Source organism: Acinonyx jubatus, chromosome E4 (assembly GCF_027475565.1).
Source record: "Acinonyx jubatus isolate Ajub_Pintada_27869175 chromosome E4, VMU_Ajub_asm_v1.0, whole genome shotgun sequence".
NCBI classification, from domain to species: Eukaryota; Metazoa; Chordata; class Mammalia; order Carnivora; family Felidae; genus Acinonyx; species Acinonyx jubatus.
This window is the reverse complement of record NC_069395.1, coordinates 33,270,698-33,414,876: the sequence shown is the minus strand read 5'-3', so window position 1 is coordinate 33,414,876 and position 144,179 is coordinate 33,270,698. Positions and strand designations below refer to the sequence as shown.

Below are 144,179 nucleotides of genomic sequence, written 5' to 3'. Positions count from 1 at the left end.
TTAATAAGCCATTATCCCTTTCCCCACCCCCATCCAACCCTCAGTTTGTTGTCTGTATTTAACAGTCTCCTAGGGTTTGACTCCCCCTCTGTTTTTATCTTATTTTTCCTTCTCTTCCCCTATGATCACCTGTCAAGTTTCTCAAATTCCACATACAAGTGAAATCGTGTGCTATGTGTCTTTTTCTGACTGACTTATTTTGCCTAGCATAGTACCCTCCGGTTCCATCCATGTGGTTGCAAAAGGCAAGATTTCATTCTTTTTCATCACCGCGTAGTATTCCATTATATATATATATATATATATATATATATATATATATATATATACCACATCTTCTTAACTTCTAAGCTTCTCCCTCCATTTTAAATATACCAGTCTCCCTTTCACTTCCTAGTCTCTGGATATGCAGCTCCTTGATTCCTTAAGATTCAGCACGAGTGTCACCTACTCAGAGAAATCTTCTCTGATCCCCCAAATCAGGTCAAGTGATCTCGTGGTCTCTATATCCCATCAAAGCACTGAACTTTAATTTTCCATTTACTTGTCAAAATTCCCCTTGAGACTTTAAGCTCTGCGAGACTAAAATCCAAGTCTACTTTATTCGTTTTACACCCCTAGCCCTAGGAGAGAATGCATAGAATTGCTGCTCAGTTATATTCACGCAAGGAATGAGTAAGTGAATGAGCAAGTCTGTGCAAGTCTTTGTATCCAAGGTTATAGAGCCAAGGAGGATGTCGTTTCTATCCCGAAGGAGCACTGTAGAATGACTGCAATACAAGGCAAAATAAGTTTCATAGACGAGGTAAAGAAATTCTGTAGGAATTCAGAGGGAAATGACAGCACGTTGGAGATAAGGAAAGGCTTCTTGAAAGAGGGAGCAGCTGAGATAGACCTTAAAGGGGGGCTGGAATGTTGATAGACAAAGAGAATGAACGTGCAGTTAACATTCAATATATCACAAACCTATTATGTATAGGAAAATATTGTTTGAGGCACTCAGTAGGGCAAATAAGTCATGATTCCTGTCCTAAAGGATCCAGTGATCTAATTGGAAAACATATAGACATACTAAATAAAAATGATGATACAACAGCAAAATGTATTCTATGCTAAAATTAACAGAGTGCTGTGGCACACGAGGGTGTGGGGAGGGCAGAGACAGAGAGAAGTGGGATCAATTCTGATTGGGGATGTCTCTTCCATTGGGGTGGAGAACAGTAGAGCAAAGCCCTGCAGCTGTGAGGATTAATGAACTTCTTGGAACTGGCCTTTGTTTCTCTTGTTGCTTGGTAACCTTCATTCCGGCTCAGGAGATGGCCACCGCTGGGAACAATTTTTTTTAAAAGCCAAACTTTACATCTCCCCTTTACCCGCAGACCACACTTGTAAAACTTTTGTCCAGACAATGGCATATTTTAGCAATGACTTTGGCCAGGTTAAGAGCATTTCACCCAAATTTTACCTTCCCTTTGGTTGCCTGTCCTTATGGGGTAATCACTGAACTATTCTAACTTCAGTAACTCCTAGGGACATTTTGAGCTGGTTTCTTCCCAAGGGAGTTGTGACTGGTTAGAACCTACTGCAGGTGAGATCTATTTCTTTCCCCTTTCCCTCTTGGATTCTCACTTGGGGAATTATAGGCTGTGCTGCTCTCCAGAGTCCCCACGGTGTATGCGCCAAACGGCGCACCTAACCCAGCTGGCCGCCTCTGCCCTTGGGATGCTCCGAGGTTGCTCAGCAGCAGCCGGAGGGGGAGAGAAGCAGTTTTCATCTGCAATTAACATAAAGCTTCTATGTGGATGCTAACTCCAGCGGTAGACTCTAAAACATACCACAAGGGCGAACACTGACACAAATCTGAGGATCCCCCAACTCATCAGCATTATGGCATTTAGCTAATGACCTCTACCATAGACCCCTGGAAGATATAATACCAGTATTAAGTGACAGCTTCTAAAAAGCCTTTGGATAAATCAAGGCGTATAAACTTCTGCAGTATATACAATTCCCCCCACCCTCAAATGTTCCTGGAAAGATGGGAAAGTTGGCGGTGAACTTATTTTTTCTTGGCAGGGGTGTCTTTGGGACGGAAGGGACAGTGTTAAGTGACCAGTTGATCTAGGACTACAAAATGGTATAATGTGAGGCTGAGATCATCTGTAAACATGCAACTACATTTAGTCCTTTCCAAGGAGAGAAATGCAGTTTATACAAACACTATATATGGCCAACTATCCATGCTGTCAGCACCAGATGATGTTGCAACCTCTCCATATACCACAACAAGGTCTCTGCTCTGCAAATGAATTTTGTTACAAAATCTGGAAGCATGGTTAGTTTAAAGCAGGAAAGAAACTACAGGCCCTAAAGACACTAAAGCATTCATTTTCTTGTTAATTTAAGCGTAGCTGACACAGGGTCAAAATACAAAATATTTCGGGGTGCCTGGGTGGTTTAGTTGGTTAATGTCTGACCTCGACTCAGGTCATGATCTTACAGCTCGTGGGTTCAAGCCCCGCATCGGGCTCTGTGCCGACAGCTCAGAGCCTGGAGCCTGCTTTGGATTCTGTGTCCCCCTTTCTCTCTGCTCTTCCCCCTCTTGCTCTCTCTCTCTCTCTCTCAAAACTAAACATTTGAAAAAGATTATAAAAAGCAGTACTAAGTATTTCAAGAAGTAAACATATTATATGGTCAATTAATCTTTGACAAAGGAGAAAAGAATATGCAGTGGAAAAAAGAGTCTCTTCAACAAATGATGTTGGGAAAACTGAACAGCTACATGCATAAGAATGAAACTGGACCTCTTTCTTACACCATACACAAAAAAAAACTCAAACTGGATTAAAGACCTAAATGTAAGCTCTGAAACCATAAAAGTCCTTGAAGGGAGTACAGGCAGTAATTTCTCTGACATTGGCCGCAGCAACATTTTTCTAGATATGTCTCCTGAGGCAAGGGAATCAAAAGCAAAAATAAACTATTGGGACTTTATTAAAGTAAAAAGTTTTTTCGCAGCAAAGAAACCAATCAACAAAACTAAAAGACAACCTATGGGATGGGAGAAGATATATGCAAATGACACATCCAATAAAGGGTTAGTATCCAAAAAATACTATATGAATATTCATATAGTAAAATTCATATATGAATTTTATATATGAAATAAAGAACTTATACAGCTCAACACCAAAAAAGCCCCCAAATAATCCAATTTAAAAATGGGCAGAAGACACAGACATTTCTCCAAAGACATCCAGTTGGCCAAAAGACACATGAAAAGATGCTCCACATCACCCATCATCAGGGAAATGCAAATCAAAACCACGATGAGATACCACCTCACACTTGTCAGAATAAGTAAAATTAACAACAGAAGAAACAACGAGTGCTGGTGACGACGTGGAGGAAAAGGAAGCTTGTACGCTGTTGGTGGAAAGGCAAGCTGGTGTGGCCACTGTAGAAAACAATATAAAATTTCCTCAAAAAATTAAAAATAGAACTACCGTATTCAGTAGCATTTATGGAAGGATACAAAAATACTAATTTGAAAAGATCTATACCCCCCCACGTTTATTGCAGCATTATTTATTACGGAAGCAACCCAAGTGTCCATCAATGGATGAGTGGATAAAGATGTGGCACACACACACGCAGACATACACACACACGCACATACAATATTATATACGGATATGTCATATATGAAATATATATTACATATAATATACATGGAACATTACTCACCCATAAAAAAAAGAATGAAATCTTGCCATTTACAACAACATGGATGGATCTAGAGAGTATAATGCTAAATGAAATTAGTCAGTCAGAGAAAGACAAAGACCATGTGATTTCACTCATATTGTGGAATTTAAGAAACAAAACAAACAAAAAAGACAAACCAAAAAAAAAAAAACCTGTTAACTATATAGAACAAGTTGATGGCTAGCAGAGGGGAGGTGGCGGGGGGGGGGGGGGGGGATAGGTGAAGGGGATTAAAAGAACACTTATCGTGATGAGCACTGGGTAGTGTATAGAATTGAATCGTTATATTGTACCCCTGAAAGTAATGTAACACTCTACGTTAATTATACTGGAATTAAATTTTTTTAATGAAAAAAATACAACACATTTCAGAGCAGAAATAACATTTTCTTCCTGTCTCTGGCATCTCTGAGTATGACCAGCCCACCCAAAGACAATTATGCTGAGCAAGTCATTTGTCATTTGTAAACCAGACAAAAGTCTCTGGGAAAAACCATCTTTCCCATAAAAAAAAAAAAAAAAAAAAAAAAAAAAAAAAATCTGACTTTTATGGCTAATTCATGGGGAGGATTTGGTTTTGTATTTATAGTTCTTTAAAACAGATACAGCAGTACCCAAACCAGGGTGAGTAAGGAAAAATAAGCTCTCTGTAGGAGGGAATTTAAAGAAAGAGCCCCACAACCCATATGGCATCTGTTATAAATGCTTTATGAAGCGATTCTTTGGAATCAGCAGTCTTATTGCCAGAGAAGGAAAGCTGAGAAGCTGGTCACTATGGACTCCTAGCCACAAAGAAACTACCGAGCAACTGCCACATCCTTCTATTGTGTTTAGTCAGTTAACGTTGCTCCTCAAGTGGAAACTTCTCGCACCGTGTCTGAGAAATCTCTTCCGGCGCCATTTAAAGTGCAGATCTCTGGGGGAGGGGGAGGGGGCGGGCAGATTCCAGCCAGAAGGAGCCCTGACTGCTTTGAACCAGGTGTCTCAGTGGCTCAGATGATGGTCAACCCAGGGTGTTCTGGGCACACCCAGACCTCTAGGGCTTGCTGATAATATTACAGGAAAGAAAGAAGAGTGACCGGTGACGAGGGAAGAGGGAACACAAGAGCTGCGTGTTGTGTCCTGGAAAGGGCTTCTACAGTGTACCACGCAGGGTGCCTATCACCCCCGAATTCCTATACGTGGCCCTGAGTTTAACCAAAACAGCTCTGACTTTCCACTTCGTTATTTTGCTACCGACATTTTGTTTTCCCACATGGATTTTGGTTAGAGGGAGGAGGCCTTGTGTTTAGCTTTCCCTTTATTTCCTAGTAACACCTGCTTCCATAGGCCTATATTAAGCACTTGTTAAATCCTTGCTTAATTAATGAACAATTCTTCCTCCCGTTCCCTTCCGTCAGTCCCATCAGACTAAATGGATTCCCTCAACATTTTACACTCTAGAGTCCAACTGGTAAACTGGTTCTGCAGTTCCTCTGCGAATCCTCACGATCTTACTGTCTGCAGCAAAATCGGACGGACACCATCTGGGAAGAGTTGCCCAGTGGCATGTTCAACGTGAGACCCTCGACGTGCTTTTGCAGCTCTCCTTCTTCACCCTGCTAACAACCTTCAAAGAGGAAGGGAGGGGGCAGAACACACTTTCCCGACTACAGTGTCACTGGGAACCAAGTAAAACAGACAAGGCGGCGAAGTTCCATAGATCATAACTAATGTTGGGAATACAAGCCTGGTTAGATGACACTCTGCCTATGGCACTTGCATGGCAACCCTCAAGGTCATTGCCATTTCTAAACTGAAAAGAAAGCCGGTCAATGAGACAGCTATCACCAATTCGAAGCAGCCTGGATGTAGGTAAAGTTTGTCCCAGGGGCGCCTCGTACCCACTGTTCCTTCCGTATTCTGCCTCCAAGTCTATTGCTTTAGACTTGACTTGCCACAAATGGTCCAGTTTTCTACTATTGTTCCTGCTTTCAAACAAAAATTAAAACAAAAAATTCCTGCCTTACAAATAAATGGAGCTTGTTAACTTTTCCCCTGTGAGGAAAACCGCTTTTGAAAACATGCAGGAAAACAGTGACAATTAATACAAACACATTGGTAATGACAGAAACTCAAGCATTAGCCCACTCAAGATTTTAAAAAACACATTTTTTTTTTATTTAGGAGAAAGGAACTACTGACAGTATGTATTAATGAGGCCAGCTGTAACTGTAATAATCGTCTCTTACAGAAAGAAGTCGTCAGATACTGTTACACAAATCACTTAATGTTATTTTATTTTTAAAGGGAGGGATCATCTCGCCCAGCTGTTTGGTGATCCAGTATCCTGGAATAAAAACAACTAAAGGTCAACAATGAATCTTTCCTGAGACTGTGATGATATTTTCACTTTAGAGGTCTGGGTTTGCCTGGAAGGGAACAGCCAAATGCATTACTTAAAAGAAAGGAAGCACGTCTAAGCTTTTATTTTGTAAGAGAATCTTCAAAAGGGCCCAACAGCCAGCCAGTGGCTCTTTTCCTCCTCTACCTGCTCTCACACCTGGGTTGTTTCGGGCACCTTACACGGACCTGTATTTCAACTCCGTGCCCTTTAACTTTGGCCAAAGTGCGGACACAAACTCACTTCTTGGCTTCCTCCTTAGCACGGCGAAGACAGATTGGAACTTTCACAAAACTTTTCTAAAATACCAATTAAAACAAAACAGAAACAGTAAATGTAAAAATACACGAAAACTGTGGTATATGAACTACAGCTTCCTGATTTTTTATGTGCTGATGTGCACCGAAGGCTTATAGACCTCGTCCTATTTTATACTCTATCTGAGATGGTTTACTTACCCCTAAATGGCTGGCACACATTTACAGCCTTCTGCCATAAGGAAGGAAAATTTTTCCTGACCCTCTTAGTGTCTCTGGCTGGGTGTGAAAGTGAGACTGACAAAGACAGATTCGTAGGAGAAAAGCATGCGATTTTTATTACATTGGTTACATGTACGTGGGAAACTTCGCAAGACAGTGAAGACAGAAGTGAGCAGAGCAGGGAGCTTTCATACCTTTTAGATGAGGGAACAATAAATACGTGACAAACAGGCAAGACAAAGAGGTTTGGGCTAGGGGTAGCAAATGGTGAAGAGGTAGGAGGGTTTATTTATTGCCCTTCTCAGCTCTGAAGTCCCTGTTTCTGGTGATAAGGATGTTTCCCTTTCCCCTCATATAGGGAGGATACCTTTCACATGAGAGATTTATCTCCTACTCTTGTGTTTTTTTGTAAGAGGTTGGGGAGGAGGAGACAATCAGAGTGAACTTCCTGTTTCTGGCGTTTTCTCAAATTCTTCCAGCATAAGATATTCAGTAGGCTAAAGCACCATATTTGGGGGTGATGTGTTCTGAACCTCACTCATTATGCCCGTGTTCTGACCTCCAAAGTCTGATTTAGCTTCCTATGGAAGAAATCATTTGAACATCCTCAGGCTCCTTCTAGACATGTTGGCTACATGGTGGTCCAGATCAAGAGAGAGATTTCTGGGCTTCCCTCTTCCCTTCCCCACCAGTACCAACAGAGCCTTCTACTATGTTCTGATGGGAGAAACACATATTTTAGTCAAGTGACTGGTGCCATGAACCCACAAACCACAAGATCATGACCTGAGCCAAAGTCAGACACTTCACCGACTGAACCACCCAGGCACCTTTAGATTTTTATCTCCTGAGTTAGGCTTATTCCTAAGTATCGTGTGGGTTTTGGTGCAATTGGAAATGGGATTGATTCCGTGATTTCTCTTTCTGCTGCTTCATTATTGGTATGTAGAAAGGCAGCAGATTTCTGTACATTGATTTTGTATCCTGTGACTTTACTGAATTCATATATCTGTTCTAGCCACTTCTTGGTGGAATCTTTCAGGTTTTCTGCATAGAGTATCAAGTCATCTGTGAATCATGAAAGTTTGACTTCTTCCTTGCCGATTTGGATGCCTTTTATTTATTTTTGTTGTTGTTGTTGTCTGATTGCTGAAGGTAGGACTTCCAGTACTATGTTAAGTAACAATGGTAAGGGTGGACATCCTTGCCTTGTTTCTGACTGTAGAGGAAAAGCTTTTAGTTTTTCCCTGTTGAGGATGATATTAGTTGTGAGTCTTTCATTAATGGCCTTTATGATGTTGAGCTATGTTCCCTATATGCCTTCTTTGTTGAGGGTTCTCATCAAGAGTGGCTGCTGTACTTTGCCAAATGTTTTTTTCTGCATCTGTTGAGAGGGTGGTTCTTATCTTTTCTTTTGTTGAAGTGGTATATCGTGTTGATTGATTTGTGAATATTGAACCACACTTGCCACCCAGGAATAAATCCCACTTGATCATGGTTACTGATTCTTCTAATGTACTATTAGATTCAATTTGCTAGTATTTTGTTGAGAATTTTTGGATCCATGTTCGTCAGGGATATTGGACTATAATTCTCCTTTCTGGTGGGGTCTTTGTCTGATTTTGGAATCAAGGCAATGCTGGCTTCATAGAATGAGTTTAGAAGTTTTCCTTTCTCTTTTATTTTTTGGAACATTTTGAAAAGAATGGGTATTAACTCTTCTTTAAATGTTTGATAGAATTCCACTGGGAAGCCATCTAGCCATGGATTTTTGTTTTGGGGGAGATTTTTGATTACTGATTCATTTTCTCTACTGGTTATTGGTCTGTTCAAGTTTTCTATTTCTTCCTGCTTCAGTTTATATGTTTCTAGGAATTTATCCATTTCTTCCATGCCGGAGTCTAGCTCCAGCAGGTCCAGGGGTTTCCGAAGGATGAACGGCATCGGCGAAAAAGTGAGAATAAAACAAAACTAAAATAAAAAATGAAAATAAAAACAAAAAATAAAAATGGACACAGACAACAGCAATGTTGAACTGGCCGATTTATTGTGGCAAACGTAACATTATATTTGTTAGTGATTTCCTTGTAGCATACGTCATCTATGTTTTCTTGCATTACCTAATTCTAAAAATGTTCCTATGTGTCATCACCCTTTAAGGAATAACATGGTTATTTTCTCATAACGTTCCCTCCTGCCCTTTGCTTATTGATCAATTTCTTACATTATTTTCATTACGTATCTATGTTTATCTATAATCTATGAAGCGTTTGCTTTGCTGTTTTCATGAAAGGTCATCTGTCTCTCAACAGCTCAAGTGGAACAGTTACAGGGACATGACCTCTTAGTTGTTTCCCTGAACCATTTGTGGTTTGAGGAACAAAAGTGTTCGCCTCGGTCCGAGGTGCCAGGAGGGGGCCAAAAGGGCCTTAGGAACCCACACCTCATACATTCTCAGAGAGACAATGCACCTAGGAACGAATGAACCATTTTGTACTTTAACTGACTAGGTTCAATCATCATCTGAAATGCCTCCTGGGGGCCAAGTGGGCCTAGGGGTTAGAGTGACTTGTGCCCGTAGATACACTCCTTAGTTGGCGGAGTGGGGCTTTCAAATACATATGTCTCTCCTTTGTTGGTCTCCTTTGTTGGCAAATGTATGAGGCTATCCTTCCTGTAAGTAGAGGAGTCTCCATAGGGGATGGCAAGGGCCAAATGCAGGGCCACACAATTTTCTTGCGGAACCTTATTTTCTTTTCCTAATGGTTCTTTTCCCAGGGGGGCCTGTGGAGGGCAATTCGCCCACAGACAATACCCCAGGTACTTTTATTAAGGCCACATTACCTAAAAGCGGGAGTACAAGAAGCTTCACTGTCGGTGGGCCGCCTTGAAGTCACCAATCCGTCCCCAGCCTTGGCCTTGCCATCAGGCTGGGATAGCTCGGCTTCCAGCATTTCCAGTTGCCCAATTTGTTGACATATAATTTTTCATAACATTCTCCTGTAAATGTAGTCCTATGGTGTTGGTTGTGATCTCTCCTCTCTCATTTGTGATTTTTTTTATTTGGATCCTTTCTCTTTTCTTTTTGATAAGTCTGGCTAGGGGGTTATCAATTTTATTAATTCTTTCAAAGAACCACCTCCTAGTTTCATTGATTTGTTCTACTGTTTTGTTGTTGTTTCTGTATGTATTTCTGTTCTGATCTTTAGTATTTTCCTTCTTCTGGTGGCTTTAAGCTTCATTTCTTATTCTTTTTCTAGCTCTTTTAGGTGGAAGGGTAGGCTGTGTATTTGAGACTTTTCATATTTCTTGATGTAGGCCTGTATTGCTATATACTTCATGCCTATAACCACTTTTTGCTGTATCCCAATGGTTTGGGACTGTAATGTTTTCATTTTCATTAGTGTCCATGTATCTTTTATTTCTTCTTTACCTTGGTTAACCCATTTATTCTTTAGTATGATGTTCTTTAACCTCCATGTATTGTGGTCTTTACAAATTTTTTCTTGTGGTTGACTTCAAGTTTCATAGTGTCATGGTCAGAATATATGCATGGTATGATCTCAATTTTTTTGTATTTGTTAAGGCCTGATTTGTGATCCAGTATGTGATCTATTCTGGAGAATGTTCCATTTGCATTCAAAAAGAATGTGTATTCTGCTGCTTTGGGATGAAATGTTCTGCTATTTCTGTGAAGTCCACGTGGTACAGTGTGTCATTTAAAGCCATTGTTTCCTTGTTGATTTTCTGCCTAGATGATCTGTCCATTGTTGTAAGTGGGGTGTTAAAGTCCCCTACTATTATTGTATTATAATCAATGAGTTTCTTCATGTTTGTTATTGATTGGCTTATACATTTGGCTGCTCCATCTTGGGGGCAGAAATCTTTACAATTGTTAAATCTTCTTGTTGGACAGACCATTTTATTATGATATAATGCCCTTCTTCATCTCTTGTTTCAATTTTTGCTTTAAAATCTGGTTTGCCGGATATAAGTATGGCTACTCTGGCTTTCTTTTGTTGTCTATTAGCATGATAAATGGTTCTCTATCCCCTCATTTTCAATCTACAGGTGTCTTTTGGTCTAAAATGAGTCTCTTGCTCGCAGCATAAAGATGGGTCTTGTCTCGTTATCCATTCTGACACCCCATGTCTTTTGATTGGAGCATTTAGTCTATTTACATTCAGAGTAATTATTGATACATATGAGTTTAGTGTCATTGTATTACCTGTGAAGTCATTGATTCTGGGGATTGTCTCTATTCTTTTCTAATCTTTGTCAATTTTGGTCTTTCTTCCCCACTCAAAGAGTCCCCTTTCATATTGCTTGCAGGGCTGGTTTAGTGGTCACAAACTCCTTTAGTTTTTGTTTGTCTGGGAAACTCTTTATTGCTCCTTCTATTCTCAATGCCAGCTTTGCTGAATAGAGTATTTTGGCTGCATTTTTTCCCATTTAGTAGATTGAATATATCACTCCACTACCTGCTGACCTGCCAAGTTTCTGTAGAGACATCTGCTGCTACCCTTATGTGTCTCCCCTGGTAAGTTATGGAGTTATTTTCCCTTGCTCTTTTTAGGATTTTCCCTTATCTCTGTATTTTGCAAATTTTACTATCGTATGTTTTGGTGTTAGCTTGCTTTTGTTGAGTTCTCCATGCCTCCTGGATTTGGATGTCTGTTTCCTTCCCCAGATTAGGGAAGCTTTCAGCTATAATTTGCTCAAATAAACCTTCTGCCCCTTTTTCCCTTTCTTCTTCGGGGAATCCTATGATACAAATGTTATTACGCTTTATGGAATTGCTGAGTTCTCTATATTTGCATTTGTGATTCAATGTTTTTCTTTCCCTCTCCTTTTCTGCTTCTTTATTTTCCATAGTTCTATCTTCTGTATCACTCTTTCATTCCTCTCCTTCTTCCATCTTTGTGGTCATAACATCCAGTGAGTTTCACATCTCAGTTATTGCATTTTTTATTTCGGCCTGACTACTTTTTAAGTCTTTTATCTCTGCAGTAAGAGATTCCTTGATATCTTCCATGCTTTTCTCAAGCCTGACTAGTATCCTTGTGCTTGTTGTTTCAAATTCTGGATCAGTCATATTACTTATATCTGTTTCAGTCACATCCCTGGCCGTGATCTTTTCTTGTTCTTTCTTTTGAGATGAATTCCTCTGTTTTGACATTTTGTCTAGGCCTCTGTCTTCTTCTCTGTGTTAGGAAAGCCTGTTCTGTTTCCTGCTCCTGAGAATAATGCCTTTATTAAGAAGAGGTCATATACTGTCCAGGGCCTGGTGCTTCAGGAAGTGTTTCTGGTGCATGCTGTGTGCACTCTGCTGCTGTGTTTTAGCTGTTCTTTCCCTCAGGTCAGTCCTCTGCAGAGTTTCTCCTTGTCTGCAGTGGGGAGTGTTTGGACCTTGGCCAGAGTGTGACGAGTTTTAACTAGATGTGTTCTGGTCTGCTTGTTAAAAGAGGCTATTTCCACTAGAGCTGAAGCTTTGCAGCTCTCTATGGTCTGTAGATTCGGTGCGTTTGGGTGGTTTGTGTTGGTCTTCTGGGCAAGGGGCCCTTTGCGCTGGTTCTTGGGCACACTTCCCTAGTAAAGAAGCCCCTGCAGAGTACAGGAGGGTGGGGCTTGGTGTGAGCAGCTCAAGCCTCCACTGTGGGTGTTGTTCTTCTCAGTGAAGTCGGTCCAGGCTGACAGGTGGGGAAGAAAAACCGCACTAGCCTTCTCCCTTTTTTTCTGGAGAGGGAAGTTCATAGTCACTGCTCCCTGAGAATCCCTCCCAGAGGAGCGAACAATCTTCCCTCCTGTGTTCCAGGCATTCCTCCTATCCCTGCCTTCGCGCTGTCTGTGTCTGAGCCATCTGTCTGCCCGGGATCACACAGTGCACTTGTCTTCTATATCAGGCAGACTGGCTTTGTTTTAAAACCTCAAACTTTAGGGAACCAGCATGGTGAGAACCCATGCTGATCCTCCGGGGGAGGGTCTCGCCACGCTGTGGGTGGTGCCAGTTTGTCCCAGAAACGTAGTCTCATGAATATGGAGGAGCTTGGAGTTTAAAGCACAGCAAAAAGTCAGAATCCAGGTTAGCTGCCCTCGGCAGGTGTCTCTGCCACTATGCTAAGGAATGGGGCAGTGCAAAGGCGCCCGCTGACTTTTTTGTCCCCTGAGAGGCAATGTCAGCTCTCCCAGATAGGCTCCAAGAAGGGGGAACTGTCTCTCCCAATATGTCCTGGGGGATCCTCAGATCATGCTGTCTGCTCCCAGTCCTCTGCTAGCCTTCTCTACAGGAACGCCACAGCCCCTGCCAGGCTCAATACCAGCCAAGGAACAGACCTATAAAACTCCAGCCTTGGAGCTCCGCTGGTTGCAAAAATGGACAATAATCAGCCTCTCTCCTTTTCCCAGGCAGTTGCTTTGGGGAAGTGTTTTCCTTGTGCGATCTGCTGTGTGCCGCTCTCTCTCTCCCTCTCTCTCACTCTCTATCACACTCTCCTCTCTCTGTGATCAGGGTTCCCTCACCTCTGCATCTATCTCACATCAATTTCATTATTAGATCGGTCAGAGGAACAGAGAAGAGTAGAAGAATCCACCCCAACCACACAGACACACATACACAGAGATTCCCCAAATTGAGGATTAGATATTTGGTCATTACTAAGAGTGTGTGTTTGTCATTCTAGGTTCAGCCATTCTGACTGCGTGACAAATGTCTGAATGCTAATGGGTAGGAAAAAGGAACCTGCTGAATTATGGCAACAGCTACTTCCTATTTATTTACTTATTCATTTATTTTTAAAGATTTTTTTTAATCTTTTTTTTTATTTTTTTAATTTTTTTTTAACGTTTATTTATTTTTGAGACAGAGAGAGACAGCATGAACGGGGGAGGGTCAGAGAGAGAGGGAGACACAGAATCCGAAACAGCTCCAGGCTCTGAGCTGTCAGCACAGAGCCCGACGCGGGGCTCGAACTCACAGACCGCGAGATCATGACCTGAGCCGAAGTCGGACGCCCAACTGACTGAGCCACCCAGGCGCCCCAAGATTTTATTTTTAAAGTTTATTTATTTTGAGAGAGAGAGACAGAGAGAATACAAGCAGGGTAGGGGCAGAGAGAGAGAGGGAGAAAGAATCGCAAGCAGGCTCAGCACTCTCAGCATGGAGCCTGATGCGGGGCTCAAACTCACAAATTGCAAAATCACAACCTGGGCAGACACCAAGAGTCGGCCGCTCAACCAACTGAGCCACGCAGGTGACCCAAGATGTTATTTTTAAGTAACCTCTATGCCCAAAGTAGGGCTCAAGCTCAGAACTCTGGGATCAAAAGTCACACTTCCCACTGGCTGAGCCAACCAGGCACCCCACACCTCTTCCTCTTTAAAAAAAAATGATGAATGATCTGAAAAAAAAAAAAAAGATTCACTTTCACTTCTGGCCTCTGAATTCTGAGAAAAGCAGGATATGGACTTCTGACCTATTAGTCCTACCAAGTTCATAAACATGAATTCAGACAAAACCAATGTGTTTTCTATTCATTGGAGAAGGAAACAGCTCTAGAAAACATTCATTGCTCAACTCTTAAATATGTGGTCAAATTCAGGAGTGATTACTTGAACCAACCATGAATAAATGGACTATATAATAAACAATGAATAAATCTAACAACTCAGAATCTTTCTTTTTTTTTTTTTTTAATTTTTTTTTAACGTGTATTTATTTTTGAGACAGAGAGAGACAGAGCATGAACGGGGGAGGGTCAGAGAGAGGGAGACACAGAATCTGAAACAGGCTCCAGGCTCTGAGCTGTTAGCACAGAGCCTGACGCAGGGCTCGAACTCACAGACCGCGAGATCACGACCTGAGCCGAAGTCGGCCGCTCAACCGACTGAGCCACCCGGGCGCCCCTCAGAATCTTTCTGCCCCCCCCCGAAGCACCCTGAACCAACTGGATTTGCTCTAGCTTGTTCTTCCTGGCCGTCCTGCCAGATTTTGTTCCCAGCCTGTTACTTAAGCCTTCAGTTTTACTTCATCCCCCCTATTTACTCCGACAACCTAAAACAAAACAAACAAAGCCAAACAAAGCGAAAACAAACAAATCAAAACCATCACCCCCTGCTTTCTCTTCGAAATAACCCGAGGGACTCCAACCTTGCCATCCACCGTCAGACTTTCCTACTAGGCCCGCACACCACACCCCAGGCTGGCCTGTTGAACAAGTTTCTCTCTATTCCCTCCTACCTTGACAGAAGCTGAACTACCTTGATCATACTCATGCCCAGTTGGCTTTTCCTGTGAAATGCTTACCTCCTACTCCCACTTATTCGCTGATAGAGATGTCTATCTTGTGGTGCTTTTAAGCCCATCAATCCATTTTTATTAAAAGTCTTGCCAACCGTTGGTTAAATTACTTTCGGACTGTGAGCCCACTGTCAATTGGGCTCCGATGATGACATTTGCTCCCCCATTTTTTGGTCTCAAGGAATTTATCTCTTCAGCAGGAGCTGGAATCATCTTTCTAAATTGCATATCTGATTCTGTTATTTCTCCCTTTTCTTTTCTTAATGTTTATTCATTTTTGAGAGACAGAGAGAGACAGAGAGTGAGCGGGGAAGGGGCAGAGAGAGAGGAAGACACAGAATCTGAAGCAGGCTCCAGGCTCTGAGCTGTCAGCACAGAGCCCAAGGCGAGACTTGAACTCTTGAACCGTGAGATCGTGACCTGAGCCGAAGTCGGACGCTCAACCGACTGAGCCACCCAGGCGCCCTATTCTCCCTTTTAAATTGTTGAACGATTCTCTGTAACTTATCGGGTAAGTTCCAAACCTCTCACATGCTTGGAGGTCTTTTATTATGGCACTGTTCCAATTTGACTTTCGGACATGCTCCGTCCCCCAAATGTCGTATCTCTCATGCCAGCCATGCCAAACTGCTGTACCCCTATATATACACAACACACCCTTTCTTGTCTTCACCCACCCGTACTTGTTGCCTCCTTTGGTGGGGTGCCTGCTTCCGCCCACCACCTTCCTGGGTAACTACAAACCCCTCCATACTCACGGACACATCCTGGAAGCCCGTCTTTCATTTTTTAGGAGGCATTGAGTGTTTTCTGCTATGTGGGTCTTGCCACAAAATATCCGATCTAACTGTGGCAAGAATACAGCACGTCTGGGGATGGATCGCTGGCTCACTGCTCTTCAACCATATGCCATCCGACCCGTTCTCGGAGCATCCTGGACCAGAGTGTGACACGTGGATGCTTGCATAACTGACACCACCTTACGTTGTTGTTTAAACCGTGGTTCAATACTGATTTAGTAAAATGGGAGAAGATGACCTTTAGTGATAAAAAAAAAAAAGTATGTTGAATTATGCTAACACTTACAATACGGGATTCGTGCGATCTTCATTAGCATTCTCCTCCTCACGGCTAATATTGTTTACAATATATCACATACTGTGATAAGCATGTGATACCCATTATTTGATTTGTTCCTCAAACTATTTAATTCTAGTCTTATCATCTTATTTCAGGTCACACCGCCACCCATTTCTGTTATTTTTGCTATTTCCCCAACCTGCTATACTTTCTCTTCCTTTCCAGAGCATGGTCACATTCAGATACACTATTTACCTGCTTTTCTGTCTACTGCTTCTTTCCTGGCTTTTCTTGTGGAATATAAATTCCACAAACACCAGCCTTTAAAAAAAAAAAACTCTGGGGCGCCTGGGTGGCGCAGTCGGTTAAGCGTCCGACTTCAGCCAGGTCACGATCTCGCGGTCCGTGAGTTCGAGCCCCGCGTCAGGCTCTGGGCTGATGGCTCGGAGCCTGGAGCCTGTTTCCGATTCTGTGTCTCCCTCTCTCTCTGCCCCTCCCCCGTTCATGCTCTGTCTCTCTCTGTCCCAAAAATAAATTAAAAACGTTGAAAAAAAAATTAAAAAAAAAACTCTAACTCATTATAGAAGCACGTAGTAGGTGCTCTATAAATTTTTTTTTTAATTTTAACTTTTTTTGAGAGAGAGAGAGAGAAAGAGGGAGGCAGAGGATGAGTCGGGGAAGGTCAGAGGGAGAGGGAGAGAGAGAATCTCAATGTGGGGCTTGAACTCATGAACAGTGAGCTCATGACCTGAGCTGAAATCGAGAGTTGGACGCTTAACTGACTGGGCCATCCAGGTGCTCCAATATTTGTTTCCTGAGTAGCCAAAATTCTATGAGATAAATATTTTTAAACCTTCATTTTGTGAATAAGGGAATTAAGACACAAAGAAGGTAGGGCACACAGCAGGTTGATGGAGGACTCAGAATTTGAATCGATAGTAGGTTCCAGAGTCTGCTCTTTTAACATTACATGGAACATAACACAGCAATCTATTTGGAATTATCTTTCATTTAAAAATTACCACCAGTCAGAGGAGCCAACAGGGCAGAGCAGCATGGAAGTTCTTCTGCTTCTCTTGTCCCTGAAATACAGCTAGATCAACACCAAAGCATCTTGCACACCTAGAAAATTGAGCTGAGGATTAGCACAACAATCTGCATAATTTGAGCCACAGAACCTGGCAAGTATGCAGCACAGAGAGGCTAACTGCGGGAGACAGAAGCCATGGAGGATAGGGAGCGATTTCTGTTTGCTGAGTGAGGAGGGAGTCAGTGGGGAGAATACAGGAAAAGCACTCCTCCTGAAAGCAGCTGGAGAAAAAGTGGAAGAAAGTGAACACCCATAAAAGATGGAACAAGAAAGGGAGAAAGGAGAAAGGAGAAGGAAAAGGGTTTATTTTTATTTAAAAAAATTTTTTTTTCAATATATGAAGTTTATTGTCAAATTGGTTTCCATACAATACCCAGTGCTCATCCCAAAAGGTACCCTCTTTAATACCCATCACCTACCCTCCCCTCCCTCCCACCCCCATCAACCCTCAGTTTGTTCTCAGTTTTTAAGAGTCTCTTATACTTTGGTCTCTCCCACTCTAACCTCTTTTTATTTTCCTTCCCCTCCCCCATGGATTTCTGTTAAGTTTCTCAGGATCCACATAAGAGTGAAAACATATGGTATCTGTCGAAAGAAGAGGGTTTAAATACCATTAGGACTCTATAAACAGGGGATTGCAGAATCTGAAACTGCGTAGCAGCTTGATACCTGGCGGAGCTCTGGTGGGAAGGACGAATTCCCAGAAGCAGACAGTGAGGTCTGAGGGGTCCTCGGGCCACACAGGGAGAGGCAGATCCCCTGCTGAGAAGACATTGGGTAGAGTCTGTGCAGCCTCCCCGCAAAGGTCCCAGCACACCCTTGGAGAACAGCCATGCTTGCTGGTGTTGGAATAAGGACATTAAGGGGCATTGAAACCTGGTGCCCGATGTGTGTTGTGATTTACCATAATCCCTGACATGCTGCGGTTACACCATCGCGTGAACTTTTTCTGGGGCGGGCTGGCACCTGGATGCAGTCTCTAGGCATCTGCGGCAGCAGAGTCGTGCAAACATTCCTGGGGGCGGGCTGGCACCCAGCCATTGCTCGGCGAGACCGTCTCCCAGAGGGTCAGAGCGGGTCAAAGCCACAGGGCCCTCGGAAGTGAGCAGTTTGGAAACACAGCCCTACCTGAGATAAAATTCAGGAGGGAGGTGCCACCTGGCAGGCTGACGACTTCTTCGAGGTTGCAGACAGCATAGAAGAGGGGAGTGGATGGAAGCCAGAGACAAAAGAGGGGTGCTCAATTGACAGTTGGTGAGAGCACAGGGTTCTGATGCTAGAAACTGGGTAGCTGAGCCACACCATTTTCACTTCTCTGGAGCATGTGCATACTCACCTACAGGCACCCCTATCATCCACCCCACTAAGGTAAGAAGCGCCATCTAGTGGAGAACAGAGCCATTATGCCAAGCCCCATCAAACTGCACCAACCATGCTCTAGAGGACCACCACAATCTCTCCGCCTGCTTAGTTTATGGACTGTAAGGTACTTCATAGTTTGACTTCTAGGGGAAACTGGATGTAACTTCAATAATGTTTCATTCTATTCTCTGGCCCATGTATTCAATCTTTTTTTCTTGTTCTTTTCTTATTCTTAAATACAGAAAGAGAGAAAATTTATTTTTCTCTTCCGTTTTTATAAAAAAGATTTGTCCTTAATTTTTTCTGCCATATTTAAAATTTTTTTGTAAATTTTTAAATTCTATTTTACTTTAATCATTTTATTTTATTCTATTTTATGTTTTCATTTTTTAATTTCAAACATTTTCCTACTTTTTTTTACTTTTTAAAAAATTTTTTCTTTCCCTTTTTTCTCTCTTCTCCCAAGCTTCTTTCAACAACCAGATCAAAACGCAACTAGGATCTGATATCCTTTATTTGATTTTTTTGTGTTGTTTTAAATTTTTTAATTTTAGTTATTTTTTTTTTAATTTTTTTAATGTTTATTTACTTTTGAGAGAGAGGCAGAGTGTGAGCAGGGGAGAGGCAGAGAGAGACAGAGACACACAGTCTGAAGCAGGCTCCAGGCTCTGAGCTGTCAGCACAGAGCCTGACACGGGGCTCAAACTCATGAACCATGAGATCATGAACTGAGCCAAAGTTGGATGCTCAACCGACTGAGCCACCCAGGCGCTCCTAGTTTTTTTATTTTATTATTTTTCTTCCTCCAAAATGACAAAATGAAGGAATTCTCCTGAAAAGAAAGAACAGGAGGAAATGAAAGCCAGGAACTTAACACAGATAAAAGCAAGATGTCTGAACCTGCATTTAGATTCATGGTAAGAAGAATACTAGCTGGGGATGAAAAAAAAGCATAGAACCCCTTTCTGCAGAGATAAAAGAAGTGAAATCTATTCAGGATGAAATTGAAAATGCTGTAACTGAGATGCAATTTTGAATGAATGCCACAGCAGCAAGGATGATGGAAGCAGAGCAGTGAATCAGCAATATAGAGGACAAAATTATGGAGAATAATGAAGCAGAATAAAAAAGGGGGAACTAAGGCAAAAGAGCACAATATAAGAATTAGAGAACTCAGTAATTCATTAAAAAGGAATAACATACAAATCATAGGGGTCCCAGAAAAGGAAGAGAAAGAGGGGTAGAAAGTTTATTTGAGCAAATCATAGTGGAAAATATTCCAAACCTGGAGATCGACACAGACATCAAAATCCAGGAAGCACAGAGAACTCCCATTAGATTCAACACAAACTGACCATCAATAAGGCATATCATAGTCAAATTCACAAAATACATAGACAAGGAAAGAATCATGAAAGCAGCAAGGGGAAAAAAAAGTCCTTAGCCTACAAAGAAAGACAGATAAGGTTCGCAGTAGACTTATCCACAGAAACTTGGCAGGTCAGGAAGGACTGGCAGGATATATTCAATGTGCTGAATCAGAAAAATATGCAGCCAAGAATTCTTTATCCAGCAAAGCTGTCATTCAAAATAGAAGGAGAAATGAGGAGTTTCCCAGACAAACAAAAGCCAAAAGTGTTCATGACCACTAAACCAGTGCCGCAAGATATTTAAAGGAGGATTTTCTGAGGAGACGAAAGATGAAACAAAACAAAGAAGACAAAAGCAACAAAGACTAGAAAGGAGCAGAGAACACCACCAGAAACTCCAACTCCACAGGCAACACAATGGCAATAAATTCATATCTTTCAGTACTCACTCTAAATGTCAATGGATTAAATGCTCCATTTAAAAGACATAGGGTAACAGAACGGATTAAAAAAAAATCCATCTATATGCTGTTTACAAGAGACCCATCTTAGACCTAAAGACACCTTCAGATTGAAAGTATGTGGATGGAGAACCATCTATCATGGTAATGGCTGGCAAAAGAAAGCCAGAGTAGCGATACTTGTATCAGACAATCTAGATTTTACAAGAAAGATTGTAACAAGAGATGGAGAAGAGCATTATATCATAAGGTGTCTATCCACCAAGAAGTGTTAACATTTATGCGCCCAACGTGGTAATCCCCAAATATATAAATTAATTAATCACAAACATAAAGAAACTCATTGACAATACTACCACATTAGTAGGGGACTTCAACACCCCACTTATAGCAATGGACAGATCATCTAAACAGATAATCAACAAGGAAACAATGGCTATAAATGACACACTGCACCAGATGGACTTAAGAGATATATGTAGAACATTTCATCCTAAAACAGCAGACTACACATTCTTCTCGAGTGCAGTGGAACATTCTCCAGAATAGACCACATATGAGACACAAATAAACTCTCAACAAGTATAAAAAGATTGAGATCATACCATGCGTATTTTCAGACTACAGCACTATGAAACTCAAAATCAACCACAAGAAAACATTTAGAAAGACAACAAATACTTGGAGAGTAAGCAACATCCTACTAATGAATGAATGGGCTAACCAAGAAGTTGAAGAGGAAATTAAAACGTGCATGAAAGCCCATGAAAATGATAACACCACAGCCCAAAACCTCTGGGACACAGCAAAGGCGATAGTCAAAGGGAAGTATATAGAAATCCAAGCCTCCCTAAAGAAGGAAGAAAGTTCTCAGGTACACAACCTAACCTTACACCTTAAAGATCTGGAAAAAGAACAGCAAATAAAACCCCAAACCAGCAGAAGATGGAAATAACAACTATTAGAGCAGAATTCAATAATACTGAAATCAAAAAAAGAGTAGAGCAGTAGAACAGTGAAACCAGGAGCTGGTTCTTTGGAAGAATTAACAAAATTGATAGACCCTCTAGCAAGTTTGATCAAAAAAAGGAAAGGACCCAAATAAATATAATCAAGAATGAAAGAGGAAAGATCACAACCAACACTGCTGAAATATAAACAATAATAAGAGAATATTATGAGCAATTATATGCCAATAAATCGGGCAATCTGGAAGAAATGGACAAATTCCTAGAAACAACAAACTATCAAAACTGAAACAAAAAGAAATAGAAAATTTGAACAGACCCATAACCAGTAAAGAAATTTTATTAGGCATTAAAAAATCCCCCAAAAAACAAGAGTCCAGGGCCGGATGGCTTTCCAGGAGAATTGTACCAAACACTTAAAGAAGAGTTTACACCTATTCTTTTGAAGCTGTTCTAAAAAAAGAGAAATGGAAGGAAAACTTCCAAACTCATTCCATGAAGCCAGCATTATCTTGATTCCAAAACCAAAGACCCCACTACAAAGGAGAACTACAGACCAATTTCACTGATGAACATGGGTGCAAAAATCCTCAACAAGATACTAGCCAACCGGATCCACAATACATTCAAAGAATTATTCACTATGACCAAGTGGGATTTATACCCAGGATGCAGGGCTGGCTCAATATCCACAAAACAATCAATGTGATACATCACATTAATAAAAGAAAGGACAAGAACCACACGATCCTCTCAATAGATGCAGAGAATGAATTTGACAAAATACAACGTCCTTTCTTGATAAAAACTCTCAAGAACGTAGGGATAGAAGAATCATACCTCAAGATCATAAAAGTCATATATGAAAAACCCCTGATAATATCATCCTCAACGGGGAAAAACTGAGAGCTTTCCCCTAAGGTCAGGAACATGACAGGGGTGTCTATTCTCACCACTGTTATTCAACATGGCAGTGGAAGTCCTGGCCTCAGCAATCAGACAACACTAAAGAATAAAATGCATCCAAATCAGCAAGGAGGAAGTCAAACTTTCACTCTTCACAGATAACACGATACTCTATATGGAAAACCCAAAAGATTGCACCACAAAACTGTTAGAACTGATCCATTAATTCAGGAAAGTCACAAGATGTTAAATCAATGCACAGAAATCAGTTGCTTTTCTATACACCAATAATGAAGCAACAGAAAGAGAAATCAAGGAATCAATGCCATTTACAACTGCATAAAAACCATAAAATACCTAGGAATAAACCTAACCAAAGAGGTGAAAAGTCTACACACTGAAAACTATAGAAAGCTTAGGGAAGAAATTGAGGAAGACACAAAAAATGGAAAAATATTCCCTTTCTCCTGGATTGGAAGAAAAATATTGTTAAAATGTTGATACTACCCAAAGCAATCTACCTATTCAATGCAATCCCTATCAAGATAACACCAGCATTCTACACAGAGCTAGGACAAACAATCCTAAAATTTGTATGGAACCAGAAAAGACCCTGAATAACCAAAGAGATCTTGAAAAAGAAAACCAAAACGGGAGGCATCACAATCCCAGACTTCAAGCTGTATTACTAAGCTGTAATCATCAAGACAGTATGGTACTGACACAAAAACAGACACTCAGATCAATGGAACAAAATAGAGAACCCAGAAATGGACCCACAAACGTGTGGCCAACTAATCTTTGACAAAGCAGCAAAGAATATCCAATGGCATAAAGACAGTCTCTTCAGCAAATGGTGCTGGGAAAACTGGACAGCGACATGCAGAAAAATGAATCTGGACCACTTTCTTACACCATACTCAAAAATAAACTCAAAATGGATGAGAGGCCTAAACATAACACAGGAAGCCATCAAAATCCTAGAGGAAAAAGCAGGCAAAAACCTCTTTGACCTCGGCCACAGCAACTTCTTACTCAACACGTTTATGGAAGCAAGGGCAACAAAAGCAAAAAGGAACTGTTGGGACCTCATCAAAATAAAAGGCTTCTGCACAGCGAAGGAAACAATCAGCAAAACTAAAGGCAACCTATGAAATGGGAGAAGATATTTTCAAATGACACATTAGATAAAGGGTTAGTATCCAAAATCTATAAAGAATTCATCAAACTCAACACCCAAAAACAAATAATCCAGTGAAGAAGTGGGCAAAAGACATGGATAGACATTTTTCCAAAGAAGACATCCAGATGGCTAACAGACACATGAGAAAATGCTCAACATCACTCATCATCAGGGAAATACAAATCAAAACCACGTTGAGATATCACCTCACACCAGTCAGAATGGCTAAAATTAAAAACTCAAGCGACAACAGATGTTGGCGAGGATGCAGAGAAAGAGGATTTCTTTGGCACTGCTGGTGGGAATGCAAACTGGTGCAGCCTCTCTGGAAAACAGTATGGAGTTTCCTCAAAAAGTTAAACAGAATTACCCTATGACCCAGCAATTACACTACTAGGGATATATCCAAGGGATACAGGTGTGCTGTTTCGAAGGGGCACATGGACTCCAATGTTTATAGACATGTTATTGACAATAGCTAAAATATGGAAAGAGCCCAAATGTCCATCGACAGATGAATGGGTAAAGATGTGTGTGTACACACACACACACACACACACACAATGGAGTATTACTTGGCAACCAAAAAGAATGAAATCTTGCCATTTGCAACGTGGATGGAACTAGAGGGTACTATGCTAAGTAAAATAAGTCAGTCAGAGAAAGACAAATATGACTTCAGTCATATGTGGAACTTAAGATACAAAACAAATGAATATAAGGGAAGGGAAGCAAAAATAATATAAAAATAGGGCGGGGGAACAAAACATAAGAGACTCCTAAATACAGAGAACAAACTAAGGATGCTGGGAGGGGTTGTGGGTGGGGCTTATGGGGAGGGAGATGGGGCAAATGGGCAAGGGGCATTAAGGAAGACACTTGTTGGGATGACCACTGGGTGTTACACGTAGGGGATGAATTACTGGGATCTACTGAAATCATTATTGTACTATATGCTAACTTAGATGTAAATAAATAAATAAATAACCAACGAAGAGGAAAAAAAGAATAAAGACAAAAAAAAAACAGGGAGGGGGACAAAACATAAGAGACTCTTAAATATAGAGAACAAACTGAGGGTTGCTGGAGGGCTGTGGGTTGGGGGGACAAGCTAACTGGGTAAGGGGCATTAAGGAAAACACTTGTTGAGATGAGCACTTGGGTGTTATACATAGGGTATGAGTCCCTGGAATCTACTCCTGAAATCATTGCACAATGTGCTAACCAACTTGGATATATATATAAATAAATAAGTAAATAAATAAATAAATACGTAAAAATTATCATCAATCTTGCTCACAAAGGCTAGCAGTCCCTTTTTACAGAAACAGGCATGAATTCTCATGAAAACATCCCATATTGTTTAGGAAACTTTATTCCTGGTTTTTATGTTCCAAGAAGTGTTTCCTTCTTTAACATTGCTCATGTTCTCTCTTTAGGTTTTATTTGTTTCTATTGTTGTGGTATCTTTCCAAAACAGGAAACTTCTTTGGCAGTATATTTAGGGTGTTTAAATTTAGATTAAAAAAACTAAATTGCTTGTTCCAGGCAAAAGTGTCACGTCATCATGTTTTCTGTGGTTTCAGAATTCTAACTGTCAAACACAAGGGCTCATCAGGCAGCTGGTTCTTTCTGATGGCTGGTGTCACTACTTTTAGCAATATACATTCACACTTCACAAAAATCTCCACAGAGACATGACTCAACCAACAAGGGCTGGTGAGTTCAGTTCTTCTAAAGGATGTCAGCATAGAAACGTACAGGGATGAGACTAATTTGCATTTTTGCTACTAAAGAAAAACACACTTCTGTGTCGCCTCTATTCTCAACACTTCACTGCGACACTACTGCACGTCTCCACCAGATGTGTGGGGTTTACACACACCAAGCAACTCTGCAATACCACCTGGATACCCTACAATTCAATTCAATTCTGATACTATCGACCTGGTGATAGCATCAGATCCCACACACTGAGGGTCAATCCTCCCAGACTGCTCCCCACCCCCACCTAGATGCCAATCGCAGGTCCAAGTTGTCACCTGTACTTCTGACCAATCGGTATAAATTGGAGACTCCTATGACACCCTCCTCGGGTTCCATTGATTTGCTAGATTGGTGTGTAGAACTCAGGAAAACATTGAACTTACTAGATGACCAGTTTATTGTAAAAGGATATAACTCAGAAACAGCCAAATGGAAGAGACACATAGGCACGGCATGTAGGACGGGGTATGGAGTTTCCATGCCTTCTCCAGGCACCACTCACCCTGTATCTTCACATGTTCGCCAACCTGGATGCTCTCAGAACGCAGTCCTTTGGTTTTTGTTTGTTTGTTTGTTTGTTTGTTTGTTGTTTCTATGGCAGCTTTATTGCATAGGCACAATTGATGAAATCATTGGTCTTTGGTGATTGAACTCAATCTCTAGCTCCTCCCTTCTCCCTTGAGGTCAGGCGGTGGGGCTGAAAGTTCCAACCCCATAATCACAGGGTTGGTTTCCCTGGCAACCAGCCCCCACCCTTAGGGACTTGCCAAAAGTCACTTCATTAACCTAAACTCAGCTGTAATTGAAAGCGGCTGGCTGTGAATAAGAAGACGTACATTTCCCCTTTATAGGTCTGAAGACATTTCAGGAACTGAGGGCAAGAGACCAACTATTATAACCACAGATGCTCCCTTTGTTCTCATCACTCAGGCTCCAAGCGTTTGGGGAACTGTGAGCCAGGAGCATGGACAAAGACCAAAATACATATTTATGGTAAATCCCCAAATCACAATGATGCCATATACTTGAACAGGAATGAGACTAAGTTGCGTTTTCTCTACAGAACTGTTCATCCTGTCATTTTGTGCCCGAAATGAGTGCCTCACTTGTGTCACTCTGGTCCCAGCCTGTGGCTCAGGGTGGGTACAGGAATAGCTGTAGTAGTGGCAACTATTTTGGACTCTCTTCAGTTGCATTTTGCGTATGCCCAAGAAGAGAGTATATGAGTTTACAGACTTGGCCTCTCCCCTTCAGGTTCTGAGTGACTAAATGAACGTGTTTTGTGCATTTCTTTGGCTTTTTGAAAAATGTCCTGAAGATCTCCCACCAAGATCTATCAGTAATTTACAGGAAGCTGGTGGTGTTCACTGACCTGGTGAAGCATGAATGATGAAAATAGTACTTGATATAAAATGGGTGTGTTCTGAGTGAGGATGAAAGTAACATAGACAAAACCCCACTGTGCTGGGAAATCAATACCCAATTATCATCGTCTGCTTTTTGGGTAACTGTTAGCAATTATTCCAGGACTAATTTGATAGATTGTGTCTGATCCTGTTCAGTGAACACAGATGTGGAGAGGCCTGGGGCTGAAAGGGATCTTCAGGGGCACCTGGGTGGCTCAGTCCGTTCAGTGTCCCACTTTGGCTCAGGTCATGATCTCACAGTTGGTGAGTTGGAGCCCCCCATGGGGCTTGCCACTGTGAGCACAGAACCCACGTCGGATCCTGTCCCCCTCTCTCTGCCCCTCCCCTGCTAGCGCTCTCTCAAAAATAAACATTAAAAAAATGAAAGGAATCTTCATGCACATTTTGGGCCTTGGGAGGTGAAGCTAAGCCAAGCAGCAAGGTGGCCTCTGGAAGCAGAAGGAACTGTGGGAAACCTTAAAGTCTGGCTTGAAGGTTGAAAGTGTGCCACACTGGAAAGGGTGCCTCCAAGGTTTCATCGAATGTGGGTTTTGGCCTGGTGCTGAAAGGCCAAGGGTTAGAGCATAATATTTGATCAAAGTGGAGGCCAAAGCTTATCGCCAGTATCTTGGAATGCACTGGGCAACTGGAGGGAAAAAACTTCAACATGTTGGGTAAACAAGTATTGCAAATGTATTATGAAAACTGAATAGTCAGACTTTTAAAGTTTGCTATTCTCATGCGCAAAGAAGAATTTGTCAAGAATTTATCAGCACCACCAGCGGCTGGATTGCTCCTAGGGCTACTAGGCCACTTCTTTGTGACACTTCAGAGACCTTCATTTTCAAACTGAAATCAGAAGAGGAAGGTATTTGGGAACTACTTGATGTTTTCTTAACAATTTCTTTTCTTTATCTGTTTTATAATAATGTATTGCATTATGATTGATAATGCTTTATCGGGAATGCCACATATGATTTGGAAGTTTTTCATTTCTTTTTTTAGGTGAAGCCCAGCACAAGGCCAGGCGTTGGGCTTTAACTCATGACCCCGTGATCAAGAGCTGAGCTGAGATCAAGAGTCAGAAACTTAACCAACTGAGCCACCCGAGCGCCCCTGAAAAGTTTTCTTTTTTGGTCAAATTTGAAATGGCAGCGTTGATATTCATCTCCTTTCTATTCTGCTTGAGTGAGTTCTTCTAGGACTCGTGTAAAAACACAGTGGCCCAAAGGAAATAAAGTAACTCAATAGAGCTATAAAAGATCATTTTGTTTAACACAATGAGTACTACTATATCGAGCAATTCCATAAAAATTATCACTTTGATGCAAACTATTGTTTTGCCTTCTACAATTATTTAATTTTGTTAGATGTTTGTTGGCTGCAAAGTTATGTTTTCCCTAAAGTCATCTCTATAATGCACTGTCGATATTTAGTATTAACTATCAAACTATTTCCCTTCTTATTTAAATATGTAAACATTTTTCTGTGCATACAATCAATAGGTTTAACAGCCATTAATCACACTAATCCACATAAGGAATATTTGTAATAATTCATGTATGGTGTATATCCTTCAACTGACTGATAGAATTTTAATGCAAAGCACATAAGGTGACTTTTCACCCTGAGTTGCATCTAGAATATCTACCCATATTTAAAAGAGAATGTTCAGTAGTGACTATAAATTTCAATGATATTCTTTTTATGCATTGTCATCATTGTCATTCTGATTAGATGTGAATAGACATGGCTTTGAGGAATGCCAGAAATTACACTGCAAGAGGCATTGAGCTCTTTGACCTTCCCGTGACAAGGCTGAAAAAGCAAATAGTGGTCAAGTAATGAGGCTATGAACTGCCTCTCTGGTATCTGTACCACCAAAATGGTATTGTGGGGCTGGAAGGGAGTTGCTCTGTTATGAACTCAAATGTCATCATTTTCCTGGCTCACAGGGACAGAGGCAGGTGCATGCATTACTGGCCTGGGTGCCTTGTCACAGGTAGTGGTGAACTAAAGGATGTCATCATCCTTCAATTGTTGTGGGCACATCACCAGAGACCCACTGGGCCCTGCTTAGCATTTTGGAAGTGCACTTTAATTGCTTGGATTATCCCTAGACAGGTTCTGGGTAAGCAGTCATCAAATACTGCTTACCATGATCCTTTTTACTTAGGAGAAGTAAAAAATAACAGAATTAGCCAGGACTCCCTTTTGGATATGTACCCAAATAGCGTTCAGAACCATCGGGGACCTTCGGGAGCAGAGTGTCGGGTTCCATGTGTATAACCACTAATTTCTTCCACCTTCCCCATCAGGCAGGACACTAAAAATACCATTTCTTCCAATCATCCCAAGAACCCATATTACTCATAAAAGATAGAAATTGCATAATAAGCTTTACAATGACTTTAGGTTTCCCTCCCTTACAAACTTTGAAGTTTGGGAGAGGAGCAGCCCTGGCAGGATTGGGAGACTGTAGAGATAGGACCTGTGAGAGGGAAAACATCTCTAGCAGAACCTCACCTAATGAGCTCTCAAGGGTTGCTACGTCCATTCTTGGGACCATATTTGGAGGGATGGTGGCAGGGAATAGAATGTGGCCACAAACTAAACCTAGTAATGGCATGATAAAGGAAACAGCTTTACAGCAAAAATATCTGAACTCCCCTCCACCCCTTTTAGAGGACTTGGTACACTCTTCAACCAGACTAGTGATGGGAGTTCAGGTCCCAGGAGGCAGGAGCTAAGGCAGAGGGTTCTGATCTCCAGAGGGCCAGGAATGTCTATATTGGATATTGCACAGAGATTTGGATGGCAATAAATAGCAATACACCCAAGGAACTCAGGAATACCTGAATTATGCCTTACCAAAGACACCCTGCCTTCTCTGTCATCACTCTATGCCTTCCCCTGCTGCCTTGCCCTGGCTTCCTAACTGAGGGATAGAAGTTTGGGAAATTACCGCAGCTAGGGCCTGGCCTCCCAGTTCCTTGAGCTCTGAATCTCTAGTGACATTCTCCTCACTCAGCACCCTTTCTAACGGCTATTTTAGACTTTGTCATTACCCAGATCTGTTTTGCCTGAAGAATAAAAAATTTCAGAAAGGCCATTTCGTGACTGCAACTTCTTGTCTTTCCAGTTTGTTCATTCTTAATCGTTTCCTGCCATTGAACATTTTGCCCCCAACATCACTACCAACATCCCCCCTTCGGACTGAGTCAATGCACCATTTTGGTCACTTATCAATATCTTAAAACTGCCTTGCCCCTTTGCCATTTTGTCGTATTCACCTAACAAATTTTAAACTTAAAATAGAGCTCAGTCGTTTCAAACCAACAGAACTCTTGGGGGGGAGAAAAAAGCCCATAAAGTTAGGCAGATTGGTACCACCATAAATTGATGGCTACCCACTTCACCTGGGTCTTCAACTCTGACTCTGGAAATTCTCTTTTCAATAAGGTTGCTCTTAACGCTGTCTATCACATTTTCAACCCTTCTCTTCCCTCCTTAGAATGTAGACTTCCCTACTTTGTCCCTATCCTTGAGGAAATATTCTTTGCCCCTACACAAGTGGAAAAACAGAAGCTGTAATATACACCTCATATAAAAACAAATAGCATCCGTACTTAATCTTTTCCATGTCCCCTTCTAACATGGAGATGCCCAGCCTCCTGTCTGAGATCATTCTCTGCAGCTGAATTCTAAATCTTATCCACTACGGCTTTATGAGGAAACCTATGTTATTCTCCCAGCCAATGTCCTCTGAGCCACCCCCTGTCTACAGCAGCTAATCCACCCCTCAACCCAACGTGCCACTGCAGCCCTCTGTCTTTACTTTCTTTCGCAAATATAATTTTTGTTAGTCTTTAAAATTATACTAGTGTTTTCTATTATATATACATAAAGTTATGGTTATTATATATAAAAACACACTCACATTACAGGAGTATGACACGTCAAATAAATACTTTCTCTTCCTACACATCTCCCAAATACATATCCCAGAGATAATCACTATGAAATTGTGTATATGTGTATGTAATATACAGAGATGCATAAGAATTTCTCACACAAATGGAATCATATGATACATGCTTTTTCATTTTATATATTTTTGGATATCTTTCCACGTTTGTACATATAAATACCGCATTCTTGTTAATACCTGCATTAAATGTTAATGTTTTTTTTAATATTCATGACTCTACCTTCAGTGCCTAGAACAGTGCCCAGCACATAGTAGGTACCCTATGAATATTGGTGAATAAGTGAATTAACTTATTAATCCACTCATTCAGCAATATTCATAAATGAATAAATTAATAAATTCCATTGCCCCTATGCACTTGGCAGATACGTCACCTCAGCTAAGAGAACAGCTACTCGGGGACAGTGAAAGACCATAAGATAATAAAGCTTGGAGTCAGCCACAGAGGAGTCCTTTTTTTTTTTTTTTTTGAAACTGAAGTTACTCAAGAAACATCTGTGACAAAGAGACATTGTTCTGTGAATACTTGTCAGGAGTCAGAACCGTACGAATCCAGAATCCCCAAGTACCTCCTTCCCTACACATCAACAATACTCTCTGGTTTTGAATCTTTTATAGAAAAGAATCTTGGGGGGAAATTTTTTGTTTTAATTGCTTGAGTGATGAAATAAGAATTAACCCCCATGAAAAGACATTGTGTCAAATTTCATAAAGCCTTGTTGGAGAATTGAGTAATATATTTTAGTACATTGGTAAATACAGATAATTTTTTTAAAAAAGAGGTTTTAGGGAAGATCTCTATCGGGATCGAGAAAGGTTTTATAACTGTGTATCTTCTGTAAATAAAAGATTAAAGCCATAAGGCAATTGTGAGGTTTTTAGAAAACCTTTTTCCTGGCTTTGCTCTTTGAAAATGCATGCTCAGAGAGCATTCTGCCATCATGCTTTGGGTTTCCACATCTGTGTCTTTACTTAATGCAATTTTTTTCTCTGTACCATTTCCTTGATCCTTCTGCCTATTATCTAATACAATTCTCATGTTCCCTGTTCTTGGTGTTCTTGGACCCAATTTCAACATGTGGGGTGGGGGCGGGGAGAGGTAGATCATGCCCCATAATACCTCCAACAAGCAACCCTCCAGAAACCAGCTGGGTGCCCTACCACAGAGGGTGTCAGATTCCACAAGTGAAGGGTTCAGTCCTACCAGACTGCATCTCCCCCCAACTTCAGACACCAGTCTCAAGGCCAGATTGTGACCTGTACTTCTGACCAACTAGCTGTAAGTCAGGTTTCCACAACCCCCCTTAGGTTCAATTAATTTCCTAGAGAAGCTCATAGAACTGAGAGAAACATTTTACTTACTAGGTCACCAGTTTATTAGAAAAGGCTATAACTCAGGAACAGCCAGATGGCTGAGATGCACAGAGCAAGGTATGTGGGAAGGGCCAAGAGCTTCTATATTCTCTCCAGGCAAGCCACCCCTCACCATCTCTGCATGGTCACCAACCCGGAAGTTCTCTGAACCCTGTCATTTTGGTTTTTTATGGCAGCTTCATTACTTAGGTATGATTGATTAGGTTATCGGTCATTAATGATTGATTCACCCTCTAGCCCCTCTCAGGTCCCTGAAAGTCAGTCAGTTTCAGCCCTACCCCTGGCAACCCTCCTTAGGTACGGTTACAAAGGTCATTACATAACAAAAGACACCTTTGTTCTCACCACTTAGGAAAGTCCCAGGGTTTGGGGAACTGTGATCCAGGAACAATGGTCACCTGAATGACCAAATATATGTTTTTCTTATACACTACAGTATCATATCTGTGAACCTCCTTGGCTGCCCTTGGTACGCAACAATCTTTGGTTTCTCTGAATTACAAACTGCTTGTTAGTAAAAACAGAAGTATTTATCTATGTAGCAAGCATTGTGTTAAGCTTAATTCTTAGATCAACCTTATTAAGTGTTACTATCATCCGCATTTATAGATGAAGAAACAGACTAACAGAATAAATAAATTATAAATAAAAAGGGTAAGTAAATAAACCACACAAGGTCACTAGATGAATGGAGTAAAATTCAGGTCTATTTGCTTCCATAATCTGTGTTCTTACCAAAATTCTATTCTTTGCCTCACTGATTTGGCCACTGTATTATGATGTGTGTGTGTATGTATCTATGTCAATGGATAGATAAATAAATGGACAGGGTTTTTTTCTTTTTTTTTTTAATGTTTATTGTTGAGAGACAGAGCATGAGCAGGGGAGGGAAGTGAGAGAGAGAAACAAAGACTCTGAAGCAGGCTCCAGGCTCTGAGCTGTCAGCACAGAGCCCAACGCGGGGCTGGAACTCACAAACCACAATATCGTGACCTGAGCCGAAGTCGGTCGCTCAAATGACTGATGAGCCATCCAGGCGCCCCATAAATGGACAGGTTTTTATTATAACTTCTGCACTTTGAGAGCAAGGAGCACATTTCCTACCTCTCCATGCCACAGGCATTTAGCCTGCATGCTCCTCTGAAAAGAGTAGTTCCCAAATACATATTTGCACGAAGGTGATATTGTTACCTATACAGAAGGTTTAGAGCTGCAATATGGCATTTTTCTAGACTCATACAAAATAAACTTTTATTAACACAATAGACACAAGATTGTTGCACTAAACTCCATGGAGAAGACTGAGGCACATACTCGTATTTTGCTGGGATCCTAAGGCATAACACATGAGTAGTTAAGTCAGAATACCAAGGCAAAGCCTGGCAACTGTCAAAAGAGAGAAGACAATAGGTAGAATAGGAAGAGAGAAAGAATCAAATCAAATTTGACCAAGAGTCAAATAGGTCAGGAAAATCCCTCCTGGTGTCAGGAATTGGAATTAGATAAGTAGCTGCATTCGTGGAAGGCTTTTTATGTTAGGGAAGAATTATATTAGCAAGAAGGGGGAAGGGAGAAATGCATGGACATACTCATGGTTAGTTAATAGACTAACTTAACTAGAGAATCATATGGAGCAGAACTGAGAGATAAGACTATAAAGGTAAATTGAGATCAGAGTACAGCAGGCTTTGAACAACACATTGAGTTAAAGACGTAATTCCATAGACAATGGAGGAATTTTTAAGGGAATGAAAAAGAAGGAATTTATTCAAAAGCTAACTGAATAACTCACAAGACTTATTGACCAATGGTGTATGGCCTTCCTTCGTTAACTTAGTCAACATTGAATAAGAAATTCAATGACGAACATGAAAGATTGGTAGAAAAAATACACCACACACACAAACATACATGCACGTGCACAAAAAGAAGAGAATTTGACTATTTACTAAATCTGATCAAAAATCACCAGGTCCAATTCCTAGCCAAAAATTAAGAGGTTCATAATCTGAACCTTTTCTGAACCTGAATCTTTTGCCTAACTTTCAGCCTTCTATAGATTATTCTCATCTTTTGCTGTAGAAGAAATAACCAAAAGAAAGATGCCTCCATGGCTTCTTAGAAAAATTGCCCCAATGTCACCAGGGCATTAAGGCATTTCAAAAAGTCTGAAAAAGTATAGTTGAATTTAAATTTCTTTAGGCCCATAGAAATCAATCAGCACATCTTCCGTTAATATTCAAAATCTTGTATTTTAATGTTAAAAGAGATGGTATGGGAATTTCTGAATAAACATTTTCAGATTCAGGTTAAAAGTTAACTCACAAAAAATCATATAAGAGAAAGGGAGGGATCTGTAAGTTCAAAAGGCCTTAAGAGACACATCAAGCAATTGCAATGCACAGCTATTATTTGGGTTCTAATCTGAACAAATAAACTGTTACAAAAACATTTATGAGACAATCAGGACAATTTGAACACTAACTACATATTTGATCTTACAGATTTCTCATTTAACTTTAGGTACGATAAAGATTTGTGGTTATGTTCTTAAAAATACAATGCTTATCGGGGCACCTGGGTGGCTCAGTCGGTTAAGCGTTCGACTTCAGCTCAGGTCACTATCTCGCGGTCCGCGAGTTCGAGCCCCGCGTCAGGCTCTGGGGTGATGGCTCAGAGCCTGGAACCTACTTCCGATTCTGTGTCTCCCTCTCTCTCTGCCCCTCCCCTGTTCATGCTGTGTCTCTCTCTGTCTCAAAAATAAACAAACGTTAAAAAAAATTTTTTTTAAATACAATGCTTATCTTTTAGACATACATGTTGAAATATTTGGAACTGAAATACTATACCTAAGATTTCCTTCTAAACAACTTAGAATGGGCAAAGTGGATAAAATAAGATTGACCATGAGTTGAAAATTGTTGAAGTTGGGTGATGGCTACATGGAGTTTTATATATGTTTCAAGGACAAAAATCATCATCGCCTAACTAAAAAAAAATCAACTTTAATGCATAGATGTTCATTTATATAAAACTTAATGAAATGCTCCAGTCACCATATTTCCCCCCATGGAGTCCTATAGGTACTTCCTAACCTTTTCAATGTTGATTAATTTATACTTCCTTTGGGGGAAGTATAAGTTGTTTTATTAATGTTAATTCTTATTAACAGTTAAATTGCTTTATCAATGGTATTAATACATTGTTTATCAATTTCCATTTTATCAATGAAAAGATTGAATTCCAAGATACTTTCGAAGGTTTTAATAATTTTAGGTGTATGTATTGCTACTGTCAGAGAAAACAGTTTTTCGATATGCATTCCTAGGGACCTGCCCCTGTAAACGGATAAGAATAAGTTGCAAGTAACTTCACTTTGATAAATATAAGTTCATTAATGCTTAAATTTCCTATATATTTTTAATTACTTTTTAGTTTATTTTTTGAGAGAGAGAGAGAGAGCAGGGGAGGGGCAGAGAGAGGGAGAGAGGGAATCCTCAGCAGGCTCCACACTGTGAGCACAGAGCCCTATCCTGGGGCTCGAACTCACAAACTGTGAGATCATGACCTGAGCTGAAATCAGGAACCAGATGCTTAACCAACTGAGCCACCCAGGTGCCCGTTAAAGTTCCTTTATTTTTTAAACGAGTTTTTTATTCCCAGTGATATTTTTGTTTCTAATTGATTGTCACATGTTGATTACCTATAAAGCAAAAGTGAAATCATAATTATCACTCACTATGAGAAAATTCACTAAAGTCTAAATTCATGAGTTATGTGTATAAAGTTCCTGTGTAAACTGTAAGACATTGTGTAAATGTAAAGTTTTATTTATTTATTTATTTATTTATTTATTTATTTTGCAGTTTGGTAAGTAATTGTCATAAATGAATCAACATGGAATAAATCTGATGTACTGTAGTCTGATCATACTTTAAAAATTCCTAATACGGAATCAATTTGGAATTAATTGGTCTCAACGACTTTGTCTTCATTTATTGAGCACTTCTCTCTTTTTTTTTTCCTGGGGCTCTAAGTGAGTAACTGCCTTACTCACCATGTAGGCTGGCTGGGCATAGGAACACAGGCAGAACCCCAAGGAGGCACAGAGCTGGGGCGTGGCTCCCTGGGGCAGGCCTCATGGTTCCTGTCTGCACCAAGGGAAGTTCAAAGGTCTCAGATTTCACCTGGAAATATCTGGAAGAAAGAGAGTAAACTGGCAGCCACGTTCGCCAAACTGGAGTTCAGCTGTGCAATAGTCAATAAAACCCTAGAGGAAAGTCCAGGTCACGACCCGGCCCTGAGTTCGGGAGAAGCCAAGCAGAGATGGGTGACATTAGGGCTCCAGGAAGCAGCTGAATCAAAGGGCACTTGAAATCTCTCTTCCAGCCTTGGTGGTTGATGCCAGGTGCAAGCAGCCTCTTGGAACTCTGAGGGTACTTAGAAGTATAAACCTAGTCTTTTGTTTTCATGATAGAAGTGGGAAGCTGCCATCTAGAAATGTAAATCATTCATTTTCGAGTAACACACAAGGCATTGAGTGGGGGGAGGGAGGGAATAAAAGCCTTTTAGTTCAGAGTGGGCAGGCTCAGCAACCCTCAAAGCAAAACTTGAGTACCGTAAAGCTGGGTGCTAGGCCCACTGGCGTTTGAAAATTAGTGTGAGAGAAAGCTATTCCTGAGAAGCATTACCCATTAGGAGAAGCTGTGACTTCGCTTATGAGTTTGGTCTGGCCACAACAGAATGCAATTAAAAAACAAATGCAACAAAAAGTGTCAGAGAAAGTTAAATTTCCTTCCCGAAGTTCTAAAGCCTAAGTGGGGAATGAGAAGGATGAAAAGTCTCAGGAACACAGGCTGGCCTGAAAAACATTCCTCAGGCAATAGTTGAGTATGAAGTTCCTGTTTTGTCATTCCTGATTTACTTAAGACACGTAATGAATCACACCCCCGTGCTATTCTAGTCTGTTCGAAGAAGGAACGCGGTGCCTGAAGCATCAAGAAAGCAGTCCCAGACATGAAGGGGTTGGAAGTGGTAAACTATGAAGAGAGGAAGGTTCCATAAGGCTTGAAGAATATTTGGAATGTGTTCAAATCAGCCAATAGATACACCCAGTCCTGTGTTATGTCGCTGGCTAAAGCAGCGAATGGTAAGTATTTATACGCACAATTTTTATCTTTCAGGGGAAGTAATATTTGAAGATAAGCTAATGTTTATCGAAACAAGACAACGAGTTTTGAGAAATGCCTGGGTACAACCTTCTTACAGAGGTCAGCTGCAGACTATTATAGGTGTTCAAAATCCAAAGTACTTAGCTCTCCCCAGAGATAAGGGGGTAAATCATGATGAAATATTTATTGCAGCACAATTAAATTTCAACCTTCCTGAGAAAAAGAAAGGCAAATAAATTCACCATGAATTTGCTTTACTTTGGAAAATGAATCCAAGACAATACTAAACATTAGGAAAAAAACAAGCAATTAAAATATTCACTAGAAGACTATTTTGAATCATTCCTTCTATGAAGCACCTACTATGTTCGGAACATGTTCCATAAATGCTTCCATTTACTCTTACAATAATCCTGTGATTTTTTTAAATTTTTTTTAATGCTTATTTCTTTTTAAGAGAGACGGAGACAGAATGCGAGTGGGTTAGGGGCAGAGAGAGAGGGAGACACAGAATCCGAAGCAGGCTCCAGGCTCCAAGCTGTCAGCACAGAGCCCAACGCGGGGCTCGAACTCACGAGCCATGAGATCATGACCTGAGCCCAAGTCGGACGCTCAACCGACTGAGCCACCCAGGCGCCCCAATCCTGTGATATTTTTAACCCTCTTCTCAAAAAAGGTTAAGTAACGCTTGCCAAAGAAACTCACAAACAATAAGTGGCTGAGCCAGGATCTGTGCTAAATACATGTTTTCCACTATAACCTAATACTTTTAAAATAATGTAAATAATTGTCAAAAAAGTACATACCTATTTAGAGACAAGGTAGAGACAGAGAACATGAGAAAATGTGGTTAAGATCCAGAACGCAAAAGCACTATCTCCTTCCTCCAAACCACAAAAGGACTTCATCAAGAGCTATTGAGTGGATGAATTTGACCTTGATACAATCCACTGATCTTACTCAAATTTTTATACTTGTGTTTCAGTGCATTCAGTTCTATACAGTTCTATCACATGTGTAGGTTTGTGTATCCACCGCCCCTGTCAAGATACAGAGCAGCTCCAAGGATCCCTCATGTTGCCTTTTTATGACCACATCCACCTCCCTCCTGGCCATCTCCCCAGCCCTAACCCCTGGTAACCACTAATCTGGTTTCCTTTCCTAAAATGTCATAATTTCAGAAGTGTATAGAAATAGAAGGATCCGGTGTGTAATCGTTTGGGATTAGATTCTTTTCACTTAGCATAATTCCTTTGACATCCATTTTACGTGTCAATAGTCATTCTTTTTCACTGCTACGTAGTATTCCATGGCATGGATGTAGCCTAGTGTGTTTATCTGTTCGCCTACTGAAGGACATCTGAACGGTTTCCAGTTTTTAACCAATGTGAATAAAGGTGATAAGAACATTCATGTACAAGTTTCTGTGTGAACGTAACTTTTCATTTCTCTAGGATAAATAAAAGGAATACAATTGGCGAGTTGTGTACTGGTGGCATGTTTGTAGCTTTAAGAAACCATCAGACTATTTCCAAAGAGGCTGTACCATTTTACATAACTACCAGCGTGTATGAATGACCCTGTGTCTCCACATCCTTGCCAACATTTGAGGTTGTCACCATTTTCCATGTTAGCCAATCTAATAGGTATGCGGTGATGTCTTGCGGTCTCAATTTGCAATTTGCATTTCCTTAACAGCTAAAAATGTTGGACACCTTTTCACCTACTTGTTTGCCATTTATGTATTCTTTTGAATGAAATGTGTATTCATGATTCTTGCCCGTTATCTAATTGGATTGTTTGGTTTTTTACTGTTGCATTTTGAGAGCTTTTTATTCTAGATGTTAGTCTCTACTCAGATATATGGTTTGAAAATATTTTCTCCCTGCCTGTAGCTCGTCTTTTATCACTTTCACCTGGTACTTTGTACATAAAAAGGTTTTAATTTAATGAAGTCCAGTTTGCCATTTTTTCTTTTTGTGAATTGTGTTTTTGGTGTCAAGTCTAAAAATCTTTGCATAGCCACATATCCCACGACTTTCTCCTATTTTTTTTCTAAAAGTGTTATACTTTGGGGGTGCCTGGGCGACTCAGTCGGTTAAGCATCCGACTTCAGCTCAGGTCATGATCTCACGGTCCGTGAGTTCGAGCCCCGCGTCGGGCTCTGTGCTGACAGCTCAGAGCCTGGAGCCTGCTTCAGATTCTGTGTCTTCTTCTCTCTCTGCCTCTCCCCTGCTTGCTCTCCGTCTCTCTGTTTCTTTCAAAATACATGAATAATGAATAAATGAATAAATGAATAAACGAAAAAAATGAATAAACATTTTAAAAAATCTTTTTAAGTGTGATGGTTTTATAATTTACATTTAAGTCTTAGATTCTTTTCTCTAAAAGTTTTTTTTTTAATTTTATGTTCTACATTTAAGTCCAAGATCCATTTTGAGTTAATTTTTATATGAGATGTGAGGTTTAGATCAAGGTTTGATTTTTGCCTCTACATGTCCTGTTGCTACACCATTATCTGGCAAAAAGGTGACCTTTTCTCCATTGATTTGCTTTTGCATTTGTCAAAAATCAGTTGAACATACTTACGTGTAGATGTATTTTTAACTGTCTAGCGTGGGCTACTAATTTAACGAGTATTTATTGAGCCCCTACTATGAGCCAAGATTTCTAGGTGTTGAGGATGCAACACTATCCAAAGCGGACAAAAATTCATAGAGCTAATAGTCTAGTGAGGAAGATAATCATAAACAAAAATATCAATTAATGTATTCCATAAAGTCGGGAAAAAATACTATGAAAATAACGCAGGGTGAAGTGGTAGATAGCCATGTGTGAGGTGGGGTGGGTGGCATATATGAAATAATATGGTCCAAGAAGGCTTCTCTAAACAATTGACATCTGAGAAAAGAGTGAAATTAATAGGGGAGTAAACCATGCAAATATCTCGGGGAAATTTTTCCCTAAAGAGAAAACAACATCCTGCAAGCTTGAAAGATTCCATATGTGGAAGGGTGTGGAGGGTATTGCTGTGTGAGTTTCTATAGCTTTATTCTCCCACAGGTAACTCTTACAAATTCTAGAAAAGATATAAGGTGAGGGGAAACCCACCTGAAGGGACCAGAGAGTGAACCAAACATACGCATTTTAGAAGAGTAATGGATGGATACTGGAAGAAGGGAACAGAATCAAATGTGTTTCTTGTTTGTCATGGCTGTTGACCTGAGAGAAGATGGTGTTTGGCACGGTGGCGGATGGCTGGAACTTAATGGGAAACTAGCAGTCTTTCTGACCTGAAGAAACAGAAACAGAGTTTGGGGCCACAACAGCCACTGCAAAATGAAGGGATACTTGGAAATAAAAGAGCCAGAGAGACAGGGCGACCATATTGTGTAGAAACTCTGCCCGAATCCCTGCTGATTCCCGAATCACTCATTAGTGGGACAGACTGAAAGCAGCCCAGCTAAAGAGGAAAAGAACGGAACTCAAATCTGAGCTGCTATTCAAGATAGAATGTTCAGTTTGGATCCAAATAAGTTAATTGCCTGCTTAAACAATCAAACAAACAAACAAACCGCTTCTTATTAGAGGAGTGTAATAGAATCCATGCCCAATGTCCAGGATACAATCCAAAATTACTCAACATGCAAAGAAACTACAAAACCTGAATCAAATAAACAAATAACCAATAACCAATAAACCCATATTATAAAAAATTTCCATAATCTAACACAGACTTTTTGTCCATTCTCTCCAAAACATTTCAGAGGAAGCAGCAACTAAGTTACATGGCTAATTTGAGGCAGAGGACAAGAAAAAGAGAAGAAAAGAAACTTTAAATGTTTGTTTATTTATTTTAAGAGAGAGAGAGAGCACAGCAGGGGAAGGGCAGAGAGAGAGAATCCCAAGTAGCCTCCACACTGTCAGTGTGGAGCCTTATGCAGGGCTCAAACTCACGAACTGTGAGTTCACGACCTGAGCTGCCATCGAGAGTGGGATGCCTAACTGACTAAGTCACCCAGATGCCCAAGAATGGTACTATTGAAGAAAAATACAATGATTCGGCTGCAGAGAATATCAGGATAGGCCTAATGGCTTATTCACTTGATTTCAAGAGGTCTCAGTAACTAACCCTTATTCCCATTCAGAAATGTATTAGCCAGGGCCAGGTTAGCCAAGGAGGCCATCTTTATACCTGGGACCATTTTGTATACTGATGAGGGACACTTTGGCCCAGATGAGCGAGTTCAGCCCTTAGCAAAAGCAGCCAATGTGTAGAACTGCTCCAGTGTTTTCAGGCAGTCCTCAGAAGGTAACATTTGAATTCCCAGAAGTTCTGATGAGGTTCTTGCTCAAATGAAATTATCTCAAGAGTGCATTCACTGTGATGATTTTGGAAATCTGGAAGCTTGACCTCTGCCTCACTTGGAAAATGTGACTGATCTCTCTGCCCGAGGTGCTGAACTTGATGATTCCCTTCTGTATCTCTGGATCTTTTCTGTAGGCAAAGGATGTGATTTACTTAAGCATTTGATCTTCTCATCAATCTGAGATGCATCTTAACATTTGTCAACACTGTAAATACTATTGCTGCGTTGATTAGTGGTAACAGTAGGGTTGAGCAGAGTCCTCACCTCCATTATGCCTAAATCGGCGTGAAGAAAAGTTGGGACAATGAAGCGGTATAACATTGTGCCCCCAGATTATTTTACCGTTCACAGTTTGAGATACCTAAAGCCATGAGATGTGTAGAGGGAGGTAGAGCTTACCAGTAGGGCATAAAATCTACACCTTTAGCCCCCAAGAATCTGGTGTAGTGGAATAATCTGGAGAACACCACCACCAAAATCGAATGCCCTGTTTATGGTTTACTACGCTGGCAAAAATCAGTGAGCCATTAGAGGGAGCCAAAACAGCACAGATGAAACTTCTGGATACTGGGACTGCTATCCCACAAAACTGGTTCCATAGTAACTAACAGTGGATATACGGCGTAGCGGTAAAGGGGCAAAAAGTGGCAGCCGATAAAACCATTGAAAAGATGAACTCTACTGTGAGGAAAACAACTTCTCCTATATCAGAATGCGCTATGGTCAAGAATACTCTAAGTAAATGAGAAAACCTGCCATTACCTCCCAGATCGCTAGGGTATAGAAGATCCACCCTTTTCAATCTTTAATGTAATTTCCATTGAAGTGTATCATACATGCAAAAAAAAAAAAAAAAGTGCAATCTCTCCTAGATCTAGTTGACTTTTTACACACTGAGTCACGCCCACGTGTCACTACCGAGGTGAAGAAACAAAGCATTACCAGGACCTTTGTGGCCCTGCTGATGCCCACTTCCCAAGAGCGATTTCTATTCTGACTTCAAACACTATGGGTTACTTTTGCCTGCTTTTGTACACTACATAATCAACCAATCGGTACGTACTATTTGGGGTCAGTCATCTTTCGGTAAACATTGTATGTTTTGAAAATTCATCCATACAATCATTCCTTCCATTGTTGGGTGTTTCATCATCTGACGTGCCCCAATTAATTCATCCCCTCTACTGCATGTGAGCACTTCGGTGGTTTTCGGTTTGGAGCTGTTACAGACCGGGCTGCTACAAATACTCTAATACTTGCGTGTTGTTGACCGGATGTATGCACATCTGAGGGGGAATGCCTGTGGGCGGAATTGCTGGATCACAAAGTAGGCACACGTGCAGCATTAGTAATTACTGCCAAAGAATTGCACCGGGCAGTTGGACAAATGTACACTTTCACCAACAGTTTTTCTGAGTTGGGGTTGCTACCACTAACATTTTTTTTTAATGTTTACTTATTTTTGAGAGAGAGGGAGAGAGAGAGAGCAAGCAGGGAGAGGCAGAGAGAGAGGGAGACACAGAATCCAAAGCAGGCTCCAGGCTCCGAGCTGTGAGCACAGAGCTGGATCCGGGGGTCGAAGTCATGAACCGTGAGATCAAGGAGAAGTCAGCCGCTTAACCCCAGAGCCACCCAGGCGCCCCTATCCCCACTAACATTCTTGCTAACAGTTGTCCTTTTATCATTTTAACAGTTCTTCTGGGTGTGTAGTGAGATTGCTCTGTGGTCTTTTTTTTTTTTTTTTTGGAAGGAGTTGTTTTGTTTTAGATAGTTGCTCTATTTTTGCTGTTGGCAATAAACTCAGTTTACCTTCTCAGTACATAACCATTCACTGTACCTATATTTGAAATTTCTTATGAAAAAGGCTGATCCCTTGTAGATTTGTGGGTGGGGTGTGTGTGTGTGGGTGGGTGTGCGCGCGCCTGCATGTTTTCTTGACCAACTTTAATTCTTAGGAAAATTAACAACCACTTAAAACATCCAACCAAGTGTTTCTCTCCAACTTCCTCTCTAAGAGACAAAACTTAGCTGGGGTTCTTTATGTGTGCAAAATTATATCCCACTTCAAGTTCATAGTCAAGTGAACAAATGCATTTCTAGAGAATTAATTTGTTTTCTGGAGTTTTTATGCCCTGTAGAACATTAAAATATTATTCTTTTGCTGTCTGAATGCGTATTTATAGGAAAGTATTTCATCAGTGTATGATGTTTATTCTTTCATGTTAAAGGAATCTTTGTTTTATTTTTAAAAATACATTCAATTTGTTTAAATAACAACAACAAAAAAACAGTCTACCCATTTCTCTCATCCCTCCCACCCCTTTCCTCTGACAAGCAGCCATCTGTTCTCTGTATCTGTGAGCTTAGTCATAAACATATATTAGATTCCACACAGAAGAGAGATCATACGCTATTTGTGCTTCTCTGACTTATTTCACTTAGTATAATGCCCTGAAGATCCATCCATGTGGTAGTCCTACCATACACTGTTGTTTTCATTTCAGTTTCCCTGATAATTAATCAAATTGATCATCTTTTTATAGGTCTATAGGCCAGTTGAATGTCTTTTTTGTGGAGGCACTTCCGGTCTTTTGTCCATTCTTTTGGTGGGTTGGTTATATTGTTCTCATTGATTTGTAAGAGTTCTTTATATATTTTGGATATAAGTCCTTAGCTGGACACGGGTATTACCAATACCACTTCTCAGCTTGCAGCCTTTGCACTCCCTTAATGTTAGCGTGCCCATGCTGCCGCAGCGACCTATCACAGATTGGGTGCCTCAAACAACAGAGATTTATTTTCCCACATTTCTGGAGACTGGAAGTTTGAGATCAAAGTGTTAGCAGGTTTGGTTTCTTATGAGGGCTGGGAGGGAGATTTCTGTTCCTGAATATGGTCATCCCTTTGTATGCACACATGTCTAATCTGTGTGTGTGCGTGTGTGTGTGTGTGTGTGTGTGTGTCCAAACTCCCTCTTCGAATGAGAATACCAGTCATATGACTAAGGCCCACCTCAAAGACCTCATTTTAACTCAATCGCCTTTCTAAAGACTTTATCTCTGAATACAGTTACATTCTGACGTACTAGAATACCTCAGACTTGAACATATGAATTTGGGGGGTGGGGGGAGAGACAATTTATCCCAATTCACTGGCTTTTTTTCTTTTGAGATACAATGAACATTTCACAAATTCACCATTTTAAAGTATGTGATGCATATGGTCATGCAACCATCACCACTATTGAATTGTAGAACATTTTCATCACCCCAAAAAGAAACCCCACACCCTTTAGTAGTTACTCTTCATCCTTCCCCTCCAGTCTCTGGAAACTAGTAGACAGTTAATCCACTTTCTGTCTCTATAGATTTGGCTATTCTGGACATTTCACATACATGGAACCCTTACCTTCATGTCTGGCTTCTTTGACTCAACGTAATGATGCCAGGGTTCATCCATGTTTAGTAGGTGTCAGTATTTCATTCCTTTTTATGACTGAATAATATCCTATTGTGTGGATAGACCCCATCTTGTTTATCCACTCATCAGGTGGGTGGTGTCCACGTTTTTGGTTATTATGAATAATGCTGTTATGAATGTTCATGTGTGCACATGATTGTATGAAGATAAGCTTTCAATTCTCTTGGGTGGATAACTAGAAGTGAACTGCTGGATCATATAGTAATCTAATTTTTCAAGGAACTGCCAAATTGTTTTCATAACAGCTACAATATTTTCCATTCCTACTGACAATGTATGAACATCATCGTTGAGGATGGGAACTGTGGTGTTATTGTGGCTTTGATATGTGTTTCTCTAATGACTAATGACCCTGAGTATCCTTTCATGGGCTTATTGGCCGTTTTTACATCTTATTTGGAAAGCCTTTATTGTGTCTTTAAATGAGCAGAAATGTTTATTTTAAAATTGGATAATTTATAACTTTTTTCATATTGCTTTTTATATTGTTGTATAGAAGAGATGCTTGCCTACTTTAAGATCATGAACATAATCTTCTATATGTGTTATTTATTTTTTACCTTTCACATGTAGACCTATATTCCACTTTGGATTTCTTGGGGGCAGGGTAAGGTAAGGATCAAGGTATAATTTTTTCACGTAGCTTTCCAACTGATGTAGAAAATATGAATTGAAAAAAGCATCCGTCCCCACCACACTGAAGAGTCAAATTTGTCATAATTATGGTGGCTATTTTAAGGTAAATATAAATTTTATATATCAGCTTGATTCTATTTGTACCAACACTGTCTTAATCTAGTTTTATAACCAGTCTTGAAAGCTAGCAGTATTAGTCCTCCAGCTTTGTTTTGTTTCCAGATAATTTTGGCTATTCTTGGCCCTTTTCATAGCCCTGGGCTTTTCTTTTAAACCCAGAAAAGGAGCAGATTACTTGTTTTTGGTTTGTGTTATCGTAGAGGGAATTACATTCAGCAGAGAATTTAAAAAATTGATCTTTTGTACTAAGTCTTAGCTCATGTAACTCCAAACATCCCTTTATGAAATGATTATTGAACACTTACTGTGAACAAAGCCCACAGATGAAATGGTAAGTGCATTGTATGGCAAAGGTTAGTTCTGCCTTCGATGGGTAGTGGTCAAAGATGTTCAACAGAATCAACACAATCAAAGTTTGTATGTAGTAAAAACTCAAGAGAAAGGAACAAGGTTGATAGATCAATATGGAGGGGATCATAGAAATCCCAGGAGACACTGAGCATCCCCCTAAAAAGACCTATAGATACATGCCCCATTTAAAAATAAAACAGGAAGCATGCCCTGGTGACTCAGTCGGGTTAAGTGTCTGACTTCAGCTCAGGTCATGATCCCATGGTTCGTGAGTTTGAGCCTTGCATTAGGCCCTGTGCTGACAGCTAAGAGCCTGGAGCCTGCTTCAGATTCTGTTTCTCTCTGACCTTCCCCTGCTCACGCTTTGTCTCTCTTTCTCTGTCTCTCTTAAAAATAAGTAAACATTTTAAAAAAACTTTTTAAAAGTAAAAAGTTCATTTCAGAACCACTGAATAGGGGACCCAGAAAGGAAATCTCTAGGGTGGAGGGCAGGAAGGGGGGTGGAACTGAAATTGCACCTGACGTGTCTGAGCATTCGGAAGTAGAGCACTAGATTGCTTTTCCATCTACAGTACAAGAGGGTTCCCGTTTCTCCATATCCTCGCCAGTATCTGTTGTTTCCTGAGTTGTTCATTTTAGCCACTCTGACTGGTGTGAGGTGGTATCTCAACGTGGTTTTGATTTGTATTTCCCTAATGATGAGTGATGTTGAGCATCTTTTCGTGTGTCTGTTGGCCATCTGGATACCTTCTTTGGAAAAGTGTCTGTTCATGTCTTCTGCCCATATCTTCACTGGATTATTTGTTTTTCAGGTATTGAGTTTGGTAAGTTCTTTATAGATTTTGGATACAAACCCTTTATCTGATATGTCATTTGCAAATATCTTCTCCCATTCTGTCAGTTGCCTTTTAGTTTTGTTGATTGTTTCCTTTGCAGTGCAGAAGCTGTTTATATTGATGAGGTCCAAATAGTTCATTTTTGCTTTTATTTCCCTCGTCTTCAGAGACGCGTCAAGCAAGAATTGCTGAGACTGAGGTCAGAGGTTTTTGTCTGTTTTCTCCTCTAGGGTTTTGATGGTTTTCTGTGTCACATTTGGGCCTTTCATCCATTTTGAGCCAAATCATGGAAAGAGCCCAGATGTCCATCAGTGGATGAATGGATAGAGGAGATGTGGTTTATATATACAATGAAATACTATTTGGCAATGAGAAAGAATGAAATGCTGCCATTTGCAGCAACATGGACAGAACTGGAGAGTATTATGCTCAGTGAAATAAGTCAGTCAGAGAAAGACAGATATCATATGTTTTCACTCATATGTGGAACCTGAGAAACGTAACAGAAGACCATGGGGGACGGGAAGGGGAAAAAATAGTTTCAAACAGAGAGGGAGGCAAACCATTAGAGACACTTAAATACGGAGGAAAAACTGAGGATTGATAGGGGGAGGGGCAGAGGAGAGGGGAGAATGGGTGATGGGCTTTGAGGAGGGCACTTGTTGGGATGAACACTGGGTATGGTATGTAAGCGACAAATCAAGGGAATCTTGATTCCCTCCAAAACCAAGAGTATACTGTATACACTGTATGTTAGCCAACTTGACTATTAATTATATTTAAAAAATAAAATAAAATAAAATAAAATAAAATAAAATAATAACCCCCCCCAAAATAAATATATCCTCCTTCTGGTTAAGTTTTCAGGATACAAAATTTATTTAAAAACAGGAAAGAAAAGAAATATAGCGCTAGACTCTAAAAAATCAATGGGAGCATGTGGCAAGAATCGGCAACAACAGAAAACTTAACCAAAAACCAAGATGCCATAAAAAGTAAAGCATTTTCTTGTAAGGAAATACATTCACAAATCATTGCTTGGCTTCCCTTGGGTTAGCAAAGCTTAAGATTTGCTCAGTCACAATAAGGTAAACCCTGACTATTAATTGAATCAAGGAGTAGGATACAAGTATATCGAGGAAAGATGGTACACTGTAAAGGACCTAACCTCTAGTCTCTCTTGAGAGTGAGCCAAAACATAATGAAAAATAATAAATAAGCATAAGTGGAATGAGAGTGTTATTTGGAAATCTGTAGATAAATATCCTAAGAAAGAGCTAGAGGTGTTGAAAGTGGTTATTTGGGGGGCAAATGACCAAAGGATGGGATTGGGTGGGTCGGAGTACTAGAGTTTTCATTACAAGAGTTTTTGGATTATTTGACTTTTTAATTACCTGCTTGCATTCCCTTAATAAGACAGTAAGCTACTGAAAATTAAAGTTGTATAAATAATGGAGGTTTAAATGAGTTATTTAAAGCCATAAAGATAAGTCATCAATAAGAGAATATAAAATTAAATGAGACCGATGGAAAGAGAGACAAGGGGAAAAGTCAGTGCTAGATTGATCATTTTGTAGCAGGAAATCAACATATACGCTTCAGAGAGAACAAGTCAAATCATATAGTGTGTGCTTCCTCTTCAGAATGATTAATCTCACCAGTAGAAAAACCCAAAACAGAATAAGACTTAGAAGGAGAGAAGAATTTCATTTTTATTTTTTATATACACCTTTGTAAGGTTTGAATTGCTCTGTGTGTGTGTGTGTGTTTTCCCTGATTATAATTATGTGTAATTAATTTAGAATTCACAAATACAAAGATTGTGGCATAATTCACATCGGTGTGAAAATGTCTCCACACTGTCCTCCCTAGAGACTGCGGGAAAGGAAGTACCGAAAGATTCGTTATTTCAGAGATTCTTCTGCATCTTCTCTACAGAGTGGGGCCCATGCCTGGAATGGGTGACTCTTTGTTTATTTCACACAGTCGTGAGTTTTGGGGTAAAAACCCTGACTGAGACTAGGGAAAGATGGTGAGCTAAATGCTTTCCCTAATAAAGTGAAGGGAAACGAGTTTCCAGGACAGCGGGAGCGAGAACGGATGAAGTTCGACGAGGAGAGATTTGAGAAGGGAAAGTGTCGGACTGGAATAGCCTCGAGGCTGACAAGGTCATGCAGAGAAAATCAGCCAGAAGATATTCCCTGGTGGAAGGGAAAAGCAACGGTCTTTTAAAATCACAGTTCTGGAACATTCAGTGTGGAAGTCCAGTCATGGGTAGCCATCCGTATACCCCTCTGTTAAGTCTAAAGCTTTATAAAAGTCTGCTATGAAACTTTCTCACGTGGCAGCTGTTTTGACACAACCAAAGAAAAGAATAGAGATTTTCTCTATTATGGATCAAGATGCGGTGGAGAAGCAGAGGCCGGGGTGAAGCAAGCATGAGTGGCAATGAGATTTCAGAGGACGTGAATGATTGGAAGAAGAGGTGACTGTCCCAAATGAACATTTCCCAAGAGTATCCAGAGCTGTAAGGGGAACATCTGACGGACAAGCCACTGAGGAGTTTCCCCAGCCCCTTCGGTCCTTTCTCCCATTTCTGTGTGCTCCTCTACAGGCTTCCCTGGGCTCTGGCTTCTCAGGGTCCGGCCTTCTATTCTCTTGGGAAGACTCCCTTCAGGCGGCTAGACAGTTTGTCCCCCAGAGAGAGCTGGGTGGCCGAGGAGCTCGTAGGCCCCCAGGGTGGCTCTTTGCCAATAACAGACAGGTGCTGCACAATGACAACCCAGTTCCTCTCCCTGGAAAAACTTACCTGGGACAAAAGTTCAGCAAATTCGTCGTCCAGAGTTCTCTCTTGGTCAAGGCTAAACCACTAGGGAAAGAAAGCAGAAGACTTGGAGGAAAATGAGATGTTTGGCCTGGGCACTGAAGGCGGAGTACGAAGTGGAGAGGGCGGGTAAGGATACCTCACACAAGGCACAGGGATATATTTTTGAGAACTACATATACCTTGTGATGCCATATAATAGAGATGAGAGTTAATTAGAGAAACGTTAGGAAGTGATTTGTACGGGGCGTTACGCTTTCGTTACATGGGCATCCAAGTGAAAACAAGGACACTGGATTTTTGACAGGTGATTATTTATTTCTGTCATGCCATCACATCCAGGACAGCAGAAGCGTAGGCTGAGCAAAGAGACAGACCCATAGCTCCACATGATCGGTGGCACTAAGGATATCAACAGATTCTCCTAAGACAGGTCTTTTTTTCTTTTTTTTTTCTTTTTTTTTTTTTTTTTTTAGTAAACAGTACTTAAGGAACAATTAGTAGGGTTGCTAATGGAAAAATGTACCTAATTCTCTCTTTTTTGCAGGGAGGCGGCAGGCACGGGGGGTGTGGACGTACTGGTTTCTCAACGGCATTCCCCTCAAGCCGAACTCTTGTCCAGGCGCTCAATCTCCACTGACAGCTTATACACCTCCAGGGCCATTTTCACGTCCTCCGGGGAGGGGAGGCATTCCAGGAGCTTTTTGCCTTTTAGCACTTGCTCACAGCCCATCTGCTCTACCTAAAAGAGATCCAAGGATAGATTCAGAGATTTCTCTCCAACTGTGAAAGTATTAAGATTTCTTCAGGAGGCCGCAGTGGTAACAGCAAAATGGGAGTAACGCGACCATCCTCGGGGCTGGTGGAAGAAATGAAAAGATTCTCTGTCTCAGCAGGGTGTTCGCCCTAGGGCCCAGCACTCGCCCAGACCTCCCCATCCACGGCGAATAAATAACTGCTAAAGCAGGGAAGGAGCAAGCCTGCAGAAGACATCCGGAGGCTTCTTCAGGGACAACTGGCAAAGTCATAGCACGCGTTGTAGAAAACATGGTGCGAGGGGCCGGGGGACCTGGATCTACGGAACCCTCTTACCGAGGGGCTTGGTTCTTGCCAGAAAGATGAGAGAATTAGAACTTGCTTTAACGAGCTCATCAAGTGCTTTGAGGCTGATTTTCAACAACTCAGAAATGAGTCTGGGTCGAAGTCAGATCTCATCCATGTTGGTTGACAGTGCTCTGCCACCGATGACCAGTTTTAGAATGGGATGGGACATCCTGAAATGTGTGCCACTTACCCACTGACACTTGGGCACTGCTGGCAACCACATTCCGTTCCCGGAGCAGGTAAGATTTGGGGAACCAACCATATCATAGCCATCATTACACTGGACGGTCACATTTTCAGGCTCAACGTACTGGTGCTTAGGCACAGTCAGGTCTCCATTCTTTATCTCTGGTTTCTGACACAGGGCTGGAATGGAAACACAGTTTTGATCATCCTGTGAGTAAGATCTTACGAAAGGGAAGAATCCCGAGGGGGTGAGAAACACGGATGGTAAATTATACCCGCATGCTGAGAGTTGTGCTTTGTCTCCATTTGTTGTATGATTATGACAATAAAATTGGTAATGAGAATAATGCTAGTTTACACACTATCGTCAACATAAAACACTGTGATTGTCTCCATTGGACTAGAGAGGAAAAGCAATCATGTAAAACGCTATTATTGTTTCTATTTTGCTAGAAGGAAAAACTAGGTGCAGAGACTTTATGTGACTTGTCTAAGGTTGCACAGCTTTTAGGTGGCGTGGCTATAATATAAGCCTAAGTACGTGGTGCCAGAATCTGAGTTTTTAAAACTACTCTATCTGGAAACCTCACTCTTCTTATGATCTCAAGTACGTAATTTTTCTTCACATACCCTTGACCGCTTTCTGTGTTAAGTGAAGACAACGGTGAGAAATTAGCCCCTTGAGTTGCTATGTGCAGTGTGATTTTTACAAGGCACACCTAATCTTGGTGGTCAACCAGAAATCTCCTGTTAGGCCAATTTCATTACGAGAAGATGAACGGGATGTGTGAGGCTCTGATGGAGATATCAGACACCCCGGGGAGGTTTCGAATTTATCCATAAGAACAGTCATTGAAAATGAAGCAGGTACTCACAGAAATGTTGGGAAATCCTCACTGATACTTTCAAATTAAAAACTGCTATCTCTCTGTGCAAGAAACAGAACCACACACACATAGACACTTGAATTATGTCAAAGGCAGCAGTTGTGGAACCTATGGCCCGTTTAATAAGTGGCACACAGCTTATTGATTATCCACCAGGGAAAACCAAACTTTGAACCCCACTCTCTACCACAGATGCATAGGAATTTCAGGTAGGTTGGCAATATCAGTGTGAAAGGTGAAACAAGTAAAGTCTTTACTTTACAAGTAAAGACCTGTAAGATAACACAGGAGAGTATTTTTGTTGTGTTTTGTTGTTGTATAGGCTGTTGCCTTGTGGTGAGCAAATATTTCTTCAACAAGACACAAAAGTTTCCAATACCAAGGAAGATACTGGAAAATAGAAATAAATTGGGATTTAAAACTTATGTTTATCGAAATTGGAATTTAGAACTCATGTATGAATGTAAATTGTTATAACCGCTTTCGGACAAAAATGACGTCATCTACTAAACATGAATATACGTACACTCTACAAAATAGCAATTTACTCCTGAGTTTATTCCTAATAGAAAGGTTTGCACATTTGTACCAAGAGACATGCACAAAAGTGTTCCTGAGAGTATTATTCATAATGGCCCAAAACATGAAAAACCTCAAACGTTTATAAAGTACATAAAGTGTGGTCTATTCACCCAAAATAATATTATAAAGTAACGGAAATGAATAAACTATCACTAAATGTAAGAACATAGATGGTTTTCCAGACCTAATGAAGAAAGAAGCCACGCACCAAAGACAAGCATGACCTCCTCTGTATAAAGTTGGCAAAACTAATCCATAGTGTTGGAAGGTGCGAGAGGGACAGTAAAGTATCCCCCAGGCTGAAAAGTTACTCTGAGACCAAAAAAAAAAAAAAAAAAAACAAAGCAGGCCATTCCATACAGTTCACACAGAATTTTATTGAGGGTACCTTACTGATTCGGGGGGTGGGGCGGAATCAGGCAGACGACGATCCAGGCCCTGCACAGCAATTCTCAAAAAAGTCTGGACTTCAGTCCACAGATTTCTTTAGAGCGAGGGGGCATTGTAGTACAGGCCACTATAGTAAGATCAAAGGGTTCAAAGCACCTAACTGACAGCTAACGTTTAAGCAGATCTTGTGGTGCTATCTAGACTTTAGGAAGAGGAAAGACTTTTATCGCTAAGATTCGTGAAAGGCCAAAGCAAGCCTCCCCCTGTACCGGCCTCGGAGGGCACTTTTAAGGTATGTTTAGTCATCTTCAACAGGCCTGAAACACATAGCCCCAAGAGAGGTCATCAAGGGAACAGGAACAAGGTGCAGTCAGTGTCGTCAGCACTTCTACACGTAGAATGGGCATAGCAACCGTCTTTGGGGAAGAGAGCCATGCGGTGTGTCAAGGTCAGGTTCACGTTGTGATAATTGTTGACCTTCACACCCAACATTGGTACACTTTTCTGTAGTATGTTACGTTTCAGGTAAAACTTTCATTGAAACAAAGCAGGGGCGCCTGGGTGGCTCAGTTGGCTAAACGTCCAACTTCAACTCAGGCCATGATCTCGTGGTCTGTGAGTTCGAGCCCCGCATCGGGCTCTGGGCTGAAACTCGGAGCCTGGAGCCTGCTTCGGATTCTTTCTCTGCCCGTCCCCCACTCATGCTCTGTCTGTCTCTCTCTCTCTCTCAAAAATACATAAACATTGAAAAAAAATTTTAAAAAAAAGCGAAAAGTGGCCCTCTAGATTACCTCTGAAAACATACACAATTGGTAACAACGGTTACTTCAAGAGTGATAAGCTGGATGATGGTTCAGACTTTTAAAATATTGTATATATGCATGTGTTAATGAGTCGATAAATAAAATAAAAATTTGTAAGTGTTTCCCCTGGCTGGGAAGAGACGCTACAGTCAGAACTTTCCTGGAGGCTCTACGTTTTTTTAGTCAGGGTCATCAGTAAAGTTGAGGTTACCTTTACATTCAGGAGCCGAAGCCGACCAGCGGGAGTTTCTGCAGGTGATTTTGGACTGTCCAACCAGAACGTAACCTTCATTGCATTTATACTGCACCGCAGTAGTAAAGGAGAAAAATGAGCTCACGTCCTTATGGAATCCATGGGCAACGCTTGGGAACATTTTGCAATCTTGAATGATAAAAGAGAAGGGTGGAAGGCAATGAGCCAAATATAATGAACAATTCCGAATGAGGGACTCTTCCTGTTTCATAGAAGGAAGTCATTAAGTTATACTGTAGAGGGGTATTTTATTTCCTTGACAAAATCAACAGGAATGATTTGCCGAGGTCTTAGCAACTTGCTAGCCACTGGGTTAACCATTTTATATGTTATACCATTTAACGCTCACACCAGCTGAGTCACTATGATCATCAAACCCATTCTAGAGAAAAGGAAACACAATCTTAGAGGGATCAGATGTTCTGCCAAAGGTCACAGCTAGTAAGTGCTTGCAACAGGAATCGAATTTAGACATTGAAGTAAGGTTTGCCTCCAAGTCCAAGGGTACTTACTGGAATACTGTTATTTTCTTTTCTCTGCCGTGATCATTGGATACTTATTCTACGTGGCATCAGCGGGTATGTAAAGGCCATCAAACAGAAGTCTTTGTTCTTATTTTTTGCAAAGTCAAGTGGCATCTCATAATTGATGAACTTGGTGGCTCAGAATCAGTTAGAAAACCCTTAACTCCTTTGCCCAAACCAAAGGCACGAAAAGATTAGGAATTTCATTTTTGCCATTTAAATTAGTCTCGGGTGAGTCAAATGAGGTGGGTGCATTTCTCCTTCGCAGTGACAGGGCCCACTGAGAAAGCCCAATACATCTCTTTTCAACTCGGGGGGACATTAGACACAGTGGCCTAGTGTCGAGCTCCTGCCTGGGAAATCGAAACTGCAAAGGTGGGCTGCCTAGTGGCCCCGCTGGTGAGAGAGAAGGACAGATTTCTGCTGCCTTGAGATTGGCCTGTACTCCTGACATTATTCGGGACAAGGGATGAATGCATACTTCCGGTGAATTGGAAATGGGCCGCATGAAAAAGACAGCCCTGGTGGTGTTGTCTTCAGGCCCGTGCAGAGGGAGCCCTGGAGATGGGAAGAAAGCCTCTGTGTAGATAAAATTTTCAGGAGTCACCAGGTATTTAGGAGACAGGAAAAAGGAAGTGATCAGCCAGTATTGGAGATGGATACGGGATCAAGCCGACCAGGGGACTGCACTTAGCAGATCCTCAGCCATTGTGATGAAGGCTCCACCAAGAAACAACAACAAAAACACGGGCGAGACAGCACGCCCGAAACACTCTTGCTGGCAAGACTCGGCTCACATCGAGTACTGTTTCCCTTACCTCTGCTGTTCGCAAAGCTGCAACTCTGAGGCGTTCAGAAAGCATAGGCATAGGAATCCCAAAGTCAGTCCTGTTTTTGTTACGAGGAAAAGGAATCGGCCTGTGTAAGTCAACAGCTTCCACAGAGCTTTCCTTGAACTGCAGATCAAGCACCTCCATAGAAATATCAAGAATAGCTCTTCATTTTTATGAATAAACACACAGAGGGAGTTTTGTAGCTCAGGCTCTTCAGGTAATATTAAGGAAGCATACTTGCAACGTACTTAGCAAGGTAAGATGTCACCGCATGTGGAGTTATACCACTGGCCTAGTCACTGCAGCGCCAGATTCGGGCCGGAAACGAGTGCTGTAGGACCGGAAACAAGTGCTGTAGGAGAAGGTGTTGGCAGAATGGAGGGAAGGCCTCCAGGTGTAAGCTGGAGATACATCCTGAAGGACGGGTGAAAACTGAGTGGTTGATAAGATAGGCGAGGCAGCGTCATACGGAGGCAATGAGCCAAGTCTGGCATCAGAAGCTTATTACCGTGAAGGAAGGGAGGTTCAAGTCAGAGCGGACAGACATTATATACCATTTCAGAGGGTTGGGGCCATAGGGAACAGGAAGAGAGGAGGCAACAGCAGAGAGAGGGGGAGGGAAATGGACACATGAAGAAATCATTGGGAGACTTGACAAATTTGACGGGGCCTTCCTCTGCTGCCTCCGACTCCAAGAGAGAGGGACTCAGAGATGAAGCTGGAAAACTAAAAATCCCCCGAGCACGAGGTTCTTTATCCTGCATCCACTCTACAACCTAAAATTAATACTGCCACCCAACAATTTTCATGCATCTGATGTGAGAAGTCATCCTGCAGAGAAGGATGCTTCCTTAGTAAACCCACGCTTTCCACCCCCCTCCCCCCCCACCCCCCCCCCCCCCCCGACCACTCTCAGCGAGGAAGAAAGCATGGCTTCTACACTCTGAATCAGTAAGAACATGCAGCCCTTGCTCTGGGTTGGGATTTTCCAGCCAAGCCATCTCAAGTCCTCAGTCTTCAGGCCATGAAAATCCTTTCAGAGAATATGTTTATAAATATTTTTAAATGTGAAACATTAGTTTTCTCAGACAAAAAAAAAATAATATTAGATAACAAAAGAGGAAAATCTCACTTTGCTTAAAGGACGTTTCCATTTAAATAACATAGAGGTAAATTTTTTTAAGTTTATTTATTTTGAGAGAGAGAGAGAGAGAGAGTGAGAGAGCACACAAACCAGGGAGGGGCAGAGAGAAAGGAAAAGAGAGAATCCCAAGTAGGTTCCTCACCGTCAGCACAGAGCCTGATGCAGGGGGGTGTTCGGACCCACGAACTGTGAGATCATGACCTGAGCTGAAGTCAAGAGCCCGACACTTAAGCGACAGAGCCACCCGGGCACCCCTCACATACCAATAAATTAATTACCATAGCAGCAGGTCTTCAATCCGTTTTGGAAGTTCTCTCAAACACTTTTGTTTCTCATTCTGGTAAAAACTTCTCTACATTTCAATAACAACGCCTCACATTTATACGATGGCTTACAGTTCACAAAGTGCCCTATAATTTTACTCTAGAAAATTTACTCAGTATTTGGTAACAGAAAATAGATTTTAAAATTTTTATTTATTATTAGTTTTTAATTCCAGTATAGTTAACATACAGTGTTATATTAGTTCCAAGTATACAATACAGTGATTCAACAGCTCTCTGTATTATTCATTGCTCATCATGATAAGTGTGCTCTTAATCCCTTCACCTGTTTAACCATTGCCTGCATCCCTCTCCCCTCTGGTAACCATCAGTTTGTTCTCTATACTTAGCAGTCTGTTTTTTAGTTGTCTCTTTTCTTTCTTTCTTTCTTTCTTTCTTTCCTTCCTTCCTTCTTTCTTTCTTTCTTTCCTTCTTTCTTTCTTTCCTTCTTTTCTTTTCTTCCTTCCTTCCTTCCTTCCTTCTTTCCTTCCTTTTTTCTTCCTTCCTCCCTCCCTCTTCTTTCCTTCTTTTCTTTCTTTCTTTCTTTCTTTCTTCCTTTCTTTTGTCCTCCTTCCTTCCTTCCTTCCTTCCTTTTTATTTATTCCTTCCTCCCTCCCTCTTTCTTTCTTTCTTTCTTTCTTTCTTTCTTTCCACACATGAGTGAAATCACATGGTATTTGTCTTTCTCTGACTGATGATTTCGCTGAGCATCAAACTCTCTCAAACCACCTGACAACAGAAAATATTTTTGCTTTTTGGATGGAAAGTATTTCTAATCAGTCAGTAACTAAGATTTTGGGTGGCACAATTAACCTATTTGGAAAGTAAATTCGTCTTAAGTATTTTGCAGTATTTTTTTTTAATTTTTTTTCAACATTTTTTATTTATTTTTGGGACAGAGAGAGACAGAGCATGAACGGGGAAGGGGCAGAGAGAGAGGGAGACACAGAATGGGAAGCAGGCTCCAGGCTCTGAGCCATCAGCCCAGAGCCCGATGCGGGGCTCGAACTCACGGACCGCGAGATTGTGACCTGGCTGAAGTCGGACGCTTAACCGACTGCGCCACCCAGGCGCCCCTATGCAGTATTTAAATATAAGACATTGATTTGAAAATTCAAGATTATTCCTTGCTAAAGCAGCCTCACAAGGATTTTTGCATATCAACATGTTTTTATTCTAGACATAATCACAGCTTCTACCTGAATTAAAACACTTTCTTTTATATTTTAAAATTCTTCCTTTTTATTAGTATATAGTTGATTATACTCTCTCAAAAAGGTTATGAACTACCACTACTTGACTATATTCAGTTAGTTCTTTATTAGATATTTGTCCTCCACATCTTAGAGATACTAGCCTCCTTTCCCCATAACTATTGTACTCACCACACAAGCCAGAAGGGCACAGAAGTAGGGTCAAGACCCCAAAGAGACACAGTGCTGAGAAAGCGCTCTGCAACTTGGAAGGCATGGCACAGTCTCAGAGGTGCCACACTGGGGCTCAGTGCTTCCAGACCCTTGAATCGATATGAAGAAAATATCTCTAAATAACAATTGAAATGGTGCGTAAGTCAAAGCCTTGGCAAAGTCTCAGTTACGTGTCACTAAAGGGGAGGGGCTGGGGGAGTGACCAGAAGACCAAGTGCTGAGCACAGCTCTGATAGGGTAAGCTTTCCGTCTTCTTGGGGAGAAGAGTCTGGAGATTGATGGAAGAGCCCTCTGGAATTCTGTATGTCGTTACTGTTGTAATCCCAAGATTCTCTTGCTGTCCAGATGGGGCACATGATGAGTTCCTTTCTGGATATATTCATGATTCCTCTCCAAGTAACCAAAAGCAAAAAGGTAAAAGGGACTGCACCCCATGATGCATAGTGTCTCTGGTGGGTTCCACAGGAATTAGAAGTCATAGCATGACAGAAAATAGAACATCTGAGAAGTGGTATCTGTTTGGGAAGTGGTTTCTTTAATCAGAAGTAGGTATAAATTGCCCATAGAAGAATGGATTTTTTTTTAAATCTCAAATATTAAATGTCTTTCCAGATAGCACATGGTCTAACCAGAATAGAGTAATATGAGTCTCCAAGTGTGAAATACTCAAGAGCTTGGTCCCTATAATTACAATTACAATTATAATTACAATTACCATATTTCAATGGTAACTCCTTTTCCCTAATCCTGGGTTTTCTTTCTTTTAAAAAAATTTTTTTGTTGTTGTTTACTTATTTATTTTTGAGAGAGACAGAGACAGCGTGAGGGGGGTAGGGGCAGAGAGAGAGGGGGAGAGAGAATCCCAAGCAGGCTCTGTGCTGTTAGCACATAGTCCGATGCAACCAAGAGTCAGACGCTTAACCAACTGAACCCACTCAGGCACCCCTGGGTTTACTAGCATACATAAAAACACCAAATGATTCCCTCTATGAAACTATTCTAGTGTGGAAGTTATTCTAGTCTGTGTTGCAACACAGAAAAAGCATGCACTGAAAGTTAAATGGTTGAGGATGATTAATTAAGAAAAAAGGAAGATTTATTAAGCTTTCAGAATATCTGAATGATGCTGGATCCAGGAGACGCTCAGCATTTTGTTTCTAAGCACTAAAGACAAGATGATGGAAGGCACATTCGTTATTCTTCTTGGATTGTTAACCCTAAGACTATGGTCTCCTTAAGCATCTAGGCTTGCCTAGATATTTGTCCAGATCACTTCCTAAATTTAGTATTCTTAAGCGAGACAGATGAAACTGCCAACCTGGATTCTGTATCTTGCCCACCAACTGTGGATATCTGTTCCTAGAAGAGACAAAGACAGTTGTCTAAATAAAAGAGCAAACTCTGGAAATTGTCTTCACTACTCAGTTGTACTGGAATGACTGCTGCATACCAATAATAGCCAAAATGCCTGTCTCTCAAAAGTAAGAATTACCAAATATAACTGAACAAAACTCTTCGGAATATTGAGGAAAGCACAATTAAATTTCAACTTGTTAAAGAGAAGTCCACCAAGTTAAGTCTACCAAATGGCTGTTTCCTTTAAAAAGAGGAACCACAATAAAGAGAAGTAATTTAAATGATCACCCAACATGTTTTGTTAACCTGTTTTTAATCTTTAAGCACGTAGTATGCCAGGACTCTACATAAATTATTGTAATTAATCCTCAAAAACTCCCGTGACAGGGCTCTTGCCTTTCTTGTTGCATAGATGAGGAAGCAAGTTCAGCTAGATTAAATAAACTGTCCCCTAACCTCCTCAGATAATTAGAGGCTAAGCCAAATTCTGAACCAAAACTGATGTTTAAATCTCAGCTTTTTATTTATACCAAAAAATTTTGCACTTTTTGGCCAATCACTATTTCCTGTCGGGACACTGAAATAGTCATTTGGGAGTCATTTGGGAGTTACCCCATGGTGTGCCCACCCTCCAGATGCTGCCAGCACTGCAATTAATGGCTTAGACCTGTGACCTCCAAAGCATGTACTGTGATGACAAGGGCCACCTCATCCTGATAACCTAGAAAGTTATACCCTGTAACCCTAGGAGCAACCAGTGCCCAACTGGCAATGGGAAACCAAATCCCTGATTCCTTGCCTCGAGTCTGGACAATTCTGTGGTGCAACTGATGTCCTAGAGACCGCTGTGGATCGGGTAAAGATTACACTTAACCTGAGAGTACATTTTTGCTCAGCTCCTTTCCCTCTTGTTGTTTCATTGTCTTATACTTCTCCCCCCCCGCCCCCGAAAAGCATACCATCAAAAGCTCATATGCATCTGAACCCCTTCTAGAGACATTGACTCAAGAGAGTTTATACCATAAATGGGTCTAGGGAGCAAACTCTAAGAATGAGATTCTAGAATTGGATCACCCACCAGCCAACTGGCAATCAAGACTCCATCATTAGGGAGAGATGAAGTATAGATAGCCCCGGCCAGCAGCAGCATTGCAAACATGAACATTTTCGCTGCCTGGTAAACTGTCATGAAACATAGATGGAAGAAGATGCATTAGCTAGTGAAATATCTCTGACATTTGAGAGCTACAGTGGAAATAGCAACAAAAAAGTATTGTGAAGTTGGGTGACTGAGTACTGTTGATGCAAGCTCAGTGCCCCTTAGCTGCAAATGCAAGTTCAAGGAAATAAATAAATGTGAAATCCAGGAGGCCCCCCTGTTAGTGTTTAAAGAAACTCTTATCTCAGCTAGCTTGGAGATTAATTATTTGAAGGACCAGGGTCAGGATATAATCATAAAATAATAGTAAAACCTCAGTAAAAAAATAAATTCTTAGCCCTGGCAAGTCTCTACTAAAAGGAATGTTATGGAAGGAGTGGCGCCTTTAGACTTGGCATTAGGGTATCTGAGCAGATGCACTACAGAACCTCGAACTCCAGATTTCCCTAAACCCAAAGAGCCTGCATAATTGGCCGGCTTTCCCTTGTTATAAGACAGTGCCCCTGTTGTTTGAAGACCATGCATAGTAATCAAATACAACAGGTTTCTTCTAAGGGCATAACTGCTCTCCTCAAGATCCGCCCCCAACTCCCCTCTAGGCATCAGAACAGTAGCTGACATCAAAACTTGGTATGAACGGACTAAGGACATCTGAGCCTGCTAGGAGAGGAAAGGAATCATATACAGGATCTGTGAGACCTACCTAGCATGTGTTAGCAGGTGGGAGAGTAAACGTAGGAGGGGATCCTAAAGCTGGATAAGGGAGAGTTTGTCAGGATGGGGACACTGTTCCACAACACAAGATAGCAATGCAAGTGCCCTGGGGGTCAGCTCTCGTGTACTTCTAGGATGCTTTGGGAAGCTTAGGAAAAATGATGGTCAATAAATGGAATAAAGATGCCAGAACTGCTAAAGTAGACTAAGTAGGAAATGATTAAGGACTCAGAGAAGAGGACATATTAGAATGATCTATTTTATAAAACCAGAAGTCCTACCAGCTCTTTTGTTCACAGGAACACTGAGGATACACCATTTACCAGGAGAATAAGGAATGCACCAGTGACAGGGACCAATATTATAGAGAAACTCTATTGTGGCTAATCATCTGTAGGCTACATTTTTGGTAGGAGATGCTATTATCAAATGTGGCTGCCTAACAGCAGTAAGGATTATCGAATCCTGGGATAGCAAGGTTAAGTGGATGAAAAATACTAGAGGGCCGGGACTAGGTGATGCAAGAATGTGCCTAGGATGCAAAATCAAAGAAGGCACTCATTCTCAGGGTTTTGCAAATGCCGACCCTCAGAAGGAGTGCCTCTTTAAGAATAAGGCGTGTAAGGCAGCAAGGTTGGGATGCAGGCAGGGGAGAAGACACCCTGACCTGTAGGAATCTCTGAAGAGCGTTAACAGAATATGGTGTTCCTTAGGGTAAGGGTCAGCCCACACAGAATGAAATCTTGCCATTTGCAACGATGTGGATGGAACTAGAGTGTATTATGTTAAGCGAAATAAGTCAGCCAGAGAAAGACAAATACCATATGATTTCACTTATATATGGAAGTTAAGAAACAAAATAGATGAACATAGGGAAAAGGAAGGAAAAATAAAATAAGATAAAAACATAGAGGAAGGCAAACCGTAAAAACTCTTAACTCCTAATCATAAGAGAATAAACTGAGTGTCACTGGAGGGGAGATGGTAGGGGGAAGGACTTAAATGGGTGACAGGTATTAAGGAGGGCACTTGTTGTGATGAGCACTGAGTGTCATATGTAACTGATGAATCACTAAATTCTACTCCTGAAACTAATACTACACTATACGCTATGTGTTAACTAACTTTACTTTAAATAAAATCTTGGAAGAAAAAAGAAAAGTCAAGAATGAGTGATCCAAAGACTGAGATAAGCAACTCCAATAAAAGTCATGATCTCTTGCCCAATTATCTTTTTTGTTTTTCTTCTTGGCAATCTTCTCCCCGGTTCTCAGACTCAAATTAAGGACAGATTCCTATGAGGAAGGACCATGGAACACCACAGCAAGCATATGTAGTAGTATTTCTCCAATCCTTCCCGAAAGAAAACTCCAGTGACTGACTTTAGTAATTGTGCACTAGAATCTTTAGAGACGTGTTGGATCTGAGCTGTCTCTGAAACCTGGGAACAGAAAGTATCACCATAACCCCAGGGAGCTACAGGAGCCAGGCAGTAAAAGGATCCCTAGTTCCTGTTTATCTCACAATGACCCATTGGGCTTATGGACCCACCTGGTGGTCATTTCTATGGCTCTGAGGTGTGTACAATTTGTAGGACCCTCACATTAGTTCTTTGATCTTTGGAACGGGAGCTATCAAAGTAAGAAAACCCACGTAAAAAATTCTACAAATAATATTTAATACTGAAACACTGAGTGATTTTCCCTTAGATTAGGAATCAAAGCGGGGAGGGGCGCCTGGGTGGCTCAGTCGGTTAAGCGTCCGACTTCAGCCAAGTCATGATCTCGCGGTTCGTGAGTTCGAGCCCCGCGTCGGGCTCTGGGCTGATGGCTCAGAGCCTGGAGCCTGCTTCCGATTCTGTGTCTCCCCCTCTCTCTGCCCCTCCCCTGTTCATGCTCTGTCTCTCTGTGTCTCAAAAATAAATAAACGTTAAAAAAAATTAAAAAAAAAAGGAATCAAAGCAGGGATATCTACTCTCATCATTCCTATTCAGCAATACATCAGAGGTCCTAGCTAGTGCAATAAGGCAAGAACGATAAACAAAAGACACTCATTTTGGAAAGGTAGAAACAAAACTGTGCTTATTTTCAGATAACATGATTGTTTATTTGGTAAATGCCAAAGTATTTGTAGAAAACCTGCTAGCACTTATGAAAGAATTTCATAAGGTCACAATATACATGGTCAATAGAGAAAAGTCCATTTTATTTCTACTACTAGCAATGAAAAATTAGAAATCAAAATTTAAAAAGTCCTACCATCTCAAGGGCAATATGCTAGGTGACAAAAGGCATTTTCAAAAGATCACACATTGTATGATTCCATTTTTTAAAACTTTGACAAGGTGACAAAATGATAGAGGTGGGGAAGAGATTAGTAGCTATGAGTGGTGGCATGGTGGGCCAGGGGAGAGGGGTGAATATAAATATAAAGAGGTAGTTCAAGGGGGTCTGTGATGATGGAATAATTCTGTACCTTGATTGCTGTGGTTGTTACATTTGTCTACACTGTGATAAAATAGTATAGAATTATACATAAACATTGACTAATGTCAATGTCCTGATATTATCAATGTTATTGTAGTTCTCTAAGATGTAACCATTGGGAGAAACAGGGTGAAGGCCACATAGGACCTCTCTGTACTATCCTTGGGATTTTCTGTGAATCTATAATTATTTCAAAATAAAAAGGTTTTAAAATGACACAAACTCTATATGGTGTGTGGTAGCTGAAAACTCCAAAGCATTCATGAAAGGAAACAGAGAAAACCTAATTAACTGTAGTAATATACCGTGTTGAGGAATTGAATTCAAAGACTCGACATTATTAAGATATCAGTGATCCTCAAATTGATCTAGAGATTCATAACATTCCAAACCAAATCCCAGCAGATGTTTTGTAAAAGTTGATGAGCTATTTCTAAAATGTACATGAATAAGGCAAGGCCCTAAAATAGCCAAAAAATTTTTGCAAAAGAATGAAATTTGAAAGACTCATACTTCCTGATTTCAAGACTTGCTGTACAGCTGCATGATCAACCCATTTTGGCATTGGCATTGGGAATGGACTTATAGATCTATAAGGTCCAGAAATACACTAACACATATATGGTTAATTACAGACAAAAGTGCCAAGGTAATTCAATGGAAAAAAGATAATCTTTTCAACAAATATTTCTCAATGGCACAATTGGACATCCATATACAAAAAAAATTTTTTTTAATTAAAAAAAAGAGAACCTTGACTCTTACCCTTCACCATATGCAAAAATTAACTCAAAATGGATCATAGACATAAATGTTAAACTAGCCAATTTGGGAATTACTAGTTTATTTTACTTTATTTTATTTTATTTTATTTTATGAGATAGTATTTTTTTAATATGAAATTTATTGTCAAATTGGTTTCCATACAACACCCAGTGCTCATCCCAGAAGGTGCCCTCCTCAATACCCATCACCCACCCTCCCCGCCCTCCCACCCCCATCAACCCTCAGTTTATTCTCAGTATTTAAGAGTCTCTTATGTTTTGACTCCCTCCCTCTCTAACCTTTTTTTTTTTCCTTCCCCCCCACCATGGTCTTCTGTTAAGTTTCTCAGGATCCACATAAGAGTGGAAACATATTGTATCTGTCTTTCTCTGTATGACTTATTTCACTTAGCATAACACTCTCCAGTTCCATCCACGTTGCTACAAAAGGCCACATTTCATTCTTTCTCATTGCCACGTAGTAGGGAATTACTAGTTTAAAAGAGATAATATTTATGTATTTCTCTGTGTATTTCACAATCTAATCTTTGTTATAAAATTAGATATTTAGCACATGCATGCCTGGACCTCAGTAACACTTTGCAAAAGAGTCAATGCTGACTTATGTTTTACTATGTCATCTCAGTTTCAATATATTTGGCTTTCTGAAAAACCCATGAACTGAAGTCGAAGGCAATATTACATTTTTCACTGTTCCTTGTAAAATAATTCCTGTGGTTAATTTACTTCCTATTTTCAGAACAGAAAAAAAAAACTTCTCCTAATATTTTCTTTTACCAAACAATGTAAATATTTGGTTCGTTATATTTTCTACTTATTTTGACTGAAAATAAACTCAACTGCTATATGAATTAAATTTTAAAAAATTAACTTCTATCTCTTGGGGTGCCCGGATGGCTCAGTTGGTTAAACATCCGACTTCAGCTCAGGTCATGATCTCATGGTTCATGACTCTGCTTTGGAGTCTCTGTCCACCTCTCTCTCTGCCCCTCCTCCACTTGTACTGTCTCTCTCTCAAAAATAAATATTTAAATATATATATATATTATATATTATAATATATTTAATATATCTCAATAATATATCTCAATAATAAATATTTAAATATATATGTATATATACATATATGTATACATACATATATGTATGTATACATATATGTACATATGTGTATATATGTATATATGTATATATATGCATATATGTATATACATATATATGTTTTTTAAAAATAAAATTAACTTTTACCTCTTACACAATTTTAATTTTTCGTTTTTATTTTAGCAAGTTTAAATTATGCATGTCTACTATAAACTGATATATTCTACTTTTTAAAAAATTATTAGGCTTCTACTGGGTGCTGAGCAAACCGTAAAGGAAAGGAAAACTACTTAAGAAAACGCTTTAGCATGAAAAATTTTCAGTTATATAAATATGCATCATTTGTTAAGTATAGATATTCATAATGAATGGTAATTAATCTTATTTTTAAACCTAAAACTATCAGTACCAGAAAGTTGATGATCTGCTAAAAATAATGGGAATACAGGATTAAGAGTTACTCACAGGACTATTTGTGAATCACAGAAAATTTTGGGAAACAATGTTCCTTTTCTGACCGTTTGCATCCCTCATTACAAAATGGCAGCTAAATCCATAGTCTCCATTCATACACAAATTCTCGTCTGAAAGCCTCTGATTTACCAACTTCCTTCTCCCCAAGATACTTTCTTGGGAAGGGAACAATCATCTGAAGGAAGAAAAAGGCTGTCGGTGCTGACAGAGTGAAAATAGTGTTGCATTAGAAATAGGCTGAGGGATTTAGGGAGAAGCAGAGGAAGTAATCCCATCTTGCACAGGAGAAATTCAAGTTACTGTGAAAGATTCAAGACTGGAGAATCCTCTTAAGAAACTGAACAGCAACAGAGAAGACACCTATAAACACTGATATTTGGGGAATCCTCTGAATTTGTTAGTGTGAATTTGCTAGTTAAGCTAAGTTGCTAAAACCAAGGCAGGAGTTTACATCTCTTTCAGGCAACAATCCAGAGGCAGAAACGTATTCAGGTTGATCAGCTGTTCTGTCCAGCAAGGGCATCTGGGGATAAGGTCCCTTCCTCTTTGTCACTTTAACATCCCCTGGGGCATTGTCCTCCACAGCTCACCAGCACCCGGTCAGCATCTGAGAGTGAAAGAGGAAGTAGAAGACAAGCAGCTTCTTTTTTAAGAAAGTAACTAGGAAGTTGCACCCATTAGGAAGTTGTGCCAAGGGAGCACATGTCCTGCTGATATTTAAAGGGGCGAGAGTAGTTCTATTACCTAAAGCAGGTAGGGGGAAATGGATACTGGGAAATAATCAGCAGCCTCTGCTATAGCTCCCAAAAAGAAAAGCACAGCTTACTGTCTAGTCTCTCCATTTACGTAGAACTTATATCAGCCTGTGTGGGTCTCATCCTTAAGAACGGACATGTAACCTAGAATCATTATCAACAGAGGTTTGCAGAGAATAGAACTTCCAAAGAAAGTATTATTAATATTCTGACATATGTGAGTAGTTGTTACACCCATAAAGAACAGAACACTTTTTTAAAATAATGTGAACATTTTATAAAATTGATAAAACAATTAAAATACAAAGGCAAGGAAATATCCGCAAAGAACATGGGGGAGGGGTGAAACAGAGATGATGGTATAGGAAACAAAAAATATATATATATAAGAAAATGACAGGATTGACGAAGAGGTCCAACATCTGAGCAGTAGGATATCCATAAAGAAAAAGAAAAAAATAGACAAGAGAAAATTACTGAAAAAACTATACCAAGAAAATTTCTCAGAAAAAATGAAGGCGTTTCCTTATGGAAGAAAAGAGATAAAGAGAAAAACCCTATACAATCTGTAATAAAAAATAGCTTCTGGGGGCGCCTGGGTGGCTCAGTTGGTTAAGTGTCCAACTTTGGCTCAGGTCATGATCTCGCAATTCATGGGTTTGAGCCCCGCGTCAGGCTCTGTGCTGACAGCTCGGAGCCTGGAGCCTGCTTCAGATTCTGTGTCTCCCTCTCTCTCTCTGCCCTCCCCCGGTCGCATTCTGTCTCTCTCTCTCTCTCTCAAAAATAAATAAAGATTTTAAACAAATTTTTTAAATAAATAAATAAATAAAGCTTCTGACGTTTCGATTGCAATACTGGAAACTAATGTACAAAGAAGATCCTCTTTAAAAGTTCTAAAAGAAAATTACTTTTAACCCAGTTTTCTACACGCAATGAAATTATCAACCAAATATTCAGATAAAACAATTTCAAATATGTAGAAGTGCAACATGTATTTTACTTTCTACGTGTCATTTCCGAGGCAGCTTATTGAGGAAGTCCTCCAGTAAATAGAGGAAAGAAACCAAGAAACAGGAGAACTTGAATCACAGAAGCAAACGCAGAGCAGGAAGGCGAGGCTACAGATGTGAAATCACCCATTCATATTAAGTAGGTAGCAGATGCTATCAAGTTCCTACCCATTTTACTAGGGTTCTATTGCTTTGGCCCACTCTTGAAACCCTCTAAAAGGCAGTGTCTGCTTTGTTTGCTCAGGTTTTTTCAAGAACTATTGAAGGTTACTCCGACAACATGCCCAGCAGGTCAAACATAGCAGGTAATTAACACCTCCCAGTAGCAGACCTTAAGATCTATAGAAGTTACTGTATCAATACACCAGCTCCTTTTCGGTTTGAGTGGGATAACTCTCTGGTTTGTGTTTGATGCCCCTTCATAGTTTCCCATGGGTTCAGGTCACTCACAGAGGTAGGTGGCTTGACAATGCACCTCTGATCGGCTGCTAAAAGCATTTTGAGCACGTAGGTAACAATGCATCAAGTGTTCTGAATATATAACACACGTAAAACATCGGTTACCTAAGTATCTATCACTCAGTGAACTCAAGAATGAGTTTTTGCAAGCAGAATGCAGTGCTATGGTACAATACAAAGTACAAATTAGGTGTCCATTCTATTCTCAAAAACAAAAATCGTTTATTCTACTGTAAATGACCAGTGGAATACCTTGTTTGAGATATAAAACTAATTCAAATAGCACTTAACAAAGAAAATGAGAAGCAGAGTTTACATTTTATTTTTAAGGATTGAAGACCTGTGAGCCAGTCTTGGTGGCAGCAGGGGGGACATGGGGAGGGTCTAATCACTCTGGCTAGTGGGAGAAGGTGAGTGAAAATTAGTGAGAGCAAGTGGGGAAATAGTTATCCATATCTAACCTTAGGGAACTGGTTAACATCCTCTTTTTCAGGCCACGCGGGCCTTGGAAGTACATAGAAAGCTCCACTTCAGGAAGCTAAATACATAAAATGGTCATCTGTTGATGGCGTGACCGCACTGGTGGTTCACCAGCATCCTGGGGACGGTGATGGAGGGAAAGGAGATGTTGAGAAGAGACAAGTTGCCAAGGAAGCGGAACATGAGGCTGTGGAGGTAAAGGTCCAAGGGGATGGCCAGGATGTTGAGCAGATTCCCCATGTACCCAGTCAGATACAGGCTGCAGGACAGGCCAAAGAGCACCTGTTGCTACAGGGGCCGCTCAGAGAGGCAGAGGAGGAGGAATTCAAAGACTCAGGTTTGATGGTCCATGTCCGGACAGTTATTTTTTTAATGTTTATTTACTTTGAGAGAGAGCATGTGCGTGCACACGCACACGAGTAGTGGGGAGGGGCAGAGAAAGAGACAGAGAGAGAATATCTCAAGCAGACTCCCTCTGTTCTCAAGGTGGAACCAGACTTGGGGCTTGATCTCAGGAACCATGAGAGCATGACCTGAGCAGAAATCAAGAGTTGGACGCTCAACCACCTGAGCCACTCAGGCACCCCCCAGACCCTTCTAATGCCAGAAACAAGGGCGTCAACAATGAGTAGACCCCCCCCAGGGAAGAAGTGGATCATCATCCCATTACTGTCCTTCCCACCCACCCTTCATGGTGCATCTCACTAACCTTTTCTGAGCCTCAGTTCCCCATCTATTTCATGGGACTGATAATTCCAGCCTGTTAGGATAATTACGGATTAAGTGAGAAAAATATAAGGGCTTAATTCGATACCTGACATATAACATGAACAATTATTTTTATTACTGGGAACTGCTAGTGAGGCTATCAAAATAAAGAGTGATATGTTACATAAAATAAACTAAAGTGGGAATGTGTTAGGGTTTCCGTTGCTTACAATCACGCAGCTCCCGCTGACGTGAGACTATGTTGGCCATTCAGTTTTTGTTTTTGTTTTTTATTGTGATGCGTTGGCCCACCTCCTGATAAGGCAATGGCAATTATTTTTCTGTATGTTTTAAAGTTAATTCTTAATATTTGGTATAAAATTATTTAGGCTCTTTCCCTTTCTCTTCCTCCAAGATTCAACGAGCATCAGATTGAACAAGCTCCTCTCTTATAAATTCTGCTGATAAGTCTTTTTGGTGCCTCTTGGTCTCACCGGCAAACTTAACAGTCTTCTCCACTTTCATAGATCAGATTTTCAGTAAATAAAGTGGAAAATGGTATTTAAAATGCACGGGACATCAAGCAGTGAGTAGCAGATTTACTCCTCCTGTGAAAATGTCTAAGTTACCCCAGGGGCTCACGGCACATCCTCATGCCCTGAACCCAAGAGGGAAACTCAACATTTGTCATAATGGATTTTTCACTTATTTATAAATTTTAATTAAGTTGTGTTTCAGGAAGGTTTAGTAAGAATTTGATTTGCGAGCCTGCAGATAACAAAAGATACATCGATAAGCCCAGAGTCCAATGGCAGATAGAAAAGTAAATGACTAAGAAACTGAAAAGAATTCTGGTGGACACAACTGATATAAAATAGTGCAGGGATCGGATAAAAGGAGGGTTTTGAGTAGACAGAGAGAGGTAGACCAGAACAGACGTCAGAAGAGAGCCATAGAGAAAAGGAAACTGGAAGAGGCCATATGTGCCCTGCGCACGTCCCGACCCTGGAGGCTACTGCAGGCAGAGCCAAAGAGCCATCGGGCCACCAGGGTCTCTGTGCCTGATGGTGCTCCCTGGCCACAGGAGACTGCTCAGGGGGCCCACAGGGTTGGCTGTCGAAGATGTTGGAACAAGTCTCCACCGATGGGAGAGGGGAATTGGTGGACAAACGTTCCGGGTCCTCATCCCTGGAAGGACTCTGCAGAATTGTGATCCACAGGCTCTCAGAGAACAGTCTCAGATCTGCACACCTGTCTGCAGCCTCAGTCGACACCCCGAGAAAGCTCCCTTCTTCACTGTGTTCCCTTTCTCATCTTCTCATCCCGCTACCCACTCGCTCACCGTGCTTTCTGGGGCCACCTTCCAAGGAAATTAGTCACCCACAAACCTCTGTCTAAGATGAAATCCAGAATAAACCTCTCCTGCGTTCCCCGAGGCTGGGGCAGACGAATGGCTTCCAGGACCCTCAGTGGAACCTTCCATGCCAAGTGGGTTTCTCTCGCAGTTCCAGCCCATCTGGGACGTGTAAAGTTCAGTGAAAGCCTGTGGGACACCAGTGCCTCTGCAGAGTACATTTGGGGAAATTGAAACAAAGAGGCCAACGTTCCCCTCGAGAAGAGACTCGCTGAAGGAGAGATTTCAGAGGATGCAGGCGTCGGAGGAGGTGGTGAGAGAAGGAACAACAGCCTCCAGGATGCCACCTGTATATCACAGGTGATTGATGGGGGTTTCTCCTCACGTATGGGATAGTCGCTCAGGCCGCGTTACATTTCCATCAAGGACAACGGGGCCAAATCAGATGGTGGACTTGGGAACACACAGGTGGCCATCATGTGGGCCTCACATTCGGCAGCCTTTCAGCGTTTCTTCCCTAAAAATGGAATAAAGAGGTTCGGACACAAACACAAATCCCATTCGTGTCAGGTAGAAGTTGAGGGGCAGCATTAGAGAGGCAGAGGCCAGGTTCATGGGGTTTGGTAAAGGACGTGACTCCCTTCAAAGGGGGGAGAGTGGACGAGGATTTGAGGGTGCATCAACATTTCATCTAGATGCTGACTGACTTGCACATGGGAAACTGTGCGGTGAGGCAAGTTGGAGAAATGCTTTTCTGTGAGCCCACATCTATGTCCAAGGCCCTTACAACGAAGTGAGTGTGTAACTTTAAGCAATGGGTTTGTTCACGTTCCTCATTAAAGACAGAGTTGTAATGACCACACAGACAAAATTGTTTCTGATACGTAAATTTTTTACTTGAAAGAATAATGGGCACTTGGTGTCCAAGAAAGCAAAAACATGAGCCACGAGATGATCAATAATTCTATAGTCTCAAAGCACTAAATGTGAACAAATTGTCCTTTCTAGACATTCATTACTATGAATGATGATGCAAAGGGGACAGGAGCATTGGTAAGCTGAAGTGATCTGCGTTGAATTGAAGGCAGCGTGTTTTTCCCTCTTTTGGGAGAAATTACAGTGGGGGGTCCGCAGTTGTTTTTCTTGCATTGTCTCTTTGCAATTCCAGTATTTCAATCTCTAAAGACAATTTATACATCTCCAGGGATATTTTCAGATCCTCGGGGTTGGGGAGACACTGCATGACCTTTCTGCCTGCGAGCATATGGTCACAGCCTTCAGGCACAACCTAAAAAAGACATAGGTGTTGAGTGTGGTTGAGTGGTTTCTCTCCAAATCAGAAGGGGTGGGGGAGGTGGGATCTGCTGACAATGACAAGGCTACAGGCTCAGGGCCAAGGCGAAGCCCAGAACTTGCAGGTGAGCAGGAAAAACAGAAAACACCTCGGGCCCCAACTTAGTCCTCCCTAGATGAATAGGGACGGGTTCTCAGACAGCTTCACAAGGGGCCTCTGTGAAGACAGAGGCTGTTTCTGAGACCATCCAGAAAGGGAACACAGAATATTAGATAGTCTAGAAGAAGTCAAATTGGGTCTCAGTGTTGCGGGCATCCGACACCGTCTTCTCCCTAAGGGGCTCTGGTTTTCCTATCTCCAGTGAGAGAGGAAAACTTGTCACTCCTAAGGGACCACAGTGCTTCAAGATAAAAGAGAGTTCCTTGGAGGGACTCAGGAGTGAATCGTGACAAGTCAGATCTCACCATTGCTGGCTGGGACGGCGCTTGTGGAGAGGCACCATTTTTAGGGTTTGATAGGACTGGAACTTTTCTTGAACTGTGCCACTTACCCACTCACACTTGGGCACCTCGGGGTCCCAGGTTGTGCTCTCTGAGCAAGTGATGCTTTGCGGACCGACCAACTTATAGCCAGAGTCACACTGGATGTTGACATTTTCAGCTTGAACGTATTCAGTCTTATCCACGGACAGCTTTCCGTGGGCTATTTCCGGTTTCAGACAGAAAGCTACAAAGAAAACATGGTTTCAAGGAATCCATGAATCTAAGAAAAAGGACGCGACAACAGGCTAGGATTATAAGATTAAACTATCGTGGGTGCTGCTAATTGCTTTGTCTTTTATTCGGTAGCAATAATATTCATTAGCATTTTTGTTGTGCACTGACCACATATCAGACTCGAGCTAAGCATTTTATATGATTCTCTCAGCTCTGTGAAGGGAGGACTGTTATTAGTCCCATTTTACTAGGAGAAAGGTGAGATATAGACAGGTTAAGAAACTTGTCTGAGGGGCACCTGGGTGGCTCAGTTGGTTAAATGTCCGAATTGGACTCAGGTCATGATCTCAGGGTTCAGGAGTTCAACCCCGCATAGGATTTTCTGCTGTCACTACAGAACCTGCTTCGGATCCTCTGTCTCCCTTTCTCTCTGCCTCTCCCTCTCCCGCTCTCTCTCTCAAAAATAAATAAACATGTTAAAAACAAAAAACTTGTCTGAGCTCTTCATACATGTAAACATGATAGGTCACATGATAGGCTATATAAAAGCATGCGACCCCAGGTTCTCAGGATTCAAAGCAATATCCCTCCCATCTCGATCCCAGCAAGACACTAGGTATTCTGTAGTCTAGAAAAAGTCAAGTTAGGACTCAGTACTTCCGGGTATCTGACACCCTCTTCTCCTATTGCCCCCCGTGTGCAACGGAGCCTGTGGTGACAAATAATCCCCGCAGTTGCTGATGGCAAAGTGTTAGTAACCTGTGGGCAGAGCCAATCTGGACTCGTCCTGTCCCCACTACGGATGGTCACATGCAGCCTGCATCGTGGGCAGGGGGTGCATTTGCACGGGGCTCTGATGGAAGGACTTGTCACTTTGTGATGTTTGGAATTAGCCCATGAGAGCCCACGTTCATGCCAGAGCAAGCTTCAGTGAAAATTTTGCTACAGGCCATATATCAAATGTTGCACCTGCAGAATATTTCTTGAAAGTGGGAATCGGGCTGAGATTTATGACTGGGAGAAAGCCTGGGGAGGTTGATGTTAATGTAGCCCCTTTGTAATGTTTGCATCCGGAACACAGTAATGATTTCAAGTCAACCACATCAAATGTTTCTGTGCTGCCCCTGGCGGGAAGAAGCTGTACTCTCGGTGCTTTTGTGACATTTCCACCCACCTGACTGGAAAGGGAGCAGGAGTTACCTTTACATTGAGGGGCTGCAGGAGACCAGCCTGACGAACTGCAAGAGAGTCGAGCTTCACCAACCAGAGTGTATCCTTTGTCACATTTATATATCACCTCCGTACGAGCGAATACACTGAATGCTTGAGCTCGTACATAATATCCATGGTCAATGGTAGGAGGAAAATCACAGCCTTGATGGTAAGAGATAAAAGTGACAGGGCATGAGCTTATAAAATGTAAAATATAGCTCACCCCAGAATCTGCGTGGTTTGTAGGAGCCTTCCTTCTGTCCTGTCATCCTCTCTGCCCATAGGTTCACTTAGCCAAACCCAAGACCTGGGCTGCCCTCCTATAAGCCTCAGGCTGAGGAACCACCATGGCCCCCCTCATTAGACCACTTGATGGTCATTGCCAATATCTTCAAAAGTATAATGGGAATAAACAAAATTAATACTTGGTCCAAACCCCATATCGAGTTCCTAGTCTATGGGGTAGGACAAGTCATGTTCAAGAAATCAAATAGAGGGGCGCCTGGGTGGCGCAGTCGGTTAAGCGTCCGACTTCAGCCAGGTCACGATCTCAAGGTCCGTGAGTTCGAGCCCCGCGTCAGGCTCTGGGCTGATGGCTCGGAGCCTGGAGCCTGTTTCCGATTCTGTGTCTCCCTCTCTCTCTGCCCCTCTGCCGTTCATGCTCTGTCTCTCTCTGTCCCAAAAATAAAATTAAAAAAAAAAAAAAGAAATCAAATAGAAACTACTGATACTGTCTTACCACTCCCCCTGAAGCAAAGACTATATTAAAAAATATATCATATACCAAGGGGAAAGTGGAAATGGGAAAATTGGTGCCACTCTTGAAGAACAAAAGCTACGTTCCCATCGTATTGACATTTACTCCCCCAATCTGTCTACCAGGAAAATTAGGATTCTGGGAAATTACAGTAAAGTATTGAAAACTGAACATTTTCGTCTCATTTCACATGGGGCATCTTTGCTAAAGTAGATTTAGTTATCCTCAGGTAAATGGGGTCACTGGTTTAGCTAATGCCTTCTTTTCATCCTAATCGGAAAAAAAAAAAGGGTCAAAAACAGCATACACATGAAATGATCAAATCACACATTTGTAGTTTTAGACCTGGGTACGATTAGTCACTTGCCCCTGTCATAATAGAGCCTGAAGATACTACAACTATCTGGACATCCACACTGATCCAGTATATCAATGGCATCATGTTAATTCTGCTGTATGGGCAAGAAAAGCTAACGTGTAGATAGAGAGATATGTCATCTAGGTCTAATTATAGATATACATATGACATCATGGACAAGAAGAATCTAGCATGATGTCATATATATATAGATATCTAGAACTAGATGATAGATCAATAGATGATAGAGAGATAGAGAGATAGATGATAGATAGATAGATAGATAGATAGATATCTGTCCCAGTTTCTGATGCAGACTTCCTAAACCCTTGTAAATTGCTAAGTGCTGAGAACCCTAAGAACATCTTTTGTTCTACTGAGGCAACTTGCAGTGGCTCCTGGATGGGAGATGGTCACCAGAAAGACCAAGCCATGAATAAAGCATGGAATTTTTCAGCCCCACTCTCCTCTCCAAAGAAGGGGGAAGCAGTGTCAATAATTGATCATGCTACAGAAGGTAAGCCTCCATAAAATCTTAGGAGTACATGGTTTGGAGACCTGCCAGGGGGGTGAACGCATCCGCATCCTGGGAAGGTGATGGATCGCAATTCACAGGGACAGAGGCTCCTGTGCTTGGGACCCTTCACCTAAGTGCTCTTGGTGATGGAGAGGTAGACATTTCACACTGGGGCAGAGTCTGAAGGTGAACGAAGAGACAGCAGAAGGAAAGAAGGAAGTTTGAGGAAGAAAGGAAGCAAGTTTAGAAAGATGGTTTCAAATAGGTCTGGGTGGGTATTGAACTGCAGATTCAGGCATATGGGTCAGAAAGAAGGCAAGAAAAGACAAAAATTCCAAGAGAAACAAGGCAATAATTGAAAAGTCCAGCTGATCTATTACGTGGGGCCGATTTCCTGATTCAGAAAAGCAAAGCGAAGCAAAGCAAAGCAAAGAAGCAAGGTCAAGAGGATGGAAATAAACAACGGGGGGTGGGGGGGAGGAAAGTTGGACTAGGGGGTGGGCAGTGCTCTTTAACAAATTTATCCACTCCAAAAACCGTGCAGGGTATACAAAATCTTTTAGCGAATTTCAAACCTTCCCTTAATAATCTCCATCGCTTTGATACAAAGAAACATCTAAAATAACACAAATCCAAAGCTCTTACTCTCATCACATGTTGGTGTCTTGGGATACCAGGTGCCATCTGCTTGACATCTAGCTTCAAACTGGTATTTCTCATGACACGTATATAAAATTGTGTCTCCATTGAAAAAATCACAGCTATTGACAGAACTAGATCTCTGTTCATTGATTTTGCCATTCTTCAGCTCTGGTGTTGGGCAACATACCTCTAAAAAATTAAAAGTGAGACTAAAGGTTAGTAAAATCACTTCAATGAAGTTCCTATGGATAATAAACCCATTTCCACCTTCCGAAGATGTCGCCACTGAAGAGAAATTGGAGAAACAGAGGAGGGTACCAGAGACACTTGGATCTGCTCTCCCTGCCCCTGATTGCTAAAGGACTCCAACCCAGTCATTTCCCTCCAACTAAATAGTTTCATTAGGAGCCTCCAAAACGAGAAGTGGGATGAAACCTCTATGAAAATGTAAATTTTCAGAAGTATTCAAAAGCAATGACAAATGACACCCATCGCTTTGTGTTTTCACTAGGGTCACAGCATTACTAATGCCTCAGTAACAGGAGGAAAACTGTCCTTAAAAGTTTATAGCCACCTGACAACTAATGCACAGAAAGACATTTAAATTCTTGCATATGGCCAGGAGTTTTCTTTTTTGATGCCAAATTTAAGAGAAAGAGCTAGTAAGGTCTTTAATTTTAATGCAATAAGAGCTGATATAAAGATATAATTTCCTATTCATTAGTAGAACTACTTTAAGGTAGAACTTGATATAGTTTGAGGTAAGAGAAAGTATCAGAGCAAATTAAAATGTCCTATTCTTCACATGAGGAGATTGACTAGCACTACAATCGGGATCTTTTGGGCATACTCAAATACTCTCACCACTCATTTATTTATGAATTACAATAAAAATATCCAAAATTGGTATGTTTCTAGATTATAACATTAATATTTAGGTAATACTGTATATAATACTTGTATTTAAGTCATGAGTGCAATTCCACACTGAATCAGACTTTCTTATTATTTCAGAAGTAATTCTATTATTTCAGTGAAATAAATTCCATTTCATTTCTGCTTTTTATTTATTTTTTAATAATTTCTTTATTTTACGTTTATTCATGTATCTGTTTTAAATTTTTTTTAACGTTTATTTATTTTTGAAAGAGACAGAGAAAGAGACAGAACGCAAGAGAGGGAGGAGCAGAGAGAAAGGGAAACACAGAATCCAGAATCTGAAGCAGGCTCCAGGCTCCAAGCTGTCAGCACAGAGCCCGATGTGGGGCTCGAACTCCCGGACCACGAGATCATGACCCGAACCACGCAAGTGCCCCAGTTTATTTATTTATATTAAGAAAGAGAGAGAGAGGGAGAGAGAGAGAATGAGCCAGGGAGGGGAAGAGAGACAGGGGGAGAGAGAATCCCAAGCAGGTTCTTTGTTGCCTTATCTCACAAACCTTGAGATCATGACCTGAGCTGAAATCAAGAGTCAAATGCCTAATTGATTGAGCCCCCAGGTGCCCCTCACTTCTGACTTTTAAATGGTTAAAAAATATCCTTTATTAAAGAATTAAATCAATAAGACTCTAATGGGTAAAATAAATATGAGTTTAAAGTAGGTTTTCAAATTTCCAACAAACAAAAGTCCCAAACCTGGTAGCTTCACTATTCACAGATGAATTCTACCAAACGTTTAAAGAAGAGTTAATAAACAAACTAAGGGTTGAAGGGGGGTAGAGGAGAGGGGAAAGTGGATGATGGGCATTGAGGAGGACACTTGCTGGGATGAGCACTGGGTGTTATATGGAAGTCAATTTGACAATAAATTATTTTTAAAAAAATAAAGAAGAGTTAATATCTATTCTTGAACTATTCTGATGAAAGGAGAAGAAGGAAAAATTCCAAGTTCATTCTACGGGGACAGCATTACCTTGATACCAAAGCCAGAAAAAGACACCACAAAAAAAGTGAAATGTAGGCAATAATCCTAATGAACACAGATGCAAAATTCCTCAACAAAATATTAACAAACCAAATTCACCAATACATTAACGGGACCATCCAATATAATCAAGTGGGATTTATACCAGGGATGGAAGTATGGTTCAATATTTGCAAGTCAATTTATGTGATACATCAAATAAATAAGAGGAAAATTTTTAAGATAATATGATCGTTTCAAAACATGCAGAAAAAGCATTTGACAAAATACAACACCCATTCGTGACCAAAAGTTTCAACAAAGTGGGTTTAGAGGAAACATACCTCAACATGATAAGGTCACATATGAAAAACCATAGTTTTTCATCATAATGATCATGGCAAAAAACTGAAATCATTTCCTCTAAGACCAAGAACAAGACAAAGATGCCCGCTCTTGCCACTTTTATTCAACATAGGACTGGAAGTACTAGCTGCAGCAATCAGACAAGAAAAAAAAATAAGAGGCATCCAAATGGTAAGGAAGAAATAAAATGATCACTATTTGCATAGGACCTGATACTATACATAGAAAATCCTAAAGACTCCACCAAAAACCTATCAGAACTAACACATTCAGAACAGTCATAGAACACAACATTAATATGTAGAAATCTATTATGTTTCAGGGTGCCTGGGTGGCTTAGTCGATTAAGTGTCCACCTCTTAATTTTCGCTCAGGTCTTGACCTCACAGTCTGTGAGTTTGAGACCTGCATCAGGCTCACTGCTGTCAGTGCTCTGCCCACTTCGGATCCTCTGTCTTCCAATCTCTCTGTACTCCTCCCTGCCCCCCACACTCTCTCTCTGTCTCTCTCTCTTTCTCTCAAAAATAAATACATACTAAAAAAATAACTTGTCTGAGGTCCTCATACTCTTAGGATGATATAAAATCATGTGACTTACAGGGTATATAAAAGCATGTGACCCCACTTTCTCAGCTTTCAAACCTTAGCCCTGGAAAATAAGTCATAACCACATAATTAGCAAAACCACAACTTCAGTCAGTTTACAAAAATGTGTCCAAAGACAAGCAATGCCAACAAGATAGGTATAAAAAAGAAAAAAGAGAGAGAGAGAGAGAGAGAGCCAAGGGAGAAAACATAAGGTAACACTTTCTAAGGGAGGCTGGAAGTATTTCTTACGTTTTGGATAAAAGTTGCTTGGATGGATGAGATACAGGCAGGAATTTTGTCTTGGAGCAAGAATGTGAGCAAAGGTTTACAGCAGCAATAAGTTGGTACTGAAAAATGAGGAAGAAGGCAAGCTCAGAGACCGAAATGAGACAGATTGCAGTGTATGTTATCCTGAACATGGACCAGAAGAAAGGTGGGGTAGAAAATCCAGAAAAATCTAAAGGTATTGTGGCAGGTCTCAGTGACTTGCTGGACATAATCTACCTTCACTGTTTTGTAAAGGAAGAGGAGGCCAGGAAGACCAAGGTAATGGCGCTCATGGAAAACAATGAGAGTGTTGGGAGTGTGGCTGAGCTTTGGAAGAACAACAGAGGCAGCCATTTCAATTTCCAACCGAGGAGAATCACCCAGGATATATGAACTTCTCTACCTAACATTGAAATTTCTCTTAAAATACCTGCCACTATGATGAGGTAAAAAACTTCCCAACTAAAATGCTTCAGTACTCCGCTTACAAAAAACCTCTGAAGTTATTCTGTACTCTTAGGAACATTCCTAAAGCCGGAACAGCACGGGATCATTCTGGGGCTCGAGAAATTAATCTTGACAAAGGATGACAAGTGGGCACCTTGGACCTCCGCATTCTTCTGCTTGGCAGGTAATCCTTGTATCATCAGAATTTGGAAAACACCCAACATCATGTAAATAGAAAACATAGTCTCCATTGAAAAAGACACAGTTCTTGGGGAAATTTCTTCTCTGTTGAATGATTTTGTCATTCTGTGCAAAATGCTCTATGTTAAATGCTCTGACAAATGGTTTAAGGGACACAGATGTAAATGTTTAAAATAGTCTTAGAAATCCTTTCTTTTAAATAAGAGATTGTATAGGCAGATGAATAAGAAATGTTACTTTTATTGGCATATTTCCACTTACAAACTAAAAAAACACTCATGTCTGCATTTATAATCAGCACTACCTTGGTGGGGCCTGTAGGTCCTGACAGCCCTTTCGGGGCTCAGTGGTTAGGGACAATTATTCCCTGACTTGCAACACGATATCTTGCACTTATATAATGTTTTCAGTGTATACAGGGCTTTGTAATCTTACTCTGATAAATTCGCTCATTGTTTGTGATAATATAAAATTTTACTTTCTGGTTGGCAAGAGTTTTCTACTCAGTTATTAATGCCATAGAAAAATAATGAAATCTGTGAAAGACTGAAATCTTTAAGAATTGAACAGCATCCATTTAAATATAATACATTAATATAAAAATTAAGGGGCGCCTGGGTGGCTCAGTCGGTTAAGCGTCCGACTTCAGCTCAGGTCATGATCTCGCGGTTTTTTGAGTTCAAGCCCTGCGTCGGGCTCTGTGCTGACGGCTCAGAGCCTGGAGCCTGCTTCAGATTCTGTGTCTCCCTCTCTCTCTGCCCCTTCCCTGCTCACTCTCTGTCTCTCAATAATAAATAACCATTAAAAAAATTTAAAAAGAAACAGTGTCATGGCACTGTTTGTAAAAAATTAATTAATTAATTTAATTAAAATTAAAAGATTTTTGTGACTAGATGGGTTGCTCTTAGATTTGTTATATTATGTGTTCTGAGTTACCATGGCCTGTATCCGAAGGACTAAAATTATTTAAATATATTTCTCAATACATACTTCATGGTTCTTCTCCAAAATTGTATTGAATTATTGTCATACGATTATATGTAACTAATTCTTAACCAGGAATTATTTTCCATACCTTGGTTTCCACTCGCCCCCTTTCCTTATCATGTGTGTACTCACCGCACAGGACAAATGGGCATTGCAGTAGAAACAGGACCCCAAGGAGACACAGTGCTGGGAAAATTCCCTGCAACCTGGGGGACATGGTGAAGAGTCTCAGAGATCGTGCACTGCGACCCAGTGTTCTCAGATGTCCTGAATGAGGCTGAAGTGAAGCTCTAAGTCAGTAGGAAATTGATGCCCGAACCAAAAGTAAGTCTGAGTCACTAAAGGGGAGGGGCAGAATTAAGTACACCCGGTACTGGACAGGATCTGATGGGGCTCCAATAAAGCTCCAGGTCTTGGGGGAATGATATGAGCCTGACATGAATGTTCTCTCGGATTCCATGAGGATTTACAGATGTGACCCCGAGAATTTCTCAGTGTTGTGGGGAGCACTTGGTGGCTTGTTGTCTACATACAGACAACATTTCTCTTGGAGAATTCTAGATAAACGAGGAAAATGGTACGGGATGTGTGGCCATTTCTTCAGGGGTGAGGGTGAAGTGCTGCTCTATGCCATCTTCCTGCTGTGTCCTGTCTTCATGCACTGGTGTGAATTCCTGGTAGAAAGGCAGGAATAAAGAAGACGTGTAGTTCAATTTTATTTCTACACCCGTCAGAGCCTAATTGGAATAGAAAAAGCTTGCAAGTCTACCTTGTGAAAAGACAAAAATATAGTCAAAACAGCAATTATTCCCTCAGTATTGAAGTTTCCTTGAGTATCTATGATGCCAAGTTTAATCAATTGTGGGGTTACGCCATTTGGAGAGTCAAGGGAAATTTCTCAGCATGGTGTTTACAGCAAAGATAAAGCGCACATGGAAAATTAAGTGGGAGAGGATCAAGTGTGATAAATGGACAGAAGGTCACGACAAATTCAAGACTTTCTCAATGGCACTGGATCGGAGTGAAGGAGCTTCCAGCCTAGCATTGTATTTCTAACTAAAGCACTAACTTCTATATGATAGAAGGCATATTTGTTCATTGCCAGACTTAGCTTATTAATAGCTATCTGGGTGAAGACTGGTCCATTAATCACTGCCTCAGTCTTTCACTCAGCTTATTTCTTTTAGTCTCTGCCAAGGGCACAGAAGAAGTTACCAACCTGAATTTCGTGTGTCCCCTCTTGGACCAGCTGTGTATATTTGTCATTTAAAGATACACAGATATTCATCCACAGAGGATCATAAGCACTGGGAAATGTCTGAAAATGACCTACGCCACCCAGCTGAATTGAGGTAAGTGCAAATGAAGCATGCAACAGCCAAAGTGCTTAGCTCTCAAAACTAAAGAGGAACATTCCTCAGAAATAAGTGACTCAGAAATAAGTGCATCCGTCTGTAATATTGATGACAGCACACAATTCAATTTCCTTCCCTGGAGAGAAAAGAAAGTGGATAAACACACCATACAGTTGCTTCATTTTATGAAGAGGAACTAGAATAAACCCTGAGGATGTCAGATAAAAGAGGTGATTTCAATAGTTTAACAGAAGATTATTTTTTTAGAAAGCACTTCTGCTTATCATATTCCAACGTCTACATAAATCATTGCATTTAATTTCTTCAAATAAAAATATGACGTAGGTGTTATAGCTACATGTAACAGATGAGGAACCTAACTGGGAAAGACCCAGTAAATCTCCCACAAACCTTTCTCCTCAGTGGTCGTGTCAGACTCTGAACCCAGATTGGATTCAAATCCTAAGCTCCTTCCATTGTACCTTTTGGGGAACATCATCGGAACGATGGGACCACCAGTTTGCCTATGAGCTGGACCTGTACCCTCGAAGGCTCCCACGTCTCCCCTGTCTTTGGAATGTGGGTTCCTCTCTCCCTTTCTCACTCCTCCAGGCTGCTTGAAGGACATATCCTTGAAATAGTGATGTGGTGTTGAGAACACCTGCATGGTATATGCGACTGAAACCAGTTTAGGCCTCTTTATAAACTAAAGATTTGGTGGGAAGGTACAGGGATCCATCTGTCTTCCCGCCACCCAGGACAGTACTCATATGTCAGTTCCCTTTGCTTATTAAAACCACCCATCTGGAGGGGCCTGCCTCTTCTGTCTCTCCCTGCCCTCCTCGTAGAGGGGTCAGTTTCCCATTATAGCTGGGAAGCTACCAGGAGTGTTGCAAACCAACAGTGTCAAAGAATTTCCATCTAAAGTACGGGATCCTGAATCTATTACTTAGGGGAGTATGCCTAGGAACATTCTGCCTCTACCAGGGTGGAGAAGACCCCAGAACAACTCCTTCTTCATCACGTTGTATAAATGTCAGCGCCTCTTAACTGACCTATGGATACATTGCATCATAATGAAAATCAATAGCATTTTGATTTAAACAAATGATAAGCTGATTCTACAATTCATGTGGAATGTAAGGGATCAAAAGTTGTAAGAGCAATCTCTAAGATGAGGGAGGAGAGAGATGGAGGGGGGATGAAGGGGATAAGGGAGGAGAGGAGCAAAACCAAAGAACTACATGGCCACATATCAAGACCCGTTATGAATCTTCAGTAAATAAGATAGTGTGGTATTTGTGTAGGAAACCAAATGGACTAAAGGTTAACAATTGAGAGTCAGGTAATAAGCCCCAAGTAGGCACGATCAATTGATTTATGACAAACTGACACACTACAGAGCAATGGGGGAGACGAAGGTCCTTTCAATAAAAGGCACCAGGTCAATCGGATATGTACATGGGGAAAAAAGGAATCTTGGTTCTTTACTTCACACCGTGACAATTTTGGGTGGTCATGAATATAACTGTGAAAGTAAAGCCATAAATCTCCTAAAAGAAAATATGGGCAAATACAGTTGTGATCTTAAGGCAGACATAGATATCATTTCTTTATTTTTCCCCCTTTATTTATATCTATTTTGGCACAAGTTTATTTTTAAAAGGCATACAGGCAATAACCAAAGAAAATACTTACTCCAACCTTAACTCCTGCCAAGTATTGTCTGTCATAAAATTGTTCCACGAAGTTCCAGTCTGCTAAAGATTTTAAATCGATTAATCGTCATCCTCATCAGAATGTCTCTTCTTCTGTTGAATTGAACTGTTGTGTTTCACGAGTTTCCACTAAACTTTGTCCTGATACCTGCCCACTTAGTCGTCCGTCTCTTGCCGTCTATATAAAGTCATTCTCTATTGCTTTCGCCTTGGGGAACTTTTCAGGTGCTAAGTGGTCTGGCTGGCTGACCCGCCACTTGGCTTGCTTCCAGTTCCGCTACCTCACCAGGACCAAAATAATTAAAAGCTGGGCCTCAGAGAAGGCAACGGCATACTTTCCACTTACTACCATGTTTTGTTAAGCTTCTAAAGCCATAATCTGACAACGTTTTTGAATACAAGCAGACGTTAGGGAAGAGAATCGCTGGACTATGAAACAGCATTTTACATGGTAAGAATAATCTCTGGAAAATAAAATGTCCTTCAGTACGGGGGATGCTGATGATTCCAATGGCCCTTCCTTCCAGGCCATGCCGCTCCATCCCTAACACAGGACGCTCCCTCTCTTCACAATACAGTGGTTATTTGAACATTTTGTTGATAGGATTAATGTTTAGTAGCTGGCTTCTGCCCTGGACTATCAGCTTTTGTGGAGTGTGTGTTCGTCTATTCCCTGCTGTACCCTCAGCACCTGGCACACAGCAGCCTGTCAAAGAATGTTATGATTGTTGAGGTCAAAACAACTAAATTCTAGAAAAAGATTTTGGCATATGGCTGGAACACTAGTTCAAGCAGGCTAGATCAAGTAGCTAAGCATACAGAGTGACCCAAGGGCCTTGAGCATTCTGCCTCGGACGCCTACCTGAGCACAGCAGAGTGGATAAGCACATGCCTTGCCTGTGCACTTAGTGGGCTTGGCCACATGAGCCACCAGGCAATAGAGAAAGGGGCTGGGGATGCCAGGCAAGGGATGAAGAGAGGGACTAAGGCCACCAGGATAGATTTTTTAAACAGGATACAACCCCCACCATAAAACAAAAAAATAAAACTACAAAAAGACGCACAAAACATACCAAAAAAAAAAAAAAACCCAATAATCAAATTGAAAAAAAAATTTTTTTAAAGAAGCAAACCACTACTTAAAGTAAAAAAAAAAACTTGAAAAACTATAACCACAAAAACGTAGGAAATTATGCTTATCAAGCGCCTTATGAACATTAAATAAAAGGTAAGCTACCAGAGCAGGAATACAGAATTTTACAATACCTAACTCACCAGAGACTTTTTTTACAGATAATGTTAAAAATTCTTACAAATTATCAGAACTAGGTAGACCACGGAGCATGGATAAAAGACTTGCCATAGCACTTCACGTTAAGATGATATCCAAATGGTCGACAAATACAGGAAAAGTAGTTCAACCTCAGTAATCAGGAGGGAAGTGCAAGTGAAAACCACAATGTGATACCATTTCATACCCAGCAGAGTATTGCAAATACGTACATACATACATACATACATAAACAAACAAACAAAAAATAGCAATACTGTAAAGAACTTGCACGTTGTGCAGGGATAGGGTGGGAGGCTACCATGCGGTACAAGCACTGTGGAAAACTGCTGGACAGATGCACCCATCCAGCAGCTCTATTTTTAGGTACTTGTTCATCAAAAATGGACGTGTTCAGGGGCACCTGGCTGGCTATGTTGGTAGAACGTGCAGCTCTTGATCTCGGGGCTGTGAGTTCAAACTTCACAGTAGGCCTAAAAAATAAAATTGTTTTTTTAAAAAAATAGATGTGTTCAGCAAAAGACATGTGCAAAAATGTTCCTGGCCACAAACAAATGGAAAATACCCCACTGTTCTTTAACCCTAGAGTAGGCAAGTGAACAGTGTTAGATTCATGCAATGGTGGAATGCTTAACAGAAATTAAAATGACTAAACCTTGACTGCACACAACGTGGACGCATCTCACAAATATAATGGTTAGCAAAAAAAAAATCAAAGACATGGAAGAAAGAACACATAACGTATCATTCCATTTCTACGAAGTCCGATAACTTCAAACCAATCTGTGCTGTTAAAGTGAGGAGAGCAGAATTCTTTGCAGGTGACATGAAGGGGGCCATGACTTACTGAATTTTACTTTGAAGAAAAACAAATGTAAACATTTATCCCATATTTCTGATATATTTTAAGAAGTAAAAAATGTAATTAGATTTGTTTGCTCCGTTAGATCACTGTGATCATTAAGGATGTGATATAGCGACCAGTTATCCATACAAATGTATGTCCTTGAATATGGTTGCACTTGCTCGTAGGGAAACAAGGAAAAGGGATATATATTTGATATCCTTACCATGAGAAAAGTATCTCCGTGTGCATTCCTAACCGACTTCTTCCAAATAGCTTAGGCGATGATAATTGTGAAGACAATTTTGACCAAAGATTGCCATTTCAGATAAAGAATTCGGTGAGTTCCTGAGAGAACATTCCCAAATAAAACAAAAGCACAGGCGAGAAAAATAAATGTTGATACTTACTGACACAAAAGACACAACAGTCCTTTGGGCCCCTAGCATGAGAAGTAATACAGAGTGAGCTGATTCTATGACAGCCAGGATGGCTGCTGTACTTCAGGGCAGTCCCAGTTTTGAAGTGTGTCTGACGCAATTTGTTTATTGGAGAAGCCAGTCAGCAAATCAGGTGGAGGACCACCATCGCCTGGACACCCAAATGACAAGGAACATCAAATGGTAGCTTGAACACAGTACCTCAGCGCTTCCGCAGGAAACTCTTTGGAACAGACACCGTGATTTTCTTTCATCAGAATGCCTTTGTCCCACTGTTCAATGAACCCCATGAGTAATCCATAATGCATGTTTGTTGGTTGATGGCAATGACAGGAAGGAAAAAAGGCAGAAACATTTCATCTGTTCTTTCCTGTATGTGTGACAATTAGGAATCCCAGGAATCAGAGAAAGGATTATCTCAACACCCATTGTACCTGCGGGCGCTAAACACAGCCACTCAGAATACTTCTCAGAGGGGGGGCACGTGGGAAGTTAACAATCCCCTCATGTCCGCCTTCCTCTTTCTTTGTCCTTCCCTCTTTCTCTTCAATCGCCTGTGTCACAGGACACATATAAGAAGTTGGGAAATGTTAAACTCTGACAGTAAAGCAAAATCAGACTTAAAGGTCAATGTTTATAATCAGTCACCTTCAAACACAAGCTAGTGAATAAAGAACTCCAGCTCAAAGGGCTAACTAAGTATTCTGCATTCTTGAGAAATCTCCATCAGTTTCTCATTCCAGTGAGTATTGTCACATTTGCACTTTGCTGCCACAAACTAAGTGAGTGTCCTTTTCTGAGTACAGATTCGTCACTTAATGATCTGCATTAGGAGACTGAAGGAAAACACTTCGTATCTTTGTAATTTTTAAAAATCCGTCCACGAAAACAGAGCCAGCTCTTCCCGTAGGGGGAACATTCTCTCGGAGGTACTCTAAGGCCAGTGAGTCCATGTCACTTCTGGTTCTTTTAACAGATTCCGTGGTGCCACCCTTGTCCTCTTCCAGGTCAGGAAGCCCATTCAGCAGTATTGCAACATCTTCCTGCACGGCTTGTCCTCTCACCAAGATTCGTCAGTCAAATCCAAGATCCTTCCGTCTCTCTGCACCTCACTGTCCATTCTCCTGCCGCTTTGATCTTGTCAGATCCGTGTTGAGGCAGCGCTCCACCTGTTTCTGCCATTAACGTTCTATATATATCTGAAGTTCAATTATTTTTGACAAAGAATAAAAATGCAAGCAGGAAAGGGGCTGGGAGAGAAAGAGAGAGAGAGAGAGAGAGAATCCCAAGCAGGCTCAGGGCTGTCAGCACAGATCCCAAGGTGGAGATCGAACCCACAAACCATGAGATCATGACCTGAGCAGAAATCAAGACTTAGACACTGAACCGACTGAGCCACCGAGGCGCCCCCAAATTATACGTTTTAATAAAAGCAAATAAGGTCCTTTTTCAGAACTGTGTTTCTTTTCTCAACCAATAGCAAATATATAATCATCGTATTTTCCTTGCCTGAAAATGAACTCAAACAAAATGACTTTCCTAATCTAAATTGTAATACATCTGCTGCTACTCTTCTGGCTCTTCCTGTCCCACGGTCTACCTCTGAGCAATCCTTGCGTGGTTTTGACTTTGCATGTTTACTTTAGCAACTTCCAGCTGTCGTGCTGTGCCAGTTAGCGCTATGTTGCCTTTGGGCTCTCCAGTCACTGTTTATCGCAGCTCGGAGGTACGGAATCAGAACCGCTTGGAGTTTCTCAAGGTGATCGTGACGTTGAACTTTCTCAACAGAGGGTGCTAGAGGGACACTGAAGGAAGAAAGGACTGTCCCCTGTTCCCTGCTGTTTCCAGGTAGGTTAGCCCAGTGAGAAGAAGGTTCTGCAGCGGCACTCTGCCCCAAGCTTGTGCCCATCACACAGAGTCCGTCCCATGTCAACCTTGCAGCCCTTAGGTGGCCCGGCCATCACCTTCCTGTGGTTCTCCCGACAGGGATGCTATCTCAAGCCTCTTACCATGCCAGCTTCCATCTGCAAGCCCATACACCTGACCCACCTCCCAGCTCCGCCCTGCAGGATTGCCGTGGGGCTGGGCTCCCGCTCGCCGAGCACACCCGTGTGCCTGGCCACCACGCGCCGTTCACGTCACAGTCACCCAGTGCTCTGGTGCCCCTTCAGCAGCCCAGGTCCATGTTGCAGCCATCACCTGCAGGTCACTTAATGCGCTGCCTGAATTCTGGAGGGTCGGTTTCTGCAGATCAGCTCTAGTGCATGCCATGCCGCCCGTGAACTTCCCTGGCATCTAGTGGGTTCCAGCTACAGCCTTGGGAGGGACCCTGTTTGAAGTTTATTCTTCTCTTGCTACCCTCTCCCAGCCCTGGGATTACCATGTGGAGTTTCTTTTATATCCCATAGTTAATCTTTTATCGAAGTCTAATAATGCTTCATTAAAAAAAATATGACGTGATGTCTGCCTCGTGATTGGCCCCATTGATGCTTGCACATTTTGGCCTACAATAAAGGTAAATATAACTTAAAACTTGTAATATTCGAGCTTCCACTGGTATTGAGCCAGATACCATCTAAAGTTTCAAATAAAAAAATGACATTTTAGAAATAAAACTTTCCAAACTGCACAAATCCATTCAGAGTATTTAAATTTCTTAAATATTTTGAATAACAAGAATTCATACCTTTAAGTCTGCAAATGCGTTCACTATCAGGATCAGAATGTTGAGTATTTGCCTAACGTTGACAAAAACACAGAACTGGGGACAGTCACTCCTGGACTCACAAGAATTCTAGAAAGTAACATACCCCCCACCCCTTATAGCTCCCATCAATGCAAAACGGCAAAACTCTTACTTAAGATTTTTTGTAGCCGAGCCTCTAGCTTACCAGTGTCTTTCTCCCTGTGGTTATTAAACCTAGAACAGAAAAAAAAAAAAAATCACTTGATTTTAATTTATATTCTTCTAGTCAGAGAATAGGTGTTAGCAGGGGGTTCCTGGTTGTTTTTCTGAGGCTAAATTAAACTAGCACCAAATGAACGTTTCATGTAACTTGCTACAGTGTTTACTCATGGTGTAATTGCTCAGCACCACTGTGGACAAACCTCTGCAAGAAAGGTGAGGACAAATGAGTCATAATGGAGGGTAAACACTTCACCTAAAACAAGGAAACACGGGCAAATGTCCTACCTTCTAGGGTTGGGAACAATCAGTTCAGGAAAGAATCAAAGTCTCTCATTGTTAATGGGGCACAAGTAATGTGATTGTGGAAATGGGCGCAGGAACGGAGGGAGGAATCGGAATTCAGGGAGAGTATAGAGGCGACAATCTCCTCACCTGGCATGGTAGAAAGTCAAGTTGTAAAGAAGCAGGCAGAAGACCAGAGCATCTTTCTCTAGAGAAACCAGACGGTGAGGGAGAAGGCACTAATATTCACTAGGATCTGGAGACTCCCACCCCATACTTGTCAGCTGACAGGACACCCCAAAACTTAGTGGTTCAAATCATGTAGAACTTGGTTTTTCTTTCATGGAAAAAAGAGGTATAAGAGCATGTAGGATGGCCAGCAGCCCTGCCCAGTATGGTCAACCAGGGACCACTGTCCCTTTCTGCTTGTTGTCTCCACGTGCCTTGGGGTGCTGTCCTCCTCAGCAAGGCGGAAGTTGGCTCCAAGCACCTTGTCAGCCCTTTGCATGAGGAAAGAGGAAGCAGAGAACAAGCAGGGGAGTGACTGGGAAGTTGCAGCCGTGGGGAGGCTCTTGCTGAGGGGTCACGTGTCCTGCTGACATTTAAAATGGTGCAAGTGATTCTGTTCCTTAAAATAAAAGCGGGAGGGGTTAATTTAGGAAACCAAGGAGCAGTTTCTGCCACAACTGCAATTTAAATGCCTCACTGTACCATCAACCCTGCAAGTAAGCCTAATGCCGGCAAAAGTTGTTCATGTCCAGAGAACTTTCAATTAGGTGATTTGGGCTTTGCTCTTATAAAAAGAAAAACTGACCAATGATCGTTCGCACACTGTAAGGAGAATGCCTCTCTATTTCAAATAGCTCCATGGAGACAAGAACGAATCTAGTAGAAAGAACAAGATGCAATTTTTTGGAACAAAGAATAAAAATCTTTTGGAAGCTCTAATGAAATGGTCTTAAAAGAAATTGAAATATTCAACAAAGGGCCTGGAACGTAAAGCCAAAGAAATTTCTCGAAAAATATGTGGAGCGTTGAGGGTAGGAATGAAGACAAAATGCGTAACAAAGGTACCTAATGAACAAAGGGAAACAATATTGGGTTAATTTTATGTCCGTGAAGAGAAAACAATGAAGAAACGTTATTAAAGAAGTTATATGAGAAAATTTCTCAGAACAGAAGAACATGAGTTTATAGATTGAAAGGGCTCATCAAGAACTGCATATAATACATGAAAAAATGAAATTTAGCAAAGTTCTTGGCATGATATTTTAGAACATCGTGGGTAAGGAGTGTATCCTAGAAGTTTCCAGGGTAGGGGGAAACATCAGGTCAGAAGGTAAGATACGCTCTGACTTCTCAGTAGCTGTACTGGAGTTAATAGGACAATGAGGAAATTCTTTTTCCTCTTTGACAATGGAGAAATTCTTTCAAAATGAGAGGGAAAATTATTTTAACCTAGCTTTCTATACCCAGCTGAATTCTCAATCAAGCGTCAACCTAAAGACGGTTTCAAATATGTTAGGACGCCTATTTTTACTTCCTATGCATCATTTCCCAGGTAGTTCCGAAAGGATAGGCTCCAGGAAAATAAAAAAGCAACAGAGAAGAAAGCACGGATCCAAGACCCAGAGCAAGTAACAAAACCGAATCTGCAGACGTGAAAGCAGTCGCTGCACAATGCAGTATACAGATGTCCCGTCTATATCACTAGGACGCTGCACTTCAGCACAGTCTGGACAAATTCCAAAGGTCACTTCTGCCTCCTTTTTTGCTCAGACTTCTTCTGGAATCATTTAAAGGTACTCTGCCTTTTTACCTGTAAGGACAAAAGGGAGGTAATCAATCAACACCTTCCAGAAGCAGATCTCACTTAACAACTGATGGCAATTATCGGATCGATACCCCAGCTCCCTCACCTGAGAGTGGTTACCTACTTTGAGGTGTGAATTCATCATCTTTACCAGTTTCCCTGGGATTAGGCTCTGCTCATCCTGGTAGACCTTGGGAGAACAATCCATGGAGACTAAAAAGGGAGTTGATAAGTATGTGTTGTCTCCAAACATTGGGACAATTTCGAGGGACTGAAAAATCTCTTGGAGCACTTAGGAGGACTTGGAAATAGAAAGAGGGATAACGAAGCAGGCAAACAACATCACTAAAAAGAACACTATCGACCGGCGTAAAATAAAAGACCGTTGTAAAGAAAAGAAACATGCCCACAGAACACTACTTGCTCAGTGCAGTGATAATAAGTAAATGTTATACCACTGCTTTAACTAAAATTGGGCAATAGCCACGTTGGAAGAAAGAGCGAGAAAAAGCAGATGACTTGATCTTTGGCTGTGAACGATAGATAAATGGATAATTCATTTAAAAAGAAAAAATATATACTCTCTTAAAAATATGGTGATAAATACCCGGGAAAAAAATGCCCCAAGAGGTGACAGTGGATCTCTGGGACAAGGGAAAAGGAATTGTGCGGGTCTGATTGGTTCACTACTTTGCTAAAGGTGCACATATTTTAAACTAATTTCAAAGATAAGTAGAGTTGCTAGGTCAAGAAACAGTTGCACTTGTAAGGTGGTTTATAATTTATACAATTATGTACAAAAACTGAAATGTTCAACATGAAATTTCAATTAAAAATGGAAAGAGAGAAAGGAAAAAAAATGAAATGGAGTCATTTATACCCAACTTTATTATTTCAGTATTTGTTTGCATATACATGCATTCAATTTAGACAGTTTTGAGATGCATATATACTATTCATCTAGGACCTGAGACATTTATCCACCGAAGAATCTACTGTTAAAGAATGAAGGAAGAATTCATATCAGTGTGGAAATAAGACTCTGCACTGCTCATATACTCATAGAAAATGTTAAGGAAGGAAGCAAGGATTGGCATTTCAAGCCTCAACTACGTCTTCTGGACAGATAATGAATGAAGCTCGAGGTAGATAATTCTTTGTATGATAATACTCGAATAATAGGAAAATATAATAGGAGATAATAGGAAAATATAAGCATATTTTGTTATTCCATTATAATCCACCATAAAAATGGTGTGGAAGGAGACTTTTCAGATAGCAGGAACATTAGTTTTCCTTATGAAATTGGGAGAAAGTATTCATTCCGAACCCATGCCAGTATTCAAACCAATTCATTCGTATCAGCACAACATTCTTAAACACAGCTGCAAAAATACACCAAGGATTTTTACGTAGATAATACATTTAAAACATCATCTAGTTCTCTCATATTCAGCAGTGATAATATACAGTATCAGTCACAAATGAGGTTTTCTTGTATGCCAGAGAAAACCTGTCTTACGGAAAAAAATAAAGTAAAATAATGTGATATGAATCACAATGAAATAGAAAACTAATTCAAATAGCTTATAACAAAACAAAATAAGCAAACTACTGTTTTTTAAAATTATTACTTAATTAGTGAAAACTCTTCTGAGTCGAAGTTTGGTGGCAAAGAAGAAGGATGGAGGCATATATAGTCACCCTCTCTGGTGGCGAATCAGTGAGAGCCAGTGGGTAAACCAACAGTCGACTGATATTCAGCCACATTTCACCCCAGAGAACTGGTCAACACCCTCTCCCCCAGTCCCTGCTAATGTTACAAGTTGATAAACAGAAACACACCAGAAAGACACAGACATGAGCTAAATGGTGATGGGTTTGAGTTTTCTCTGCTTGCAATGGCATAGCTCCTGCTAAGGTAAGATGATGCAGGCAATTCAGTTGCTTTGAAATGATACATCTGCCCCGTTCTCATAAGGTGATGCCATTGTTTTTCTGAATGGTCTCAATTTCATCTTAGGTTTTTGGTATCAAGTGCCCAGGCTCCTTTCCTTTCTCTCACTGAAACCCTTGATGACCAACAGACTGAACGAGTTCCTCTGCTACAAAATCTTCTGAAAAAGTCTTTTTTAAGCCTGCTCAGCTCATGCATATGACTAGCAATATTTTCCACAATCTTAGATCACATTGGAGAAGAAAAATTTGGCCATGGGGGAGGGGAAGGAAATAAAAGGAAAAAAAAAGAAAAAAAAAGGTTAGAGAGGGAGGGAGGCAAAACATGAGACTCTTAAAAACTGAGAACAATCTGAGGGTTGATGGGGGGGTGGGAGGGAGGCGAGGGTGGGTGATGGGCATTGAGGAGGGCACCTGTTGGGATGAGCGCGGGGTGTTGTATGGAAACCAATTTGACAATAAATTTCGTATTTTAAAAAAAAGAAGAAAAATTTGGAAAAAATAGTTACGATGCACAGCTAATTAAACAATAGCAGCACACAATGTTGCAATTCTATTCCCAGAATGTCTGAGGGACCCCTGAGGCTCCTTCCACATCCTCACTCCCCAAAACCAAAAGTGAGGATTGATGTTTGTTACAGCAGATTGTTGACTTGTTGGTGAATTTTAGTTGTTTTGTGCTTAGTGTAGACGATTATTCGATTTATGAGAATTCAGATAACAAGAGAAACCTCAATGCGAGATAAGAACTCAATAGCTCACTCAAAAAAAAAAAAAATGCAGTCAGGGAGGACAAAAGCAATGCCACAGGGAACCTGATAAAGAGAAATGAGAGTTTAGAGTGGTGAGAGAGAGGTAGACCAGAACAGACGTCAGAAGAGAGCCATAGAGAAAAGGAAACTGGAAGAGGCCATATGTGCCCTGCGCACGTCCCGACCCTGGAGGCTACTGCAGGCAGAGCCAAAGAGCCATCGGGCCACCAGGGTCTCTGTGCCTGATGGTGCTCCCTGGCCACAGGAGACTGCTCAGGGGGCCCACAGGGTTGGCTGTCGAAGATGTTGGAACAAGTCTCCACCGATGGGAGAGGGGAATTGGTGGACAAACGTTCCGGGTCCTCATCCCTGGAAGGACTCTGCAGAATTGTGATCCACAGGCTCTCAGAGAACAGTCTCAGATCTGCACACCTGTCTGCAGCCTCAGTCGACACCCCGAGAAAGCTCCCTTCTTCGCTGTGTTCCCTTTCTCATCTTCTCATCCCGCTACCCACTCGCTCACCGTGCTTTCTGGGGCCACCTTCCAAGGAAATTAGTCACCCACAAACCTCTGTCTAAGATGAAATCCAGAATAAACCTCTCCTGCGTTCCCCGAGGCTGGGGCAGACGAATGGCTTCCAGGACCCTCAGTGGAACCTTCCATGCCAAGTGGGTTTCTCTCGCAGTTCCAGCCCATCTGGGACGTGTAAAGTTCAGTGAAAGCCTGTGGGACACCAGTGCCTCTGCAGAGTACATTTGGGGAAATTGAAACAAAGAGGCCAACGTTCCCCTCGAGAAGAGACTCGCTGAAGGAGAGATTTCAGAGGATGCAGGCGTCGGAGGAGGTGGTGAGAGAAGGAACAACAGCCTCCAGGATGCCACCTGTATATCACAGGTGATTGATGGGGGTTTCTCCTCACGTATGGGATAGTCGCTCAGGCCGCGTTACATTTCCATCAAGGACAACGGGGCCAAATCAGATGGTGGACTTGGGAACACACAGGTGGCCATCATGTGGGCCTCACATTCGGCAGCCTTTCAGCGTTTCTTCCCTAAAAATGGAATAAAGAGGTTCGGACACAAACACAAATCCCATTCGCGTCAGGTAGAAGTTGAGGGGCAGCATTAGAGAGGCAGAGGCCAGGTTCATGGGGTTTGGTAAAGGACGTGACTCCCTTCAAAGGGGGGAGAGTGGACCAGGACTTCGGGGTGTGTCTACATTTACTCTACTGAAAAGAGAGGGAAACAAGCCACAAGAGAGTCTTAACGATACAGAAGTAACACAGAGTTTGTGGAAGGAAGTGGGGGGGAGGATGGGCTACATGGGTGATGGAGGGCACCCCAACTATATTTAACTAAGGAGGGCACTTGTCGGGAGGAGCACGAGTGTTGTATGTGAGTGATGAATCACTGAATTCTACTCCCAAAACCAACATCGCACTGAATGTTAACTGACTGAAATTTAATTAAATAAATAAAAATAATAATAATAAAAAAAAACTACTAAAGCCCTGGGTGATTTGTACACATGAACCTGTGTAGTGAGCGATCCCGGGAAACGCTTTGCTGTGAGCCCACATTAGTGTCCAAGGCCCTTACAGGGAAGTAATGAATTACTTTAAGCAATGGATTACTTCAGAGACCTCATTAAGAACTGAGTCCCGGCGACCACAAATAACAAAACTAAATTTGATGTGTAATTTTTTTTTACTTGAAAACAAAAATGGGCACTTTGTGTCCAGAAAAGCAAAACCATGAGCTATGAGGTGATCGATAATTGTACAGTCTCAAAGACTAAACGTGAACAAATTGTCCTTTCTAGACATTTATTACCATGAATGATGGGACAAAGGGGGCAGGAGAGTCGGTAAGCTGAAGCGACCAGTGTTGTATTGAAGGCAGCACGTGTTTCTCCCTCTCTTGGGAGAAATTACGGTGGTGAGTCCATAGCAGGATCCCTTGCCTTGTCTCTCTGTATTTCCAGCAGTTCAATTTCCAAAGACAATTTATACACCTCCAGGGCCATTTTCACATCTTCTGGGTTGGGGAGACACTGCATGACCTTTCTTCCTGCGAGCACGTGTCCACAGCCTTCAGGAATCACCTAAAAGAGATGTAGGTATGGAGTGGGGTTGTCAGTGTCCTCCTGACAATGACAAGACTAAGGGCTCAGGGCCAAGGCGAAGCCCAGAACTTGCAGGTGAGCAGGAAAAACAGAAAACACCTCGGGCCCCAACTTAGTCCTCCCTAGATGAATAGGGACGGGTTCTCAGACAGCTTCACAAGGGGCCTCTGTGAAGACAGAGGCTGTTTCTGAGACCATCCAGAAAGGGAACACAGAATATTAGATAGTCTAGGAGAAGCCAAATTGGGTCTCAGTGTTGCGGGCATCCGACACCGTCTTCTCCCTAAGGGGCTCCGGTTTTCCTATCTCCAGTGAGAGAGGAAAACTTGTCACTCCTAAGGGACCACAGTGCTTCAAGATAAAAGAGAGTTCCTTGGAGGGACTCAGGAGTGAATCGTGACAAGTCAGATCTCACCATTGCTGGCTGGGACGGCGCTTGTGGAGAGGCACCATTTTTAGGGTTTGATAGGACTGGAACTTTCCTTGAACTGTGCCACTTACCCACTCACACTTGGGCACCTCGAGGTCCCAGGTTCTGCTCTCTGAGCAAGTGATGCTTTGCGGACCGACCAACTCATAGCCAGCGTCACACTGGATGCTGATATTTTCAGCTTGAACGTATTCAGTCTTATCCACGGACAGCTTTCCGTGGGCTATTTCCGGTTTCATACAGACAGCTACAAAGGAAACATGGTTTCAAGGAATCCATAAGTATAAGAAAAAGGACACGACAACAAGCTAGGATTATAAGATTTAACTATCGTGGGTGCTGTTAATTGCTTTATCTTTTATTCGGTAGCAATAATATTCGTTAGCATTTTTGTTGCGCACTGACCACATATCAGACTCGAGCTAAGCACTTTATGTGATTCTCTCAGCTCTGTGAAGGGAGGACTGTTATTAGTCCCATTTTACTAGGAAAAATTTCAGAATACTTCTTGAAAGTGGGAATCAGACTTAGATTTATGACTGGGAGAAAGACTGGGGAGGTTGATGGGTTTTTTTTGTTTGTTTGTTTTAATTTTTTTTTTTCAACGTTTATTTAGTTTTTGGAACAGAGAGAGACAGAGCATGAACGGGGGAGGCGCAGAGAGAGAGGGAGACACAGAATCGGAAACAGGCTCCAGGCTCTGAGCCATCAGCCCAGAGCCTGACACGGGGCTCGAACTCACGGACCGCGAGATCTTGACCTGGCTGAAGTCGGACGCTTAACCGACTGCGCCACCCAGGCGCCCCCTGGGGAGATTGATGTTAATGTAGCCCCTTTGTAATGTTTGCATCCGGAACACAGTAATGATTTCAAGTCAACCACATCAAATGTTTCTGTGCTGCCCCTGGCGGGAAGAAGCTGTACTCTCGGTGCTTTTGTGACATTTCCACCCACCTGACTGGAAAGGGAGCAGGAGTTACCTTTACATTGAGGGGCTGCAGGAGACCAGCCTGACGAACTGCAAGAGAGTCGAGCTTCACCAACCAGAGTGTATCCTTTGTCACATTTATATATCGCCTCAGTACGACTGAATATACCAAATGCTTGATGTCGTTCGTACTGTCCATGGTCAATGGTAGGAGGGAAATCACAGCCTTGATGGTGAGAGACAAAAGTGACAGAGTATGAGCTTGTAGAATGTAAAATATAGCTCCCCCCAGAATCTGCGTGGTTTGTAGGAGGCTTCCTTCTGTCCTGTGATCTTCTCTGCCCATGGGGTCAAGTGTCAAACCCAAGACCTGGGCTGCCCCCTTGTAAGTCTCAGGGTGAGGAACCACCACGGCCCCCTCATTAGACCATTTGACAGTCATATCCAATATCTTCAAAAGTGTAATGGGAATAAACAAAACCAATGCTAGGTCCAAACTCCATATTGAGTTCTTGGTCTATGGGGTAAGACTAGTCATATCCAAGAAGTCAAATAGAAGCCATTGATTCTCCCCATTGTCTTCCCCAAGAAGGTGAGATACTATATTAAAAAATACATCATATGCCAAGGGGAAAGTAGAATGGGAAAATTGGTGCCACTCTTGAAGAACAAAAGCTACGTTCCCATCATATTGCCATTTATTTCCCCAATCTGTCTACCAGGAAAACTAGGATTCTGGGAAATTACAGTAAAGTATTGAAAACTGAACATTTTAGTCTCATTTCACATGGGGTATCTTTGCTAAAGTAGATTTAGTTATCCTCAGGTAAATGGGGTCACTGGTTTAGCTAATGCCTTCTTTTCATCCTAATCGGAAAGAAGGGGTCAGAAACAGTTTGCATACACATGGAAGGATCAAATCACACATTTGTAGTTTTAGACCTGGGTATGATTAGTCACTTACCCCTGTCATAATAGCATCTGAAGATACTACAACTATCTGGACATCCACATTGATCCAGTATATCAATGGCATCATGTTAATTCTACTGTATGGGCAAGAAGAAGCTAATGTGTAGATAGATAGATAGATAGATAGATAGATAAGAGAGAGAGAGAGAGAGAGAGAGAGAGACACGTAGATACCTGTCCCAGTTCCTGGTGCAGACCCCTAAACCCTTGTAAATTGCTAAGTGCTGAGAACCGTAAGAACATCTTTTGTTCTACTGAGGCAACTTTCAGTGGCTCCTGGATGGGAGATGGTCACCAGAAAGACCAAGCCATGAATAAAGCATGGAATTTTTCAGCCCCACTCTCCTCTCCAAAGAAGGGGGAAACAGCGTCAATAATTGATCATGCTACAGAGGGTAAGCCTCCATAGGAGGAGCACATGGAGTACATGGTTTGGAAAGCTGCCAGGTGGGTGAACGCATCCACGTCCTGGGAAAGTGATGGATCACAATTCACAGGGACTGAGGCTCCTGTGCTTGGGATCCTTCCAGACTTCACCCTATATATCCCTTAATTTGGCTGTTCGTTGTATCCTTTGTCAGATCCTTTAATAAACTGGTTAATACAAAAGTGTTTCCCTGAGTTCTGTGAGCCACTCTGGCAAATGAATGGAACTCAAGAAGGAGGTCATGGGAACCTCCAGTTTGTAGCCACGTTGGACAGATTTTGGTGGTAACCTGGGGACCCACTACCCACATTTGAGATCTGAAGTCAGGAGGGGCGGGGAAGTTTTGTGAGACTGAGTCTTTAAGGTGTAGCATGTGATACAATCTCCAGGTCCATACTGTTGGAACTGAGTAAATTACAGGGCATCCAGATGGTGTTGTGGAGAATTCTTTGTGTCAGAAAAAAAAAAAAAAAACCACACGTTTGGCCACCAGAAATGCTGTGAGTGTTCTGCGTGAGTAGTAAAAGGGACACACAAGGGAGACAGGAGGTGAAGGGAAAGACTGGGCTTTTCCATCCTTCGTAATGATGCTCCAGCATATAGAAGGTAAAGATTCAAGGGTTTGCCAAATCAATGCAATATTTAGAGGTCCAGGGTACACGGCTTGTTAGGCTATCCCTCCAAACTAAAGTCGAACTATTATAAATGGCACACCACACCAAGGAAAAAAAGATGCACAACGTATAATAGAACCTTCCCGTTTCCAGAGGCAGGATCTTCCATACGTGGGAATACGATTCCAGCCCATGAGCTAGATGACATAAAACATAGCTGGGTTTGTGTGCAGCCCATGTTGGGATACAGCTCGGCAGCTAGTTCACTGTCAGTGAAATCGTCCTGTTGCTTGGACCTTAGGACCCTGCAGAGCCTCGTATATTGAAGGTGGCTCTAGTCGGAAAACATACATATGTCAATGGCACGATCACAGCATAGACCCTTGAGATCCTGAAGCAAGGCCATGCACTGCTGCAGAGAATTATGTGCTGTAGGAGACACAACTCTTGGCATGTTGTTTGGTCCTGATAGGAACCGTGCCTGACATTGGGTCATGAAGTGAGCATGTGCCAAAATCACTCTTCATGAGCTTGGTCTCAGAACCAACAAGTTAGAAGGCCAGGCAGGGAGCAAACCGTTCGTTTATAAAATGGAAGTCGTCATCTGGGATTGAGCATGAGCAGGACCTGATGGCACAACATCTGGCACAAAGAGGCTGCCCGGATCCTACCTGTGCCCATCCACCATTGCCCAAGTGCCTCTTTAGCTCGTGCTTATGGCTATGTGGGAGGTATCCATGATAACCAATTGACAGAACAGAGGAAACCCGAGCCTGGTTCATAGGTGTATATTTGGGGTATGTGTGTGCAAGCTAAATGGATGAACACAAAAGGAAAGGAGGAAGTTTGAGGAAGAAAGGAAGCAAATTTAGACAGATGGTTTCAAACAGGTTTGAGTGGGTATTGAACTGCAGATTAAGGCATATGGATCAGAAAGAAGGCAAGAAAAGACAAAAATACCAAGAGAAACAAGGCAATAATTGAAAAGTCCAGCTGATCTATTACATGGGGCCGATTTCCTGATTCAGAAAAGCAAAGCGAAGCAAAGCAAAGCAAAGAAGCAAGGTCAAGAGGATGGAAATAAACAACGGGGGGTGGGGGGGAGGAAAGTTGGACTAGGGGGTGGGCAGTGCTCTTTAACAAATTTATCCACTCCAAAAACCGTGCAGGGTATACAAAATCTTTTAGCGAATTTCAAACCTTTCCTTAATAATCTCCATCGCTTTGATACAAAGAAACATCTAAAATAACACAAATCCAAAAGCTCTTACTCTCATCACATGTTGGTGTCTTGGGATACCAGGTGCCATCTCCTTGACATCTAGCTTCAAACTTGTATTTCTGGTAACACGTATATAAAACTGCGTCTCCATTGAAAAAATCACAGCTATTGACAGAACTAGATCTCTGTTCATTGATTTTGCCATTCTTCAGCTCTGGTGTTGGGCAACATACCTCTAAAAAATTAAAAGTGAGACTAAAGGTTAGTAAAATTACTTCAATGAAGTTCCTATGGATAATAAGCTCATTTCCACCTTCCGAGGATGTTGCCACTGAAGAGAAATTGGAGAAACAGAGGAGGGTACCAGAGACACTTGGATCTGCTCTCCCTGCCCCTGATTGCTAAAGGACTCCAACCCAGTCATTTCCCTCCAACTAAATAGTTTCATTAGGAGCCTCCAAAACGAGAAGTGGGATGAAACCTCTATGAAAATGTAAATTTTCAGAAGTATTCAAAAGCAATGACAAATGACACCCATCGCTTTGTGTTTTCACTAGGGTCACAGCATTACTAACCCCGCTAATAACTTACGCTGCCTCAGTAACAGGAGGAAAACTGTCCTTAAAAGTTTATAGCCAGGGGCGCCTGGGTGGCTCGGTCGGTTAAGCGTCCGACTTCGGCTCAGGTCATGATCTCGTGGTCTGTGAGTTCGAGCCCCGCGTTGGGCTCTGTGCTGACAGCTCAGAGCTTGGAGCCTGTTTCAGATTCTGTGTCTCCCTCTCTCTCTGCCCCTCCCCTGTTCATGCTCTGTCTCTCTCTGTCTCAAAAATAAATAAACATTAAAAAAATTAAAAAAAAAAGTTTATAGCCACCTGACAACTAATGCACAGAAAGACATTTAAATTCTTGCGTATGGCCAGGAGTTTTCTTTTTTGATGCCAAATTTAAGAGAAAGAGCTATTAAGGTCTTTAATTTTAATGCAATAAGAGCTGATATAAAGATATAATTTCTTATTCATTAGTAGAACTACTTTAAGGTAGAACTTGATATAGTTTGAGGTAAAGAAAATATCAGAGCAAATTAAAATGTCCTATTCTTCACATCAGGAGGTTGACTAGCATTACAAAGGGGATACTTTTGGGCATACTCAAATACTCTCACCACTCATTTATTTATGAATTACAATAAAAATGTCCAAGATTGATATGTTTTCTAAATTATAATATTCATATTTAGGTAATACTGTAAAAAAATACTTTTAAGTATTTAAGTCATGAGTGCAATTCCACACTGAATCAGATTGTCTGATAATTGGAATAAATACCATTTCACGTCTGCTTTTTATTATTTTTAATAGTTTCTTCTTTTAAGTTTACTTATTTATCTTGAGAGACAGAGAAAATGAGTGAGGGAGCAGCAGAGCGAGAGACAGGGAGAGAGAACCCCAAGCAGGCTCCATGCTGACCGTGGGGCTGGATCTCACAAACCATGAGATCATGACCCGAGCTGAAATCAAGAGTCGGATGCTTAACTGGCTGAGCCACCCAGGTGTCCCTCACTTCTGCTTTTTAAATGGTTAAAAAATATCCTTTATTAAAGCATTAAATCAATACGACTCTAGTGAGTAAAATAAATATGATTTTAAAGTAGGTTTTTGAACTTCCAACAAAAAAAGTCCAGGGCCAGATGGCCTCACTATTCCCAGGTGAATTCTACCAAATATTTAAAGAAGAGTTACCGTCCATTCTTCTCAAACTATTCCAGAAATAGCAGAAGGAAAACTTCCAAATGTATTCTATAGTGACAGCATTACCTTGATACCAAAATCAGAAACAAACACCACTAAAAAAGAAGACTGCAGGCCATAATCCTAATGAACACAGATGCAAAAATCCTCAACAAAATATTAACAAACCAAACTCACCAATACATTAACAGGACCGTTCAATATAAACCAGTGAGATTGATACCAGGGATGGGAGTGTGGTTCAATATTTGCAAGTCAATGAATGTGATACATCAAATTAACAAGAGGCAAAACATGTTTAAAAACATATAATCATTTCAAAAGATGTAGAAAAAGCATTTGACAAAACACAACATCCATTCGTGACAAAGAAAGTGTCCACAAAGTGGGTTTAAAGGAAACATCTCAAAATAAGGTCACATGAAAAACCCATGGTTTTTCATCATAATGATCATGGCGAAAAACTGAAATCTTTTCCTGTAAGACCAAGAACAAGACAAAGATGCCCACTCTTGCCACTTTTATTCAACATAGGACTGGAAGTCCTAGCTGTAGCAATCAGACAAGAAGAAATAAGAAGCATCCAGATTGATAAGGAAGAAGTAAAACTGTCACTATTTGCATATGACATGATACTATATATAGAAAATCCTAAAGGCTCCTCCAAACAACTGTTAGCACTAATAAATTCAGAGCAACTGCAGGACGCAAAATCAATACATAGAAATCTATTGTGTCTCAGGGCCCTGGGTGGCTCAGTCGGTTAAGTGTCCAACTCTTCATTTCATCTCAGGTCACGATCTCACAGTTGTGAGTGCAAGCCCTGCATTGGGCTCTGCGCTTTCAACGTGCAGCCTGCTTGGGATTCTTTCTCTCTCTCCCTCTCTCTCTCTGTCCCCCTCTGCTCTCAGTCTCTCTCTCTCTTTCTCTTTCAAAATAAACAAATAAAAGCTTTAAAAAAAGAAATCTATTCAGTTTCCATATACTAACAGCCAAGTAGCAGAAAGAGAAATTAAGAAATTAGTCCCATTTACAATTGTACTAAGAAGAATAAGATGCCTAGGAATAAATTTAACCAAGGAAGTGAAAGACCTATACTCTGAAAACGATACGGCATTGTTGAAAGAAATTGAAGATGACACAAACAAAAGGAGAGATATGCCATGCTCGCGGATTGGAAGAATTAATATTCTTAAAATGTTCATACCACCCAAAACAATCTATGGATTTAATGCAGTGTCTGTCAAAATACCAACAGTGTTTTTCACAGGACTAGAACCAATAATCCTAAAATCTATATGGAACCATAAAGACCTCTAATAGCTAAAATAATCCTTAGGAAGAACAAAGTTGGAAGTAACACAACCCCAGCTCTTAAGACATACTACAAAGCTGTAGTAATTAAAAATGTCTGGTACTAGGACAAAAATAGACACATAGACCACTAGAATGGAATAGAGGGCGCCAAAGTGAACCCATGCTTATATAAACAACTAATCTGTGACAAAGGAGGCAAGAATATACAATGGGGAAAGCACAATACTTTCAATAAATGAGTATTGAGAAGACTAGACAGCTACGTGCGAAAGAATGAAGCTGGACCACTGTCTTACACCATATACAAAAATAAACTCAAAATGGACTAACGACCTGAATGTGAGACCCAAAACCATAAAACTCCTAAAAGAAAGCATGGGCATTAATCTCTTGGACATTAGCATCGGCAACATTTTTATGGATCTATCACTTCCAAACAAGGGAAGCAAAAGCAAAAATAAATGGTTGGTGCTATGCCAAAATAAAAGGTTTTTGCACAGTGAAGGAATCCCTCGACACAGCAAAAAGGCAACCTACTGAATGGAAGAAGATATTTGTAAACGATGCATTCAGTAAGGGGTTAATATCCCGAATATATAAAGAACTTCTCAAACTCAACACTGAAAAATCAAATAATCTGATTAAAAATGCCTGAACTGACATTTTCCTAAAGAAAATATACAGATGGCCAACAGACACATGAAAAGTTGTTGTTCAACATCACTAATCATCAGGGAAATGAAATTAACCACAGTGAGATATCACCTCAACCCTGTCAGACTGATTGGTAGCAAAAGAACAAGAAATAGCAGGTGTTGGCTAGGATGTGAAGCGGGCTCCAGGCTCTGAGCCGTCAGCCCAGAGCCCGACGTGAGATCATGACCTGGGCCGAAGTTGGACGCTTAACCCACTGAGCCACCCAGGTGCCCCCCCATTTGATTTTGAACGAGGATAAGGAAAGGTTATAATTCTCAGCTCCTCCAAGACTTGCATGATCCCTCCTGACAATAATACTGCACTATTCTGTTGAATTATTATAATTCTCAATTTCTCTTGAAAGATAAAATTTTCCTCCATTTAAGGTAAAAAAAAAAAAAAAGAAAAGAAATACTAGCCCAGGTTGGGCATTTAATATACAAAAAGATTTAAAAAGCAGAAACTCACCCTTACACTCTATGTACGGGGTCCAAGTCAAGTTTTCCTGACATATCACAGTCGTAGGCTCATCTGAAATAGGTTTATAGCCATCACGGCACCTGTATTTCAGCATAGTTCCAATAGGATAAACTCCCTGTTTTGTTGGCATCTGGTAGTTATACATCTCCCAGGAGGTATGTGGGATGTCTGGTAAGCCAAGACAACTATCTGCTCGTCGAAGAAGAACAAGGGGGAAGCAATGCCATTACTCGGGATGCAACCGTGATCATCGACTAGCCTGTTCTACCAAAGGATGCCATGTGTTCATTCAGTCAGGAACTATCTTGCCCTGGCTGATGGATCAGCCACACCAGAAAACGGACTAGCACCAAGTTATCGTTATTAGTATTAACGTAATTCTCAGTGACTCACATAAGTTTATAATTGCAGAGTGTCAGAATCATAGTTAGGCCATATAATCCTTTTGTGGAAGTTAGGAAAAGGCATTCCCCCCCTCCACACGGGACACTTTATTATGATCTGTCAAATCAGTTATCATAATGTAATGATTTTTTTTTGGAACAAAACTATTTTCTACTAACTGCAAGAGAATTGTTGAACGAAATATACTAATCTACAATGTTAATGTCTCCCTTTAGTGTTGGAGAGTCCACAACCCGCGCAACTCTATGTGGCAGCATTTTGTGGTTATAGACGACCTTGCCCAGTGGACTCTAATCATTTTTTTCCCAATAACTACAAGACAAAGACAGTCATTGATCTAAATTTAAATTTTCACGGTGGGGCAAGTGGGTCTAGGCATACAAGTATGCCCTCACCAGCATTTCTGGGTAATTTAGATGGAAACATTGAAATCCTTTCATGGCCCGTACTTACTGAGCTCACAAGTGGGAGGAGGAGGGTCCCAGTTGTTATCTTCTTCACAGTGGATTAAACTGCTTCCTTTGAGAATAAAACCTCTATTGCAGTCAAACACCATGGAGTCTTTATAAGTATAGTGGGGTCCAAATCCCAAGATGATTTTTCCATTTTGAATCTCTGGCTTAGGACAAGTGACTTCTAAAGAATCACAAGAAGAGACAAGTGGGTCATAAGAGAGAAATGGCAATGAAGATATTACTGTTGTTGTTAATCCTGTGTCAACTATAACACAAAAGCCTAATAACACTATATGTCAAGCGGACCCATAGAGAACATTTTTTAAACGTTTATTTATTATTTTGGAGAGAGAGAGACAGAGAGCAAGCAGGAGAGAGGCAGAGAGAGAGGGAGACACAGAATCTGAAGCAGGCTGCAGGCTCCAAGCTGTCAGCACAGAGCCCGACGTGGGGCTCGAACTCTCAGACCGTGAGATCATGACCTGAGCCGAAATCAAGACTCAGACACTTAACCAACTGAGCCACCCAGGCGTCCCCAAGGCTCTTTTTAAAAGCCAGGGCATGATTTACTTTTCTCTCTTCACCCACTGAACAGATGTTGAAAGCACATGTTGATGTGGAAATACCACAAGATCAAAGCTGCTAAGTTTGTTGCTAAATTTCCACCTAGACTCCAGCTGCCCTGGAGTCTCCTGGACACTCAGCAGACTGAGTGTGAATGAAAACCAACCTTTACTTTGCAAAGCCAATGAGATATTGGTGCTGTTTGTCACTGCACAGTGGTACATCATGCATAAGTACTAGTTGAGAGAATACATGCATACATCATGGCAATTATTAGTCTTGTCATCATTCCATTTCCCCCAACAAATTCACCTTCCAAGCCAAATTCACCTTCCAAATCACAATGCATCATTGTGACTTAGCTTTTTTTTTTAAGTTTTTTTAATTATTTTGAGAGAGAGAGAGTATGCATGAGCTCGAATGGGGCAGAGAGAGAGGGAGAGAACCTCCAGCAGGCTCCATGCTCAGGGCGGAGGCTGATGAGAGGCTCCATGTAGGGTTCGATGTGGAGGAGAGGGGCTCGATCTCATGACCCCGAGATCACAACCTGAGCCACTGTCAAGGGTCAGATGCTTACCCAACTGAGCCTCCCCCCCTCCCCCCCCCCAGGCACCGTGACTTACTTTTACAAGTAGGAGGACTTGGGCTCCAGACGCCTGTTTTTTTATTTTTCACTGTGCAAGAAATGGAGGCTTTGCCTAAGAGCGAGAAGTTGGGGTCACAGCTGTAGGTGACAGAGGAGCCATATGTATAGAAATCTTCATCTCCACCGCTGTGCTTCCCATTACTGATGGCTGGAGGAGGATCGCACTTGGCGACTGGGATGAGTGAATGAAGAGAAAGAAATCATCAGGGAAGGTATCCTTGCAAATCTAAACTTCATGATGCAGCTTTTAATGGCGGGTAGAAGACGCAGCAAAGATACACGGGAGTTTTAGTACCGAACATGGTTGATGTAGGTTTGTGGTCAAGTCAGAAAAAGTCTTTACTTACTTATACATTGTGGGAGAGGATGACTCCAATCAACTCCTCTATCTTGGATCTCACAATGACTAGTGGCTGAGCCAACTAAAACGTATCTGAATAAGAGAGGGCCAAAGATTGTAATGAAATTCCTCTGACCCTAAATGAAGCTGGACACAGGGGTCTAAATACGTTAACTGGTTACGCAATATTAAACAGTGAAGAAACAATATTTTCTAAACAGCACTTCCCACCGAGCACTCCGTTCAGTAAAACTTATCACCGCAGTGAGATGTGTGTGTTCGTTCATTCATTCTTTTATTCTGGAATCTGTTGGCGGGCAGCGACTATCTGTCAGGCATGGGGTTTATCCCGAGCTCAAACGGGACAATGTAGGCTAAAAGGCTCATTCGAGTATGTTCCGAAGTGTTTTGTAGATGTCGGTACCAGCCAGGTTACTGGCCCCAAACTCTCCTGTCCTTGGACAGGCAGCCTCCCTCTGATTTACAGGTGCTTACCCTCTCCAATACACCATTAGCTCTCTGTTCACGATCCCCATTTTTATAGCTCTTGACAAGTTCTAAGCTTTCTTCAGTTTGTCTTACTGCCCTCTGTATATTATGGTAACAGAAAGAAAAAGCACTGTTAGTATGTCTTAAAATTGTGCTATCATCAAGGAATAAATGTACACTCTGATTGAAGATTAATGCAAATGGGACCTCCAGTTGGCTTTATTTAATAATAAATAATAATACGTAATAATCCTAGTTGGATTTATTTAATAATGACTTAAAGAAAAACTAATCTTTTAATAAGATAAGAGACACTGAGATGTAAGCATTTCTTCATTTTGAAACTTCTTAAAAATGTACATTTTCCAAACTACTCAGGAAACAAAGTGAAAAGTGTGGTTTCCAGCTATTCCAATAGGAACACTTTAGTGTTCCGACAGCACTTGCGTTGTGAATCTTCTCACTTTCTGTCTTGGGAGCCATAAGGGATAAATAAGGATACATGTGAGAAAACAAACTAAAGGGAGCAACAACATTAGAGGAAAACGTTAAGCACGGATAGCAAGCAAAGGAGAATCAACACATACTCAGTCGGAGAACCTGACAAAGGAACACAACACAAAACAAAATAGCTATTTTGAAATGCATATCAAGTAAGTATTACAGAAGTAAAATAATAATCTACATTTTAAAATAGCAGCTCGCAGCACAAAATGTTGAACTAAGAGAGCTGTTCCAGGACAACAAAGAGTAAAATTACTAAAGATTATTTTGAGCTAAAGGCACTTGAAATGTCAGACATAGGAAGGGCACTTGGACTTCTTTTCTTTCTGAAAGCAGGAGATAAAACTCTTCATGTAGAAGATGCTCTCCCTATACCGCGAGGAAAAAAACAGTCTTTTCACCAGAGATGAGGAGTTGAAGCCAAGAGAAATCTATACAGACAGACCTTGCGGAAATAACCCTTAATCTTCCTGTAGCCTCCCCATGTATTTTGTTACTTTTCTACAATTGTTACTTTTTATTCAACCTAGCATATAAACACTTAGACCTAATCACTTCTTGGGTCTTCAGTTTTCCTGTGTAGACTCCCATGTATGTCTAAAAATAAAATGTGTATGCTTTTCTCCTGTTAATCTGTTTTATATCAGCCTAATTCTCAGGCCCGTTCAGAGACCCTGAGAGGGGAGAGGAGAAGTTTTGCATCCCCTATAAGAACCTGTGCTTGTCCAGGGAGACTCAACATTAAAAAAAGAAAAAAAAAAGTCTATTCTTCAAAAATGAAGTTAAACACTAATCCAGCACTGATTTTTTTTATTTTTATTTTTTGCATTTTAATATAATTTATTGTCAAATTGGCTTCCATACAACACCTGGTACTCATCCCACCAAGTGCCCTCCTCAATGCCCATCACCGACTTTCCCCTCTCCCCCAACCCCCCAGCACTGAATCTAAAATATGCCTAAATTTAGGGATGCCTGGGTGGCTTAGTCAGTTAAGCATCCAACTTTGGCTCAGGTCATGATCTCACAGTTCCTGAGTTTGAGCCACGCGTAGGGCTCTGTGCTCTTCGCACAGAGCTTGCTTTGGGCCCTCTGCCCCCGCTGTCTCTGGCCCTCCCCCTCTCATTCTCTCTCTCTCTCTCTCTCTCTCTCTCTCTCTCTCTCTATCTCCCTGTCTTTCAAAATAAGTATACTTTTTAAAAATAAAATAAAAGATGCTTAACTTAAAACTTTATGTAGAAAACAATTATCATCAGGAAAAATTTTTTTAAAGCCAAGAAGGCAGGACTACCCATATTGGCTATTAAAACACATTATAAAGTCTTGATAAGTATGTCACTGTGAAATATGTATATGAATATACAGGCAAAACAATGGCTTTGAGTAGAAACATATATAGATACATACACGATATATATAAGACACATATGAGAATTTATTACAGTACTGAAAAGCACTCTCAAATTTGTAAACTGAAGATGGACTTTTGGGGTAACAGGTTCCAGTCATTTGGAAAAGCATTGCCTAAAATAGGCACCTCATGCTGTATATTGTATATTGACTCCAAATGGATCAAAGCTTTAAACATCAAAAAATATGAAAACGTACAAGCAGTAGAAGAAATCTAGGCAAACCGTTTAAAATCTTGTATTGGAGAAGGGCTTTTAAATGAAGACCTAAAATCTAGAAGTTATTTTATTTTATTTTATTTTATTTTATTTTATTTTTTCACTTATTCATTTGAAATGAAGAGAGAGAGAGTGCGCATGCAGGGGAGGGGCAGAGGGAGAGACAGAATCCTAAGCAGACTCCAAGCCCGGCATAGAACACACTCATAAGAATGAGATAATGACTTGAGCCAAAATTAAGAATCCAACACTTAACTGACTGAGCCGCTTAAGCACCCCCAGAAGCCATTTTAAAAAGAGAAATCGATAAACTTGAAGCCAAAGTACAGTTTTTCCTTGAGAAGAAAAAAAAATGTATCAATACCAAGTCAAAAGAAAAATTATATACTTGGGGGGAAAGTCTGCAGTTCATATCAGAAAAAAGGTCTAAACCCTAATATGCATAGGTTCATGTGTATATATCTTGTGTGTGTGTGTGTGTGTGTGTGTGTGTGTATAGGTTTATGTATGTACATATCTACCCTAGAAATTAAGAATAAAAATTTCAACAAATTAATTGAAAAAATAAGCAAAGGAATATGGCAAATAGTCCCCAAATAAATACAAATGTCTCTTGAACACATAAAAATATGCTCAACCTCACTCATAATAAGAGAAATATACGTTGAAACTATGGTGAGCTTCCAGTTTTACCTCTTAAATTGGAAAATTTTCAAAAAGTTTACAAGGTTTCTAAAGATTGACAATACAGAAAGTTTTTGAAGAGAAAGGCATTTACATACCCTGCAAAACACTGTAACCTCTAAGGAGAGCAATTTTGCAGTATCTTTAAAATTTTCAAATATGTGTACTTTTTGACCCAGAAATCCCACTCTGGAAATTGACCCTATAGATATAACTACATCTGTAAAAATTTATATATGTGCCAAGTAATGCATCCGAACACTGTTCAGAATAGCAAAAATTGGAAATATCTATGGATCCATCAAAGAGATTGTTAATCCATGATGCATCATACGATAACATTCTTTGATGTTGTAAAGGCAAATCAATAAGAAACTTCTAGGCACAAACATGAAACTATGTCCTGTATACACTGATGAGTAGAAAACAAGGCAAGACTCAGGGTGCCTGGATAGCTCAGTCAGTTGAACACCCAACCCTTGATTTCAGCTGAGGTCATGATCCCAGGGTTGTGGGATCAAGCCTGGTGTTGGACTCCATGCTGAACTTGGAGCCCACTTGGGATTCTCTCTCTCCCTCTGCCCCTCTCCCCCACCTGCACTCTCTCTCAGAGAAAGAAAGAAAGAACGAAAGAAAGACAGAAGGAAAGAAAGAAAGAAAGAAAGAAAGAAAGAAAGAAAGAAAGAAGGAAGGAAAGAAAAAGAGAGATAGAAAGAAAGAAAGATTCAAAGTTAGGTTCGTTATTGGAAAGTTGCGATAAAAACGTATACTAATTTCTTAACTTGTATTTTTAAAGATAAACACCAGAAAGATACATAAGAAAGCAAAAAAGTGGATCCCTGTTTAAGGACACAAAGGAATGGGTGGAGGGTGAGAGAGTAGAAGTGACAATCCTCAGCGTATACGGTCTTATATCACTTTTACTTTTGAACTATATGAACACATTAGCTACTTTTTAAAAAATTAACTTAAAAGAATTGTTTCTAGATTGCTTTGCACTCACCCAGTTGAGCAGACGAATTCTATGCGTGATCCAAACAAGATATCTGTCTTAACTATCACTTGCCCGTTTTGTAATTCTCCAGGATGTCTGCATCTTTTCTCTGACAAAAAAAAAAAAAAAATTCAAATGATAATTAGTGATTCCAAGTATTCACAGATAAGGCATTAGAAAAGAAGATTGATTGATTAGCTCTGGCCTATGCTTCCAGAAAGACCCAGAAGCTGAAATTCAAACTTATTTCTGATCCTGAATCACTAAATGTGTACTTTGGGGGATAAATGAATACAAAACGTGATCCCATATTTTTCTGGTACATTTCACCACTAAAGAAAAGGACTCCGCTAAATCACTGTGGTAATGGAGTCTACGACCCAGGATAGACACTGATTAGGGAGCTATGGTCCATTCTATATTTGTGGCATATACTTTGTATTTAGGCCAGTCGAAAATGCATATCATGAGTTACAAAAGGTACAATAAAAAGCATAGACTGTATACCCTTACTATTGGAAAAATGTTACGGAATATATTCTCAACCACAAGTGAATCACAGAATCTTCTTCCAAACACAGCAAATATTTTGGGTGAAGTTTCTTTGGAAACTACATTACCACTCTCTAGCCACATAACTTTTTGTTTTAAGTTTACATGTTTATTTTGAGATGACAGAGTGCATGCAAGCAGCGGAGGGGCAGAGGGAAAGGGAGAGAGAGAGAATCCCAAACAGGTTCCGTGCTGTCAGTGCAGAGCCCAATTTGGGGCTCAATTCCATAAATGGTGAGATTATAGCCTGAGCCGAAATCGAGTCGGAAGCTTAACCCACTGAGCCTCCCAGGCATCTTTGTAAAGAATGAATATGGTTTTCAAAATAGTAAAATTGAATTTGCAGTTCACTTTGGAAAGAAGTGTTTACCGAACTACGTTGTAAAGGATAAACTTATTTTTCACTGCAACTAGGTACTTTGTAATTTTTGTTTTCTTTGGTTTTTTTATTTATGTTTTTCAAAAGGTAGCGCACATGTGTACATTGGAATCAGTAACTGACTACTGGATGGTTTCTTAGTAACCAAATATTATCACTTGCAGTCAGAAAACTTAATTCCTGAGACAATTTTGCAAAGAGGGGCAAAGCGCAAATAAGAAAAATAAATGTTCATACTTACTGACACAGAACTCATCGTAGTTCCATGACCTGTATCGGCAGGTAACATCCTGACTTTTATAAGGATCCCTACTGTAGCCAGGACGGCAGGTGTATTTCAGGATAGTCCCAGAGATGAAGGAAGTCTGGTTCAACACATTTATTGGGGAAGCAAAGTATAAATTCGGTGGGGGACCACAACTACCTGGGCACCAAAATGACAAAGAATGGCGGAAGTTAATGCCTTGAAACACAGCATCTCAATATTTCAGTAGTATGATTTTTAGAGGAAGAACCATTCTTTTCCCCTCTAATCAAGAAAAATTACAACTCCTATTATCCTCATTGTTCAAGGAATCCAGTGAGTGATGAGTAACACGCATTTGCTGATAAAGGATAATGATGATGGTAATGATAAAAACGTCGTGTCAGATTGGTTGCCTCGGGAAAGGGAAACCCTGGTGGCTGGGAGATGGATAAGAACAACATTTTTAATTTGCATTTTTTTTGTACATGCTGGATTTTGAGTGATATGAAGGAAAAAGCATGGAGCCCTTGAAACATAAAAGTCTTAATCCTGCTGACCTTGCAAGAATTAAATTAGAGGATTCATTTACATTTCCGGAGCCCAAGTAGAAGTCTATACTTCATTCCCCTCTCTATTCTAGATAGACCCAGAAGCAGTGAAAATTGCTCAGTCAGGCTGATAGATCCTATAGATTTGTTTCAAGTCATGCTTGGGAGACAGATTGTTTTGGAAATCCCTGGAGGAGAAATGGTAGGAGGAAGTGTCTAGAAAACTGCTTCCTTTGTGGATAAAACAAAGTACCCTTAAATCCCAAATAACTCCAAATCCTCTTAACCTTCAAATTCTAAGTTTCTGATCAAACAAATCCCTTGTTGCTGAATGTGGCTTTCTGCTCAAAGTTGAATCATCTGTTAGTCTTAAGAGTAAATGAGTGGATGATCTTGAATATCTGTTGCCAAAATGAACATACCTCTCTATTACTCACCAAGGACAGTAGCAAATAGAGCAGCGACCAAGGTCATTTGGAACAGAGTTGGATCAGAGACTTTCCACAGCCTAAGTAAGGGCCAGGCTGCCATTTTCTTTTTTCTATGACAGATCCCATTTAGAGGAGCACTGGGGTGCATGACCTGATGCTTCTCCCACAGTTTTCTGCCAAAAGAACTCAATTTGATAAACAGTCATTGAGGGACACTTGGGTGGTTCAATCTGTTGAGCAGCAAACTCCTGATTTCGGCTCAGATCATGATTCCAGCGTTATGGGATGGAGCCCTGAGTTGGGCTCCATGCTGAGTGTGGAGTCTGCTTGGAATTCTCTCTCTTTCTCTCTCTCTCTCTCTCTTTCTCTCTCTGCCCCTCTCCCCGGTCACTCTCTCTCTCTCTCTCTCTCTCTCTCTCTCTCTCTCTCTTTCAAAAAACAAATAAACAAAAATAAATAGTCATTGAGTTCCTACTTGTTGTAATGCACCAGGATAAATGCTGTGGGGTCCACATCTTCAAGAAAATTAAGGCCTAGAGTGGAAGAGAGGACATGAATACAGTGTCACAGCACAAGACAGTGAGTGTTAGTCTCTGTGGAAGTACTTTGCTCAGAGGAGAGGAGAGGGGGTTGCTAAGAAGGGGCAGCTTATACATGTGTCTGAATGGGACGTAAGCGTCAGGTTTAGGAATTTATAGATGCTACTCTTTAGGGAATAAAGAATCGTTGTTTTTTGTTCTGGGTTTTGTTTACCCTTTGTTTACTTTGAAGCTAAGGAGTGACTCATTACCATGCTCTGAAAAGAGCAGTATGGCAGTTGTGTACACGACAGACTGAAGTAAACAGAGAGAGGAAACAGGGTAGTTAAGGAAGACTATTGCAATTGGCTACGTGAGCCGCAAGATGGTCTGACCAAGGAAATGGCAGAGGAGTTGGAGAAGAGGGAACAAATGTAAAACAAAATAAAACCAAAAGGCAGGCAAATGATGAGACAGAGAAAAGGAGCCAGATCTGTGTAGTATTGAGAGTTCCTCATGACAACTGTCAACAAAGACAATAAACCATCAAGCAATTTGCAGTTTTGAAAGAATGGTTTATGGAGAGATACATATAACTATAGATATACATATAGATATACAAAGAAAAGTAAAAATTTATGTGACAAATGTACTTTCATTATTTAATCAGACTATTTAAAGACTTGTTTTAAGCAAAATCATGAGGGACACTTTTCTCTCCACCGCTCCTGTTCTCTTTGGGAAAAACAATGTATCTTAAATTTACATTAAAAATAGTCCTCGTTCTCTGGGACGCCTGGGTGGCTCAGTGGGTTAAGTGTCCAACTTCAGCTCAGGTTATGATCTCGCGGGTCATGCGTTCAAGCCCTGCATCGGGCTCTGTGCTGATGGCTCAGAGCCTGGAGCCTGCTTCGGATTCTGTGTCTCCCTCTCTTTCTGCCCCTCTCCTCCTCACACTGTCTTTCTCTCCCAAAAATGTACAAACATCAAAAAAAAAAATAGTCCTTGTTCTCAAAGGACTGTATGAAGTTAACTCCTAAGGAAATACTGAATTTCATCTTTTATTCTGATACGTATTAGATCCAGATAATTCTACACTTCCCATGTGTCCATAATTCATAATATACACATATCTGTGTAAATAAAGGGAGGGCCCTCAAAATTTCCCTCAGAGATATTTCTGTCCCACGTTGTAGAATAAAAAAAAAAAAACAATTTATGATGACCTATATTTCTGTTCCACATTACTGGGGGGAAAAGGCTTATAATGACCCTTCACACTATGTGGAGGGGCCTAACGTCCTCATTGAGTAATGGCTCATTTAACCTCATCTTTCCAAAATTCATCTCTGACGAAGCCATGCCTTCAGCTGCTGTCGGCTGTGGGCAATTCCGTCTGATGCTCAGCCTAGTCCCTGAGCTCCAAACATAGCTGCTAAGACAGTTCTGCTGAAAAAATAAATTCAATCTGATGACCAACTTATCAAATGCATTCTCTTACTAAAATATATTTACAAAATTTGTACCGAATACATGCAAGCTGTCTAAAGAGGGTAGAAAGGAGCCAGGACCAGATTTTGGGCCCTTACACACCACCTTTCTTTTTTGTTTGCACCTCTCTTTTCTCCTTCCTGATCTCTAGTCTCTCTCTTCCTCTTGGCTAACCATCTGGATGAGACAGGAGACAGACGGGGGTAAGGCTGGTTTCACATAGTGAAAAACAATCCACCAAATCATCTGTGAAATTTGCAAGTATGATAAATTTCTCCCATCCAATAAAAATTGTTACGAACTGTAAAAACGATAGAAATGAGTTTCTTCAATTTTTGATAAGTTCATGTTTGTTGAATTTCAGTGAAATTGAAGAAAGAGATATAAGAATACCCATACGTATTTTTAAAAAATTAAATGGAAGCTTTTTAATTAAAAAAAATAAAATAAAATAAAAATACCAATGCATTGGCAAAATAAAATTTGGCTATAAAAACTCAAGAAGCTAATAGTATAAAGTGAAAATTACTCATATGAATTGTTGCGGTTGTTATGTTCACAATAAAAAATACACATTGGATATACCAGGGGAAAATATTCATGAGAGTATTTATAAAAACACAGCCATAAGATTAAATCCCTACCTTTAAGAATTTGAATAGAAATACCTAAGATACTGCTACAAAGAACATATTCGTTAGTTATGTTCAAAATTCATATATTTGTAATCATTGAGTATATTCAAAATGCATATTTAAAACAATGTTCAGAACTGATGAATGGATAAAGAAGATGTGGTTTATATATAAAATGGAATACTACCTGGCAATGAGAAAGAATGAAATCATGCCATCTGTAGCAACGTGGATGGAATTGGAAGGTATTATGCTGAGTGAAATAAGTCAGTCAGAGAAAGACAGATACCATATGTTTTCACTCATACATGGAACTTGAGAAACTGAACAGAAGACCGTGGGGGAGGGGAAAAATAGTTACAAACAGAGAGGGAGGGAGGCAGACCATAAGAGACTCTTAAATACAGAGAACAAACTGAGGGTGGATAGGGGATGGGGGAGAGGGAAAACGGGTGATGGGCACTGAGGAGGGCAGTTGTTGGGATGAGCACTGGGTGTTGTAGGCAAGTGACGAACCATGGGAATCTACCCCCACAACCAAGAGTATATCTTACACACGGTATGTGAGCCAATTTGACAACAAATTATATTAAAAAAATAAAACAATGTTCAGTAAATTGATAATCCGATAAATTCAGCAAATATGGTTTCAGCAAACTGATCCTTCAGGAGTTGGCACTCATTCAATTGGCTTCTGGCAAAGACCTTTTCGGGGGTTTGGTCTGAGCCCTCCTGCTTTGGCTGGCCTGAACAACCTGGATCTCTGACAGTCCCAAATACTTTCCTAGGACACTCCTGCCCATATCACCTGCTGGTCCTTCTTCCCTCTTTAATTCCTACTCATTCTGCCAGCCCCTTATCCAATGGCCCCTTCTTTCCTCCAAGCCAGTCTCCATATTCTAATTACAACTCAGTGTTTATCATTTTGATTCTGACTTGGCTTATAATTAACATCCGAAGTCTGTCCGCAACACTAGACCGCAAGGTTCTTGAAGTCAGAGGTGGGTGCTTACTCGTCTCTGCCTCACCTAGTACCTAGCACTGTGCCTCACACAGTTAAAGTACTCAATAAATGTTTGTTGAATTCACATGCAGAAGCATTTCGTGACAGGGGCGCTGGGTGGCTCAATTGGTTAAGTGTTCAACTTAGGCTCAGGTCATGATCTTGTGGTTCATGGGTTCAAGCCCCAAGTAGGGCTCTCTGATGTCAGGGTAGAGCCCACTTCGGATTCTCTGTCCCTCCCTCTCTCTCTGCCCCTCACCTGCTCACACTCTCTCTCTCTCAAAAATGAATAAACATTAAAAAAAAAGCACCTAATGATAAAATGTTTTAAAGAAAGGTAATACTGCCCCACATCCATATCTACTCTTACAGTGTTTTGTCAAGGCCAGAGCTTAACTGATTTTTTAAAAAATTTTTTAAAGTTTATTTATTTATTTTGAGAGAGAGTGACTGGGAGGGGCAGAGAGATGGAGAAAGATTAAGAATCCCAAGCAGGCTCTGTGCTGTCAGCACAGAGCTCGACGTGGGGCTTGAACTCCCGAACCATGAGATCATGACCTGAGCTGAAACCAAGAGTCGGATGCTTAACCGACTGAGCCACCCAGGCGACCCTGAGCTCCTACTGATTTTAAGGTAAGACACACCTGTCTCTTAATGAGAACAGACCACAACGATTTTACCCCAGGCTCTTCCCCCTCCTTAACCTGAAGTCCTCATATCCTCAACCATTCAACAGAGGACCGTGAGGAGGGAAAGAATGAACAAAAACTAGTTCCCCTCCCTCCACAGGCTATGACAGGAGATAAAAGGCAGCCACACACACAGACCCTACACTAGAGTGAGGAATTCATATGTCTCAGCCTCACGCCGAGGCCACAGACACAGTGCTGGGGACACAAGAGGCCAGTATGTGGCCAGGCCCTGGGGCATGGGCTCTGGAGTCAGATCCAGGCTATGTGGATTGAATCTTGGTTCCACCAGATGGGAACTGTGTGGCCCTGGGCCAGATACACAGCCCTCTAAGCTTCAATTTCCTCTTTCATAAAATAGGAATGAAAACTATACACGCCTCTTGGAATTGCTGCGAAGTAGCTTGGCGTGGTGCACAGCTGGAACTCAGAAAACATTGAGAAGAAATGTTAGAAAAGGAAGTGAGGGGATCGGGGTTGGCATGTGACCCTAACAGGACCAGAATTCCCGGAGTCAAAGCATCATCAGAATAATGATATACAATTGCAATGACGTCTGCCTGCATCACAAGGGAACTTCAATTAAACCCCAGCTCAGAGGAAAGCCCACTTGGACTTGACCCAGAAGTCATTAGTTGGGTCTTCACTGTGGTCTTTGGTGATCGTGAGACCCAACACTACACCCAGAGCAGAGACTCTGGCACCCCTGGGGGCCTGTTCTGGGGGGTTCTTCTTCCCCCCAGTCTTCATCGTCTTCCAGAGAGGAACTCACCTACTCCCATGATGATGACCATCACCCAGGAATCACTCACAGACCTCTGAGCCCAACTGTCTTCTGTAGGTGCAAAAACTTACACGCTTCATAAACTCTGTTGTTAACAAAACTCTTATTCTGCCCTATTCAGTCCCATATGTAAATTTTGAGTCTCCAAACTGAAAGTTTCTACAAGTTAGTCAAAGAAATCTCGGCAAAATAAGGAGGAAATATTTTGTCTTCCCCTGTAGCCTCACAAAAGCAGGTACCTGCATCATAAAACTGACCTTGCAGAGGTTATTTCTAAGTCTTTAGAGATCATTACTCTGCCGCTTGACTGTAACTTTCAACTCTGGAAAAGTCTACAATTCCAACGGGTTACCTTCACAAATTATTTTTTGTCTGGGATCATATTTAAATTACATTGCTGCTTTTGACTGTGACAAACACCTGTGAGTTTTCTTTGCAAATCCAGAAACAAAATCAGCACACTTGTCACATGTAATCCTGAAAGTAAACTCAAACTTTTCACTCTGTTGGATTTCTTTTTTTAAATGTCAGCTTTATTGAAGTGTAAGTGACTAAATTTTAAGATTTTTAAAGAACATATCACTCTGATTTCATATTTGTGCACCTTGAGAAAAGACTGTCCCCGCCCCGGCCACCCATCTTTTTATTTTTTTAATTTTTCAATGTTTATTTCTGAGAGAGAGAGACAGCGTGAGCAGGGGAGGGGCAGAGAGAGAGGGAGACACAGAATCCAAAGCAGGCTCCAGTCTCTGTGCTATTAACGCAGAGCCTAAAGCGGCGCTCGAACCCACGGACCATGAGATTATGACCTGAGCCAAAGTCAGATGCTTAACCGACTGAGCCATCCAGGTGCCCCACCACCCATCTTGTTGATGAACACATCCACCATCTCACACACTTATCCTTTTATTGTGTGTGAGAACATTTAAGTTCTACTTTCTTGGCAAATTTCAATTATATAATACAGTGTTATCAAATATAGTCCGTGTGTTTTATTTTAGATCCTCGGAACTTCTTCATCTTATATATGAAAACTTATAACCCTTTACCAAGCTCTCCCTATTTCCTCAACCCTCCAGCCCCTGATAACTGATTGTTAGATTTCTTACTGAAGCAAAAATCTTTTCTTTTCTCTTTGTTTTTTTTTTTTTCTTTTAAGGTTAAGGTCTAATTCCCAAAGTCCTAACTGCTTCCTTTGTATCTCCCAGGCATCTCGAATCCAACATATCCCAAATGAAACCCTCTGTCTTCTCTCCAACACACTTGACCCCCGTGTCAAAGATCTCAGCTAAAGTAATCATCTCCACGCAGCCGCCCAGACTAGAAACCTGACTCATCCCAGCCTCCTCTCTCTTGTCCCTTCCCATATTCAGAGTCTCCAAGTCCTATCACGTTGGCCATAGCAGCACTAGAATCTGCCACTCTCTCCTACAACCTTTGTCCATAGTCCGGGTTTAGGCTGTCATAATTCCCTTCACCCACCCTCGGCCACTGCAGAAACCTCCAAACAGGTCTAAGCCAGCTTCCAGGCTGATGCTGTTACATTCCTAAAAAGCAGTTGGCTTGAAACTCCTGTGGTCCTCCGTTTACAAGGTTTCCATACCTCTCCCAAACATCCCTCTGTTTCTGCTCACTTAAAACACTGCACTTCAACTTCATGCAGGTGCTTACCTTTCCCAAAACACATCCTGGATTTATTGAAACACCTGCAAGCATTTGCATATAATATCTCATGTGCATGGATGCGCTTAACCTCCAAACTCCTCTTAATTCACTGTCCAGGTCAAATGTCACCTCCTTAATGATGAATTGTCCAACCCCACCGAGAAATATCAGCCTCCTCCAGGCTCCCCTAGTATTTTGCTGATGCCTCTGTTGTAATACCACATTGTATCGTATCTATTCACTATCTATTCACTTTTGCCTCCTAAAATAGATTATGGGTCCCTTGGAGACAAAGATGCTTGTTCAACTTCCTGGTGCTGATCTGATATTGGACCCGACACATAATAGTTATCCAATAAATGTGACATAAATAAATCAATATAGTTTTCCCTTCCGAGTGAGAAGGATTAACTGCCTTCCCGAGGACCAAATAGAATAATATCTGTGAAGTGCTTTGCAAGTTGTGAAGACATAAATGATACAGTGAGCCCACTTTCCTCACTGGTTCTTAGTGAACTAAAGAGTATGGTGACTCGGTGGGCCAGGGGTGGTATCCACCGTTTGCCATCACTACTCCCTGTGGTTCCTCAGCAGAACCTGCACAGGATTCAGCAGACCACAGAGGATGGGGTTGGAGGCTAGGACTTGTGAGCCAAGGACCTGAATTTGAGCCTCAGTCAATACCACAGTCTAATTCTATGATCTTGAAGAAGCCATGTCAGCTCCTTGGGTCAGTTTCTCATCTCACAAATGATGACAGGAAACTTAGGTCATCTTTCCATTCCGTACGAAGTCTAGAATTCTATTAGCTGCCCACTGAAAAGGTAAGAATTCCCTAGTAAATATCCTCACATTTCAATGACATCATCACCTTTTGAATTCCAATAAAAGTGAAACCAACTCAAGAGCTACAGTCAACGTGACAGCTGTGTGGTGGAAAATATCATTGGTGGGGTGCCTGGGTGGCTCAGTCGGTTAAGCATCTGACTTTTTTTTTTTTTACTTTTTTTAAGGTTTACTTTTGACAGAGAGAGACAGAGCACAAGCAGGAGAGGGGCAGAGAGATAGGGAGACACAGAATCTGAAGCAGGCTCCAGGCTCTGAGCTGTCAGCATGAGCCATCAGCACAGAGCCTGGTGCAGGGCTCAAACTCATAGACTGTGAGATCATGACCTGAGTCAGACGTTTAACCGACTAAGCCACCGAGGTGTCCCTGAGTGACTGACTTTTGATTTCAGCTCAGGTTGTGATCTCATGTTTTGTGAGATTGAGCCCTGCGGTCTGTGCTGATAACACAGAGCCTGCTTGGGATTCTCTCTCTCTCTCTCTCTCTCTCTCTGCCCCTGCCCTACTCTCTCTCTCTCTCAAAATAAATAAATAAACATTTTTTAAAAAATGTTATTGTTAGGCGTACTGCAGTACAATTTGAGAGGCGCTAGGAAAATTCTCAGCCCCCAAATTTCTCCTTCCATTAGAGATTTTTTTTTTCATTTTTTAGAGGGAGAGTCGGGGAGAGTGGCAGAGAGAGAGAGGGAGAGAAAGAGAGAGAGGGAATCTTAAGCAGGCTCCACACTGAGTACAGAGCCCCATACAGGGCTGGATTCCATGACCCTGGGATCATGACCTGAACCAAACTCAAGAGTCAGACACTCAATCAACTGAGCCACCCAGGTGCCTCAGTTAGAGATTACGTTTTAAGTATGTGTATTTATTTTGTCTACGCTTCCTCTTTTAAAACTCGGATGCCTCTGGAAAGGGTAATAGTTTTCTTCGGTCTCAGCTGATATCTCCTTGTTTATACCTGCACGCTCAATCACATCACTTTAAGATTCCAGAACTAGCTTCCACACTTTCACCTCTTTCCTAGAATCTCTTTATCTACATCAGCTCCTTGCTTGTGTGCTCATATTATATTCAAGTGTATCAAACCTTCTCTGATACTTCTGCCCACTCTGGATACTTGAATTGTCATTCTCTTTGTACTACCATATTTAGCGAAAGAACGGGAGTCAGCTAAGAGTGGTCAAGGAGTTGGAATGAGGACAAGAATAGTACTGTGTCTTGCCCAACCAAGAGAGAAGGAAATTTCAAGAAGGAAGGGTAATCAACATTGCCAGATTCAGAAAGTGAGGAAGAGAAAGGAGGTGAGAACAGTTAAGGTGTCTAGCTTCAGAAACTAACTGGAGGCTGACCAACGTCTTCTCATCATCAAATCAAAAGGTCTTTCTTTGCTGGTGGTGGTGGAGGAGACGTGGAATGGTTAATAAAATCTCCGAAGGGCACTGCACCAATTTTTAGAAGGTAGACTATAAAAACCAGGTCTTCTATGGACCCCTCTGGGTAGTCTGGTCTACCTGTCAGAGGTATCCTAGTCTTAAACTCCCCTATGTGGACAGATAGTAAAGAATCAATGAACCAACACGCTCGACCTTTAGCTACAATAACAAGAGTGACATCTTACTTCCTTTCTGCTTTAGTTTATTACTATGCATTATTATTCCCCCATTTATAGTAAAAACAAAAAAACATTGAGGCTCAGAGGGATTAAAAGTACTTGTGAAATCACATAACCTCCTAAAAACTTCTGGAAAGATTTCTGCTGCAAATACCCCCAAGTGTTTGTGTTATCTTTCTAATCTTGTCCTCCTTAAAGGGCCAAACCACCAGCCTTTTCCCCAAGGTACCCCAAATAATCCACTGACCTGCGGGTAGCTGAGGAAGAAGCAGAAGACTCTGTCGTGGTGCCTCAGGTTGTTTCTCAAGGGAGAAAAGCGTCTGGATCTCTAACAGTTTTACTTCCTCCCCAGATCAGAGTTTACCAGACTACCCTGAAGCTAGCTGGTAATTGCACCACCAAAAAGTCCCTGAATTCAGCCCTGTAGTTGACTGGTCAGGGATGGCTGAATTGTAGTGGATGGGGAGAGACTTTCTACCAGCCTCGTGAATGATTAACGGAAATAAAGCACTGGTGTTTACCTAACCCTCTTCCTCTGCACCAACCCTCATCCTTGATAACATGTTGCAATCACTTATTTGCGCCTCCGCCAACCATTTCCCCTAAGTGGAAAGATAATATGAATTTGATGCCAGAATTCTTTTTTTCTTTTCATAAACACAAGACAGACATCCACAGTGCACTCCAGCTAGCCTAGAAAACTCAGATACTGTAGGGTTGAGACTAGGTCCACGAAAATGATCCATTTCCCATGATGGTAGGTCCAGCAGGCCCTCCTGGGGCTCAGGGACTGGTGACTTTACCCTCTGCAGGTGTTCATTCCACCCCAAGATGGTAAAATGGCGGGGGGGGGGGCGGTTAACAAATTCACTGAATCCCTGCCATATGCCAAGTTGCCTGGAACAAATCAGCACTCAATACGTGTTAATTAACGACTACCCCCACAGCTACTACTGCGTGCTGGTCACCAGATGACTTCCAGAAGTTGGTCAATTATTGAGCGCTGCTCAGAGAAATGCAATGAAGGGCCAGCATGCTGGTGATCATACAGATCTAGGAAGAACCCCAAACTCTGACATTATCTAATTAACGTTTTAATCCTCAGGATTAAGATTTGTGTGCTCAGGAGATTGTTATTAAAGAGCAATTTTTCCCGATAACTTCCCTTTTTCTGTCATAAACACCAAGAGTCTCATGAAGGTCTCAGAAAAGATGGAGTCGAACCACCATAGAAGCTTTGACAGAGGTAGGAGATTTGAGCTGGGCTTTGAATGAAAAGTGGAAATATTAGATGAAACTGAGAACGCTATTAGAGGTTAAGAGAACATAACCAGGTCACAGGGTGAGACAGATTTGTTGACCCACCGAAATGAGAGTAGAGGAGGATTCCAGATTGTGCCAGGTCTTAAGAGCTAAGTCGAAGGAAATACCACCTTTCAAGGGGAATCTTCAAAATACCATTTCCCAATCTCTTGGAGTGCTTTTCCTTACTCTCCACAGTGACTGCTCCACATTTTTCTCTCCAAGTCACCAAATGGTCTTCCTCTCAGCAGGCGATATTGCCTCCTGCTCTACCACACAATCGTTCCTCGGCTTCTCCCCACCTCAGATTTTCTCTCCTATTCACTCTTGTTTCAGAAGACATCTCTTTTGCTCTTTTTCTCATTTTCGAGGTGACTTTCATCCTGAAATATTCCCCAAATCTTGCAAAAACCTCAAATTCCATTGATCTTCTGTCATGAGATACTTAGCTCCCCAGGTCTCCTGTGTTTCCTGCCTGCTCTTTCTTGTTAGTCCCTCCCTGGCCCTCCCGTTGTGGCCTTCCAACCTGACTTCTTCCCACACTTGTGGACACAGCTCTTTCAGGCATGTCCTTATCTCCAAATTCAAATTTTTTTTAACTCATGTCACGATTTCTTGGCAGCCCCTAATCCTGCTGCTAATCTCCTTTCTGAAACACTTCTCTTTGGCTTCCATCGCCCTAAACTTTCTTGATTCCTCTCTCTTACTAAATGCTTCGTTCTTCTTACCTCCTTTTCTCTTTCTCATCCCCAAATATAGGTATGTCCCAGGTTCTCCTTTTCAAAAATCTTTCTCTCCATATATTTCATTATTGTACCTGCTGTCATGGCTTTAACTCTTCCCTGTAAGAGAACTACCCCCACAACTACCTCTTTTTATTTATTTATTTTTTTTTTTGAGACAGAGAGATACAGAGCATGAGCAGGGGAGGGGCAGAGAGAGAGCGAGACACAGAATCCAAAGCAGGCTCCAGGCTCCAAGCTGTCAGCACAGAGCCGGACGCAGGGCTCGAACTCACAAACGGTGAGATCATAACCTGAGCCGAAGTCAGACGCTTAACCGACTGAGCCACCCAGGCGCCCCCACAACCACCTCTTTATACCTGATTACTCTCCTAAATGCAGACTGACAGTTTTTGTTGCCTAGTGGACATCTTACAAACACATTACACTAGCACATCCAAAGGGAACTACTCATTTCCTGTCCAGAAGCCTCACCTTCTGACCCCAAGATCAATCCAGGCTTCCAGGAATGGAATTTCAAACTCAGCGTTAAACCCTTTCTCTCCCTCATCCTCCAATGTTTGATGAGTCAAGAAGTTTGATGAGTTGTTTTTGATTTTCCAGTTCTCCCATGTCTAGTTTTCTCTTTCTATTTCTGCCACCACCCAGTTCAGATCACCATTGTCTTCTCCAGCAGCCCTTTATGTGGTTTCTCTGCCTCTGTTCTTTTCCTACTTCGACCTGTATATACTACATACTGTCACGAGAGAAATCTGTGTTCGGTCCCTATCACTTCTTTTCTTGAAAGCCTTCTATCTCGGAAACTAATTTGACAATAAATTTCATAAAATAAAAAAAAAAAACTCATCAAGTTGAACACTTAAATAAATGCACTTTATTATTTAAAAAAAAAAAAAAAGAAAGCCTTCTATCTCTTCTCACTGCCTATCAAATAGACGTCAAATTCTCTAGCATGTTCTTTAAAAGCCTCCATAAACGGGCTTTAATGTATCTTTCCAGCCTTCTTTCTCATCACTCCCCATGCTTTATCCAGGCCAATCCAGGCCATGTGCTGTCCCCTAGACATGACCCATCCTTCCTGCCTCTGCACAACATTTTAAAAAAATCATTATTAGAAACTTTCTTTCTTTCTTTTTCTCTCTTTCTTTCTTGATTTTTCTTTCTTTCTTTCTTTCTTTCTTTCTTTCTTTCTTTCTTTTAGAGAGAGAGAGAGAGAGAGAGCACACACAAATGGGGGAGGGACAGAGGGGGGAAAATCAATTTAAAACATGAAAGAACTTTCAAAGAATCAACACCTGCAAGTTCATTATCCTAGGACAACTGTTTTCATTTGTGCCTTGCTATCGCCTGGACCTTCTCTACAAAAATAAAGGTTTTACATAAATGTGACCATAAGTACTTAATATTATGTATTCTACTTTTACTTAGGATTATATTTTTAAGATTTTCTGATCATAACACCATCGAAGCTTGCGTTACATTTGGTATGCCATAACTTACTAAAACATTTTCCTAAGATTTGACATTTCAGGTGTTCACAAGGTCTCACTAGTATAGACAGTATAAGCAATAACAGAATGAGCGGCTTCAAATTAAAAAATCATTTTGCCCGAGTTAGACTAATCTGAGGAGTGGGTTTACTTGGTTCAGAAGCTTAAGACTCTTTACGACTCTCTTGCTATATTTCCCAAAACTTCTTTCAACTTGCCACGTCCCCTTCCTTAATTTTCATCTCTCAATCCTCCTCAGTTTTTTTAAAAAAATTATTTATTTTGAGAGAGAGTGTGTGTGTATGAGTTGGGGAGAGGGGGAGGGAGAGAGTCTTAATCTCGATCTCACGACCCTGGGGTCACGACCTGAGCTGAGATCAAGAGTTGGATGCTTAACCAACGGAGCCACCCAGGCCCCCCAATCCTACTCACTTTTAAAGGCCCAACTAACCGTGACTTTTCTTAACAATTTTCCTGCCTCCACTTCCTCCCAGACAGGAGGCCTCCTCCTGGAAGCTGAGCTCCCATGGCACATTCTTCTGTGAAAAGTGTTTATTACATTCTAACCACCCTGAATGGATGATATGCGTCTATCATCTTGTGTCTATTAATAGACTGCGGGCTACTTGAGAGTTTCTTATTCCGAGGTCTTATTCTCCTTCATAACTACACCAAGGGATGTTCCATTAGTTCAAGCTCTCTTAGGCGTTTTCTTTGTATTTTATCCAGGTTTCCTATGTGTTTTGGAAGAGAACAAAGTGAGAGATGGGAGAAGTTTGTCATAGCATGGCAGTATGACATCTTGGTAAGAAAACCTTAGGATTCTTGCTTATTCTGCCCTCAAAAAAAAAAAAAAAAAAGAAAAGAAAAAAAGGAGAAGAAAATACGTTCACTTATTTTTCACCATCTCAAATTTCCGATGCCGGGCTGGGTTTCATCTAAATGTGGTAAGCAATATTACTGCAGAAGATTTAGAAACGTGGTTCCGTAAACAGGATATAGGGGAGACTCAGAAGACACAGGTTAGGTCCTAACTCTACTTTTGTCTCAATAGGTCGTTTTAAGGATATAATTATTCAGAGTCTGTTTTCTCAAATTGAGAGGTTAATTTTTGCCTCATAAGTGTTGGTTAATTTGAGGTTATTTTGTGCCTCACCATTTGCATCTCATTAAACTATGAGGCATCCCCCTAGCTGGGATCTGAGCTTCCCATTCTCCTTACGGACTGGAAATTAAATCCTTCACTCCCCATTGATGTGCTGCTAAATTCTAGTCTTAAACAGACAACCACCACGTAAGAGCAGCACACACACGCTCACACTGTCACATACTCTCTCTCTGCCTCTGTCTCTGTCTCTGTCTCTCTCTCTCTCTCACACACACACACACAAGGTGCTTTATGCAACTACAGTTGGTTACTGTACAGTGAAGCTGTGTTTCAGTCTAATGAGAGAAAAATCTGAAACCGGTTTTAGAACCAAGAAGAAGGTTTATTCATAGGGTGCTTTTCTATGACCCAGCCTGCTCAGCTATAATGTCAGGGCCTCATTTTTTGGCTGCAGCTTGGCTTTCTGAATTTCCAGAAAATATTTTAGTTCCTCCATCGTTAAGGAATTTTCCTTGAGTCTTTTCATAAAGTTCCGCATGGCTTTGCAAAGGTCTTTCGTCTCCTGAAAGGCAAGCTGAAAAAGAATTTTTTTTTTTTTTAAGTAAGTTACAGCTTAAGAACTGAGATTCTCTGAAGCCATATACTCCGAAGCTAATGCGTAGCGTTTAGGTCCCTGATCTGGGTATTCAACGTGATGAATCACTTAAATTTTTCTAGCTTATGTATACTTATTGTTATCCCAGTAATAAAAAAAAAAAAGAGGGATCTATAAAAGGGATCTCAATGAAAATTGATCTGTTCAGGGTTTTTTAAAATCTAGAAGAATTTCAGAGACTTTTTACAGCAATACATACAAGTCTAAGACATGAGTATATAAAACTCGCTCTATAAAGTCCATGAGACAATAACTCTTACCAACACGTCCTCATGAGGTGTTTGTGATGATGGTGGTGAATGAGAACTTCTCATGTAAAAATACGAATTAATAGCTTATGATCCCTCTTCTACAATCGGGCCAAGGCCAACTCTTCAAAAACATCCCACAGTGAACAGATATTTACTGAGCATGTGCCAGGAGATACAACTGTGAACAAGACAGACAAAAGCCTACCACTTACAAGCACCCGTTCAAACTTAGTCTGTGGAATTGGTTTGGGAGCTTCTTGGATCAACTCACAGACTGGAGGTGCACTGCTCCACTCCCCATCAACGCACCGTTGGTCCCGCGTGCCCACCAAGTGGTACCTGAACAGACATTAGAATGGCAACAACACTTAACCTTTCCACCTCTGATCTGGGCTAAGGCAGCCAGATTGGTTTTGTATCGTTGTTTTCCGCATTTCATATGGTGATAGGATCCACCTCCCCGAGCCTTAATAAATGCTTAAGTTATTTCGGTATTACAAAGCAGCCATCAACTAAAGTTACTCTCCTTTTGGGGGTGGAGACGACCCAAGTGATAATTCAATCTGTAAAACATGGGCCAGTGAGATCTGAATACGTGTGTTCACACACAGTTGTCGGGTGGAGAGGGTGAGGGACGAAGTGTTCATCATTCAATAACTTAAAAAAAATCTGTCATCTACTCTCTAAAAAGGAGTGGAAAGCTAGAGAAAATCCTCAAATAAATCTTAGGAAGGAGATACAGCTTTTAATCAGAAAAAAAACATGCCCACTGGAAGTTTATAATGAGACAGAAATGCTAGTGAAGCAACACGACCCCGAGTTAACAAGGTTGAAGCCAAGGAAAGAGTAGGTCATCTGTAAGCTAGAGGATGAGGTAGTCTAAATTAAGGTTAGAATTTAATTAGGATGTATTAAAGCTCTATAAGTCATTCTCTTTCTTTTTCTTTTTTTTTTAAAAAGGATATATATTTTTTAATTCAAAGAACTGCAAATAGGAAACCAGATTGTGGGGGGGGGGGGGGGTGGCAAGCTGGGACAATAAATCATTCTCTTTCTTTACCTCCATGTGTTCTGTGTTTCTTTGAGTTTTTGTGCTGAGAGTCTTTAGAAAAAAACATACATTTTAAATATCTTCTCTTGTCTTTTTTTTTTATTTGAGACAGAGTGTGTGCACAAGTAGGGGAGGGGCCGAGAGAGGGGGCAAATGAGAATCCCAAGCAGGCTCCATGCTTAGCCCAGAGACCAACATGGGGCTCGAGGCCATGACCCTGGGCTCATGACCTGAGCTGAAATCAAGCGTCGGACGCTCAACCCACCGAGCCACCCAGATGCCCCCGTCTCAACTAAGAGAAAAAAAATGTAATACTTTAGGATAAATACACTAAATACTTTAGGATAAAGACATGAGTCTATCTTTTAGAGACTGGGGACAGCTGGCAGTGGCCAAAGCAGCTCTCGTCAGAATGAGCTCAGACTCCTGAAGCAGTAGGAAGTCAGGGCACGAGGTGACACAGGCTGGGTCACTCCCCACAACAAAGCTACCAGTCAATGGGCAAGATCTCACTTTGTGGGTTTTTTTTTTTAATTTTTTTTTTCAACGTTTATTTATTTTTTGGGGGACTGAGAGAGACAGAGCATGAACAGGGGAGGGGCAGAGAGAGAGGGAGACACAGAATCGGAAACAGGCTCCAGGCTCTGAGCCATCCGCCCAGAGCCCGACGCGGGGCTCGAACTCACGGACCGCGAGATCGTGACCTGGCTGAAGTCGGACGCTTAACCGACCGCGCCACCCAGGCGCCCCTTGTGGGTTTTTTTTTTAATAATTTTTTTAAATTTTTATTTACTTATTTTGAGGGGGGGGGTGAGAGAGAGAAAGAGAGAGAGAGAGAGAGAGAGAGAGAGAGAGAACGTGCACAAGCAGGGGAGGAGAAGAAAGAGAGGGAGAGAGAGACTCAGAGCACAGAGTCCGCCCTGGGGCTCAACCTCACAAACTGTGAGATCATGACCTGAGCTGAAATCGGATGCTTCACTGACTGAGCCACCCAGGCGCCCCACGATCTCACATTTGAAAGGCTGCATACACTTACCTGTCTTCACAGTAGTAAGTAATGGTCGAACCTAAGTTGAAATCTCTTCCCTCAAAATAGCCATGAGCCAGATTCCCAGGAGGGCCACAGTCTCCTGAGAAACAGGAGAACAGGAATGAGTTACGCTCAGTTAACAGCACCCCTAAGTTTAGCTGTCTATGCGGGATCTTAGGACACCTTCTCCATTCACTTCCTTCTGGTCAGAATCATGTTTATCCTGGGAGAGACTGCCTTCACCTGCTCATCCGCTGAGTGATTAGGAATGGGGGAGTGCTTTCTGATTGGCATGAGTTTTGAGGAAAGGAAGTTTAAATTGTAGAGATCGTCAGGGTACAAGAAAAGAAAAATTAAACCAGAGGTAGAGGTGGGAGTAGCAACTCCCTAAGAGAGGAGATACATGGTGGGCGTTCAAATGGAGGCTGACGTTCTCTGTGGGACAGAAGTGTGCAACACGAGAGCTTCAGAAACGCAGGATACAACTGGGAGGAAAGATGAGTCTATAAAATTGTGGAAAGAGAGTTGGACAAAGTACGAGATGTTGTGAATTTGGGGTTCTGCCTCTTCCACGACCCTTGATTTTATCTTTCTCGGTTTCCCTCCTAACCTATGAGATGAGCAGGTTAAACAGAATTATTTCTTAAGTCCCTTTGAGCTCTGAGATTATATACATCTAAACATGATGATCAAGGTTAAAGGGTGAATGAAGAATAATTACGTAGGTATATATTTATGGAAACATAAATGCCTTCAAACCAAATAGTTGAGTAAAAACAGCAAAGCATAAAAGAGTATGTGTTAGTATAGTACATAGTATGTGATATTGTAATAATACATACAAATGGAAATGTAATTATAATAATAGCATAAAACGCTATTTTTGTAAAATACACTCATGCATCAACGTATATGAACAGAAAAAAAGCCTGAAAATTATATATCAAAGTACTCTGTTACTTCTGGGTAGTAGGTTTGTAGGTAATTAAATGTTTTATTTTCTGTATTTTTCTACACCACAGATGTTTTCTTTGAGAAGTTAATAAATAATTTTTAGAAGATCAAAAACTGAGTTCAAAAGCTGTATAGAGGAAAGGAAAAAGGATTTCCATGAGTTGATTAAGGAACCCCAGTACAGACAGGGCTCTCCTGGTAACTTTTAAGAGTACAGTTTTCAACTGAAAGAGATAATATGGATCTTGGGCCTAAGCAGAAAAGAATCTGCTTTACTCGGGGACCTAAGGAGCTTTCTTTAGAATTGGGCAATGAACTAACACAAAAAGACAGAGATCCTGCATTTCAGAGCTAGAATGGGAAATACTGAATTAAAAGAGATTAAAAGAAATAAATTCTTTAAACCTGTGTCAGGCTAATAATAATGATGTTATATGCTTGTAATTTAACTGCCTACAGTATATATGTATGTTTCAAGTAACCCCTAACTCCTTGAAAGAGGCTACATATAGTTTGTGCTTTTAAACTGCTTATTGGGACACCTGAGTGGCTCAGTCGGTTGAGCATCTCTTGATTTCAGCCCCGGTCATAATCCCAGGGTCATGGGATCGAGCCCTGCATCAGTCTCTGTGCTGAGCATGGAGTCTTCTTAGGATTCTCTTTCTCTCTCCCTCTGCCCCTCTCCTCCACTCACGCTCTCTCTCTTTCTCTATAATAAAATAATTAAAAAAATTAAAAATAACAAAAAGCTGCCTATTATTTTAATAGCTACTGCCAAAATATATCTACAGAATGATATCTCTTTTCCTCACTGACATCAGTGACTAGCCCCTCATATCATGAACGATGTTAGGTGAAATCATTTTTTTTATTTGCTAATTTGATCAGTAAAACATGTGTATCTAATTTTACTATTCATTTCTGTAATTATTAGTTATATTCATTATCTTTCCATAAATTTGAGGAATATAAATGCTGTTTGGGGGCTAATCTTGGAATTGTCTAGCCTTAAAATTTGCCATAAACATAGGGGAAGGGAAGCAAAAATGAGATAAAAACATGAGAGAGACAAACCATGAGATTCTTAAATACAGAGAACAAACTGAGGGTTGCTGGAGGGATGTTAGGTAGAGGGATGGGTAAATGAGTGATGAGCATTAAGGAGGGCACTTGTTGGTGTGAGCAATGGGTGTTAAATGTAAGTGATGAATTACTAAATTGTATTCCTGAAATCATTATTACACTATGTGTTAACTAACTTGGATTTAAATTTAAAAAAAAAATAGGGGCGCCTGGGTGGCTCAGTCAGTTAAGCGTCCGACTTCGGCTCAGGTCACGATCTCACGGTTCGTGAGTTTGAGCCCCACATCGGGCTCCGTGCTGACAGCTCAGAGCCTGGAGCCTGCTTCGGATTCTGTGTCTCCCTCTCTCTCTGCCTCTCCCCAGTTCATGCTCTGTCTCTCTCTGTCTCAAAAATAAATAAAAACATTTTAAAAAATTAAAATAAAATAAAATAAAAATAATAAAAATATAAATAAATAAAAAATGGGCCCCAAACCTTACCGACACCTCATCAAAGAACATATACAGATGGAAAACCAGCATATGACAAGATACTTGACATCATTTGTCATCCGGAAATGCAAATTGAAACAAGGAGATATCATTATACAACCATTAGAGTGGCCAGTCTGGAACACTGACAACACCAAATGCTGACAAGGATGTGGAGCCACAAGGCCTCTCCTACGTTGCTGGTGGGAATGCAAAATGATACAGCCACTTTGCAAGACAGTTTGATGGTTTCTTAGAAAAAAACTAAATCTACTCTTCCCATAAGAGCCAACAATCGCCCTCTTCGGTGTTTATCCAAAGGAGTTGAAAACTTACATCCACACAAAAACCTGCACCCGATATCTATAGCAGCTTTCCTCATAAATGTCAAAACTTGGAAGCAAGCAAGATGTCCTTCAGGAGGTGATCGGATCGATAAACTTATGGTACATCCGGAAACGGGATATTATTCAACGATAAAAGAGAATTAGCTGTCAAGCTATGAAAAGACGTGGAGGAACCTTAAATGTATATTTCTAGGTAGAAAAAAAGGCAGTCTGAAGAGGCTACATACTATATGATTCCAAATATATGACATTCTGGAGAAGGAAAAACTATAGAAACAATAAAAAGATCAATGGCTGAGATGGGCGGGGGAAGTAGACCAATAAATAGAGCACAGAGGATTTTTAGAGCAGTGAAAAGACTCTGTATGATATTGTAATGATAGATATACATCATTACACACATGTCCGAACCCACTGAATGTAAAACACCAAGAGTGAATCCTTAGGTAACTATGGATTTGGGGAGAATATGATGTATTAACATTGGTTCATCCTTGGTAACAACAACAAAAAAAAATAGTACTAATCTGGTGAATGATGTTGACAGTGTAGGAGGCTGTGCATATGCGGGGATAGGGAGTGTATGGGAAATCTCTATACCTTCCCCTCGGTTTTATTATGAATCTAAAACTGCTCTAAAAAACTAAGTCTGAAAAAAATTAAGTCTTTAAATAAACAAATCTGTAGTGTTAGATATGTACCCTCCCAAAGGAGATTTCAAACTCAATTTTTTGTTTTATACCTTTAAATTTGAAACTCTTGGGGCGCCTGGGTGGCTCAGTCGGTTAAGCGGCCGACTTCGGCTCAGGTCGTGATCTCGCGGTCCGTGAGTTCGAGCCCCGCGTCGGGCTCTGTGCTGACAGCTCAGAGCCTGGAGTCTGTTTCAGATTCTGTGTCTCCCTCTCTCTGACCCTCCCCCGTTCATGCTCTGTCTCTCTCTGTCTCAAAAATAAGTAAACGTTAAAAAAGAAAATAAAAAAAAAAAGAAACTCTGGGTAGAATTCCATTGCAATACCAGTCTGTCCATGCAGGACCATGGTATATCTTTTATTTAAGTCTTATTCCATGTCCTTCAGTAAATTTTCATATAGGTCTCATGAATGGAATTATTTTTACATTTCAATAGTCACATCATAATTATTAGAAAGTAATACTATTGATTTTTCAATATTTATTTTGTGTCCAAGAATGAAGTTTTTTAGTAGAATTTCTTGGATCTTTTAAGTATGTTTTACAAATAAGTATATCCTGTGACTTACCAATCATTCTAGGAATCTATCCTACAGAAATAATAGCATAGACATAAAGATATATGTATATGTATACATACATAACATTCCTTTCAGCATTGTTTGTAATAGCAAAAATACAGAAATAGAACAAACGTTCATCAATACTAGAGATATGGAATAACTGATGGTGTATCCATATTATTTTTTAAAAGCAGGAGATAGGAAAAACAAATAAATAAAAGCAGGAGATACAGCCACATATACTGATCGAAAAAGATTCCCATGTATAATGTTACATAAAAAAAAAATTTAAACAATACATAGCACAAAGTCCCATTTTTGTAAGTGTATATGTGTGTAGATATGTGTGTGTGCATTTGTTTATTTTAAATGTCTGCATAAACGTAGGAAAAGACATGAAGCAAACACATTCCTACTAATTTCCTCTGAGAAGTGTGAATTACCATGTGAGAAGGAGGTACTTCTAATATACGTTAGAAGGAGGAGGTACTTTTTTTTTTTTTTTTGAGAGACAGAGACAGTGTGTGAGCAGGGGGAGTGGCAGAGAGAGAGGGAGACCCCGAGTCCAAAGCAGGCTCCAGGCTCTGAGCTGTCAGCACAGAGCCCAAAGCGGGGCTCAAACTCATGAACCGCGAGATCAACACCTGAGCCAAAGTCAGACACTTAACCCACTAAGCCACCCAGGCGCCCCTCAACTCTTATTTTATATAATTTTGCAATGGATGAGATATGGTCCTCTTCCCGTTTTCATGTATTTTTCAAATAAGAACTGTAAGGCATTATCATGAAACAAACAAACGAACAAAAAAGTCAGATGCCCCAAACTATCCTGTGTTGGACTTAGTAGGAAAGGAATCCTACTTGAGAGGGGAAATAAAGTGTTCATTGTTTGGATGCTGTTTGTTTCATTGGAATGTATCATTTGAGGTGAGTTTTGGCTCTGTGAGCTCCATTTGTTTTCTGGCTTCCTCCGAGATCCCAGACCCTTCCCAGATACAAAAAAATAAAATAAAATAAGAGGAAAACATCATTGCAGGGATGTGACAAATGCCTAGGGTGTCCCTCTGGTCAGTGTCTTTGGGTTGGTGCTTGTTTCTCTGACACTTACTGCTTTTGCAGATGGGTAAGGGAGGCATCCAGGTGTGGTCGTTCATGCACTGACTCCAGTTGCTGCCCTGGAGGATATAGTTCTCATTGCACTTAAAAGTGACTTTGTCACTCACATTCACAGGACCTGAGAAACTGGGTTCGCCATTCACCAGCACAGGGTCAGGACAGTGGCCCACTGAAGAAGAAAACAGGAAGTGATCGGAAAGAGCAGGAGAAAGTCCGCCACTGCGGAGGCTAGACCTCCTCAGACTTCAATGAGAGAATAGAAATCAGAACTAAAACTGTACTTTATAACAGGGACTCCTACATGGGACCAAACCGTATCAGTCAGGACGCGAAGGGACTAGGTTGGCCTAAGTGTGGTAGGAAAGGTCTTGGTCATGCACAAGAGTGACAGTTGGCACTTGAACTTACGAAAAGTAACTAAGCACATAACTGGAAATGATCAATGGCATGTTCAGCATCCTGGTAAGCGTTGCTGAAAATACTTCACCCTATGCTGGAGGCAAGTTTTTCCCTCCCTTTCCTCCATGAATAGACACATCACTCATCAGTTTGTACTTTGTTTCATTTTGCTTACCCCCCCCACCCCCCTACCCCTCTGTGAAAAAAACAGGAGAGAAGATGAACTTGCTGGTATAAATACAGGATAAACATTTGGTGTGCTTTACTCTAGGTATCAAGGAGAACAAAGCCAACTATTCCTAAAAATACTAATAATAACGAGGATATTGAGCAGTTATTCTCTGTCTCTACAGACACCACAAGTGAGTTTTGTGAATTTGAGCAAATCACTTGGATCTCAGTTCTCACATCTGTAAATTGAGAATATAAATGTTTCCCAGTTCAAAAGTCATATAATGGATGAAATAAAATATGACATATTTACTTCAAAATAATAACCATGCAAAACAGAATCGTTGAGAAAAAAGATTAGTTACATGTTGACAATTGTTGAAGCTCAGTGATGAGTGCATATGACCTGATTTTGCTTTTTTGTCTTTTGTATATATTTACAATTTTTATGTTCTAGAAATTCTATAAATAGATTTCTAGAACATAAAAATTTTAAAGGAGTATGATATTAAATTAGACCTCCCCCCCAAAAAAAGGCAGTTTTAATATATGGTAGAAATTCTTCCCTCCCTGCAGGGGTGATTGAGTCTATTAATTCTATTAATCAACTAATTAAATCAACACTGAGCAAGAGCTGACCATGTACCTTGTAAGAGAAGTTCCACCCTGGGGTGCTTTAAAAATTAATTCCCAGAAGTTGAGAATTTTTGTCTTATAAAGTTTTAAGGCGGCCTGCGGGAGGTAGGATGTGTAAGAGCGGAGCGAGATGACAAGATACACAAAGAAACAAAATTTCAACTCACATTGGCATGTGGGAGTGGGATTATTCCACTCCCCAGAGGCATTGCAAATAAAGGTTTTCTCTCCTACCAGGTGGTAGCCCTTGATACAAAAGAAAGTCCCCAGAATTTGTCCCTCGACCTTCTTTGCAACAAATATGCTATATCCCACTGGGGGGAGTTCTGGACAGTTCTCTGTTGGAAGGAAAAAGAAAACAGATTCACTTGGCGTTATCACGTGCTGTGACGAGGCCCCGTTAGACAGCCATCCGAGTGTCCTTTTCCTGGATTATTGATTCTCCTTCCTTGTACAATTCCATGTCCATGTACATCCCCATCCCCCCCTTCCCAAGAATTCCCAAAGTTTTGTTTTCAAAAGGATAACGGGCATTACATTCAATTCAACCATGAAGATACAATTCCCTTTCCAAATAGCATTTCTGGAGTTTATAACAGACAAGACCTCTCGAGATTTTGAAATTGGTACTTTTTGGTACCAAATTGGTACAGTTAACCACCCGCTTCATAGAGCAGAATTATCATTAAATATTTACTAAGCCCCTACTGAGTACAGGGCATTAGGCCAAGTCATTTGACATTTTTCAATAAAGGAAATACATTTCATTGACTTAAATTTCATTAAAACCATAGACAGCATGCTTCATACCCCGCAGGCTGATATCAAGTACCCTAGAAACTAATCTTAAGCATACGCACCGTATGAGGCAGAAATCGGCCACACAACCACAAGATAGCACACAACCCGCAAAAACATCTTGCGATCAGTTGCTTGACCCAGGCTGGAATTAACCCAACACAGACAACACGTGGTTTGGATCAAAGTAGGAGATACCAACCACCTCCCTCCTGGAGATGTTGTATTGATTTCTCTTCCCTAGGAAGAATGAAAAAAAAAAATTCTACCAAAGGAAATAAGAACAGCTGTGAAGAAGTTAGTGCAGGGAGCGATTTTGCAAAAACACAAAGGGGCGGCTGATGAGCTGCCCGTTTTAAAATTCAGTTTTAGAAACTGCCTGGTTGTGTCATGCAAACCCAGTTGACCAGGCCCTTTGAACTGCAGACGGGCCAGATGGTGTTACCCTGACTCTCAGTTCTGTCAATATTTGCTCGTGTTTACCATCCAGCTTCTGTGACTCTCTCCAGCGTTGCGGGCGGGGGTGGGGGGGACCAATCTCTGGTGCTTTGCCAAGTGAGACCCAACCCTGAGTGCCACCTCTCTCAAATACCAGGTGCCCCAACAGCACCGAAGGCTGAAGACGAGAAAGCTCAAGGAGTGAAACTAACCTTACCTTCCTCTGACCTTCCGGATCTATGGCTCCCAGCAAGGAGCTGATCCCAGTTACTTCCAAACCTGAGAAAAACTCCAGTCCTGCGGGGACGCTTTGTCCTCATTTGCCAGGCCTGTGCCAGGGTTTCCATCCTGTGGGTCTTTGGGAGGCAGGATTTAGCTTGAGTCCGGAGTCAACCAAATGATTTTCCAAGGAAAATAAGGGAAAAGCTTTGGCCTCAGGAATTAAAACATGTAGAATTGCTTTTGGCCTCTCCTACCTTTTATTCATTTATTCATACATTTATTCGTATTTATTTAATTATAGCAATTAGCTGGTTGTCCGTGCTCCAATGATAAAATTGGGGGTAAAATTCCTCCAAATGTTTAGGTTTTAATGAAATAATATAAAGCATCATAATAAATATAAAGCATAAGGACACAGTAACGTCGTTTTGGGGGGTTTTGGGGGATGTTTTTTTATTTATTTTGAGAGAGAGCGTGAGAGTAGGAGGGCCAGAGAGAGAGGGAGAGAGAATCCCAAGCAGGCTCTGTGCTCTCAGCACAGAGCCTGATGTGGGGCTTGATCCCACCAACTATGAGATCAGGACCCGAGACAAAATCAAGAGTTGGACGCTTAACCGACTGAGCCACCCAGGGGCCCCTGGACAGAGTAAGGTCATAAATGTTCTTCTCTTCTCCATCCGTTGTCATTACTTTATGATGATTTGTTCATGTGTTCTCCCACACGAGACTGTTAACAACTCTAGGACAAAGATTGTGCCTAGTGTATTTCTACGTCCTTTCTTGGCACTCAGTAATGCAAAGCAGAACTGTCTGCTAAGTAAATCTGAGCAATGCAGTACAAATAAAAAGAACATAGTCATACAGAAACTGTACCACAGCCCCTCAAATCCATACTGATAATGTATCATTTACTGTATATTGCCTTTATGATTTCTCCATATCTTATTTTCACTCAAATAATATGTGAATTCCTATAGGGCAAGTACTCTCTATTTTTTTCTTTTTTAAAAAATTTTTTTTTTACGTTTATTTATTTTTGAGACAGAGAGAGACAGAGCATGAATGGGGGAGGGTCAGAGAGAGAGGGAGACACAGAATCTGAAACAGGCTCCAGGCTCTGAGCTGTCAGCCCAGAGCCTGATGCGGGGCTCGAACTCACGGACTGCGAGATCGTGACCTGAGCCGAAGTCAGATGCCCAACCGACTGAGCCACCCAGGCGCCCCTCTTTTTTTTGTTTTTTTTAAAGTAGACTCCACAGCCAGCATGGAGCCCAACGTGGGGCTTGAATTCACAACCCTGAGATCAAGACTTAAGCTGAGATCGAGTCTGACACTTAACTGACTGAGCCACCCGGGGCACCCCTAGTGCAAATACATTTTACAGTATAATTCTCAGGGGTGCCCCGGGTGGCTCAGTCAGTTAAGCATCCGACTCCTGATTTTGGCTCGGGTCGTGATCTCATGGTTCCTGAGACAGAGCGCTACACTGAGTTCTGCAATGACAGCCAGAAGCCTGCTTGGGGTTCTCTCTCTCCCTCTCTCTCTCTGCCCCCCCCCCCTTGCACGCTTGCTCGCTCTCTCACCCTCTCAAAGTAAATACACTTTAAAAAAGTGAAGTATAATTCTTGAAAGAGTAAATAACATGATATTCATATTAAGTATAACATGAGTATGTGTCAAAGATTTTGCTCACGAATTAATGAGAGAACCATTAACAGGCTACAGCTAATTCAAAGAAGAATTTGAGGAACAGAGATTTATGTGTTCAGTCAAAGGCCTTCTGAAGTGACTCTTCTAATCGATGTAAAACTGACTAATATCATACATGGCAACACCCTGTAATATTTGGAATCAGCTTTTCTAACTCCCGGAAATTAATTGAATCTGTCTTCTGGACAAAAGTCATTTGCTTTGTTATCAGAATCCTTTGCATTGTTTTCAGAAAAAGAATCATTTGCATTCCAAATTAACCTCTAATCTTATAGAGGTGTAAAAAGACTGATTGACAATCAAAATTTCGCACTCCTGTGAAATTGATAATCCCTGAGAGAGTCTACAAAACAATATTCAGTAACCTACTGAAAAATTTCTCCAGTGATTTTTTTGTGTCTTTTGTTAAGCTTTGAGTAATTTTTCGTAACACACTACATATTCTACTTCTTGAGGAATACAAGTTCCCCAGTACCTACTGTATATATTGTTTGTACAATAAATGATTTAAAAAAAACAGGAAATTGGGGCACCTGGGTGGCTCAGTCAGTTAAGCGTCTGACTTCGGCTCAGGTCATGATCTCACAGTCTGTGGGTTCGAGCCCCACGTTGGGCTCTGTGCTGACAGCTCAGAGCCTGGAGCCTGTTTCAGATTCTGTGTCTCCCTCTCTTTCTGCCCCTCCCCTGTTCATGCTCTGTCTCTGTCTCAAAAATAAACATTAAAAAAAAACAAAATTTTGTTTCCTCCTAAAATTAGGAATTTGTTTATTCCTAAATGAGAAATTCCTAAATACCTAAGAAAATAGAGCATTATTACAGGACATAATTGCAAGTAATTCTTCATCTCAATGGTTTATTTCAGATGCATATTAGGGCTTCAGGAAGGCACTATATTATTCAGAATATTGTTTTACTAACATTTCTCTATGCAATGTAAAAATATTTACACTAAGTGAGATATATAGAGATTACAAACAACCTCACAAAGTTTAGGTCCAATTTTCCTGTCAAATAAATTAGAAGAGAACTTTGTTTTCAAAGCTTTTGAATTTTAGGATTACATATAAGGGAATACAGGACTGCATGTTTTATTATGAGCATCTGAGCTTAGAAAAATTAATGAGAATCCAGAAACCCTTCTAGACCTTTGGATGTTAAGGACAGTTTGATCGAATCCAGATTGTTTTCTGGAGAACGGGGCTAACAGGTCAAGTGCAGAAGTTGTACTGACTGGCTAGCTTGCTCCACAAAAGAATGGGCTGACAGTGATTAGTAGAAGACATAAGGAGGTGAGCGGGGATGTCAGCCAGGGAGTTGTGGGAAGTTAAACTGTTGTGTGCACGTGAGGTTTCAAGAAAATTGGGAAACGACATTTCGAGAAGTTCTCTGGTATGTTATGAGTGGATTCCCTTTGGTCTTTGTCATGATAATTCAGAAAAGGTATAAATGCTTCTCCACCTTTTTTTTTTTTTTTTAATATATATCAAGTTGATGTCTCTTGAATATCTCGCCAAGAAAAACCTGGGCCAGAGAAGTAACCTTTACACAGAGTACGTGAGAATAAAACGAATATAAATTTCTTTAAAGGTCTAATTGTTCATGAAACATTGTAGAGTAAGCATTGGCGGGAAGTCACATGAGAGACTTCGTGTGACCTCTGTGCTCCTTCCTGTTGGTGACCATGTAGGCAGGATTCCGGTAGCTCCCCAATAGCTATGTGGTACTGTTGGGGTAGAATCATTTTGATGATAATGTTAACTTCACAGAAGGACAGAGGGGCAGAAAGTCCTGGATGACTGGGGAAGCTCCACTCCAGTCCTAGACTGTTTCTTATCTCCACACCCCTTCTCTCCACACTTCATTGTGGATGAAAGTAACCTTCTGTCACAGGTAAGGTGATGTTCTCTGGGGTTTGCTGGCACCTTCTAATCTGAAACACTGACGAATCCAAGAAAATAAGGGTCTACCAATGTTTGAGTAAAATGACCCAGGAATTTAAATTCAGAGAAGAATGTTTAATAGACCTTATTAGGGGCGACGGGGTGGCTTCGTCGGTTAAGCGACCGAGTTTGGCTCAGGTCATGATCTTGCGGTTCCTGAGTTCAAACCCCGTGTCGGGCTCTGTGCTGATGGCTCAGAGCCTGGAGCCTGCTTCGGAGTCTGTGTCTCCCTCCCCAACTCATGCTCTGTCTCTCTCTCTCAAAAATAAACATTAAAATTAAAAAAAAAAAATAGACCTTACTAAGTTACGCCCAGAGACTGTTTCCCTTTCCAGCCATAAATTCTAAAAAGGCAATGGACAAAAGAGGAGAGAACCTGGCAAATGAAAACTGAATGTAAACAAGAACGTAAGAGGTTCACTAATGAAGAAAATGCAAATGGAGGAAGAAGCTGTTGTTCTCTGCAGGCTGTGTGGTTGAAGGCACTACATGCTTTGAGGGGAGGCTCTATGAGATCTGCAACACTGCTTCCCAAGGGTTCCTGTGCTTGTGAAATTATTTAATTGCAAGGAGAAACTGGTCTCTTGAAGGTGACCTAGTTGTCGTGGGCAAGGTGCCGCATAATACCAACAGGGTAGGTAGGTGCCCTTGGGAACGGGAACGGAGCTCTGAAGTGAGTTGCCCTGCCTGTGGTGATGAGCAGTGGGGCACCGGCTTCACGGAAACAAAAGGAGACAGACTATGCACCTTGAGGTTAAGAAAAAGAAAACATCACACACCCAGGGGAGGCTTAGTGAAACTATGTTGCTACAATACAAATTCCTAAATATTCTACAATGTCTGGTTTAAAAATCTAAGCGTTTCAGAATCCCACATATTCTTCTCCTCTGCTTAAAAAAGTTAATATCAAATAGATGTCTCCTGATTCTTTCTTTTCTTAATGTCAAAGAAAAGAAAGGGAGATGGGTTGTGTCATTATCATCTAGCTCCTGCTTTGCTGCCCTGAGGTCAAGACCTCCCCTAAACTATCTGTGAAACGTACATGCATCTACCTTTTGGGGGTGGGGGTCAGGGGGCCCTTAGCTTTCGTCAAATTCTCTAATGAGTTCAAGACCATGAAAGTGGGTTTGTGGCAGGATTCTCGCACCGAGAGTCGTGGCACTGAGGCTTTTCTTTCCAGGAAGCCATTTGTGCCGGCACTGCTCACTTGGGCTCCTATCGGAACAACTGAGCCCCGAATGCCACGTGGCATAGTTTTTAATATACTTTTTTGTCTCCCATATATGGTAACACACAAACACGTACTCTTAGGGGCGCCTGGGTGGCTTGGTCGGTTAAGCGTCTGACTTCAGCTCAGGTCACG

The 144,179-nt window shown here is 41.1% G+C and overlaps 4 protein-coding genes across 9 annotated transcripts; all 4 read right to left on the bottom strand.

Annotated features, from left to right (window-relative positions):
• Window positions 1–49,969: 49,969 nt before the first annotated feature.
• LOC106981817 (apolipoprotein R-like) lies at window positions 49,970–58,243 on the bottom strand. Its single transcript, XM_015079983.3, has 4 exons — window positions 58,087–58,243; window positions 53,836–54,006; window positions 50,967–51,142; window positions 49,970–50,414 (listed from the first exon to the last, which is right to left on the bottom strand). Exons 1-4 carry the CDS (start codon window positions 58,169–58,171, stop codon window positions 50,274–50,276), a joined length of 573 nt encoding a protein of 190 aa, XP_014935469.1. The 5' UTR covers window positions 58,172–58,243; the 3' UTR covers window positions 49,970–50,273.
• A 13,597-nt stretch (window positions 58,244–71,840) lies between these two features.
• On the bottom strand, window positions 71,841–124,113 carry C4BPA (complement component 4 binding protein alpha). Of its 2 annotated transcripts, none has more exons than XM_053208980.1 (12): window positions 123,896–124,112; window positions 114,415–114,581; window positions 113,424–113,606; window positions 112,261–112,360; window positions 107,960–108,045; window positions 107,590–107,784; window positions 106,401–106,583; window positions 105,531–105,731; window positions 101,351–101,536; window positions 74,180–74,353; window positions 72,814–72,989; window positions 71,841–72,257 (listed from the first exon to the last, which is right to left on the bottom strand). In XM_053208980.1, exons 2-12 carry the CDS (start codon window positions 114,554–114,556, stop codon window positions 72,084–72,086), a joined length of 1,800 nt encoding a protein of 599 aa, XP_053064955.1. In that variant the 5' UTR covers window positions 114,557–114,581; window positions 123,896–124,112; the 3' UTR covers window positions 71,841–72,083. The 2 variants fall into 2 exon arrangements, with proteins under 2 accessions (XP_053064955.1, XP_014935459.2); XM_015079973.3 differs by lacking the exons at window positions 71,841–72,257; window positions 72,814–72,989; window positions 74,180–74,353 and adding exons at window positions 96,272–96,687; window positions 97,210–97,385; window positions 98,119–98,292 and having other exon boundaries at window positions 123,896–124,113.
• On the bottom strand, window positions 81,452–92,619 carry LOC128312965 (anaphase-promoting complex subunit 13-like). The gene is given in 3 exon segments (XM_053208981.1): window positions 81,452–86,061; window positions 86,659–87,923; window positions 87,926–92,619. Coding segments are annotated over 2 exon segments (303 nt in total). The 5' UTR covers window positions 87,993–92,619; the 3' UTR covers window positions 81,452–86,061; window positions 86,659–87,687.
• A 4,539-nt stretch (window positions 124,114–128,652) lies between the features above and the next one.
• C4BPB (complement component 4 binding protein beta) lies at window positions 128,653–139,306 on the bottom strand. Of its 5 annotated transcripts, XR_003425620.2 has the most exons (8): window positions 139,157–139,306; window positions 138,569–138,746; window positions 137,876–138,046; window positions 136,495–136,671; window positions 131,285–131,378; window positions 129,469–129,536; window positions 129,207–129,375; window positions 128,653–128,865 (listed from the first exon to the last, which is right to left on the bottom strand). XR_003425620.2 is itself a non-coding variant. In XM_053209269.1 (7 exons), the coding sequence occupies exons 1-7, from the start codon at window positions 139,289–139,291 to the stop codon at window positions 128,713–128,715; spliced, it is 1,035 nt and encodes a 344-aa protein (XP_053065244.1). In that variant the 5' UTR covers window positions 139,292–139,306; the 3' UTR covers window positions 128,653–128,712. The 5 variants fall into 5 exon arrangements, 4 of the variants coding, with proteins under 4 accessions (XP_053065244.1, XP_014935472.2, XP_014935471.1 ...); XM_053209269.1 differs by lacking the exon at window positions 129,207–129,375 and having other exon boundaries at window positions 129,410–129,536; XM_015079986.3 differs by lacking the exon at window positions 129,207–129,375.
• Window positions 139,307–144,179: the final 4,873 nt, after the last annotated feature.

What these genes read in the sequence shown, in the direction of transcription:
- LOC106981817 (XM_015079983.3), bottom strand. Translation starts at nt 58,171, where the DNA reads ATGCCTTCCAAGTTGCAGAGCGCTTTCTCAGCACTGTGTCTCTTTGGG. An exon ending in GTGCCCTTCTGGCTTGTGTG is followed by an intron (nt 54,007 to 58,086) that starts GTGAGTACAATA and finishes TTATCATTCAAG; the next exon opens with ATTGCAAAATGTTCCCAAGC. An exon ending in CAGTGCCCAAGTGTCAGTGG is followed by an intron (nt 50,415 to 50,966) that starts GTAAGTGGCACA and finishes GATCTCTTTTAG; the next exon opens with GTAGAGCAGATGGGCTGTGA.
- C4BPA (XM_015079973.3), bottom strand. Translation starts at nt 114,556, where the DNA reads ATGCACCCCAGTGCTCCTCTAAATGGGATCTGTCATAGAAAAAAGAAA. An exon ending in CTACGATGAGTTCTGTGTCA is followed by an intron (nt 112,361 to 113,423) that starts GTAAGTATGAAC and finishes TTTTTTTGTCAG; the next exon opens with AGAAAAGATGCAGACATCCT. An exon ending in GAATTCGTCTGCTCAACTGG is followed by an intron (nt 108,046 to 112,260) that starts GTGAGTGCAAAG and finishes TCTCTTATTCAG; the next exon opens with ATACGTTTTAGTTGGCTCAG.
- C4BPB (XM_053209269.1), bottom strand. Translation starts at nt 139,291, where the DNA reads ATGGAAACCCTGGCACAGGCCTGGCAAATGAGGACAAAGCGTCCCCGC. An exon ending in GCCGATTTCTGCCTCATACG is followed by an intron (nt 138,047 to 138,568) that starts GTGCGTATGCTT and finishes TCCTTCCAACAG; the next exon opens with AGAACTGTCCAGAACTCCCC. An exon ending in ACTTACTACTGTGAAGACAG is followed by an intron (nt 129,537 to 131,284) that starts GTAAGTGTATGC and finishes ATGTCTGTTCAG; the next exon opens with GTACCACTTGGTGGGCACGC.